The sequence below is a fragment of the Pseudoliparis swirei genome, chromosome 17 (genome assembly GCF_029220125.1).
Source record: "Pseudoliparis swirei isolate HS2019 ecotype Mariana Trench chromosome 17, NWPU_hadal_v1, whole genome shotgun sequence".
In the NCBI taxonomy this organism is placed as follows: Eukaryota; Metazoa; Chordata; class Actinopteri; order Perciformes; family Liparidae; genus Pseudoliparis; species Pseudoliparis swirei.
Genome location: NC_079404.1, coordinates 19187580 through 19315064, shown reverse-complemented (window position 1 = coordinate 19315064; position 127485 = coordinate 19187580). Strand labels below are relative to the sequence as shown.

The 127485-nt window shown below is 42.2% G+C and overlaps 8 protein-coding genes across 10 annotated transcripts; 5 read left to right on the top strand and 3 right to left on the bottom strand.

Moving 5' to 3' along the window:
- Positions 1-1365: 1365 nt before the first annotated feature.
- Positions 1366-26061, top strand: pgbd5 (piggyBac transposable element derived 5). Its single transcript, XM_056436178.1, has 7 exons — positions 1366-2241; positions 9175-9605; positions 12906-13040; positions 15777-15951; positions 18820-19017; positions 20289-20394; positions 20826-26061. The coding sequence occupies exons 1-7, from the start codon at positions 1842-1844 to the stop codon at positions 21019-21021; spliced, it is 1641 nt and encodes a 546-aa protein (XP_056292153.1). The 5' UTR covers positions 1366-1841; the 3' UTR covers positions 21022-26061.
- Positions 26062-36700: 10639 nt separating this feature from the next.
- klf5a (Kruppel like factor 5a) lies at positions 36701-45961 on the bottom strand. Its single transcript, XM_056435568.1, has 4 exons — positions 45668-45961; positions 43447-44584; positions 42308-42367; positions 36701-39551 (listed from the first exon to the last, which is right to left on the bottom strand). The coding sequence occupies exons 1-4, from the start codon at positions 45833-45835 to the stop codon at positions 39373-39375; spliced, it is 1545 nt and encodes a 514-aa protein (XP_056291543.1). The 5' UTR covers positions 45836-45961; the 3' UTR covers positions 36701-39372.
- A 1564-nt stretch (positions 45962-47525) lies between these two features.
- Positions 47526-67922, bottom strand: pibf1 (progesterone immunomodulatory binding factor 1). The gene is made up of 18 exons (XM_056436107.1): positions 67308-67922; positions 67007-67107; positions 66124-66322; positions 65891-66010; positions 64694-64827; positions 64225-64333; positions 63983-64102; positions 63818-63879; positions 63595-63720; positions 62671-62769; positions 59215-59380; positions 57765-57915; positions 57285-57375; positions 55959-56061; positions 52386-52516; positions 50480-50564; positions 48047-48214; positions 47526-47676 (listed from the first exon to the last, which is right to left on the bottom strand). Exons 1-18 carry the CDS (start codon positions 67572-67574, stop codon positions 47623-47625), a joined length of 2286 nt encoding a protein of 761 aa, XP_056292082.1. The 5' UTR covers positions 67575-67922; the 3' UTR covers positions 47526-47622.
- Positions 67923-68406: 484 nt separating this feature from the next.
- dis3 (DIS3 exosome endoribonuclease and 3'-5' exoribonuclease) lies at positions 68407-76520 on the top strand. Its single transcript, XM_056435459.1, has 21 exons — positions 68407-68663; positions 68994-69151; positions 69414-69610; positions 69882-69955; positions 70097-70264; positions 70451-70621; positions 70842-70955; positions 71102-71239; positions 71396-71542; positions 71676-71792; positions 71884-71985; positions 72662-72726; positions 72865-72949; positions 73152-73279; positions 73520-73606; positions 73727-73883; positions 74345-74559; positions 74733-74901; positions 75476-75634; positions 75733-75855; positions 76006-76520. The coding sequence occupies exons 1-21, from the start codon at positions 68445-68447 to the stop codon at positions 76072-76074; spliced, it is 2862 nt and encodes a 953-aa protein (XP_056291434.1). The 5' UTR covers positions 68407-68444; the 3' UTR covers positions 76075-76520.
- A 203-nt stretch (positions 76521-76723) lies between these two features.
- On the bottom strand, positions 76724-90341 carry bora (bora aurora kinase A activator). 2 transcript variants are annotated; one of them, XM_056435462.1, is made up of 12 exons: positions 90273-90341; positions 80301-80474; positions 80022-80128; positions 79851-79896; positions 79664-79742; positions 79493-79537; positions 79344-79400; positions 78974-79254; positions 78602-78764; positions 77916-78472; positions 77652-77792; positions 76724-77486 (listed from the first exon to the last, which is right to left on the bottom strand). In XM_056435462.1, exons 2-12 carry the CDS (start codon positions 80454-80456, stop codon positions 77466-77468), a joined length of 1653 nt encoding a protein of 550 aa, XP_056291437.1. In that variant the 5' UTR covers positions 80457-80474; positions 90273-90341; the 3' UTR covers positions 76724-77465. The 2 variants fall into 2 exon arrangements, with proteins under 2 accessions (XP_056291437.1, XP_056291438.1); XM_056435463.1 differs by lacking the exon at positions 90273-90341 and adding an exon at positions 80788-80808.
- mzt1 (mitotic spindle organizing protein 1) lies at positions 80969-83024 on the top strand. The gene is made up of 3 exons (XM_056435464.1): positions 80969-81242; positions 81462-81607; positions 82439-83024. Exons 1-3 carry the CDS (start codon positions 81191-81193, stop codon positions 82460-82462), a joined length of 222 nt encoding a protein of 73 aa, XP_056291439.1. The 5' UTR covers positions 80969-81190; the 3' UTR covers positions 82463-83024.
- dachc (dachshund c) lies at positions 90161-113366 on the top strand. 2 transcript variants are annotated; one of them, XM_056435461.1, is made up of 11 exons: positions 90161-90865; positions 97467-97576; positions 100502-100603; positions 103622-103800; positions 105136-105256; positions 105365-105499; positions 109763-109950; positions 110642-110789; positions 111208-111336; positions 111536-111640; positions 112817-113366. In XM_056435461.1, the coding sequence occupies exons 1-11, from the start codon at positions 90282-90284 to the stop codon at positions 112852-112854; spliced, it is 1839 nt and encodes a 612-aa protein (XP_056291436.1). In that variant the 5' UTR covers positions 90161-90281; the 3' UTR covers positions 112855-113366. The 2 variants fall into 2 exon arrangements, with proteins under 2 accessions (XP_056291436.1, XP_056291435.1); XM_056435460.1 differs by having other exon boundaries at positions 110639-110789.
- A 3160-nt stretch (positions 113367-116526) lies between these two features.
- Positions 116527-122925, top strand: ubac2 (UBA domain containing 2). The gene is made up of 10 exons (XM_056435378.1): positions 116527-116726; positions 117231-117355; positions 118525-118644; positions 119146-119252; positions 119727-119850; positions 119968-120015; positions 120711-120819; positions 121170-121312; positions 121402-121548; positions 121970-122925. Exons 1-10 carry the CDS (start codon positions 116696-116698, stop codon positions 122075-122077), a joined length of 1062 nt encoding a protein of 353 aa, XP_056291353.1. The 5' UTR covers positions 116527-116695; the 3' UTR covers positions 122078-122925.
- The last annotated feature ends 4560 nt before the right edge of the window (positions 122926-127485 follow it).

Genomic DNA, 127485 nt, shown 5'->3' with positions numbered 1-127485 from the left:
GGTTAGCCTGTTGCCTTCTGCCCCCCCATGGGATGAGCTTAGTTGACCAGTTGGATTACCTCCCCCCCCCCCCTACTCGTCTAAGTTGTCTAGTCAAATGTAAATGTGTGTATGTGTGTTTTTTTTTCTCCTTGTCCCCTCCCACCCGCATGGGGGGGGGGGGGGGTTGGTGTTTCTTTTTCCCCTCATGTTATGTAATCTTTAATCCCACCCCACCTTGTAATTTCGATGCTTTTGTACCTGTACTCTGGCAAACGACAAATAAATATATCTATCTATCTATCTATCTATCTATCCTTAATGACCCTGCCAACCAACACATTCTGATAACATATCATGTGGTTTAATGGCTTTTTAGTTCAACTGAACTGATGCTACATTTAAAGATGGCAATACAGTTACAAGTAATACCCTGAAAACCCATCTACAGCATCAATCACATGCATGGCCAAGTTTGCAGACTCTGGTCTACATGTCCGACTGTTGCTAAAATACAGACGTAAAGTCTTTTTTATAGTTCTTAATTTATCAAATATATGTTGTCTAAATACTCTTTGTTGTTGTTGTTAACTGTTGACTGTTTGTACTTTACTAACTGATAACTTTATTACTATTATTCACTTAAAAAAGAGACAAACATACTTTCGATTTTCTGTAAGTTCAACATTGGAAAATTGCCTATAAAGATGAATTTGACTTTTGACTTTGAACATCCACGTTTTAATTATCATATAACTCTCGAAGGAATATGTTTAGTATTTGGTCATCGTTGTTTGTTTTTGTTCAATTAAAATAATCTGCTTCAAAATGCACGTCAATCGTTGTTCAAATCTGGCATAGAGACCTACAAAAACAAAACAATATGTAAGATTAGTTTGAAAGTTCATTCTCAACCTTGGAAAATTGACAAAACAATCTGCCTAATCGGTCTATTTATTGTCATGGATGTTCAAACGTGTTATATTTCTAACCACTTTAAAGACCTGTTGGCTTACAGGTTCATTGTTGATGTATTGACAAAACAATCAAATAGATCTAAAAATATATACATTTGCAATTCCATGGAAAATGCAGACTTCCTCTTCACAGGACTGTATTGTGATAATGCAAGATCAGAAGCTCTGAAGAGGACTACCAAACACCATTAAGTGAGATTATTTTGTTTAATGCTAAAGGCATTTTTTTCATGTGTAAATAAGGGTGTAGAAAGCATTCATATATATAGGCATCATATCGTTTTTTATTGCTTTTTTAGGGAACTATATTTTCACCACTTCAATCCAGTAATATTATCCTTTCCTCTCTCTAACATTGTATTCTTATATTCTATTACCGTTAATCTTCATACTTTTTCCACATTGGAGCTCCAGCAGCTCCCTTCAGCCGCTCCTCTCTGAGATTGGATGATAACATGCATCTTATTGGACAGCAGGGCTCTGGAGTCAGGTGATGCAGGGGCAGCCACTACCTCTATTTCCTCTCTTTGAGGAGAAATCCCTGGTCTCTCAACCCGGATGCTAAACCACAGCTATCCATAATTTTGCAGCGCTGTAGGCAGATCAAGGAGGCGGAAATATTTCAGTAGGCTACCCTTGAAGCGGACAGCTCTCCCCCGGATCCTCACGCCTCGGACCGCCCGGCTCCGCATCCGAGCCTGGGGGGCACTGCACGGATCATAATTCATACCTAAAACAGGGACAAGTGTAGCAGCCACACTCAAGGCAAACACGTCCCTGCTCTTGCAAGATCGTGACCACTTGCACGCCACTAGCCGTAGTGGAAAGGGGGAGACAGAGGGAGGAAAAAGAAAGGAGGAGAAGAGCATCACTATCCGGAGAGAGATGGCGGAGTGCGGGCGGAAGGCGCTGTCTCTCCTGGAAGCGGCCCGCTCCCGGTACGAGAGCCTGCAGATATCCGACGACGTGTTTGGCGAGTCCGGGGACGACAGCAGTGACAATCCCTTTTACAGCACCTCCGGAGACTCCGACTCCGACAACTACATAGCGGAGGTGGGCGAGGAGGAGCAGCCGCAGCCCCAGCAGCAGCAGCAGCAGCAGCAGAACCACCTCCAGAAACGGGGCGATAAGGAGAGCGGCGGACACCGCGGGGGATTAGGAGGTGGTGGCAGCGGGAACAGCGGAGCCGGTCCTCCGGGCGCTCTGACCCGGAGTCAGGCAGAGGAGGAGGGATGGACGGGGACTCTGCAGGATGTCACCGTGCCGCCGTTCAAAGACACATATGGTGAGACGCGATGCAACATGAACGAGGTCATTAGTTCAAGGGGGACACCTGTGTGTGTGTGTGTGTGTGTGTGCGCGTGTGTGTGTGGTTGGATGGAGAACGTGTGCAGTTCACATTTATGCTTTTCAGGGTCAGGCAGGGCCTTTCTGCGTCTGTGTCTGGTGCCAAAAGCACACAAAAGGCCATTGCTTTGAGACAACTGGATACTTGTTTCATGTTTGTTTGTGTGTGTGTGTGTGTGTGTGTGTGTGTGCATCCTAGTGAGTGAGTGACAGAGAGAAGCATGGCACTGCATCATTAATCGCTGTTCAGTTTAATGGCAAATGCTTGGCCTTTGATACCTCGCCGCTTGGAGCTGTTGCACACATGCTGTCCTGTGTGTGTGTTCATGTTTCCGGGCAGGGCAGGAAGACACGCTGTTCAATTTAGAGAATCGACATGATGTCTCTCCTGATTCTACACACACACACACACACACACACACACACACACACACACACACACACATTACATTAAGCGTACTGTAGAATACATGCACACAATCAAGCTTGCTGGCCTTTGTCCTCCTGAACCAAGTTAATTAATATAACTAACTATTATTATGAGACGGAAGCTAAAAGCTTTCCGATTCTGGTTGCAGACTATCTTTTAATTTGTGTGTGTGTGTGTGTCGTGACTGTTAGACTGTCTTTCCATCTTTGTAATTATTGCCCCAAAGCATGATTTCCTTCTGTTTAAAACCTGCTGCTAACCAACATGTACCAAGCTTTTAGTCTGCTTGTCTTCTTCGTTTTGTATTAATTTATCTATCACTATACTGACGGTTTGGGTTCTCACTGTCATGCTGCCTTCCATCTCTTCTGCCTCAGCTGAGGCAACAGCGACGGGTGGAAATACCATTCTGTGTTCACTGTGAGATGCACTGTGACACCCTTGGAGGCGAACCTCATATGGTTGTTGCAGATATGGACCAAGCCGCACACAAATAACATAGAAACACACATGGGAGTATCCACATACATACACAGATGTTTTATTGTCAACAAAAATCACCTAAATTGAAGGTGGTGGCGTTGGCCTGGTGGATTACTGAGCAGCACGCCAAATAAAATAAGAAACAGCCGTTTTTTCTTCTGTTCATGTTCTATTGAAGGGTGGTGCCGATTTTACTTTTCAAAAACAATGTGAACCAAACTGAGCTGAGCAAACACAAGAGGTGAGGTGAGGTTGCTGGGTGTTCCGTACTTCCTGCACAACCTGCTCCTTCCTGCTCGGTTTGATGTTTGTTTTAGCTCTGTTGACCAATGTCGGGAGTCAGCAGGTGCGTCTGTCTGCTTTATACAGTCCAGTCTGGTTTGTCGAGATACGTTTACTGTCTGCACAAGCATGGACAGTGTGGGTGTGGCCCCGCCATCTTGCATCAGGGCTGAGATGGTTAAGAGCTGCCTGACTGGATGGAAGCAGGACTGCCAGGGAGCATAACACATTTCAGAACTCAAGTTCCCAAGATGTTATCATCGGCCTGAACAGCGCAGGTTGATAGCTCCCTGAGCATCAGCGAATCTAGATGCATTTCCTCCATCCATTTTAATGGCATGGAGGAAACGAGACGCTGCTTCAGCCACTAAGTCAGCCCATGATGGACACGTCGTCTGGGATATTTTCATGCAATGTCAGGATTTCTCTGTATGACTACCTGCTCAACTGCCTGGCTGTCTTTTTCTCACCTTCCCGACTGTCTGCCTGTCCATTTCTCTTTATGTCTCTGTGTTTTACTGTCTAGCTGTGATGGTGGTGACACAAACACACTGCTGATGTGGCATCTCGCCTTCCTGGAGACTGTGCACCCCATACATAAATCATCAGCCACCATCATAAAGCATTGGATCCACCTCAAACCAACTCTCACTGGATTGTGTTTGTGTAAAATTACAGCGTCAACTTTTGCCAAGGTCCCGTTTATAGGCAGTGTTTTATGTCAGCGAGAGAGACTGACACATGAGAGGTTCAGGCACCTGACCAAGTTGAGGATTATCCAAGTATCCACATCTCAGATTATGTAACCACTTTATGGTGATGTTGAAGGGAATTATGAGCTATCTCTTCATTCACTTTGCTGGGCATGTCCAATAGATTACTGGTACTCTCCATATGTCTGTGTATCTGTCTGACCCGTTTTTTCTGACAGTCCTGTTTCACCATGGCATTTGGAGAAACCACAGAAGAGACATCTGCATGTATACCAGTGTATATAGAAGGCTACTACTGTAAGGTACATTTACTGTTTGACAAGCAGAGATGCATGTCTGCCACTTTAACACATACACATGTCCAAATATTCACAGAGAAAAAAACTCAAACACAAGACCAATTGAATTCAAAATGGGGCATAATTATGCAAAGACAAAAACACAACATGAAATAGAATAAACTATAAATAGCAAGTCATACAAACAAGATATTATGCATGACACAGAAAACAATGTAATAGGCCTAGTAATAACTAATACTAAAAAAGAAAAAAATTATAGGACACATTAGTTCATGTTTTTTCATATACATTCACATATCACTGTCAATACAAGCACTGCACTGTGTAATACTGGAGACATTATGGCAAAGCCGAGTGAGATAACCATTTCACTTTTACATTTAATCATCTATAAACCACACTTTAAGAGTGTTTTCAAGCTATTTAATGGAAATACACACTTATATGATCAAAGTGCTGTCCAACAGTAAATCAAATTATACAGATGAGATTCCGTGCATGAATATTTAACATATTTCGGTTGTTAAAATAAATGATTCATAACACAAAACTACTAGAATGAGTTGTAAAAGTCGTTGTTTCACACATGTGAAGACTTGTTTGTGATGTAATGCAACTCAGCAGAACACAGATAATTTGATATGGGATTTGCCTTCCACTCTAGATATAATATACAGTGTATTGCCACTAAACATATTCCTATTAATATGGTCTATTTAAGCATATTGCCCTTAAAAAGCAGGCAATTCTATAAGGAAAGAATCAGAAATTGTTCTCAAACCCATGATCTATTTCTGTTGCATGTGTTGTCTATATGAAGGGTTTATCCAACTCAACTACACGGTAATTTCTCATTCTTAAATACATGGCTATAAAAGCTTTGCCAGCCAGATGCTTGTGCCTCGTCAATATAAATAATACAGCAGATAATCATGAGGGATCATACTCCTCTCTGTAGGTGCAACGTTGCTGGAGTTTTTTAATATGCAAGGTGGGAAATTGATATTTCAATGCTTCCCTTGTTGAGAAACATTAGCTCATATTAGTAGTCTGAAGAAAGAAGGATGTACATGTTTAATCCAGTTTTATCAGCATGATGTCGGCTTGATTGTAGATCGGCAGGCAGGGATCTATAAAGAAGATCTATGGAGGAAATAGATTGAAACAATCACATTATCCATAAAAAGAGTACTCAGGTTGTATTTTTGGCTTTCTCTTGAGATGAGCTGAGGTGAGTCATTTTGTCTCTGTCAACCTTAAATCTGAATGTCAAATGTTTTTTATGGAGGAATGGCTCGCTCTGAGGAAGTCGTGCTGGATTTTCCATTCAGCTTTCAAATCTAGTGGAATGCCAGAGAGTGGATTTCGAGCCGTGCCGGCGGCTACTTCTGCTGTCTTTGCCGCCACAGGCACCAACTCTGTGGGCCAGCTTGTCTTTTTTTTCCCCCTCCGTTCTACATCAGAATCAGAATCAGAAACAGTTTTATTGCCAGGAATGTTTACACAAACGAGGAATTTTTTTTGGTGGAAGGTGCAACATTTGGACATGACAAACAAACAACAATCAACATGACAGAAAGACAACAAATAATGTGAAAGTGTTTGGGTGTGTGCTTCAAGTGGTGTGTTTTAGTTAAAAGTGTATGTTACGCGTGGCGTGTGTTTAAGTTAAAGTGCATGCAAATAAAGTGGCATGTGTGTGGAGGAGGCCTCAAGTTAAAGTGCATGTTAAAGTGACGTGTGTGGAGGAGGGAAGAAGAAGGAGGAGGGAGGAGGTGGGAGGAAGAGGAGGAGGAGGAAGAGGAAGGAGTGGGAAGAAGGAGGAGAGAGGAAGGTGGAAGAAGAGGTGGTAGTCCTGGGGGTGACAGTCAGTCAGTCCCGGGTTCCATTGATGAGCCCGACCGCCGACGGAAAAACTTTGGTGTGGCGGGTGGTCTTTGTCATGATGGACGCAGCCTCCTCCCGAGGAGGGACTCGAACAGGAGTGTCCAGGGTGGGAGGGGTCAGCGACAATCTTTCTGGCCGCTTCAGTGACCTGGAAGTGAACAGGACCTGGAGGAAGGCAGATTGCAGCCGATAACCCTTTCGGCCGAGCGGATGATGCTCTGCAGCCTGCACTTGTCTTTGGCTGTGGCTGCAGGGTGCCAGGCGGTGATGGAGGAGCAGATGATGGACTCAACGATGGCCGTGTAGAATTGTACCATCATTCTCCCTGGCAGGTTGAATTTCCTCAGCTGCCTCAGGAAGAACATCCTCTGCTGGGCCTTCTTGGTGATGGAGCCGATGTTCAGCTCCCACTTGAGGTCCTGGGAGATGATGGAGCCCAGGAAGCGGAAGGACTCCACAGCGTCGGGGAGTCACACAGGATGAGAGGGCGGGTGGGGCTGCATTCCTCCTGAAATCCACAACCATCTCCACTGTCTTTAGGCCGTTGAGCTCCAGGTTGTTCTGGCTGCACCAGGTCACCAGGTGGTCAGTCTCCCACCTGTAGGCGGTCTCGTCCCCACCAGAGATGAGCCCAATGAGGGTGGTGTCATCCACGAACTTTAGGAGCTTGACGGACTGGTGACTGGAGGTGCAGCTGTTGGTGTACAGGGAGAACAGCAGAGGGGAAAGAACACAGCCTTGGGGGGAACCTGTGCTGGTGGTCCGGGAGCCTGAGACGTGTTTCCCCAGCCTCACGTGCTGCTTCCTGTCGGTCAGGAAGTCTGTGATCCACCTGCAGGTGGAGTCGGGCACGTGCAGCTGGGAGAGCTTGTCCTGCAGCAGGGACGGGATGATTGTATTGAAAGCAGAGCTGAAGTCCACAAACAGGATCCTGGCATAGGTTCCTGGGGAGTCCAGATGCTGGAGGATGTAGTGAAGGGTACATGATGTACCCTTTAGGTTTAAGCCTAATGTTATCTTTAAATCAGCAATCCAAGACTGAAACAAGAGTCCTTCATTATTGTGGTTGCAACCACTCAGGACTGCAAAGACGAAAGAGAAAAAAAAAACATATTCTACTCTGTTCAGAGATAATGAGATTGTGTTGTTTAATTCAGCGCAACGTCTAAATTGCCTCTCACGGATCCAACAACCTTGGAGAAAATCTCTAATTTACTCGAGAAAATACATCAAGCCAGTCATTGCACTGAGTATTGATTGCGTGGCTTCAATGCAACGCCTAACCGCTTTCAGACAGAAAGATTTTAAATAGGAGGTAAACTGGTGGATTCCGATATACAGGACTGTCTCAGAAAATTAGAATATTGTGATAAAGTTCTTTATTTTCTGTAATGCAATTAAAAAAACAAAAATGTCATGCATTCTGGATTCATTACAAATCAACTGAAATATTGCAAGCCTTTTATTCTTTTAATATTGCTGATTATGGTTTACAGCTTAAGAAAACTCTAAAATCCTATCTCATAAAATTTGAATATTTCCTCAGACCAAGTAAAATAAAAGATTTATAACAGCAAAACAAAATCAAACATTTGAAAATGTGTTTCCAGGTGTTTCGAGTTAATTAGACGATTCAAGTGATTTGTTTAATACCCTACTAGTATACTTTTTCATGATATTCTAATATTTAGAAATAGGATATTTGAGTTTTCTTAAGCTGTAAGCCATAATCAGCAATATTAAAAGAATAAAAGGCTTGCAATATTTCAGTTGATTTGTAATGAATCCAGAATGCATGACATTTTTGTTTTTTTAATTGCATTACAGAAAATAAAGAACTTTATCACAATATTCTAATTTTCTGAGACAGTCCTGTATATGGAAGAGGGAAAATAGTTGTATTGGAAAATTTGACGTTCTTTATGCTTGTAGCTAATCGGGTTATCATTTTTTTTACATTAAGCTTAATTCAATGTGTATTTATTATCTTCAGCTGTTTATGCTTCACTTTAACATAACAATTTAACTGTTTGTCCATTACTTCAAGGTGTGCGGTGTTACGTGCATACTCTACAGCTGTGCAACAGGTTTAGTTGCAGGGATTATTTGGGTTTTATAAAGTAGGCAAACGTTGCTGTTTTAACAACCACATCCCTCATCAGCTGATGCTTCACTGACATCGTGAGTTCACACGCCCTTCATTCAAGGCTCCCCTATCAAAACAAGACGTTGACTCAATGTCTTCCATAAAGCTAAAGCAATGAGACACTGAAACCTTTGGCAAGTGTACGAATGCCACACTGTGACGGGGATCACCGCGTGGTGGCTGTCATGATGTGTAAATGATCTAACAGCTGCCCTGGGCTTGTGACATTTACACCAAAGGCTAACTGTGGCTGATTCATGAACCAGCGCAGCGATTTTGATGGGAATGTCGATGTTCTTCTGACGATTTAATACAATGCAAGACTACCTATATTGATGACTGTTCTCTCAGTGTCCCCACTTCTTATGAGACGACAGTGTAGTTTATGAAAGCATGAAACAGCTTTGACGGTGGCAGCTCAACACAATCTAATTGCATCGTGTCTCACAGTGTCAAAAGAGAACCTTTTATTCAGTCAGTCAAATTAGTGGCATTGGTCTAAAGTTTAAAAACTGGGATTAAGGGACAGTTGTGACTTTGAGTTGGCTCACATGGGATTCTTTATGTCAATCTGTCTATCTTCCTCTATCAGACGTGTTTTTTTTCTCCACTTCCTGTCCTGATTCAGGCCCTGCTCAGAAGATGCCGGCCACCGCCACAGCCTTGGACTTCTTCCAGCTCTTCGTCCCTGACAATTGCATCCAGAACATGGTCACACAGACCAACATGTATGCCAAGAAGTTCCAGGAACGCTTTGGGTCGGACGAAGGCTGGCGCCCCGTCACAGCGAAGGAGATGAAGGCCTTCCTGGGCTTTGTCACCTCCACCAGCGTGCAGCGCTGCGAGTCCGTGCTCAGCATCTGGAGCTCGGGCTTCTTCAGCAACCGGAGCATCGCACTGAAGATGAGCCAGGCGCGCTTTGAAAAGATCCTCAAGTATTTCCACATTGTGGCTTTCCGGCCGTCACAGGGAAGCAACCAGGGCCTGTACAAGATCCAGCCCTTCCTGGACTTGCTGCAGCAGTCGTTCAGCTGCACCTTCAGACCTTCACAGACGCAGGTGTGTGCACTCTGCTGCGGGCCTAGGTCTCCCGAAAGCATCCTATAAATCTGTAGCACAGTTGAGTTTATCATCTCTCTTTAATAATGCACCGTCGAAATGTGACGAGTATGAACTGCTCCAGTTTGCTAACGACAGAAAAAATGTTACATTACATTTCACTGAAGCTATTATGCCAAGCGACTTACAATCATGGTATATTCATACATCATAGACCATAGACACAGCTACAGGGAGCAATTCAGGGTTTAAGTGTCTTGCTCAAGGACACATCGACTAGGACGGGGATTGAACCGCCAACCCCGTGATTGAAAGAATATCCCACAGTCACCCTTAATATTCAGAGACATATTAGATTTAATTTAAGACATAATTGATGCAACATTGGTTAATATCACTTTTTTCTGGTTATCACCGTAGGGTTCACTCTAAGATATAGCATGCACTTTTAATACAGAAGCTGAGGAGTTCCCAGTTTAGCTTGTAAATTAAGAATGTAAAGAATATATGCTCTTGAGGTAGAGCAAACCATTCAACTATCTAAGCAGTTTGAACACACAGCAAGTATTTGAGAACTTTACCAGACTCTCTTTCCACAGGCCTCATTTCAACTTGTTTTCATTGACACTGAATGTATTAGAGCCACATTCATGCAAATGAGGCAGGGGAGCGCCTGCCTGGCAAATCTATGTTGGGTGGGCTGGAGTTTAGTCAATCCTGCTTTATTTTCTTCTCGATATATTTAACTGCAATACAAATACTAAAGGAGCAGCGAATAAACAACCTGATCGAAGTTGTATCTGTTAAATCAAATTAGAATTTATATATATAAGTGTTGTTCTTTTGTTCAGCTTGATTCCTAAAAGAAAACAATACAAATTGCTCCTCACTCGACCGTGTTTACTTCCTGGTGAAAAACGGGCTTATAATGTGCGTGATTAATAGCAAAAGTAGAGTAATAGAGTGTTGTGGAAATCCGCAGCGGGAAAAGAGAACATAGCATGTAATCTGCTCCTAATTATCCAAAATTATGACTTTTTTATTAACCACTTACTCATTAAAACGGTTGCCATAAAAGTCAGAACAGGGTGTTGCTGCCACTTAATTTCAGGACTTTTCTAATTTAGCTTCACGTGATTCTATAATCATAACAAATACACTGAGTTTGTCAGATTCTGGTTCTAGCCAGGGAATCATATTCCTGTGGGATCCTTTGCAGACACTTACAAATTAATACATTTCTGGGAATGTCTGCAGTATAAGTGCGTTGGCATAATCTTCATTGTGAAACAGGATGTTAGTGCTGTGATGCTTTTTGGGAATACAGGCTCTTAACAGCACCCCTCTCCCCCCTCCCTCCTCATATCACATCTCATTCAGCACATGTCATTACAGCATTTTAGGGTCAATAAAGCTTAAGTGTAAATGTTGATGAGTTTATTTCATTGTGGAGAAATGAAGGGCTTGACACTCGTGCTCTCTATCCACTTTGCCGTGAAAGCGAGGGCAGACCGTCTATCAGACAGCATCTGTGTGCGGCGTTCACAGTGTATGTGAATCTAGGCCAGTTGGTCTTATCTCTTGGTTTTCTGTGCCAGGGGCAGCAAGTGGGTCCAGATAGTGAGAGTGGCGCAGACTAAAAATTGTTTCTTCGCACATAATGGAAAAGTAATCTCGCCAGTGAATGACTGACATAGATGGCAGGAGAGAAGTCAAGCTGTTTTGAGTTTTAATTAATCTGTTGTTTATTTCCTTGATGAATCAATTCATCATTCGGTCAGAATGATTAATAAATAAACTGAAAATAAAGTGTCAGAAAATAGTTTTAAAAATAAGTTGAAATATTTAATCCAATATGTCAGAGTCCAAAACCCAACATTATTTAGTTTGATATTATGGAAGAAAAACACCAAATTATTGACCTACTTCATTATGAAAATAGTATCTGATTAATTTCTGCAGATCAAATAATCAATCAAATCAATTTAGTATATTTTTAATTATGGGGAAATTATCAAAGAGAGGGAACTGCTCTATCAACATTTTGTAATACTTATAAATAGAATATTTTTCAAACTATTTGATATCTTACAGCTCTTGTCTTCAGCTGTTACAATAAGATGTAGATCTGGTCACCAAGAGAAAAGTGCTGCAGCAGCTGTGGCTGTGCTTAACGTGGCAGCCACAGGATGAGGTATTTCTCAAAAGGCCTTTGTGGTTTGGTGGATGTCGTCCGTTCAGAGGCTAAGCCTGATTCATCTTTCTCTTGTGTAATCCATAACTCCCCATTTGACTTGGAAATGACTTGTTGCTCTTTTTCCTCGAGCAGAAAAGAGCTGTTGGTCACTCTCACTTCAGCTTTAGTCAAATCATGATGGAGCGGGAGGAGAAGGCGGGGAAGACACCGGAGGAAGCGAGAGCATAGAAGCATGAAATGCAAATATGTGTTGTTTGTGGCTGAAACGACTCTGGAAAATATTAATAGATAATTGTACCAGGCTTGTGTAATCGTCCAAGGAAGGGTGAGATAATATTTGGTTGTGTGTATGCATGTTCTGTTTGTTCCCAGACTTTCAGTGGGTGTTTGTTTGGATTCGTGGATGTGTGTTTGTTTTGTAATACTTCATTTAATCCCTGTTAGGAAATTCATCCTCAGTATCTGATTCTGATCCTAACAAGTAGAGCCAGTAACTCGACATATTCAGCTTTGTTTTAAACGGAAGAAGAAGCATGACAATAGTTTGAAACTGTGTGTCTCTATTATCGTTTTATATATTTATTTGTTCATCGTATATCTTTATTCTGATCAATTTGCACCATGCAGAAGATAACGTCTTTGAGTTTTTTCCCCAGTCATGTCTTGTCTATTTCGATTTTTATTTATTCTCATTTTTCTCAAGGTTTTGTCTGAAGCTAAAATACTCAAGCACACACTATCAAAGTACTGTATTTAATGTCTTTATTTAGTTGTGTAGTGGTGATGGAAAGATGTAGATAGACAAAGAGAAATACTGAATGGGATAAATGCAAAGAAGGAAAGTGTATTTCTGTTCTCTCTGCAGTATCGCAGGCTTGTAAAGATCTTCAATTGGCTGCATTCTCTCTCCAACCCTGAGCTGTGATGTTACATCATACGCAACTTCAATCTTACGCCTCACTCCAATACTTTTTTGTTCTCCTTCGTCAAGGCCAGCTATTATTCCAGGAATACGTTGTGTACTTTGCTTGTTGTGACACTGTTGTATAAATCTCCACCGGGACAAACTCACAGGTACAGTTCCATTGCATGTGTGTCTCCAGGTTCTTCACGAGCCCTTGATAGACGAGGATCCGGTGTTCATCACCACCTGTACGGAAAGAGAGCTGAGGAAGAGGAAGAAGAGGAAGTTCAGCCTCTGGGTACGACAGTGTACCTCCACCGGATTCATCTGTCAGGTAAACAATACTCATAAGCGATCAGAAATCTAAATGGAAGCCAGATATCGTGAAGAGATGGGAGAGAAAATAGTGCATTTCTGTGTGTTTGCGTTGAGGTTATTTTAATTTGCTGCTTTTGAATTTTTTTAGAAGAAATGCATTTTCTTTATTCTTTTATTTTTATCGGAAAAATATCAGAGACTTTGATCTTCACCAAGTTTCAAATCTCGTTCTCAGCTTGTCGATGTTGCATCATATTGCATTCATCCAATTATTTGCCAGAACTACAAAGATTAAAATGTTTTGGGATTTACACAAATAAAACAGAAAGGGAGATTTTTATGAACGAATCAGACTCATCTCGAATAATTAGAAATACCGTCTGGGCAAAAATATTGGTTGTCAGATTTTTCTTTTGAGGTAGTTTTATATTTGAATATATAGTGGCTGTGAGCTCAGGCAAGCAGGGCTGCTGCTCACTAACCATCTTCTACTCCTCCGGTTCCTTATGCAACACCACTATTTATGACCAACCCAAAGAAGACACAGGAGAAAACATGTATCACCTTACCAGCATAGGTTACAACGTCCTATAGAGTCACACACAGTCCAGTACATTATATAGTACTGACATCAGAAACAATAAAACAATCATGTCAGTGAAGCATTTTCTTGTTCGGGTTTGAGAAGGACCTGCCCAATGACAAACTAGCCTTTTGGACAAATCTGGTACAAAGTACAGCAATATAATTCCACCACATTGTAAAGAAAAGTTGTGTCACCGCAGAGAACAAATTAAAAAGGGGAAATGAACTCAGGGAAGACTGAGCTGCTCGGGAAGTGTTTCCTACTGTCTCCTGGTTGTAGTCCAGAATGTCATCAGTGGAGAGAGGACCAAACAGGATCAGAATTTTAATTAGCCTGTTCCCTCTCTTTTTGTTATCGTGGCTCGAGTCAAAAAAAGAACACCAATTCATAATGTTTCCAAATCTCCTGTGTTTAAACGAGTCGTGCAGCAAGCAGCCTCTCGGTCATTCGTAAAGCCACGCCCACGTCACCCAATCCGTTTCACCGAGCAGCGGCATTAGCATTCGCACACCGACTGTGGCCGTTTGACAGTCACTCATTCTTTACCAGTCCACCGTCTCAGATCTGCCATCTTTAAATGAATTGTGTCGAGGGAGAGAGGGAAAAAAAATCTAAGAAATAAAACGAGTTAATGGAGTGGATCAATGAGATTCCATTAGCCAGTGTACCACACACAGAGGTACCTACCGGCCACTTAGTGTAATAGCTAAAGGTCTGACATAGATGCCGGCTAATCAGGCTAATGCCGTTCAGCTTGTGAGCAACAGCAGGAGTCGAAGTGCAAGAAGGACACGTGGCTGTTTGTGGGTTGTACATTTCTGTTTGTACGTATTTGATAATGGCTTTCTTTGGACGCCGAGCTCTTCTTCGGGCGTCGCGCTGAGCTCCGAGGCCGCTCAGTCTATCCTCGATCCACAGCGATGCATCTCAACAGAAACTGGCCAGATTGTCATGAAATATTCATACTCACAGCTCCTAAAATATGTTTGGGATTTTTTCAAAAGCTCGGGCCTAATTCATCAAAACGTATTCTGCAGATTACGGTGAGATTAACAAACACATGAGATCATCAACAATAAAAAGATGAGAGGGAATGAGGGGAGACAAAGAAAGAGTGAATCTACAAACACAAACAATCTTGCGTTAGGGTTAATAGGGTTAATAGTTGGGCCTCATAAAAACCCACCGTACCACGGTGTCCTTATATAGTTTTAGCGTTAAAAAAAGAAATCTCATTAAGTCCATAAGTGACACCTACGAAACATCTTGGTGGGTCATGTGACAGGTCATGTGATTTTGTGTTCCCATAACAACATTTCCAAGATGTCTGCTCCTAGTTGTGAGAGATCTCGCACAAGTAGCTCAATTAAAAGATTCAACCATTTCATGACAATCCTTACATAACATGTCATCTATTATATTGAACCTGCTGTGAATACATTTCTTGAAGAAACTGATCTAAAACAAATCAGATAAATGTTGTTGTCACACTATAACCTACAAATTTCACACACAAAAATAATAGGACAAATATGCACAATTAGAAACATAATTTTAGATCTGCTCAGTTAATTTGGCTGATTAAATAATATTTAGCAAAAATATTTTATAATCAATTCAAAGCATATTAAAACCATTGTAAACAAAAAATCACAATATATTAATGAAAATAATAATTCACAAATTTTACTATTTAAAGCCCAATGTGACATTATGTAACATTTCAGATATTTGACACTATTTGGAAAACAATATCAGAAATGTGTTCAATGTGGTCTATTAAATCCGTGTTATGTCCCCCATAATCTTCCTTGAAGGATGAATGGGTCCGTGTTCTTACATATACAAATGTAAATTAAACTGGCATATTTCCCATCCATGTTATTGTCATTTTACGATGAAACTTATCAAACGCATTCATGAGTCCACTTTAGATTCAAGCTTCTCCATGGCCTGTCCTTTAGCGTCACCTCGGGACATATTTAAAGACTTTACGAAAAAACAAAGAAATCATGAAACGTTCAAATACACACAGTCTGCAGCCTGAAGTTATAGAATAGCGGCATCATTTATTTTACGTAGAAGAGACCAAATGGTACTTAGAACTGAACGATAATGAGCTGGTTCTCTGTCTGTTTTACCTACACGTCCCTTCTCTTTCTGCAGATCTCCGTCCATCTGAAGGAGGGCACAGATGGCCTGGCCGCCTTGAAGAACAAGCCTCAGCTCCACAGCCTCGTGGCCAAGCAGCTCTGCCAGAACATCTCTGGCAAGAACACCATCATCTTCACCGGGCCGTCCATAACAAGCCTCGGCCTCTTCACAGAATTCAGCAAACAAGGTACACAAACAAGTTGCACCGGCAGATATTGAATCTATTGGTTTGTCTCCGTCCTGCTGCCGACATTAAAACACCTTTTATTACCTTCGCATTGAAAATGCGGAAGGTTATGTTTTGATCGCCGTGTATTTATTTATTTATTTATTTGTATGCGTGTTCCTCGCATAACAAAAAAAAGTTTTAAACCGTATCGCATGAAATCTGGTGGGATGATTCGTTATTATCCGGGGACCATTTGATTAGATTTTGGGATCGATCGGGTCAAGGTCAAGGCCATGAAAAGGTCAAAATCTTATTTTTACCATAGTCAATTTTTATCCAATTGGCATGCAACTAATGCCAAAATGTTAATAATTCAATGCCCAATCTTTCGATATGCATGGTATGCGCTCTACCGAGTGCCCGTTCAAGTTGTCTTATTTGTTTTTTAGCCGTGACGAAATAGCGTCTTTGGGCTAAAAAGCACTGAGAGGAAGAAAATCTGTTGAAATGAGACTTCATGGCACTGGTTTCCGCTCAAATGATTAATTTTCTTCATGTGTCCTTCCACCACGAGGGAAACACCTTTAACCCAATGGGGAATGTGTAAAAGCAGAATCATGTCATGTGTCAATGAAAACATAGACTGGTGGCTTGTTCTTGTAAACGTCTCTGTGTCTCGCCCTTTTTACTCCGAACTTAAATGTCTCTTTGACAAGATAAAAATGTCTTCAAGACTTTGTTGCTTGACGGGGTTGAAATTAGCAGTTTTGCCCACATTTGTTCTTCAAAATCTTGACAACTAAATCTTATGCTATAGTGACTTGCTTCGATGAATTTTCGTCTGCTCTTCAACCAACATCGACCATACCAGCCTCCTGATGCTCTGTGATAGACTTAATTGCCTTTTGACTTGCACAATAAATCATGGAAGAATCAGGGGGGAGTGTTCAGGCCGGTCACATCTCAAAAGATCAATAGGTAAAGTGGCGACTTGAAAGAAAACGCAATTTACTGCAACACATCACAAAGAGAACGCTTGAATCCAGACCGCTTTTGTTGTTTCACTGTTTCTGTTATAGCCTACACACAAATGTTCCATATTCTCATTATCTTCTTATCTGATTATTAATCAGAAGTTGCTCTTCAGGAAATAATTTTGGAAATTGTGATATTTTATGGTGATAATCCATCTTTGAAGCAGATTTTCATAGAGTGCTTATTTTCATGCTCATTTGACCAAAGGCATATTTAATTATGAAAGCATATAATCCTGTTGCGGTTCAGGCGAGTCACACATGCTCATTTAGACTCTATCACTGAGATAAAGATAAACTAGTTCATTGTCAAATATACCATTCAATGGAAACACATTTTATAATAATATACAGGACTGTCTCAGAAAATTAGAATATTGTGATAAAGTTCTTTATTTTCTGTAATGCAATTAAAAAAACAAAAATGTCATGCATTCTGGATTCATTACAAATCAACTGAAATATTGCAAGCCTTTTATTCTTTTAATATTGCTGATTATGGCTTACAGCTTAAGAAAACTCTAAAATCCTATCTCATAAAATTTTAATATTTCCTCAGACCAAGTAAAAAAAAAGATTTATAACAGCTGAGTGTTTGTCAAGGCTCAGGAAACCCTTGCAGGTGTTTCGAGTTAATTAGACAATTCAAGTGATTTGTTTAATACCCTACTAGTATACTTTTTCATGATATTCTAATATTTAGAGATAGGATATTTGAGTTTTCTTAAGCTGTAAACCATAATCAGCAATAAATCAGAATAAAAGGCTTGCAATATTTCAGTTGATTTGTAATGAATCCAGAATGCATGACGTTTTTGTTTTTTTAATTGCATTACAGAAAATAAAGAACTTCATCACAATATTCTAATTTTCTGAGACAGTCCTGTATATGAATACAAAGAATAGAGAGATGTTGATGGTTATTTATTGTATTAAAGTAAAGCTAAATGTATGCAGGTAAAAATCGTTAACAACTTTTGACATTCTGTAACTACCTTTTTTTTTCTTTTTTTTTTAAATGGACAGTGCACATTGACTTTAATGTTCACTCCGTGCATCATTTACTTTGAGCTAAACTCATTGGTTGTAATCCTGTCTGTCTTTGAGAGAGAAGGTACTTGCAGAGTGAGAAAGCTAGTGCAGCAGCCTCCCCAAGGTCCTAGTGCCCGGGGATTATGGACGTTTCTTTTTTTTGATGGAGCTCAACGTTGACTATTTTTAGAACATGCCTTGCGGGCGACTCACGTGGTCCCTGCGGACGACCAGGTGCCCGTGTTGGATATCTCTTTATTAGACAGATAGAAATCATGCTCCAAATTGAAAACATTAACAAATCGGCAGCACATTATCATCGTTGCTCATCCTCGTAACAAATAAAGAATAAAGAATTAGAATGGGTGGAAAGTTTTTTTTAAATGGCACAAGAAGAAGAAGAGAATAAGAAGTGTGACAGCTGTGAGGGAGATAAACGTTCTACAGTATTTTGTTCGGTGAGTTTAGGCAGAATGCATGAACAGCACATTAAACTCTTAGGAGTAACTGCAGGAATGGATGAAACTAGGACTGCAACTAACGATCTTCAATACGCTTTTCAAATAATAGTTTGCTCTTTGAAACCTTATAGCATACAAAAAAATAGCTGAGTTCTAAGGTAAAAAAAATTATATATATATATATATATATTTATTTTCTTTGCTTAAAAAAATAATTTTATTCACTCACACAATAATTGTCAATTATTTCTCTGTCGATCAACTAATCAGTATATTTCCTCACAGTGGATATACATACTCTTTCTGTTTCAGATGTATTCATATAAATGCCAACATGTCTGTATTTATGCCGTCTCCAGATATCTACTGTTGTGGTCTGCTGAGCACCAGGAAGAGCGACTGTACAGGCTTACCACAAAGCATGCTGGTCTGCAGCTCCACGCCAGCGCAGCGCGGCCAATCACGAGTGATGATGAAAGGCAGCATGTCACTGATCAGCTGGTACAACAAGGGACACTTCAGGTTCCTCACCAACGGTTATTCCCCAACAAAACAAGGTAAACGCAGCGCAGACAACCAGAACTCAAACTCTGAAAGTAGATTTGTCTTGTTGAATCATTAGTATTTGGAGAGTTTGAGTACGTACAGAAGACGGTGCACATAATATGCAATGCTTTTTAATTCTAGGAAACCACAAATTGTGCCATGATTTTTGAAAAGTCATGAACCTGACTAATAACATCAGCTTGACTGTCATCTGGATGTTACCATCAGGAGAAATTGCCACATCATCGTTAAGCATTTGTGTCAGGAAAAAGAGAGAGCTTCTAATCCATGATAATCCGTTTCCAGGAGGCAGCATGATCATGATATTCCTCTTCTCTCAACTGTAATCCACTCTCCTCGAAACGGTTTTGTTCAGTTGCAGTGTGTGTGAGCTCTTTGAATGAAGAATGTGGAAGCAAAGTACCGGATCAGTTCAACAGTTTTGATCCCACATTGATTTTCTTTCCCCAAGGTGTTCACGTGTGTTTTTCACTCTAAAAAAGAGAACAAAAGGAGTTGCAAATCCCATCAATAGCCATAAAATTGGGTTTAATAAAAAAATTAAGTTATCATGATTCGGGATATATGATCAATTTAGTGCTGATGCAAGCGTTTTATATGATAACAATCTGGATTTAGTTTACAGCTATTTAAACCAGGTGTTGCAGTGATAAAATGAAGCATAATTCTGCAATTGCATCATACATATCTTTCCAAAAACTACTTAGGAATTGATTTTGCCAGAACGTTATGGAGATACTGGAAGTTCCCAGAACAGCTGAGAAGTTTTCTTGGCTAAGAATCAAAGACCAACCAACAACAGTCCAGAAAGTGAAGCATTGCCTCAGTGATGTAGTGATGTAGGAAATGTTTTTAGTTACACATGTTTAACGGCCACACATTAATAACAGATACATTTCCATGACCATGCATCTATTTCAGGATATTGTGCATGCTGTCTCACGGTCGACTGTTAATTAAATAGAACGAAACGGTCGATAATATCATTACCTGTGCATCTCCAGCTGTGACTAGTCTAAGTGTTTGCTGGGGAAAAGACTAATGAGCAAAGCAGCCCTGCAGTTGGGAAAGAATAAAGAGCCCTGCTTGGTTATGAATGATAACAAGACGCACCCGGGCAGCCTCCCTCGTGTCAAGGAGCGCTCCTTTTCCTCTCCCTTGTCTGGTTGTTGGCCGGGTGACCACGTAATCTGGAAAAATGTAGTCCCTTCAGGGGCGTCTCCGCTGTCTCTCATTGTGCTGGTATGTGTGACTGTGGCAGGTATCATCATTAAGAGGAAAAGCGGGGAGATCCCATGTCCCTTGGCTGTCGAGGCCTTCGCGGCGCACCTCAGCTACATCTGCAAATACGACGACAAGTACAGCAAGTATGTCCAACATAGCACGTCGGCTCCAGGCGATAACGTTACCGTGTGGTCTTTAACCTGCTTCCTCCTCATTGTCAGATGAATATTCAGCCATGTCATTGAAAATCTTTAAGACAACAAACTCTCTCGTCAGCTCTCACGGTATTTCAAAAACAATCCTTCTCTGAGATTTGGTTTGACGCAGTAATAAACTGGATCGAGCGAAAAGGTAAAGGAAAACATTTGGAATTGCCCTGAGCGATTACATTGCAGCTTGTTTGGCAGCACTCTCCCTCAAAACCGGATAAATTTCAATTGTTGTCACCCAGTAGTCATTTCGACACAAAACGTGGAAAAACAGGTTCCAGGTAGAAGTCAAACTCATTATAATTTATTTGACAGAACATCTTTGTGTAAAAACCCTGGAGTAAGTCGCTATTTTCCTCCCACAGGTACTTTATCTTTCACAAGCCCAACAAGACCTGGCAGCAGGTGTTCTGGTTGAGCATCAGCATCGCCATCAACAACGCGTACATCCTCTACAAGATGTCTGACGCCTACACAGTCAAGCGGTACAGCCGGGTGCAGTTTGGAGAAAGACTGGTCAAAGAGCTGCTGGATTTAGACGACTGCTCCCCCACACAGTGAGGAGGAGAAGGAAGAGGAGGACAGCCAGAGCGCCAAACACAACACACACACAAACACACACACACACAAACACAAGCCCCACAGATGTACACTTCATTCCGGTTGTACAGCAGTGCAGTCTGTGTGTATGTGATGATACTGAAGCAGTGCCAAGCCTGTGTTTCTCTTCCTCTCGTTGTTTTCCATGGTGCTGTAAATATTCATGAACACACGACTGCACTCCACGCGGTAGAGAATCTCGAGCCAAGGGACTCGTCACATGCCTCAGCTGCAACATCCAACCACATAGATGTGCTAAGGAGTCGTCAGCAGGAGCTATTTCACAAGCAGGCGGGAACAATGAAGCCGAGGACGAATTCACCGTTAAACGATGTCAGCTTCAAGTCTCGACCTTTATCGAAGAGTGAAGGTATTGACATCAGCCTGACTCTCCCGTGAGAGTGTTTCAACGTGTACTCTTCGGGCCAAAAGGCGACGAGTAGCTCGATATCTCCACGCTGCAAAAACACCTGCGAGCCTGAAACACAAGCTTAGTAAAAGCAGGACAACCAGGTGTGTTCACACGCTGCACGCATAACCATATTGTTTGGTGTGAAAATTATTCTTGCTCCGTGTGTGTTTGTGACCCAGATGTGTCGTGCTGCTGCATACTGTATGCAGTAGAGGAAGACACACACACAGCAGTGTGCCACCAACTCACAGCCTCCCAATTCAATTGAGCCAAGAAAGGTTAAAAAAAAAAACATCTTTTTTTTTTAAAGCTCCTCAAAACGGTAAATATTCATGATTTAAAAAAGTAAAAATTTGAAATTTGGAAGGGGAAACATTCTTAGGATTTATTTATTAAGACTTAAGCAAAATATTTAAAACTCTTTGAATGACAACCTGAAGTAACAACCACACCACAGATTAATCTGAATTCAAGTATTTAATAATTATGAGAAGAGCTCAGACAAAAACATACATTTTGCGTGGGAAATAACGAAAAAAACAAAATCAAACAATAAATGCCCAATGCCAAAGGCAGATGAACTCATCCCTATCTGTCTATTCTCACAGTTACCTATTAGAACTATACACCACAGTTATCCTCTCCTGTATTTAACTGCTTTTCAGGGCACAACAAGTTCAAAGTATCCTTGATTGAAAGTAAACAATCTTGTGGGAATGATGGCAGGGGATTGGAAAAATATTGCTCAGCTAGATTTAGTACAGGAAGAAAAAAACCTCCTCACTGGTGGCTTATGAGATGTCCCAAAATGTTGCAACACATTTTAATGTAGACGAGGCTTTGGGGCCCAAATCTCATCAGGAAGCCCAAAAAAGTGACACATCATTTCACAACTGGATTATTTCTATTATTGAGAACTTTTGCCAGAAATAATACCTGTGGAAATTACCATCTATTATACATGTGTTTAAGAATCACATAATGTCATCTCGCCTGAAATTGCAAATGTCTCGCCAAGTAACACATTTCGGCCACCTGTCGCCAAGCCGATGGAGGTGTGAGTGAAGAGGCGTTAATCTGATGAAAACGCTCCGTCTTCCCCCCACACTGCTGTCTGTAGCTTCAACATGCTAGTGTCGTGCTGGAATCCCATCACGTTATTTTAAGTGAAAGGTTTTGATGTGTGCTTGCTCGATCCGCATGGCGCAATGTGTGAATCCATATCACAGGACGATGGCGGTGGTCTTCACGCTGGCAGGACTCGTGCACTTTCTCTCATCACTTTGAGGAGCGTTGTTAAATTAGCAACGCGTTGGCTAGATAATCCTTTTAGCTTTGAACCCAATGACACTGTTCTCGGAAAAAAAAATATGGGAATAAATTAATAAATTCTGTAAATTTAGGTAGATAAATTAAATGGATTGTGTTAAAAAAAATGTCAATGAATTCAAATGGAAAAGTAATGACTATAACCAAAACAGAAAATATGTCCGATAGATTTAGAGTACAAGGTATGTGTATATTTTGTTTACAAATTGCTGCACTAAGTGTGTGACCATAATCACTTTGTCACTGAGACTCAAGATTGTAATTTTATTACTTTTTCACTAATCCAAAGCATTGTTGCTGTCATTGTGGCGAAATGTGTTTCATTAATGTTTATCTCAAAGTCGCAATGTCAACACCCTGTCACGTTACATAGTCAACTTGTCATTTTAATGTGGAATATTGACTACACGCACATTTGATGTGAATTTAATTGGGTCGTAAACTGTCGTCATTTGAAATATACGCGAGATATACAAGTGTTTTGTCCAGTCGTGCCCGACTGTGCTGTGATCGACGGATGATTCTGTGATAGCAATGTTCTTCATACGCCGTGACGAGAGAAGAGACTGCATTTAAAGATGGATCACGTTGTTAAATCATACTCCTTCAGCAGCTAGCTTGCTAATTCCACCATGGGAGATGTTTTCCTCCAGAAATCTCTTCTGGCAACATACCTATTTGTTTAGGTTTAGGAAAGGATGATGGTTTGGGTTTAACCCTCCTGTTGCCTTAGGGTCATTTTGACCCGATTAAATATTTTACCCTCCCCCCGCCTTTGGGTCATTTTGACCCGATTCAATGTTTCACCCTCCTGTTACCTTTATATTGATTAACATATTTTACCCTTTGGGTTCAATTTGACACCAGCAATTAAAACCTCCAGAAAATTATTAGAATTAATATTGTTTTCCAAGTTTAAGTGTGAGGCACTTTATGTTTGTTTGTTGACTACCGAAAGAACACCGACATTAAACATTGAATGGGGTCAAATTAATCCTAAGGCGGCAGGAGGGTGTAATATTGATTCGGGTCAAATTGACCCTAAGGCAACACAAGGGTTAAATAAAGCCTTTCTGGAGGACAGCCCTGAGAGCAAACTTCTCCTGTGAGCAAAATAAACCAAACAGCCAATCACAGCACAGACTTGGCGAAACACCCTTGTAAAAAAAAAAACACACACACACTTGTGATCTCATAGTGTATTGCCACACCCTGGAGTGTAGCAGCAAGGTGAGATGGTAACCTACTGGAGGTAAAAATACTCCACATTTTAAACTGGTGGTGGGTTGCTTTCAGTTTACGTCAACATTTAACAACAGGGGGGAATTCATCTTCTAAAGGGCGGTGGAGCCGATTTATCCTCCTCCACCTCGGAAGGCCCTGATGCACGTCGTGGTAAAAGGCATCGATGCAATCATCGCTGAAGCAGAAATGCACGGGGCAGGTTGAGAATAATTTAAATCCAGCTGTTCGAAACAAAATAACCTTCAGACAGCGTCACAAAATGGCGAAGGCCCATCTGTCACACAAACTCCTTGACATGTGAGGCGTCCATCGAGGCTTTCTGTACTGCTTATATCGCTCGGCTCGGAGCAAAAATAAGGAGGAGTTATGCACCAATGACTGTGCGAGGCAATGGTTACTTGGCAACACATGAGTGAGAGGAAGGAAAGGGAAATATTGTCAAGGATTTCTGCCCATATTATAAATTTGCTATCACCCCAACTGTTGACTGAGAGCTGAGCGTCTTCACGTCGTCTCCTGTTTACCATCAATCAGAAGAGAAGGGCGGAGGATCCTGCCCCGTAATGTTTTGTTTTTCATTTAGTTCAGAGGGTTGCGTTGTAGAGCATATAGATCAGACATGGCTTCATTTTGAACTCTCAGGTTGATACCTGAAGTGATTATTCTGTCCAGACGGCTCTATTGATCGGCCATGAATCAGATATTTCAATAGTGCCTTTTCCGTAACTTTCTCCCCTCATTGCGGAGGTTCAGTGTTGATGTCGTGAAATAGAGTTGATATGAATGATTAGAACAGATTAGATTTTTTTTATGAATATGGTCAAAATCCTGTCGTGCATGGTGTGAAATATAGAAACTCTAGAAATAAATATTTCACTTCCACAGTTTTAGTAGCTGAACATGTTTTATGCAGCCCTATGCCCTTGTTGCTGTAATGTTTCAACTCAAGTCATATTTCACATAATTGGTGCCACTGGAGTCAAACTACATATGATATTTTAACACATTTCAAAAATACAATTGTCCAAATAATACCTATTTATAAATTGGGTAATTTTAAGCAGTACAGAAAGCCTCGAATGTTTCATTAAAAATCCTAATGATGAACGAAGAAATGATCCCAGTAATGGATTTTTTTTGTTTACGTGGGTTTATAGGAAACTATAGGTTAAACTATCACCACCAATATAATTATTTTGATGGGTCTTTTTCTCTTCATTTGCTACCTCGTCTCCTTTTACAAAGAGCCAAGCAGTCTAACATTTGTTTCACATTGTTCATTTGTTTATGTCAGATGTGCAAATCGGAGTCAACAAAGACTGACGGGAAGGAGCAAAGTGCCGCCATGACAGAAATATTTGTCTTTCATCCAGATTTGTCAGTCAGAAGATTACCCCGAAATCGCTTGTCAAAAACTTGCAAAAAGATGCCATGAAATGAATCACCCTCACTGTGCAATGCAGATAGTTGTGGTTTGCTGTATGTGCCAGTTTGCCATCTCTGTACAGTCTGTCTGTGTGTGTAACCGGAGAGTGAGACAGTTGTCAGTAAAGATATTAAATAATCGGAGTCACTATCTGTGGATGCGATGAAAATAATTTGAATGGCTGACCTCAGGGCTTCATAACTAACTGCTGTACAATATATTCACTTATTGAAATAACATACACTAAATGGACTTCTATAACCGTATCAGGTGCTTTCAAACCACTGTACAAGTAAAAGTAGAATTAGATGTGTTGTTGTTTTTGGTGTTGGGAGCTCTGCAACCAAACAACAGACACAAAGGTTGTTTCACGTTTCTTCGGATAAAATGTCAGAAATATTCCTGTTACCGGGCACCCAAAGCAAACTCTAACTGTTCAAGTGGTCGAACTATTTCCCTTCATATGAAGCTGTGTGACGCCGGCTGAAGTGTTATCTAGTTTCACAGAAGTGCAGAAGGATGTGTGTACGTGCATGCAACGTTGGGTGGAATATGTGTAAAATAAATGTGTACGTTGGACCAAACTTTTTTTTAAATGTGCGTGTTGATGAGTTGAACAAGGTTGTGGTGTAAATGTGTAACTCACTTCAAACGTGGAGAAGCTTATAATTCACCAGGATTCACAGGTTTAGTGTCAAATGTGCATCGCTTTGTATGATTAAAAGCAATTCTGTGCAAATACATAATACCTTTTCAATTCAGCTTTCAATTCAGCAAAGACTCAAAGACACATTTGTTTTCCCGGTTCATAGACTGTATGAATATTATTGGGGTGTGACAGGAGGCTGAACATTATATTTTACTCAACGACAACACCCTCCATCACAAAATCTCAAATTAACATTACAGTACTGTTCTCTGCGTATGGAAAAACACACTTTTATGACTCACTGATGCATTTATTTAGTATAAATAATCTCAAGAATAAAGTATAAATATGGGGTAGTAAAAACACAACAGTCATTCCCATGCTCTCCCAAAAGAAGTTACGACTAACCTTCCTTCAGCAAAAATTAAATGTCCCCTTTTCTTACTGATCATTTTTCATACTTTCCCTTATTTGACAACATTATCCACTTGATACAAGATGCAAAACTGCTACGTGAAATTTGTATTATGTGCTCAGCTGCTACTAAAAAATCACAGGAAAATTTAAAATAAATAAAAATGTGGGCGTGTTTGTATTGTTATGTACTAGAGCCCTCTATCTTTTAAAGGTTGGTTGTTGTTAAATCTGGCGAGCTGCTCTTCTTTATGGTTTCCTTGTATAAAAAAAAGCCCATCTAATGTTTCCCAAAGATGTTGCCTTCAGCACTTCAAGGAATCCAAACCTGTAATTAAACCCTCAAGGCCAGCCAGTTGAACTCAGTATGTGTTGCTACTTGGGGCTCGGTCTTCATGTCATCTGTCACCTTTATAAAACTATTTTTCACGGCTAAATCCGGGCTACATTGTGGCTGACAATTCTAGTTCAGTACACCTGTCCTGCCCAAGGATGTATTGTGATTTTGAAAAGTATATCATTTGATGTATGGAGAAACATGTATATAAAATAGTAAAGCAAGAGCAGTGAGAATGAGACACACCATATTTCACAGGTAAGACATTAGAAATATCTCTTTCTCTATAAACAACATTGAACAAACAAAAATCATAAAGAAAAAACAAGTGGAGCAAAATCTCTAAGTATACAAATAAGAATTCAATAAAGTGCAATGTGACAAATGAAAAACAACAATGCTGAAACTGAATTAAACAATTAGCTCCATGAAAGAAAAGAAAAACCGGAAAAATAAGACAATAAACAGTGAAAGCAATAATGTTGTAATTGATGGATGTACTTGAGCCACATTGACGGGCTTGTCTGTACTATGTTACTGTGTGTGACACAGCAGCAATAATAGCACGTGAGTCATAATGCAATGTGAGCCGAATGCAGTAGAGGGCAGCAAATCATAATTGTCTCAGACACATTATGTAAAATCCCTCTGACCATCAGCTCATCGATCACACCACTACAGGTAAATGGATTACAATTGGTCCAAGCAGCATAGTGAGACTGTATAATGTAATTATTTGTGTGCCTTATTGATGATACGATCCATACCAGACAGACCTCCTAAAAACTAACTCACACAAACAGCAACCTCCAGGAAGACGTGGTTTGGCAAAAATAGTGGCATGTTATCCCATCTGCAGAGCTCAAGAACCTTCTTAGGGAAAATATTGTTTCTGCCTCTGACTGTGTTTGGTGGAGCAACATGTGTGTGTCTGTGTGTGTGCGTGCGTGTGTGTAAGAGATAGAGTGAGAGAGAGAGAGATTGATAGAGAGATTGATGGAGAATGAAGAAGGCCTGACGGTAAAAGTTATATAATGATTTGTACAGAACAGAAACCTGCGGAGAAGTTGCATAATATAAAAAACATCAGTAGAGCCGCTGAGCTGCAGCTCGTCTTCAACGTTCACACGACCATCAAACAGGCAGACAGACAGACAGACAGACAGACAGATAGATAGATAGATAACAGATAGATAGATAACAGATAGATAGATAGATAGATAGATAGATAACAGACAGGCAGACAGGCAGACAGGCAGGGAAAATGGGCAGCAATACCGGCTGACGCTGTAAATAGTTAATCAAATCTCGTTTAATTGTTATGGTCTGGAGAGAGTAGAATTGATTTTGTCACCTCTTGCACGATATGGATTCACGGCGTCCGGCCAATAGAGCTGAACAGAGACAGTTCAGCAGCAGGAGAGATGAACTGCACATTAAATGCACCTTTTTGATCCGGATATCATGCTGGAGCCACTAGGGTGAGGTTTTGTCTCCTGGCCGAGACAAATAAACAGCGGCGGGAGAAGAACTCAGATCTTACGCTGAAGTGAAAGTCAAAACCACTTTTCAAGTACCAGAAGTAAAAGTGTTATTCAGCAGATAGCGTTCATGTGTACGTGTTTTCTTTAATGTTGCAGCTAATTGTAACTATGGTATATACTGCTGGTGTCTCAAAATCATTCATTGGGTGATTGTGTTTTGTATTAAAAAATCTAAACAGATAAATGCGGTGGAATAAAAGGAATAATATTTTCCCCAGAATGTCTAGATTAATCAGGTAACATAAAAGAAGCTTGTACAGTCAGTGATTGAGTAAAGAGATATCAGACATGTGTTTATATTGTCTTGTTTCAATGTCTTCAAACCGTTTTCTAAAATAAACCCTGAAACTAAAGAAACTCCTCCAAATACAACTGAAGAAATCTATTTTATTGGGAAGAATATTTACTATTTACTGGGAAATACTCACCGTGCAGGTTTAAAACTCAAGAAACAATTATAATATAAAGTATTTTTCCAGACCAACATGAATCAGCTTGTAGCTCATCTATCATTCCGACATCAAGAGTGCAGTACACAACGTATTTTACAGTCACCGCTATATAAGTTTATCATCTCTTTAACTTAAGTATTATAAATGCAAGATATCACCCTGAAGAAAACCCTGTCTATGCAAACAACACTATTTTTAGAGAATTGTAAAACTCATCTGAAATATCCTGTAAAAACCGACTAACAATGGTGTTTTGTGAGAAACGTCTTTCCCAAGTTTATAACCTCTGTCTCCACAATGTCTGGAGTCTCCACCCGTCCTATGTGTGCAAGGTTATGATGTTCTCAGCCCACACTCTTTCAATCAAGCTCTTACCCCTGCACACACACACACACACACACACGCACACCTCTACAGCTATCATTATGTTGTAATCAGTGGTCTGAGCGACACCGGGATAATGATTATATTCATGGTTTTTTCTTGATATCTTGCCTCGTGAGGTCATTGCCGTGTCACAATCTGTGGGGAAAAGCAACATTGATCGCACTCATCCATTTTTGGGATGAATAAAATGACATAAAAGCGTCTTTTATCAACATGACTTATTTATTCATGTTGGTGTTGTTTGGGTTTCTATGTATGTATTCGTCAAAGAAAGGAGCTGATTGTAGATGATGGCCAATGATTAACCGCTCCGTACGTTTCTATTTACACTACGGCTGCGGCCCTGTTGCAACACCGGTACACGTGCCTCCAGAAGAATTGTTTGGGAAATGACAGCCACTCACTTGGACATGAAATATGATTTCACGACCACAGTTCTTAAGAAACCTGTCCAGATAAGGCTGTGAGTGGACCTTTGACACAGGCAGAGTAAACGCTAATTAGTTCTCTATCCTAATGAGTTCTTCTTTACACGGAGGTGTCGAGAAACACTGCAGACTGCATGTGGTCGTTTTCCAATCAGGTGCCGTGTGTGTGTGTGTGTGTGTGTGTGTGTGTGTGTGTGTGTGTGTGTGTGTGTGTGTGTGTGTGTGTGTGTGTGTGTGTGTGTGTGTGTGTGTGTGTGTGTGTGTGTGTGTGTGTGTGTGTGTGTGTGTGTGTGTGCGTATGCGTGCGTGCATGTGTGTGTGAGGGGATTTAACACCTCTCTGTCATGTTTCCTGGTGGTTGCTCAACCATGACTCACCATTTTTTTCTGTGCATGATAGATAGATAGGGAGAGAGATAGAGAGATAGATAGAGAGATAGAGAGATAGATAGATAGATAGATAATGGTATTCTTCGAAGATGCCAGACTGACCGTTGTTTTCTCATAGAGACAATGGCTCCCAGCTGTGTGTGTGTGTGTGTGTGTGTGTGTGCGTGTGCGTGTGTGTGCTGAGGGGGCCTCTTGTCTCCCACTCAGGTCACATCTAAACAACAGGACGGGGTCAAGACCGTACAGATTAAACTATTACCATTATGATGTTAGTGGGACTCGAGGGTGGACTCATGAGCAGCAGTTATGAATACCAGGTTTCATGGAGAACAGTTAAAATGACGTGCAGCTGCCGAAGAAGAAAGGGGAGAGAAAGGGGGAGGGAGGAGGGGGCTGAGAGGTAGGGGATGTGTGATTGCTAGCCATGTGTTCAGTGACTGTGTGTAGGTGTTAGGGGATATTTTGTCCGCAGCAGGGGGATTCAGGCATGAGAGAGGCCTTCGTCATATAATAGGATAATGTTTTATCTCATCGGAAGAAAGGGGGAGGGGAGGGGGGGGGCGTAATGAGAAGGGGAAGGGAAGGCTGATTATTTGCATGAGTCGTTCTGGCATGGCTGTCCACCCACAACACTTTACAACCTGTTTGACATGTGTAGTCCTCACGCACGCACACATTAATAATGTGTGCACAGGGTCTGGTCAGACAGGTTAAGACAAGCAGTTGGGACTTCTTTAATTATATAACATCTATTCACGTAGGGAATTATGTGTTTGTGCTTTAGCTACAAGAGACTGCATGTCTGTCAGTGAGTGAGTGTGTGTGTGTGTAGCCAGTTCGAAAGGGCTTTTTGATGAAGTCACTATACTGGTTTAACTGCCTTAATGAAGCATTAAATTTAACATTATACCTTTTGTTTTTATTGTCTGGCTCTTCTTGAAGCTGTGATATGGATGTAGAGAGCTATTAATTCCACTTGAGTTAGTGGATGCGTTCCTAGGTACTTTATTTCCTGAATTATGTTTCGCATGTTCTGTGAAGGTGCAAAGCTAAAGGAAGGCGATGCAGGGAGAGCGACAGCGCGCGTGTGGGTAAGCGTTTATCTCCTGGCAGGCCCAGGGCATTGATCACTGCATTGATGTCACATTGTCAATGCCGTGTTGCTCTTTGTTGGCTGCGCACCACATGCAGGGTGGGAATGTCGCTGAAAATGAGTCATTTTAGTGCACAAACCTGAGTGACCTGTTTGAGTCAGTGATTAAATAAAGAAGAACTCACACATGTAGATTTCATGTTTACGGTAAACCGATGAGTCCAGATTGGGACTTTAACATGACAATGAAATCAAATCTTTGGAACAGGGATGTCTATATGTACAGATTGTAAAGCACTCTGAGACAAATTCGTAATTTGTGAAATGGGGCTATACAAATAGACTGAATTGAATTGAAAAAACTGAAAAATATGATACTTTTCTATATATCAAAATGTTATATCTTTTCACTTCCTGGAAAAGCATCGGATCTTTTCTGGTGAGAATTAAAAAGTCCCAGCTTTAAACCATCACATGACCCTTTACCTCTCCTGTAATATGACCACCTCTGTTTCCACATAATTGTGAATAATGACTGATTTATGTTTTTGCCTTCGCACAATGTTTCAATGGAAACACATCAATTATGAAGGTCAGATAGTCTCAACAGTATATGCTCTCATTGGGACTTAGTTTTGTGGAGTTTGTCTTCCAAAGACTGAACGATGAAAAATAAAAAAACTGAACAATAACACCATTGTATTTTATTAGTCCCTGTACCATGAGTTCTGTTATGAAAATATTGAAATGTTTCCCCATGAAGATTAACATTGAAAGTGAACAAATTGATTCCTAGAATAACACAACACGGCACAATCCGGGGCTCCAGCCCCAGGTTTCAGTCGTCTCACTGAAGGACAAGTCGTTGACCCTCGACTGCATAATATTCCCCTCAGTCAACAGAAAATATGTTTGACCCTCACACTCGTTTATGAACATTTGATGCCTGACACATTGCAGATTACGATGACGTGTTTCTGATGAATCAATTGAGGAGCTGAAGTGGTGTGAACACTTTCAGGCAGAGCCACTGAACCTGAACAAGACAAGATCAATTGGACTTATGAAACAAGTCATGTGCATAAATCTCCCCAAAAATATTGTTCTGTTGCTTCATTACCTTCGCATTGAAAATGCGGAAGGTAATGTTTTGATCGCCATTTATTTATTTATTTGTATGCGTGTTATTCGCATAAGTAAAAAAGTATAAAACCGAATCGCATGCAATTTGGTGGGATGATTGGTTATTATCCGGGGACCATTTGATTACATTTTGGGATCGATCGGGTCAAAGGTCAAGGTCATGAAAAGGTCAAAATCTTCTTGAATCGCATGAAATTTGGTGGGATGATTGGTTATTATCCGGGGACCATTTGATTAGATTTTGGGATCGATCGGGTCAAAGGTCAAGGTCATGAAAAGGTCAACATCTTCTTTTTACCATAGCGCGGTCAATTTATATCCAATTGGCATGCAACTAATGCCAACATGTTCATAATTCAATGCCCAATATTGTGATATGCGAAGGTATGCGCTCTACCGAGTGCCCATTCTAGTTGTAATGTTGTTCAGTACCTGATGCGACAGTTTCCAGTCAAAGTTGTAGATTATTATGATGTGAAATAATGATTTACTTCATGATCTATTATTTCATGCTCTATTAATATTCACTGGTGTAATTTAAGCAGCAATTGAGCTAAAAAAAATAAAGATTCTGAGAAATTTCCAATGTTGCTTGTTTTCATTATCGGAATTCTCCCACAAAACCAAACCTTCTTCATTCCCCCTCAAAAAACTGAATGTATGCAGTAGAAAGATTCCTTCTTGTCTAGATTAGTAATAGATGATTCCCTGTCATGTTGGACTGAACCCGTGTGCTCAGTAGGAACCAAACCAACGGCGGCCACACGGAGCCATAAAACACGGGAGAAGACAAGAGGAAACTTCCAGCTGTTTGGGAAGGGAAGCGTCCAGCGCGGTGCGATACTCAAGGAGTTAGCGGTGAGCAAACAGCTTTGATTAAGTGTGAGTGTGTGGGCCGGCGTACGTTGCCTTCAGGCTCTTTTCTCTTTTCACAAATCACGATAAGAACTCACACAAAAAAAGACCTCCGCTTCCACACAAGTGTGAAAGCGAGAGGGTTTTGTTGTATCCTCTGAAGGCCCACGCAGGGTGTCAGCCGGAGTGTGGAGCAGGTGAAAAGATATTTGCCTGATATGGAGGAACGCCTAATGGGTTTGTCCTTTGAACTCATTTTACATGCAGAGAAACTGAGTCAAGGAATAACTAACTTAGGGTGGCTCAAGTCTTTCAAAGTCGATTTCGCGTTTATTACCGCCGTGTTTGCTTTGTCAGAAACCGAGGCTGTCGTGTTGGATTATGGTTTGAGGGATTTGTCATCTTTCTCTTATTAGTCACTGCAGTGTGATGCTACAACTCCCTGACAACTCATTTACATTTTTATGTTTCACATGGTGAGGCAGTGACCAGGAATCCAAACTTGACAGAGTCCATTAATATAGTCGCTTGTGATTGTGAATAAAACAAGAGTTCCCCCTTTAAAGCAGCAGCCGAAACCACTTAGGAGTGTTTCGTTCTTTGGGTTTTCATTTCAAGCATTCAATTTCAAAATGAGAGATTATGAAATGGTCTTCTATCTGAGTGTGTTTCAGGTTTCGCGGCACGCCGGCGAAGCACACAGCGCTGATTCTGTATCGATTAGGAGCCGTCAGCTTCACAAGAGTCATGATGTCGATGTCAGGAAGGAATCAATTGGCTCGGGGACAACACGTCTCTTTAACACCCCCGTTCTCTGAGCCTGATTATCAGACTGAATTCAAATGTTACTTTATTGTTCAATCTGACATTTCCGTGTTTGATAAGGATTTCTATTTCGTCCAAACTAATCAGAAGTGATGACCGACATATCTTTCTACATGTAAGACATTCAGATAAGATATACCTTAGAAAACATGTTAATTTAAGAACTTTTGTTTGCGTATGTTGAGTTGTATAGTCGTATCAATGCTATCTGAACAATCTGATCTGTGTCAATATGGAGGTTAAGAACTAAGATTTCCTCCAACTCTTACCCAGTGAGGACTAATGTGGTCATTATGTCACAAATATAGGACGAAATATGAACAATGTAAGCTTGAAATGCTTTACAGTTTGCCCTTTTTGTTTCCTATCATTATAAGTATAGCTCTATTTGTAAAAAAATCCACACTTAAAATTCGTCCTGACATATTTATATTATACAACTGTAACAACCGCTGTTACAGTTACAGTTTAACTAGATTGGGTAAAAATCCTCAAACCTTGAGGCCCTGATAATTTTACTATACATTTGGTTAAGTGGTTTGATTGGTGGTCAAATCAAATCTGCAATGAATCGAACCACAATCTAAGTGTACCTGGGGCCTCTGGGGTCCCTGGGGGACTCGGGTCCTGGTACCAGTTCCCCTGTTTGTGGAGTTAATAATTCATCTTTAGTTGAAGCTAATGTTGAGCTGAGTGAAATGCTTCCTCTTCAGAGGGCTTCACTCACAAACACACGGGAGGCAGCAAGCCGCCATGGCGCCGGTCTGAACCATCCTGGGGTTCAGTGGTTTGCTCCAGAACAACAGAGATCCAACAACCAACATGGGGACGAATAGACAAACATGTCCGTGGTCCAAATGGAGCTCAGGGTGAATCTCCAGTGTTTGTCCTCACAGCAACTCCCTCATAGTGTTCCTCTCTGTCAGACTTAAAGGTGCAGTCCGCCATACTTCACATCAGCAGCCACGACGAGGCGCCGATATGTCAAACCTCGGACATTTTCGAACTGATGAATCGACCCGAGGCTAAAAAAAAATTAAATGAACGTAGCGTCTTTGAATTAAAGCCTCCTGGATTTCCGATATCATCTTTTTTAACTTTTTGAAAGCATATCAGCTGTGCTGGTATCACTTTAATCTCTCAAAACAACATGTTCTATTCTGAGAATATTGGGAATAGTTGACTTTGGAGGGAGTTTGCATGTGTGTGTGTGTGTGTGTGTGTGTGTGTGTGTGTGTGTGTGTCTATCCGGGTTCCCCGTAGTCCTTCTATTGGTCTTCTGAGTGGGTGGTCTGTTCCAAGAGAGGAGCACTGGAAACATTATACCTACACACAGACATACACACTCACACACACACACACACACACACACACACACACACAAAGGGAAACTGGGAATCACACCAACGCAGCACAGCAGAGGGTGGAGCAGGCAGGAGCCTTCTTCCAGATGTGTGACATTAATTTAGTTGATCCAAAACATGAACCGGTAGCTCCCACTCACTCATCACTAGTGTGTGTGTATGTGTGTGTGTGTCTAACATTCATCCTAACTTTTTAATATTTTCACACGCAGAAATAAACCTTCAAGTCGATATTTCCTGTACAATTTGTACGATTTATAGAAAGAGGGAATCATGATAAGAGAAGCAATAAGAGAGAATAAGATCCCCCCTCTTGAGCCTTAGGTGGAGGAAAAGATGGAGCGGACTAAAGGGAGATGAGGTGTGTATATAAAAAAAAAATGAAAAATGGGGGTAAAGATGAGGAGCGGAGCAGGTTATGAGAACAGTCTCCACTCTGACCCGTGGAGCTGCACCCCTGGACTTTCAAACAATACTTCCCACTGGGGAAAAGAGGGGGATACGGTGCACGGAAAGACAAAGAGAGAGAGAGAGAGGGAGAGAAAATGAAATTAAATCAGAGGAGCGGAGGAGGAGAGCGAGAGAAGATGTAGGAGGACGGAAGTGGTTGATTTGGTCCCCCCAGAGATTCTTTTGTTTAGATTGTTCTGCATTTCACTTCTTTCACTCTCTCCCCTCCACCTCCCTCTTTTCTGACATCTGAGGTGGATTACAACAGAGACCCTGGGTCACATTTATGACTTAAATCAAGAACATGTGGTGTGTGTCTGTGTGGGTGTGTGCGTGCGCGTATGTTTGTACGTCCATTTCAATGCAGTGGGATTCCCCTCCGGTCCCGGAGCGGTGGTCAAATTTATTTTCTTGTCCATTGTCTCTTGCTGGGACATCAAAGGCCTATTGTTTGTTGATCAGCAAGGGTGCTGCAGGTTACTTGCAGGTCCCGGGACAGGAACGCTCTGCCTCTCCTCCACATCTTCCCTCCTTAGCTCCTTTTTAATGAAACTGAATATTTAAAGCCTGTTGGATCGCCGGGAAAAAAAAAATCCCCCAAAGAGGAGGATCAGCGCATGTTTCTATTTGAAAAGATTAAAATGTGGTCATGTCTCATTCGTTTCATTTAGGCCTTGGCGAGGTTTTAATGCACCACAAACGCCACTCTCTATTTGCACAGCATGGCCTCACTCTTTCAAAAAACTGCTTTAACACAAACCTCATGGACAAAGAAAACTAAATGAACCACATATTTCGGTTGCTGCCACACACACACAACCCCGGAAATCCAGTCATTGCGCGGAGATAAAAGAGGTAAAAGATGGATTCTCCCCATTAACTTCAGCACAAGAGCACATCTGTAAAAGTGTCAGTCGACTTTATTAGGATCGGTTTCACTCAGTTGAAGAAAAAACAACTTTTGTCTTTGGAACGTTTAACTAGGAAGAAAACAAATCTACAAAATAAGTTGTTGGAAGGACAATATATAAAACAATGGCATCAAAATATCTTCGACAAGAAAACAAAACCAAAAGAAAAAAAAAAGGCTCAAATATTTTTGGATGCAGGGCATTTTCCTCTTTTTGCCCTTTTGTTTACAAAACAATAACAAAAGAGGGAAACAAATCAATAGTTATTTACAGTGCATATATTTACATTAAGGCATTTTTTGCTGGGGAGAAAGACGGTTGATCTAATACAACCCTCACTTCTACACAATCAAATAAATAGTCAGATTTACCATGAAACATTACAGTGCTATATTATCTTGATGCTACCTGCAGTGAATGAACAAATACAGTTATAGGTGCAGGCAAAATCACACCTTCAAAATGGACATTCAAACGCACATTAAAAGGACGACGGTGACATTTTTTCAAGTCATTCTTAAAACAACAGCCTCGTGCAGCGCACAGGAAGGAGTTCTCGATTGATTCGACACAATCTTTTTTTAATGGTAAAATGACTTCAACCAAAGTTACTATTCGCCAAAAAAATACTAAAATGGGTAAGTTTCTGAGTTATTCCACAACAGCTCTACGACACCAGTCGCGATTTGAAAGCGAATTTTTACGCTTCTGTTGCAAAACGAAAATGCGAATAAGATGCATTTCCGTCAACTGGTTTGGTGAGAATAAACATCAGTAGTTGGCGGTGTGTTCGCTCTACACGTGGCTAAAATCAAAAAGTCAAAGAGTAGAGGTCAGCTCCAAATGACTTTCAGTTCATTTCTAAACCTCTATCGTGAAAGCCCGAAGAATAAATTTGTCCAAATAATTTTTTTGCATTTAGTACATCAATGTCTTTTTTTTATTATCAAATTTGGTTAATGAGATATTTTAAAATATGCCTAAAAATATGTTTCTGGAAACACAGCGACTGTCTGTCAAAGAGGGAATACTGCACGAAGGACTGAAATATGATGACGCCTCACGTTGTGTTCAGCTTAACACAATTACTTTTTCTTTTTTTTACGAGGACTGTCGATTTTGTCTCCCATCACTTACACTGAAAACGTTTTAAACAGGGAACACTTGCACAACATATAACTCTTGCAAAAACCACACAGGCATGTTGTTTTAAGAAAGACTTTGAATAAATGTGAACTTATCCATTCATGAAACACACGTCCATGTTCGACTGACTGATGGAGACAGATTGTAAGTTTGTTGTGTACAGAGTCAGAGTGAAAGCCCCCAGAGAGGGGGCTGACATTTTTATTTAAAAAAAGTTCCACATGAACTCAGGATGTCCGTGAAGTGGTCTGGCCTGTTGAATCACAATGCATGATGGGTAAACCTTGTTATCTAAATATTAAATTCATTTCAATAGATTGAGAATTAAAAAAACAGCATTACGTGTGTTTTAAAGGACAACATTGATCACATCTCTGCTACCACTGAACAAAACCACATACATCTGAGAAGGAGGCACTTAATAAGGTGTTGGTGATGAGGATGTTACTTTGGTTAAAACATTTTTAACACCTTTTAAAGGAAAGAAAAAGAAAAGAAAAAAAAGCTGGATGAGATGTACAGTAATTGTATTTTGAAGATGCTCAAAAACTCAACAGCATCAAGCACGGTGAATTCAGTTTGAACTGAATGATTTCTAGAATGTGTCGACCGGTTCCGTTTACATTTCTCTGGTTGGAAACCCACCGACAGACAACATGAATAATTCATCAGCTAATTGCTGATCTTTAGCAACAGTCCACCTTCCTCTCTTTCTCCGTCGTCCTCAGATCTCCTCTCGTTAAAAACTAAAATCCCTTCATCTCCACCCCGCCCTCGTGTTTTCCTGCACTATCTCCCCTCTCTCCAGAGTATAAATGCCTTCAATTTTTAATGTCTGAACAGCAATGATGTGTGTGGCGTTCACAGACATCGAGTCCAGTAGCGATAATGATTGTTCCAGTGGTGAATGAGACACATGGGCCAAAAAGACGTATATGACCAATTCTAGTGCAAACCAAAGGATTTGGCTAAAGGGAAGAAATTTAAAAAATGATGTTACATTAGTTATGTGAATAAACTAACAAACCAAGGAGTAAACAAAGATTTGGCTCGACTAGTTTTACAAACAAAAGAAAAAAAACGAAGCCAGTTCTATGTTAGAGGAACCAGACAAAAGATGTAAAAGTTTTGAGTGCTTTCATTCCAGTCACTCCAACGAGTCCAGTTGCACTGGAGACACATTTTTGAAGCGACCTTTCCCTTTTTTTCCGAGACAATTTTTGTCTTCTTTGTGTCCGTCCAAAGAAATATATATACCAAGTATACCTGGAGGTTAGGAGACACGGACTTCATTTGTCCATCACCTTTCTACTTTCCGACCTCCGACGTGTCCCCCTTTGGGTTAAGAGCGACACGCTCGTCAGGCTATCGCACCGTTTCGGCGCAGGATAGCAGCACCGGGAGCAGCCGCGGTGTCGGCGGGCGGCTTGCACCGCTGCTGTTGTGGGAGGTGTCGCGAGTGCTTTATGCGTGTCAAGATAGTGCTTGTGTATTTGGAGTGTGTGCGACGCCGCTAGTTCTGGTGTCTCTTCATGTGCAGGGCGAGGTGGTCGGATCGGGAGAAGGAGCGCGAGCAGACGGCGCACTGGAAGGGTTTGGCGCCCGTGTGCTTTCGGAAATGGCGCGTCAGCTCATCCGAACGTGCGAAGCGCCAGTCGCAGCTGTCCCACGTGCACCTGTACGGCTTCTCACCTGCAGGACGGGCGGAAAAGAGAGAGTTAGTGCAGCTGTTGTGACGGAAAAAGAAACGGGGCACAAAACAGCGTTTTTAAAAATCGGCCGATCGCCGCTGTGAAAGAATAACGTGTCAATGTGTGATGACTCAAAGACGTTCCCTGAGTTACACGATTCATACAGTTGGGCGGAGGAACTTGGAAAACCGGCTTTACAGAATAGTCCAGTTGTCTCACGACATACAGTCATAACACTGTCAGACATTCATCATGCGCTGCCGATGCACACGTTTCCCACGGCCGACTCGCTCCAATGCTGGAGACGTTCTTTTTGGCGGAAGCTCCTCTGTACCTCTGTCATTCCAATAATGTACAGCGACAGGCACTTTGTGGAAGAACTAACTTGTGTGACCCCTCACCCAGTGGCCCGGAGGCGAGTTTAAAAAGGACTCGTTCAGCCAGTGATATTCATTATTTCGCTGACATCGGTCCAGGTTTTCGAGATATCCGCCGCCGCCGCCCAAATACAACTGCCCATGAATGGAATTTTAATTGTGACTTTAAAATAATAAGACAACAGGAGCACATTACACCCAAAGGACAAGTCTCAACAGGAAGAACATTTCTACCAGCTCTATGTATTTAGCTGTCTGGTAACAAAGGGTGTTTATGAAATATGGCCGGTTGGCTTGATGAGCTAAATCGACCACTTGTTATCCTTCTGTCTTTGCTTTTTCGGTTCCTTTTGTATGTGCAGACTAGTTAATCACCTATTCAAGTTAACACACGTGTTTGCTTTTCTATGTAATTAAGTAAAGATTTTTATTTTTTTGATGTAATTATGGAAAAGATTCATGAGTGCCTGACAGTCGCAGCACTCTAAAAGCAAATTATACCAGAATCTAATAGAAATTGTGCTGTCTGCTAGGAAGTTATTTCTTCTCTTCCCCCTTTAATCTATTAATTTATTTGTAATGATCAAAAACATGAGTGGAATATATGTAGACTATTTGTATTTCTGCGGCAAACCGCAAATAATAATTCAACAACGGCGTGTCTTTCCAGAAACATAACCAACTCCACAGATCAACAGTTTCCAGTGGCATACTTTTAAAAAATAGATGACAATTGTGTGTTCTCTGGATTATTCGGATAATATTTCTGGAGTGGGAAATCTCTATATGGATCATCAAAATAATTCCATTCACCTCCATTAAAATGAGGTCAAAGCAATAATTTGAGTGATGTAGATCTCAGACAAGCTACATGTTGATGTGCATGCTGGATACCATTACAGGCAAGTACAAACACATGTTTTCTTTGTCATTTGCGTGAACCAACCCTTTAAACAAGCACAGCAAGCAGTACAGCGTCGCTAAAACAACAACCGTAATCCTGTTGCAGAATTAACCACACTGTGGTTAGAAACACACACCTGAAACTGAACACAACGACGAGACACAATGAAAAGGAAGAAAAACAGAGTGAAGTGGGAGACATGTTCAGTTCTTACACTCGCAAAAACATGTACCCACACACACACACACACACACAGACAGACACACAAACAATCAGGATAATGGATGTTGATGGAGATTAGAGTGGGAACTCCCACAGGGACGCAAACGCATTAGGAATCATCTCATACAGATTACTGACAGGTGTGTGTGTGTGTGTGTGTGTGTGTGTGTGTGTGTGTGTGTGTGAGAGAGAGAGAGAGAGACAACGTAAGTGTGCATTCAAGTAGCTGAATAAGAGAAGTAGAATGAGTAACAGACAAAGATAGAAATGAGGAGGGGTTGAAGGTGGGAGGATGGCACAAAGCAGAGAAGAGGATGATGAGATGAATGAAAGAGATAGAAGAAAAAGGGGGATGAAATAACTAAGCGGGACTGATAAAAGCAGAGAGGATAAGGAAGTTGCTGATACTTCCCTCTTCATGTGCCATGTTCTCATCTTGTGGTTTATAATAACTGCAATAACCACAATCAGCCTGCAGCATGAATGACGCCAGATCTAATTGTCGTGTCATGTTCCCAAAACTGAAATGCAAGGCACGCACACCCACAACAATGTTCTGTACGAAAAGTTCAAATTAATAAGGGGAACAAGCTCTGGATCGTAAAGTGTTAAGAGTGAGTTTTCTCTGTGTGTGCGTGTGTGTGTGTGTCCAGATGAGTGAGGAATGCATCGATATCAACAGAAGCTTTGTTTTGTCAGCTGGAGTGAGGTGGGGCCAAACACCTCAGCGCTTGCTTGTTGATTTTGCTCATCCAAAACTGATAGTTCAAATCTAAATGTGAAAGAAGGAGAAAGATTGTAAGAGATACTCAAAGCAAGGGAACAAAAGGAAAATCTCCCGTGGAGAGATTAGGAACAGGACGATCTAAGATATCTTGTCTATATTTACAGTGGATGAACAGGACAAACAAGCATATTAAAGCGTTTTAATAAACATGGATGTCTGAGCAAGTATCTTGAGAGAGGTGGCACCATGCGTCTAGCGCTGACCACATAGTCTGAGAGTCGTCCCCTGGCAGAAGTGTGTCACTTCCACCTGTTTTGATGGAATAGTATATTGGGCAGAGGATGGGAATGGGGTAGGATACATTTACACACACATGCCAGGAACACAACACTCTGCCTAGCAACATGGTGCCAGCGCAGATACCGAAATACGAGTCATGTGGGTAGCGTCTTTTTTGTGTGTTTTTTTTGTTGACAAGTCCCCGTTTAAAAAAAAAAAAAGCTGCAGTAATTGGAGGAACGGCTTACCCGTGTGAGTCCTGAGGTGGGCTTTCAGATGGGAAGACTTGGTGTAGACTTTCTTGCATCCTGACAACGGACAAGGAGATAAACACAAACAGAAAGCTGAATCCAAATGCAATTATTCACATGTCAGATATGTATTTACCCAATAAACTGAGCTAGAAATGCAAACTAATGAGGAACAGAAGTTGGAGTCGACTTTTGTTTTTGGAGCCGACTTTCAGTCTTTTTTGTGTGTGTTTACGATCAAATTAATAAAACTGCATGCCACTAATGGCACAGAATTCTTCTTTTTTTCCCGAAAACATCTGTTCCCTCCACCCGTGAGTTTGACATCGAAATCGAGATATGTTAGGTTCGGGATTAAAAATCCCACACCGTTTGGAACACATTTTAAAAGATATTCCTCAGGTTGATTCAGACTTTAAATCAGGAAATGATAGAAACTAATGATTTGCAAATATTAAACCGTGAGCAGCAGCAGTGTGACTAAAATACTCTTGGGTAAAATGTGGATGCGTCCTTGTGTGGACGTGATGGAATAGAAGTTAGACATGTGCAAACATGCTGCAGGAGGCTCCGCTTAAGCCTATTTTACACACTGCCACAGGCGAGTTGGCATTACATGCCCTGCGAGTAGCTGCACATTGTGTAACTGCAATCTGAGCGTGACTGTATGCAAATGATATGTTGGGGGGGGGGGGAAAAAAAGATCAAATGACTGCATTTAATTAACACACACGCAGGTTCATTCCACAATCACACCAGTGATTACTTTGAAGGCGCAACAATGTGTGAGCGCGCACAGCGGAGAGTGCTTGAGACATTTGAGGCGAGACACTAAATGCAAAGTAGTTTTTTGAACCAGGTGGTTAATTGAAAAGGCGGTGATTAATGTTCCGCATTGCCAAAGTGATTTAATTCCAGTGCAGCGCGAGTTTCGACCGTGGCTGGAGAACATTTTGTGACTCGTGTGCCTGGGAAAGTCATTCTATACGCAACGTGTAATTTAAAAAAAATAAAGCGTCTCAAAATAAAGCTGGTTTTGTGAGTGACCAGATATTCACCTCACCACAGCACAGAGTAAAAAGGGACACGAAACCGTCGCGAGCGTCAGCGTGCCGACCCGCGGTTCTCGTTCTGACCTGGGTAATCACAGTGGTGGATCCGTCGTTTCTCCAAGTCCGGGTTGTTCCTCCGGTTGTAGCGGGCAGGCACGGTGGTCTGAGCTGGGGTCGGGGCTGCGGTCGCTGCAGGAGCGACTTGGCCCGGGGCCGGTGTGGGCCCCGTAGTGTGAGGCGGCGCCAAGCCGCCTGGTCCCGGGCCGGGTCCGAGTCCGGGGGTGCTGCCTGACAACTTGGAGGCGATGGTGGCTGCGTATGAGGGAGGAGGGGACATGTTGTGGAGCAGCTCCTTCTGCCTGTCGGGGCTGCCGGGCTCCGAGCTCGGCGGAGAGGGTGGCAGGTAGGGCACCTGCTGCTGGAGGAAGTGGGGGTGTGCCTGAACGTGAGGGTGCGTGTAGCCCCCGCCGGCCAGGCCGCAGTAGGCCGGCTTGGCCGTCTGCTCTTGTTGAGATGCAGAAGAAGCCACCGGCAAATTATGGAAAGGCGCGTGAATTGTGGAAGTGTGTTGTATCTGCTGCTGCTGATGATGATGATGATGGTGATGGTGATGATGATGCTGCTGATGCTGAGCCTCCATACCATTGCCATGGTGATGGTTCAAGCCGGAGTTTAGGAGCTGAAACAGCGAGCCGCTGTTGTCATGGTGGTGGAGGGGATGCTGCTCGAATTGCGACGGCATTTCCTGTTTGATGAACACTTCTGGCGCTGGTTCGTCGCCGCGGCTGCCCCCCGACTGGCTGAAGACACTGGTGAAGTCCGGTAACCCCGTTAGCGTCATGTTTATGGTTGAGGTTTCCATGGCGATACTGCCGGGATCGTGAGCGGACGCGCCGCAGACACTCGCAGACGTGGCGTTCGGGCAGTGCAGCTGGATGTTGGGGGAGAAACACGGGGAGGCCGACTCCGTTTTGATTTGGGGGTGACCTGCGTGGTTCTGGTGCTGAGGGGGCCGCATCTGCTGACACAAGCCCATCCTCAGGTAGGCAACGTCAGGGAGGTAAAGATTCATGTTGAGGGTGTAGGGAGCGCCGGTGTGATCGCCGTTGAAGAACTGATCCAGTGCAGACGCACTGTCTCTCTGCGACTTCTGCTGGCTGTCTGCGTGAGGCGGAAGGGGAAGAGACTGAGGGGAGAGGTACCGGTCCATCTCACACTTTACCTGTGGATGACAACACAAACACACAAACAAAAAGTCTGGTTTAGAATCTTTTTACGGCCTGAAAGCACGCCAGTCAAATGAAACGTATCCAGTTGGACTTGCTTCTCGTGACCCACCATGAAACTGTTCGGAGGTGCTATTTTCGAGAGGACAAAAGGTTTGATAGGACAGTCACCGCGAAAACATTTATCAAGTAGTCATCAATAGGCAGTTGCCACATTCCATTTACGGCTGCAAGGCTGAACTCAAAAACCTGCAGGCGCAGAGCGCGAGGCCAACAGTTGAGGATCACGCCAAGGAGATCTAATACTTGTCATCTAAAAAAACACATTGGGTCATTTGCACATCTGCAGTCACGGTAACGGGCTGAAGCGGCAGCCTGCGGTGGATCAAAACCGGTCTCGCAGGTGAACGACTTGACGTCAAATCCTCGCTCGCTCTCTGTGCTTCGTGGTCTCGCTCCTGTTAGAGAAGTTAGAGCAGCCCTGCAGCAGGAGATGAAATGGCAACATGAAGGGGAATGGGGAAACACCCATGCCTCCCTGTCCGCTGCAGTAGCAGCAGCAGCAGCAGCAGCAGCAGCAGTCTGGGGATGGGCTGCTATTTCTAGGTGCCTGATCCTACCAGCTGTTATATTGCAGCTCTTTCTCTCTCTCTCTCCTCTGGTGCACAAGTTTCCTGCTAACTGGGGACAGAGTTGCCGGGAGCTTTCTGTCCGAAGCTGGTGTCAGTTGTTCTCAGCTGGTATGATGGGGGGAGAGAGAGAGAGGGGGGGGGACTAACAACTGGTGGCCAACTGGCTGGCATAGAGAACATGCGGTGAATGCGTTTGCAGGCTTCACTGTCCAGCTGGTCGCAGCCTGCTCGCGTATTATTTAGCAAATAGTGCAACAACAAACAAACAAACAAAAAACGTCAACAGAAATTACGCCGCGAAACCGGTGGAAATGTGCAGGCCAGCAAAAAACAAAAATAAATAACAACAACAACAAAAAACACTGAATCTACAACCGTGTGTGCCACGCCCATTCAATGAAACGCATCACTTATGTGTGTGTGTGTGCTCGGTGGGATCGCTGCTACCTGCGTGTAGTCGTGCTGTCCGGTCTTGTCCGCGTCGGTGATCTTGCAGTCCAAGCCGAACAACGCCGACTCCTCCAAGGGGAAAACGGCGGGCAGAGGCGCCTTCTGCAGCGGGTAGAAGGTGTCCTCCTGTCCGCCGCCGCCGCTCATCGCGAGTGTCGCGGCCATGAAGCTCCCGATGCGGCAGCGCAGATGAACGCTCGTGCGGTTACGCAGAAGGGAGGATGCTTACGGCGCGCCGCGGTGAAAGGAGCGCAGCCGACGAAGTGGAGTGCGTGTGGTGGAGGTGATCGATGCGCGTCTGTCTGCTACATCTCCTTCCACTTGTTTCATCCCCTCCACCGGCCCGCAGACAGTTTTCTATCCGTGCTGTAGGGGCGGAGCGGCCCAGTGTAAATACTGCACACGCACCGCCCTCCCCAAAAGACTTTGATCATCCATTCAGTGGCCACCGCCCTGCGCTCCGTCTGAGCACATTGACAACAGTGTCGTAAAGTGTACACAATACCAGACAGACCGCATTCACATCCAGAAACAAAGCGACGGGTAAACGCACCGAGAACACTTCTTTTTTTTTGTAAACACGATTTAGAATTTTTGTTATCTCTCTCTCTACATATTCATAAGATATAGAGACATCCCAAGTGGAAAGGGTAAACACAACAACTGATATGCAAATGACACTTTCAGTTGATTTATTACATTCAATTAATTACTTTTGGTGTGAAATGTTGTGAAAAATATGCAAATGTCACATTATCTCATTGAATATGTGCTGATTTCCAAAACAGAAATCGAAACATTGGATATAGACATGTACAAAAAATGTGTCAAAGGATTTCAGAGGAGATTTGGGATCTCATCCAAATAAAAAAAAGACCGCACACAAAGTTACTGTTGTTACCAACTAAATTCTGGACAATTATTTATTTATTCATAAGCAAATGAGATATCACATAATGCTAACTTTTTGAATTTCGGAGAATTTTTCAATTTAAAAACAAATCTAAATGTAAATGTAAAATTACTTCTTTTTTGTTGCAATAATGTCCAAGACAAAATTGGAGTGGCAAGTGAGCGAGTGAGTCTCTCATTGGACCCGGCGAACTTCCTAAATGCCTGCTTGTTTCAAATCCCACACCTCCAGTCATGCTCTTCCACAGGTCGAGGAGCTCTTTCTAGGACCGAGTGCCCTTTAATATGTGAAGGACGAAGAGATTTTTCAACCAGGCTTCCTTGTACTGTAAACTAGATGGGGTTTAACAATCACACTTAATCACACAGTATATCATGGAAATTTCCTTCTGCCATGCGGCAACTCGGTTTGTATAACAAATTGATGGGTCATACACGTGATCACATTGTTTTCTTTAAAGCAAACTCTAATATATTGCATTTTTTTTTTAGCCATTACATATACCATGACGATAAAGTGATATATTGTGGAGGATTGTAGGGTTACAAAAGGGGATAACACCGCTTGCACGCAGTCCTCTGGTCGAGTTTAATATGACACCGATAAGAACATGTCTGAAATGATAACGGTATGTCTACTATGTCTATATTTAAAGCCAAAGGAGCCTCCGCTCGTATAAAGTAGAGGCTAATGTTCCTGCAATGCTGTTTGTCTGTAGCCACCAGTAGCTGCGAACCAAGAAAAGATGAGAAAATAATGATAGACAGACCTAATAAAATAAACCACTGCCAAGAAAAAGGAATTTTTGGGCAGTCAGTTAGCTAGGAATGTGTACCCTGTGGAAGAGTAATACCTTCTGGTTTTGGACCAGTACACAGAGAATTTATCCTCTCAGAACAATATGTAACCAAGGACAAGAACAACAAAACACTCGGACGCAAGTAACAGTTTCAGCTTTTGTATTTAAAAAGAAAAAATAATACGATTGTTGAAGCCATGAGTGACAATTAACAGCACCAATAGTAAGAGAAATGAATGTTCATTTGGGTTTCTGCGTTGTCTTTTTGTACCAATCGGGAACTTCTATATTAGTCTGAAAATGAAAGAAAAAGAGAATGGTGATTAGAAAAGTTGACTGTTGATGGTTTGTTTGTCTGTCTGATGTACACACCTGCCGCCAAGTCAAATTCTTTGTGTGTCTAAACACACGCAGCAAATACATGTTTCTGATTCTGATGCAGAGCATGCCAGCGCGAGCTCTTACAACCTTTCACACGATTCAATGATTTCTACGACAGCGTGTCTTTGCTCAGCTGACAACAGCGGAATGCTAGTGTGAAAATAAATGACAAAATGTGATTAATCCTTTCATGTCAACCTCTAGAGCTCCTTTGTCAGAACTTCTGTCGAGCAAGGTTTCAGTGGTGTGACTCATACAGGGCGTTGCCAAGTCAGACACTTACAAACACAGTGGGTTTGGGTTTGTTTGGGGACTCTTCTTCTGTGGTCCTGTTGATTTGTTTTCTTGCACCAGAGGTCCTCACAGCAGTTTTATCCGCTTCCGACAGGTTAAGAGCGTCTCCCTGTCCGGACCGCATGCTGATCAGGACCTGCTTCATCACCGCTAACTCCTAAAGAAATCACACGGTTCATGGAAATAGGGACACAAGGCTAAAACAATAAACAGGAATCTTTAAAGAAAAATAACTGGGAGTGTAGCGTCCCAAAAGGGCCAGATATATCAAATAAATCACGATGGTGAACTAAACACTCATATATTGTGTATTGCTCTTTTTGCATAACATGTATTTAATATTTTTACAAATGTCATGTTATTATATATTGTACGTCAGGGACTACGGATGGAAATTAGCTCAAAGCTATAATCTGGCATATTTACACTGAAAACATAACCTGTCTAAAGTGTTCATTAATGTGCATTGTCCCTCTTCAAATAAAACGATTAACTAACTAACATAATAAATGTATTAAACATATTTAGGACGATTGAAATACCTCAAATATATTTTCAAAGACAATACTATTTCAACAATTTGTGAAACATTTGCTTTGAAATGTATGTTTCCAGGAATGTGTATTGCTTCTTTCATGACATGTTTGTCTGCTGAGCTCCCAACGAGGGGACGACTTGCAATAAGCTCAACAAGCTCGAGGGTCTGCAGGGGTGGCAGCAGGGCAGAGGGGAGGACTCGGAGCCATTTCACGGTTCTATTTCTCCACTCTGAGGACATGAGCCCTGGCATGTCACACACACACACACACGCACACACACACATACACAAGAACGCACACGTACACCGGTGGCATCCCAAACAGCCAAGCTGAGGAACAGCTGTCTATGACGGGGCACATACTTTGAGCAGCAAGCGGCTGGCTCGAGGGACGCACTCCCACGTGCACGTACATGCGAACACACGCAATCTTGAAGGAAGCGTTGCCACACAGTGAAATAACAGCGGTACGATTAGTTCAGGGGTTTCTCAAAGTGAGGTCCGGGCTCCCACCACGACAGAAAGTACGGCTATTTTGGTCATTTATGCACCTTCTGTCATATAACGTCTAAAAGGCAGAAACCCCATCAGATGCTGTCGATTGGAGGGCCGTGGTCTAATTTGTGTCCGTTAGGGATCCTTGACAGGAAAAGTTTAGGAACCACTGGATTAGTTACAAATGAATCATTCACGTGATATTATTTTTTTCCTAAGTTATCAGTAGTTCACATTTGCCTTTATTATTACCTTCGCATTGAAAATGCGGAAGGTTATGTTTTGATCGCCGCGTATTCATTTGTATGCGTGTTATTCGCCTAACTCAAAAAGTATTAAACCGAATCGCATGTCATTTGGTGGGATGGTTGGTTATTATCCGGGGACCATTTGATTAGATTTTGGGATCGATCGGGTCAAAGGTCAAGGTCATGAAAAAGGTCAAAATCTTCTTGAATCGCATGGAATTTGGTGGGATGATTGGTTATTATCCGGGGACCATTTGATTAGATTTTGGGATCGATCGAGTCAAAGGTCAAGGTCATGAAAAGGTCAAAATCTTCTTTTTACCATAGCACGGTCAATTGTTATCCAGTTGGCATGCAACTAATGCCAAAATGTTCATAATTCAATGCCCAATCTTGTGATATGCGAAGGTATGCGCTCTACTGAGTGCCCATTCTAGTTTTTACTATGTTTCTTTTTTTTCTTCTTTTTTCTTTTTCCTGTTCTGGGTTTTGTTGTTGTTGCTTGTACGACATTTTATGTTTTGATCCATGTGTGTGTGTACTGTTAACTGTTTGTGTGCCTGTAGTAGTTGAGAGGGGCGGGGTTAAAGGGTTCGGGGCGGGGCCGTCCAACTCCTCATCTCAGAGGAGCCTACAGACCTCGCTTTGGACGGTCCTCCATTTGTACATTTTGTTGTTGTTAATGTCTGTCAGTATGTACACGTTATATATGTACCAATTGAAATAAATTACTTACTTACGAACCATTTTGATGACCAATAATCATTTTGCAAGCAAATAAAACGTTTTATTTCCTGATGTTTTATAGACTAAACAACAAATAAAAAGATGAATCAAAGGTGTAAACAATCTTTAGTTGCAGCCAGAACTAGAATTACTGCCTCGCGGTTGTCAAGTTGCTATTTACCTCCATGTCTGTCCAACATTTTTTGTGAGGTCCCAGTGACCTCTGACCACCGAAATCCAATCACTGTATCTTTCGGCATAATACTAAATATTTTAGTTACAGCACAAACAGCGCTACTTTGACATTTCCAACCACAAACATGGTGGTTTTACTGATTGATATTTATTTTACAAAGCGGGTTTTGTTGGAATTTTTCCATTTCGAAACAACTGCAGAAAAACTCGTCATGCGTACCTCTCGATGGTTGAGGAGTCTCTCCAGATCGGCGGCCATGTTGTTTTTCACCTGTTGCAGTGCAGTCCGTTCTTTCCTCAGAGAACTGGGGTTGCAACCAAAAACAGGCAGCGAGAGAAAGAGAGAGCAGATCTTAAGTGAAGAGAAAAGCATCACTGAACTCATGGTGAGGAGTGAATCGAATATTCTAGTTACGAGGTCATGCGATACTTGTGAATAACTGATTTATGGTTTCAGATTCTTTAAGCCGATGACATCATCACATTGAAGAAAAAGTGTAATATGCTGAATACTGTAGCTATCCTTTGTGAATAATAATTAGTTTTATTTGGCTTCAGGGTGGGGTCAGGTCTGGGTCAACACAGGACCAGGTGTGGTGTATCAGGATAGTTTATGGGGAAGATTTTGTTTTTAACGCAGGACTATAAACCAGTCTAAAAGGCAGCAGTTTTTGTTAACTAGCTTTGTGAGTATAAATCACTGGTATAAAACCATAAAAAGCCAAGCAATACATTAAACACACACGTCATACATTTCTAAAATATGCTGAATAATTAATGGTTGGTTAGGATCTTGTTAGACTCCAGTCCTGTCCAAGTGATTTTTTTCCTGGGGCTGTGACACAAGCAAGCAGGAGCTTGTGAAGTTGCTGCTTTGAAGCAAATCATCTCGCAGATCTTAAAAACAGCAGCTCGGTAACTTGACAGAGAAATCTAGACAAAAAATATTTTAAACTTGTGAGTCTTATAGCTTGAAATCTGCCTCCGCTGCAACTCTGTTGTTGTCAAAACAAACTAGGAATACAATTAATCCTTAAGACTGAAGTGCATAAAGTGAGAGTCTGTGTCTCCGCTGTTAGACACATAACGCTGCATAGCCACAGGAAAGCTTCAACAGATCCGTCAGATGGAATGGTGTGAAAGGCTGATGGGGATTTTAAAGTATTTTCTCCCTCTGCTGCTTGCCCCAGGTGAGAGCTCAGTGGTAGTGAGCAGCAAGAGAAAACCTGTAGTCTGTCACTTTGCATATTTCTCAGGTTAAAATACAGAGATACAGCAAGCTAGTGTGCTGATGTAATTTAAAAAAATTGTCTTAAAGAACTCATGCACACAGGCAGCTTTGCACTAAAGCAGGGGCCGGGAACCGATGGCTCGCGAGCCGTATGTGGCTCTTCCGGTGACGGCATATGGCTCCCAGACAATTTTGAGTTTGAGAAAAAAAAAGAAATCTCCGCCCGCCCCCTTTTAATTTTCTCTATCGCGCCAGATTACAGCAGAAGTAATTGAAGGTCCTTTTCTTAAAGACGTCTTTGTTTTTTTTAATGAAACTAAACGTCTGTTATTGATCGTCTCGACAGCAGCATGTCATTCTGCCTCTGCGTGTCGCGTTAACACTTCTCCGCAGAGCTCCGATGCCGGCGTGTACGTGCGCACCGGGACGGAGCAAAGAAAAGTCACCTGCCCCCCCCCCCCCCCCGTAGCATCATGCAGCACCAGAAATTGGATTAAAAGCAAGACATATTAAATTTATTATACGTTAAAAATACTATATGGCTCTCAATGAAATATATTTAGAAATATTTGGCTTTTGTGGCTCTCCCAGTCAAAAAGGTTCCTGACCCCTGCACTAAAGCATAATAAGCAATGTATCAGAGGAACAGATGCAGACAAAAGGAGATTGGCCTACTGCAGAGACGCCTAAGGGTAGGGAGGTATGACCTGTTGCTTTAAGGAGTAAATTAAAAGACAGCGAATGTAAGAGATTAAATGAACAAGGAGACATGGCACAATAGTTAATTGACTTCAATTAAAATACATAAATAATAAATGACTTAATTTCTGTGTTCAGTTCCTTCTTGTAAAGAGAGACAGGTTGCTCTTTGTGAAGGAGTGTTCTGTCGATGTACCTGACGTCATCCTCAAGCGAGTCGAGACGCTCCTTCAGCGCCGTGATCTGCGTATCCTTCTGTCTCACCGTGTCGATCAGGTAGCTATAGGGCTGGTGTGTCTGCTGCAACAGCTGGTTGGCTGCCAACAACTGAGGAACAAAGCAAATATGCTCAATCACATACAATAACTAGAATGGGCACTCGGTAGAGCGCATACCTTCGCATATCACAAGATTGGGCATTGAATTATGAACATTTTGGCATTAGTTGCATGCCAATTGGACAAAAATGTATCGTGCTATGGTAAAAAAAGAGTTTGACCTTTCCATGACCTTGACCTTGACCTTTGACCCAATTGATCCCAAAATCTAATCAAATGGTCCCCGGATAATAACCAATCATCCCACCAAATGTCATGCGATTCAAGAACATTTTGACCTGTTCATGACCTTTGACCTTGACCTTTGACCCGATCGATCCCAAAATCTAGTCAACTGGTCCCCGGATAATAAACAATCATCCCACCAAATTTCATGCGATTCGGTTCAATACTTTTTGAGTTCTGCGAAAGATTTTGACCTGTTCATGACCTTTGACCTTTGACCCGATCGATCCCAAAATCTAATCAACTGGTCCCCGGATAATAAACAATCATCCCACCAAATTTCATGCGATTCGGTTCAATACTTTTTGAGTTCTGCGAAAGATTTTGACCTGTTCATGACCTTTGACCTTTGACCTTTGACCCGATCGATCCCAAAATCTAATCAACTGGTCCCCGGTTAATAAACAATCATCCCACCAAATTTCGTGCGAATCGGTTCAATACTTTTTGAGATTTGCGAATAACACGCATACAAATAAATAAATAAATAAATACACGGCGATCAAAACATAACCTTCCGGCATTTTCAATGCGAAGGTAATAAATAAATAAATAAATAAATACACGGCGATCAAAACATAACCTTCCGGCATTTTCAATGCGAAGGTAATGACTCCGCCTCCCCAATGTCGGGTTCAACTCCGGTTCCTTTTGGTAGTACCACCGTTTAATGATACGCCTGAAACTCGGGTATACACATGTGCACGGGTTGAACGATTCAACAACACAGTGCGACACATCTGTCATCATATTGTTCAATATACTGAAAATTACTTGGTTATAATCGGAATATTTCACTTTAAAAATGAAAGAAAATCAGATCACACTCAGTTAAATCAAACTATAGTCTAATCCTCCTCATTGTGCCGTATTTGAGTTCATTCATGTAGATATATAAAACATTAAAATGAGTCACAACCGGCATTTTCTTATCTCTGTTGTCATCCGGGTTGCTTGATTGCCCATTGATGTGAGTTGTTCTGAAGGCGTACCCAACTCCTTTTCCTTTTTAAAAGTAGTCACAAGTCATAAAGTTAAAATACAGTAAAAGTTCATAAACTTAACAACTTCATTCTTGGAATTACTGTCAGAAAAGAAATTTCACATAGTTTCTGATCATCCTTCACACAAGAGTCTGAATGTTCTGTGTGTATTAAGATATTACTCAGTACTCAGTGTCATGCTTGGAATCTGCAAAAACAATAGATATAAGAAGGGTGTTACACATTAAACCACTTTTACAGCCAGCGAGTAGTGAGCAGAACTGGGTGGGAGGGTAGGGCGCCTGTGTGGGTGGTTAAGCGGTTAACACCCTTTCTAGTGAATAAAAACTATAATTTTTCACCCTTTTCTTTCACACTCGATGCATTATCAGGCCAGTCTCACCTGGCAGTTGAATGTCTGGTTGATTTAGTCTCAAACCTGCCCGGCCTCTCTATTCCATCTTGCACAACCTCTCCGCTCATTGAGAATACAATGAGCGAGAACCAAGCGAGCGCATTGGTCGCCCGAGCCGTCGCTCTCGCGATCTAAATCCTCACTCGATGATTTTCAGCGAGAAGTGGACACGTGACCGCGGTTGCACAAATTTGGCACAAACCGTCAAGCACAGAAAATATACACACGCCCAAAAGTAAAGTCTCAGCAAAGCACACACATAATATGCCGAACAAAAGCAACAATGATTGGCCTGTTGAGTTGTTGGTTGAGTGAAGAGCGCGGCCGTCACAGTCCTGAGCAGCGGTTCCCACTGTGCCAACAACTGTGACAAGCACTAAGACACACGGCTCGCTCTTCTCAAACAAAGTGCGAGGTGTCTACGGCCGGTTCTCCAACAACATGTCCTTTTCCTGGCAGTTTGAGAAGCAGATTCGGAGAAGTGACGTTGTTTAACTTGTACAAGTAAAGACCCAACAGAGGCAGAGGACGCCGTTTGAGGATACGCGCTGTGACCGACCTCACAAGCTCGCTTTTTAGACTAAAGGTGCGTTCGCACCAAAAGCGATGAGATTTTTTTTTCTTCGTGCGACCGAATTCCATGTAAAGTCAACAAACAGATGCGCAATTGTCGCCCCTAGTTGAAATATTTAAACTTTAAATATATATATTTTTTAACATTTTTATTATAAGACAAAAGACAATACATAGACATAACACCTAGAGGACAATAAACAATGCAGACGACAAAACAATGGACATAACATCATAAAGTCAGAGTATTTGTGGAAAAAAACAACAACAACAAAAAACAAAAAACAAACAAAACAAAAATAATAATAATAATAATAAATATTTCAACTTTGAGGCGATCATTTCGCAACTCGGGCCAATCAGCTCTCGAGTTGCGGAGGATAATAATAGTATGAACACAATAACAGTGTTTAGATGTTCCGCTCTCGTAGCGCTGGAAGCGGAAGTCATTCGGACGTAAAAGTGACTTCATCGGTGAAAGTGACCGAGCTGAGTGAGCCTACGGGTGATGTCATGTATAAATATATATATATATGATATTAATGTTATGAACGCAAACACGAGGGCGTTAGATGTTCAGACGTGTGTGGGATGTCCTCAACAAGTATAAAGCAGAACTAGTGGTTAGTTCTTCATGGTTGATGAAGGGGATGATAACGGTCTTTACGGAGACGAGACACGGAGTCAAGCCCCGCCCCTCGCGGAGCGTCGCGCCGCTCGTGGCGTGAACCCGGCGAATGGTCGAGCGAGTAAACTCGCGCGTTTTGTTCGACGCACTGCCGCTGACAGCAGAGGGTCGCGTGATGCTGTGAGGAGGTAAGCGGTCGGCGATGAGAGAGGAGCCACCGCTCTTGGCTCTGTGATAATGACCACGTTATGTCATCAGGGAGAGGTACAACAAATAATCGGATACAAATGATACGGCTTTGATGGAGGCTGTGGAATAACCGTAATCTAAGTTGCTGTCGGAGATTTGTAATGATGGGAATAACATAGTGCGTGTTGCAGGCACCGACTTGCACTGCTTTGACTGTTTTCTTTTGATTGTTGTTACACTTTCTTTCTAAAGCTTCATTTAAACTTTACCCCATTAATAATGGTCCCCAGGGCATACGAGCACCTGAATGCTGCGAGCGTGTGCGAGCCTCCCTGTGTGTGTGCATACGTGTGCTTGCGTGTGCGCCTCCCTCTGCGAGTGTGCGTGCGCCTCCCTCTGCGCGTGTGCGTGCGTTTACCTCTTCAGATATCCGTCCCGCCTGTGACTTGTGTCTCTCCAGCTCTCTCGTCAGAGACGTGTTCTGCCTCTCGAGCTGCAGCACCCTGCGGGCCAGGTGAACGCTGCACGACACACAGACACAAACACGGTTGTGGAAATTCCAACTCGTGACAACACAAACGAGTTTAAACTAGTGCGTCTTCGAGTTGTTTACCCGACAGTTTAAGGAACCACCGGAGTTCGGATCAGTTGCACATACAGGCTTCAAGTTGAAGTGAAGTGTCGAGTCAAATTCAAGAAAACAAAATAAATATATATAGACCATCTCGCGATGGGATCGCACCAACAGATGAAGCCGGGGGCTTCGAACACCCGACTTGCTGCGCCCTTGCTCGGACCACAGCCATCTTCGAAGTCAACCTTCATTTTTAAACGACATACAGCTGCAATGTATCTCTCACAATTGTGACACTATTACGGGGACAAAATGTGTCAGATTTAGTGCAAAATGTGATGTTTAAATTCTTGCACTATGTTGACTGTTGATGGTTTGTTTGCCTTTCTAATGTACACACCAGCCGCCAAGTCAAATTCTTTGTTTCTGATGGAAATATAAACATCTGTCAAAGTCTCCACAACACACACACACACAGTTAAAACAATACCAACAACAAGCTGTCGCGACTGGTGACAACGAACAAATGATTGTTGGCACAAATCCCAAATCTGCCTGATGAAACAGCACACTAATATATCAGTTCAAACCATTGTATAACTAGAGCGGGCACTCGGTAGAGCGCATACCTTCACATATCACAAGATTGGGCATTGAATTATGAACATTTTGGCATTAGTTGCATGTCAATTGGATAAAAATTGACCGCGCTATGGTAAAAAGAAGATTTTGACCTTTCCATGACCTTGACCTTTGACCGGATTGATCCCAAAATTTAATCAAATGGTCCCCGGATAATAACCAATCATCCCACCGAATTTCATGCGATTCAATAAGATTTTGACCTTTTCATGACTTTGACCTTTGACCCGATGGATCCCAAAATCTAATCAAATGGTCCCCGGATAATAACCAACCATCCCACCAAATTTCATTGCGATTCTGTTTAAAACTTTTTTTGTTATGCGAGGAACACGCATACAAATAAATAAATAAATGCACGGCGATCAAAACATAACCTTCCGCATTTTCAATGCGAAGGTAACAAACAGTATATTTAGGACTAAGCACACACAGGTGCCATGTGATCAAATTCCAATGTTCCCATCGCACCACCTCTGATGACGTGTTCTCCTGTTCTTGATATGTGAAGTGTAGCATGTGCTGTACCTCTGTTTCAGTCTCCTTTTAGCCGTCGTGGGAACATTGGCGCCGTAGCCGTACGAGAACAGCACTCTCTCGGCCTCCTCTTCATTCTCAACTGGCAACAGACAGAAACACAAATACTGTATCTACACAACTATTATGACAACAATGTGGTAACTTGTAGGTGTTATTATTGTCCTGCTCCTGTTAGTATTTTGTAAAACTACCAAGCCGGGAGTTAAATGATGTTGTGTTACACAACGTCTTCCTTTTCTGTTTAACTTCTCTTCTTCCATCCACTACAGCTTCACTCCAGCTTGACAATAGCGATCAGCAAACTTTCCATTATCGTTCCCTATATCTTAATTATCTCTTAATATTATTGAACACATTCTCTCATGCCAGACAAGGCATTTGAAGGGGGCCGTGTTTGTTAGTTTGTGCTTCCATCTTTCTGACCACACTGTAATGAGTGCAGTGTTATGTTACGAGTGCGGCTCTTACTTTCAGCGGCCTGCATGGTGACTTGGTCCAACTCCTGCTCCAGCTTCTCGTACGTCTCCAGGCGAGATGCCTGCTCGGCATTCTGGGCTTGCAGCTCCACCGACCGCTTCTCTGATGACATCTGCAGCCTGTAAAACTCCTGGGTCAGGAGCTGAAGGGCCGGAGGAGAGTAGAGGGAGAAGAGAGGGAGAGGGGTTGGGGGAGAGGGAGAGCCAGTGAGCCTGTGGTGGCCAGTTGAAAAAAAATGTAACTTGTCAAAATTTCTTCCCCGAGGTGTAATGTTTATGCAAAATGTTGTTGGTGTAAAATAAATTATAGAAAAGGGATCATATTTTCACTATATTTCCAGTTTTTTTTCCTTTTTACCATTTTTGCACACGCAAAGCCCCCAATGTGTTTACATTATTCTTGTTTCTTAAGTTGTTTTCACCAAAAGAGAAATATTGTTGAAACATTGAATCAATATTATAACCAACTAAGAACGCCCTACATTTTAGATTAAATTGTATTTTATGTTACTCACACTGAAACTCATGACTTGTGAATGGTTTCCCATGTTTACAAGCAGAGACAAAAAGACAATCACAAAGAGCGAAAGAAGTGGGGAAACAAATGTAAAATAAGTGAAAATAAATCTAAATGTAAGGACGACTTCTATTCCAAAAGACATAAAAGCTTTAAACCTCACTTGTATAACAAAGAACAAAATTAAGCTAAACAACTCCGTAGTCAAAAGCTAAACTCGCTCTTCATTCATGTATTTTTCAAGAGATAAAAGATCTTTGACCATCATGCTCATGTGCGATGCATCGTTTCACCGTGCTTGTCCCTCTGGCGAGCAGGACAGGGTTAAACACAGGTGAAGAGTTCAACCTCAGCTAAGTGCATCGAGACATCAAGAACAATCTGCACTCAATTAACTTATTGTATAAATGGGCGTGCTAGTGGACAGAGATAAGAATGGAGCCGCTGGACCAGCACACAAAGACTGGATAGACATATTCCCTAGAGTGGAGCATTAATCTTTAAGTACGTTGGATGGACTCCTCCCGAAATGAACCGAACAATGATTTATTCATCAGTTGGACATTTTCGGGTTGTCGTCGTTCATGTGATGGTGACAGCAAGTAAGCAACTTTCACACCAATAAACCCCAATGGTGCGAATCTGTAAATATGGGCGCAGTTCTATTTGTTATGGCTTCCTATTCAAAATGTTGAACATGAACCAACAGGATTTCTGAATCTTTTAGCAACATACGCACAGATATATAGTCTGGTTTATTATTTCAAATCCATCTAAAACTCCAACCAACAACAAATGTTGACTGGCTGAAATCAAATCATGAGAAGAAGAGGCACGCACAAGTGACTAGATAAACTCATTACTGGGTGTACCGCTGTAATGCAATGAGTAAAACATCTTCATTTTGCCTTAATGTTTAGAGTACCTCCAGTTTCTTCTGTTGTTTCTCACACTCCAGCTGGCACTGGGCCAGCGCCTTCACCGTCTCATCCTTGACCATCTCAGCGCGCTCAGCCTCGAAGGAGTGCAGCTTAGCCTGATTGGACAGTTCTGATACCCGGCTGTCAGTACCCAGCTGGAGCCGACGGAACCTGCATTAGATGGATGGAGACACACACACACACACACACACACGACTAAATATGAATGTGAGTCGGTGTGTAAACTCAGCTCCGCGCCACTGGTTGAGCTCAGATGTGCCCGTTGGTTTCAAAGACACGTTGCAGTGTGTTCCTTCGTTCAGGTAGAATCAGGCATGTTTGGAAATTGGCACGGAAGTGACTATTCAGCACAATGAACACGAGTTTGTATGTTCAGCACAGTGGCACTATATAAAAGCAGGTCTTAAATCATCTGAATGCAAAAGCGTGTTTCTTAACGGCCCTCGCAGCAATGTTTGTTCTCGTTTTATCCGTCATGTTTGTAGTCGTTTCGGTGAAACTTGTTTCGACTTCGGAAGAAAGAAAAAAATTGAATGTATTCTACAGTTTCGGTTTTGACACGAGTCCACGTGTGGGAACGCTTTCACACAACGCGGAGACCTGAGCAGCCGTCACTAGTTTTTTGAGCGCAGTGCTTTTTCACAGACAGATCTCAAGCACAAACACAGACCCTGGAGGTTTGGTTGGATAATATTAATAACTCTCGATTACAGCTGACCCGATAGGATTTCATCATCCACGGAGCGCAGGCATGAGCCGAGTGCTCACAGTGACAGACATGTACACATGGCCAAAGAAGAAAAAATAGTTCCAGAAAAATGTAACTTGCTATACCGGAGTGGGCTTTTCTCTGTTCAAAGGGCAGAATATACAGCTACTGAGCACCTGACACTGGGTTTCCCCGAGGCAACTTTATTACAGCCTCGTTTAGCTCTGCTCGAGGGGTGAAAATGAAATGCACTGAATACTTTGTCTTTGTTTTGGACGTGTTGATCATCGTAACCAGCCTGTCGGCCGGCATTCTGTAACAGAGTGCCGAGATTCAAGCCGGTCCTCTACGCTACAAACCATCTGACGCCATTTCAAGCTTGCCCGCCTCATTCTTTGCCCCAAAAATAGGGGCATGCGTGGGGTTAGGGGTTAAGGGCTTGAGGATCGCATCTGTCGTTGCTGGCTTGCGATGTGACGCAGAGGGGGAACGTGATCGCAGCAGAGAGAGAGCGAGAGCGAGAGCGAGAGTGAAGTGTGTGTGTGTGTGTAAAGAAAGACCAACAGCTGGTGGCTTGGATCTAGAGAAATGACTGGTATGTAGTAGTAACCCAGGAAAGAGACACTGCTGCTACTGCTGCTGCTGCTGTGTACGTGCGTCGCTGCCTGCCTGTTGGTTGCAGATCAAATATTGTTTAAGTTTCATGAGTGTAAGTTAAGTGTTGTGGAAACATATTTTTCTACTTAGTTCTCTTCAATACCAACATGTTTCTAAAAATGTGTTATGAGAAACATCGGATGCGAATATACATCATTAATTCACAGACAGACATGAATGTATGCCGCAGAAATATATCACAAACAGGATGCATCGTTCAGGAGGCTGACTGAAAGGACTTCTCCAATAACAACAAAATGCCAGCTTAAATATGTGTGTGCGCAGCAGGGCTCACAATATATCTGTTGCAATGTCCACGCAAGATTTGAAACTTCCTTCAGGGACGTGACACCGAGGCATCTTTTGAGGCCAGAGTGAGATGGGGATGTTTGCCTCGGGCAGAGAAGGTGACCGGCAACTTGGAGACAAATCACTCGGAGGATGGTTGGGAAAGGGGAAATGACTATAGAACGCAGGTGTAATTTAACATGTGCAAAATCTGAATAAAACAGGCTTTAGATTCATCATTGCGCCAGCTTTGTCAACAACAAAAATCCCGTCTAAAAGGAGCTATTTAAAATCCTTAGCCACAGTTCAAGGGGATTTCCTAAGCATCTAAATAGTCTTCAGTGTCCCGTCTCACTTTGAATTCAAACCTGCCGTTTCACTTCCAAATGGCAGGCGGCCTTAAGATTCATATTCACTTAAATAGCAACCGATTTGAAATTTGTTTCAGTGCGCTGAACAACAAACTATATAATCACTTGGCACAGAAACATACTAACACAATACGATTACAGTAACCAGGAAGGTTCATGCCCTTAAAGTGGAGCATTGAGGCGGATCGCGTCAGGATAAACTGTCGGGGAAGTGAGATGATTCATGGTGTGGAGGGTTGCTTTACAATTGTTCAAAACTTTCAGTTGAATGTAGATGTGACCAGACCAGTGACACCAGTCAGTAAACTTCCACACACACACACACACACACACACACACACACACACACACACACACACACACACACACACACACACACACACACACACACACACACACACACACACACACACACACACACACACACACACACACACACACACACACACACACACACACACACACACACACACACACACACACACAGGAATTAAAACTGACAGGAAGCTCATGGTACAACAATGAATGTAGAACCAGGTGACTAATATGCAAATCAGTGATGTCCGCTTTATAAATCATGCCAGAGGCCACCACCGTAAGGATGAGGAAATGAGGTGGTTAAACCACGTGACGGCATATTTCAAAATCAGACATCGTTCCTCTGAAAAATGTCTCAAGTTGTCGGTTTAGCAGTTGCCCTCAGGTGACTTTCCTTCCCTGATCTACAGCTTTGTGAGTGCAGCCAGGCAGTGACCTCCATTCAAGTGCAGCAGTTGCCGTACAGTACTGTTTAACTTCTAAAGGGCCAATGGAGCTGTTCAACATATTGATGGCATGGCATCTTGTCTTCATTATTTATTCACAGTTGCGAGTGCAACTGGTTCTGCAGGTAGCTGCTGAAGATTTGAAAAATGGGAAACGGGAGAATTTTATGAGGTGAAAAGACTTTTTAGAAAGAAAAGTGTGTGTTAGTGATAAAGCAGATTCTACATTTTGATTTTGGACACACTTTAAAGGGTTTGTTGACCCAAATAGCTAAAAAATGTTTCTCCTTCTCGTGGTTTAGAGGTTTGGTTTTATTTGTCCAGGTTTTTTGCTTTCGGCCTTCGTCCCATACATAAAGAAGGTGAATATAATTCCCTTTATAAAATACAAATACAGCCCATATGCATGGCTAGATAACTCTGGAAGTGAGTGAGAAATGCGGTTTTTCTTTTTTATGTTTCTTGTAAAATCGAGTGAACCAAATTTTTGACTGACACTTCAAACTTTACTGTTTGAGTTGGAGTCATAAAAGAAAAGCAGGGAGAAGAAATAAATAATAAATAAATAAATGCACCTGTCATCATTTCGATAAAAACTGTATGGACCGATGTATGAGATATTAATGTGTGTGAAGGAAGGTCAAAACTCACTGTTCCAGCAACTGGTCGTATCTGGACTGCGTGTCTCTGTCAGAAGTCACAGCTCTGTCCTTCTCCAGCACTGCGTTGTCTCTGGCCTCACGCAAGTTTCTGTTCAATCACACAAACACAACACGCAGGTTCTGTTATGTCCGAGATAATAGAAACGTGTTTTTTTTTTCCTTTTGAAAATAAAAGTAAATACCAACTTAGTATTTACTTGTATTTGTATGCCACTGGGAAGTACCTGTGCTCATAGCTTTTCCTCTTATGAAATATTTGCATATGCTATTTCAGTCTGCTGACTTATTCTGTGCTGCGTGCTGGATGAGCGGTGGAAAACAAAAAGTCAGTTTCGACATTGAGCACAATTCATCTCTTCCCTCACACATTGCTCGGACGCAGCTTCCTGCCAGAATACAACAGAGGACACTTGATCTTTTAACCCTCCTGTTACCTTAGGGTCAATTTGACCCCATTCAATGTTTAATGTCGGTGTTCTTTCGGGTCAAACATATAAGAAATATCAACTTTTTTATATATTTAAAGGGCTATTTAGGTAGTCAACAAACAAACATAAAGTACCTCACACTTAAACTTGGAAAACAATATTAATTCTAATAATTTTCTGGAGGTTTTAATTGCTGGGGTCAAATTGACCCCAAGGGTAAAATATGTCAGAAATATAAAGGTAACAGGAGGGTTACACATTGAATGGGGTTAAATTGACCCTCAGGTAACAGAAGGGTTAAGAAAGACTCTTGAAATGACTTGTTTTTAGAGACGCAACAAAAACAACATATTTATTTGCCAGATAATGTTCACAAAAAGTGCAACTTTGCCATGTTTGAATAGCGCTCCTGATATTTGTCAGTTTTTACCAACATTTATACATACATGCCGTTATTAAGAGTTATATAAAAATAAGCCTGATACCTGTTCTCCCTCTCGTACATCTCCCTGGAGGTTCTCTGCAGATTGTCGATCTCCTGACTGGTTTTCAGCCTGATGTTCTCCAGCTCCTCTCTCAGCTTGGCCTCATACTCGGACTTATAGCGGTCTCTGTGGAAAATAAAACAAAAGGACTGAAACAACTTAGGTCTCCAACGTTAAAAACAATATAATATTGGCTGCTGGTGCAAAAACTGCAGAGCCTAACCTGGATGCCACATATTTTTCATAGGCGTCTTCCCTCGCCTTCTTAGTGTCTTCTAATTGGACCTGGACCACAGAATCAAGACGCGAGAGCGCATTAGAAGACTCCGTCCTATTATTGAATACATGGTGTAATCGATGAGTGTTAGAGATGATCAACTGTATGAACCTGCAGCCTCTCCAGGCGGTCTTCTCCATGTGCACAGCGGACACTGAGCTCCATGTTCTGCCTGTGCAGATACTCCTTGTCCTTCTGCAGGAGACTCACTGACTGCTGCGATGCTGCCACCTGGAGGACAGGAAGGGGAAACAATGAAGAACCGTTACGGAACAAAGAATAATCAAAGAGACCTAAGTGAGAATGATGGAGACAGATTATGCGGCGTGTGTGTGTGTGTGTGTGTGAAGCACCTCTTTGCTGAGTGTGTTCCTTTCTCTGGCCACTGCTGTGTGAGTCAAGTCCAGTGTCTCAAATCTTCTCTTTAACTCCTTTAGTTCTGCCTCAAAGTTGTCCCGTTCACTACAAAACACAGTGTAAATGGTAAATATACATTTGAACGTGCACCGTACATATCCAGAACCGAAGTAAATAAAGGAAACTATACAAGAGAAAAAGGTGTTTTCATGATTCCTAAAACTTAGAATAAGAAATGACACACCTTCAATAACTTAAAATACTGACTCCTGATCCTCCTTTATACACCAAACACAACGGCTTTGCCTGCCTGTCTCATTATGAGCGCTGCCTCCTTTAAAGACACAGTCTACAACGCTGTACTGTGGCCTTCAAAAGGAGACAACAGTAGACAGCTGACCTCTCAAATAAGGTGGAGTCACTGCTCTCGTTCTGTCTCTCTCTCTCACACACACACACACACACCGTTTGATGGCAGGGTAGTTGTCCCGGCGATAATCTCCTTCTTGGATCTGCTGTTTGGTATCGGCCAGTTCTAGTGTCAGTCTCTGGCTCCTTAACTCCAGCTCGGTACGTAGCCGCCGCTCCTCCTCGTAGCTCTGTGGATACAAAGACAACTTCTTCACGATGGGAGTATTCACATCATTAGTTGTGCTTTGCAATAAGCAGGAGCATACCTCCTGAACATAACAATATATATTTCTTCCAGTAGGAATTTAGCAAGAATCCCTGTTCAGAAAATGCAGATTCTCAAACAGCGCAATGATGTCGTGACCATCACATCCTTTTTACGGAGTTATCTAGAGCTGATGGGTAATTTACCTGCTGGACATGTCAAAGTGGAGAGAAGAAACTGACGATAAAGGCAAGCACCTGTTCAGTGACAATATCTCCATACTGAGGCACTCAAACGATGCTCATTTAGTCTGCGGCTGGCTGTGGCTCAGTGGCTAGAGCGGGTCGCCCTTTACCCAAGGTTGGCAGTTCCTATATGTCCTTGAGCAAGACACTAAACCCCAAGTTGCTCCCCGGGTGATTTACTGCAGCCAATAGATCCCAAAATGATTAAGAGGGGTAAATGCAGAGGTCAAATTCCATGTTTGCAACTGTATGTATTTGATGAATGCAATAGTTTAAGTTTCAAAGGGTCTCAGGATTGCCAGTCATGTTGTTGTGGTTTTTGCCAGATTCCTTCCTGCCTTCAGCATGTTGCATCATTATCTCATCAATGTGCCATTTATGCCTACAGGGCGACAGCTGACTGTCATTTTTTTACTTCCATCACATCACATGACTTTCATTTTCAACACCGCAGGCTGTAAAATTAACATTTCGAGGATGCTTTAACTGACACATCTAGCAAAACACATTTTCGGTGGTTTACGTGTCTTCCACATTTCGGTTAAAGGTAACTGAACCTCTTGATCAATCAAATAAAAAGGTCACACAAATCAGTACATGTTTATTTAAACTTTACAGTGAACATAGTATATGATTTTGACAGAGATTAAATGGAAATAAACAACAATTGGTGAAAGGAATGCAAAGATAAAGAATACAATAATGCAGAATGTGTGTCACTTCAAAACAAGAGAACTCACACAGGAAGATGAAAGAATGTAATAAAGAGGTGTTGTGCAAGCTTGTGTATGTGTGCCGTACCTCCATCAGAGCCCTCAATTGGGTTCGGTGTGTATTCAGGTCATCAGTCAAACTGTCTCTCTTCACACTGAGCTCAGCCAGCTGAGCCCGCAGAGGAGTCACCACCTCGTAGAAACGCATCTAAACACACAGAGAAAGGGTCGCCATGTCAGCGTCAACCATCTCTCCATCATATCCCGTCTCTCTGGGCCATTATGGTGGTGTAAAGAATAGGCAGTGCCCTCCATACTTACAGCTATGTATTCCTGAATCGAGATTTTGTCTTCAGGGAGGTCGCGGAGCTCCTGGTACTTGTTCTGAGAGATGTCCAGATCCCTGAGAGACCTCCGCAGGTCTCCACCTTTCTCACACAGCTGCCGGTTGGTCTCCTCTAGCTGCTGCTGCCTGAGCAGGATGGCCTCCATCTCTTGCTTTCGCAGAACCTGCTGCTTCCTAGTGATGACAATCTTAGTTAGCACAGTTTACATTTGTGCTTACAACAGAGAAGAGTTATCCCGCTAAACCGTGTTTCTATGCATTTCAAATAAATATCCCTTTCCCTTAACTGACATAAAGGCAAAGCAATCAGAATCAGAAGAATCATTTATTGCCAAGTATGTTGGACATACAAGGAATTTCTCTTGGCGGGTGGTGCATAACAATAGACGATAAGAAAAATAAACACGGTGCAAGACATATGAATATGTTCCATTTACAATTACATTTTAATTTACAATAAATGTATGATAAACTACTCCCATATTCTCTTCATACATTGTTCTTCAATCAGATCATTAGTTACAGTTAACTTGCACACACAGACATTTCAGCCTGTGTGATCTAGATGGGAGTTTACTTGGTATTCAATAATACGTCTGATAATTGTGTGATGGTGCCAAGACAGCACCTTACTGTAGGGCTGCATGGAAAACTAAAAAAATTATTACTTTTTAAAAACATATTTGTCTGCCAATACAACCTTTTCAAAGGTTGCAGATAAGGCATTTGTATCGTTTCAAACATATTATATACACACAGTAATGAGAGAGAGAGAGAGAGAGAGAGAGATCAAATTAGAGTATATCTGCCTGGATTAACCCAATCACACTGTCCATCACCACCTCAACATTTCCTCACCTGCTCTCCTCGTGAGTAATTTTCAGCTGGCTGTCCAGCCTCAGAGCCAACACCTGCTTCTGATGTAGAGCATCATTCAATCTCTCCTCCAGCTCCTCTACCTGACATATAAAAACGCATGCATGAAAACAATCACAACACTATTATTTTAGGGTTATCATTTGGGGAAATGACTGCCTTCTCGTCAGGTGGGCATATGCAGGTCTTACTCTCGCCTCTCATCGTGTGAGAATATTGTGATGAGAGGCACACACACACCCACACATCCACATAAACACCGTCCAGCTCTCCTTCCGTCTACCTTGGACATGCTGTCGGCCTTCATGTTGTCTATGATCAGGTTCTTCTGAGAAAGTTCAATTTTCAGCAGCTGGACGTTGTGCAGCAGCTCCTTCCTCTCGATCAGCTGGCGGGTCACCTTCTGGGAGCCATCGCGCTGCTCGTCGGATGAGGAGATATCCTCAGTGGTGGGCACGGTTGTTTCTAGGCTGATGTCCTCCGACTCCAGGTCTAGGGAGCTGGAGACGTTGGCTGCTGTCGACCTCAGCGGTTGCTTCTTAGGAGGCATTTTCTGTTGTGCTGGTCCTCTTTATTTAACCAGCTAAAGTTTAATAGCGGAGCCAGTTACTGTAACGGAGATTACGTGATATTACAAATGCTTTGTTAATCAAGAGCTAACGTTAACGGCCATCGCGATGTATGTCGCTAGTTTGCACCAAGGAGACCCGTAAACAAACCCCGACCGCACATCAACCTAGCTAGCATAAACCGCTTTAAACATACTATCAATGTACTCATACTTAAGAAACTTAGATACATGCCCCCCAAGTTAAAGTTAAAGTGAAACCCCGGAGCTGACACGAGCACACGGTGAGGTGTTTATTTTAATTTTTAAGGGTCCCGCTCTGAGCCGCCTGCAAACCGCCAACAGAGCGACGACGACGGTGATGAGTGGCGTTGAGTACAGCGCCCCCTGCTGTAATGAACCTGCAGTGCAATGAACGTCCGCTTGTCTGTCATTCATTACGATGACCGAGCATGCAGTACTCCCTCCTGACACATAGGGGCGCTATAAACTTGGACAACCAGTTCCTCTTTTGACTTCTTCTGCTTTGTTTTCATTGAACACCATGTAGATGGCCAACCAAAACTAACGTTGAACACCGATTTTCTAATTATGTTTACATTAAAACACGTAAAATGTTATTATTTTCAAATAGAAGTTGACTATTTAAAAAAAAAATTGTCTTTACATAGATATTAACATATATGACTGTTATCAACAGTTGAAACTCGACTGCACGTGTTTGTCAGGACTCCGGGAAGGTTTTGTCGGCCCACTCAGTTAGTTTACACATGGGCAGCTAAGTCCCTGCTTGTTATCAAATGGTAGGAGAAAAACATCGGTATTGAATCTCTTGAGACTTTAATTGTCATCATGTTGAAATCTAAAACCTTCATGAAGAAGACCCGGTCGGGTGGGGTGATGAAGATAGTTCGTGAGCATTACCTGAGAGATGATATTTGGTGCGGAAGCGAGCTTTGCACTGAATGCAAACATGAGTCCGCGGTGCTGCAGAGAGACGCGTCTATCGAGAGCAACCTGTGCTCCTATCCACATTATGTGATTCCTGACACTAATGTTGTGCTTCACCAGGTAAAACAAAACAAAACGCAACGTCTCCCACTTTTGGGTACTCAAACATAAAGGGTCCTATACTTTTGCATTAAGACCTGTGGCCCGAGTTGGTAGCTCCTATGAATTGTGATAATATAAACGTTATCTCATCTTATTGTTATTGTGCTTTTAATATATTCATGCAGCTATATCATCTTCTTTGTGTGTCTTTATATGATTATAGTGTAATTATGTTGATTAGCTGTGGAGGTTTCACATAAATGTAGCATATGGGGAATCCTTGATTCTTGGCCATTTTAATATCCTTTTTTTATTTTTATTAATGTTTACAATTTTTGTGTCCTGCAGATTGACATCTTGGAAGACCCTGTGATTCGTAATGTGATAATCCTTCAGACTGTGCTACAGGAGGTACGCCACCGCAGTGCACCAGTCTATAAACGCCTGAAGGACATCATACATGAGCAAGAGAAACACTTCTACACCTTTACCAACGAACACCACAGGTACAAAGACGCCACCTTTTTACTGCATCACAACATCTAAACTGCACAGTGGTGATATGTCGAATAACAAAAGCATGTAAAAGCAATGAGTGAAAAAGTACAACAAAAGTGCCCACATTAAGTAACTCCTTGTATTCCCCTTCACAGGATCTCTTTATTAGAACTCCCCTGTGATAAACATTTGTTTGTGAAAGGTATGACGGAAGTGTTTCCCCATTTTGTTAATCTTACACATGCATCCTTATACTCTCTATTATTCCAGAGAGACATTCATTGAACGTGAACCCGGAGAGAGCGCCAATGACTACAACGACCGTGCGATTCGTGTGGCTGCAAAATGGTACAGCAAGCACCTAGAGAAGGCCGAGTCCGAAGCAGACTCCTTCAAGGTGGTCCTCCTCACCAATGACCTAGGGAACAAGCAGAAGGCAGAGGAGAGCAGCTTGCTGGTGTACAAATGTAAGCTCTCTTTCTTAAGGGAAAGAATATCATGAGAAGCAGTATCCATTTGTTTCACATCAGTTTCCACTCGCACTGCATATTAACAATATAGCTTGTTGTAAATTCTACCACAACTTGCAGAGGGTTAAGAGTCACTCTTGAATTAACTACTATTCTTGTTTTACAAAGCAGACGTCTTCTATGGCCTTCTCACTATTTTCTATTGTACACGAGCATGCTTTCAAATGGCGTCAGCGTTGTCACAAGCTTTTCTTCTCTTACATTGTAGGTGAAGAATACATCAAGAGTCTCATAGGGAACCCTGAGCTTGTGGATCGTCTGGCTTTGTCCAATGATGACAAGGTAAAACCATCTGTGCTATATACATATAGAAATAAAAGCTATTTCGGTATGCATGATTTCTATCTGTATCTCTTATTCACACCCCTGCCCCTTCGATGTGATTTTCACCTTGCATTACTTTGTTTTTCTTTCCCCTCTTAGCATGATATCACAAGCAGTAAGGTGTTATTCCCAGAGCACCTCCCTCTGTCCAGGATCCAAGCAGGAATTAAGAGCGGCACTTTCATCCAGGGCACCTTTAGGGCCAGCAGGGACAACTATCTGGAGGCCACTGTCTTTATTCAGGGAGAGGGTGAAGACAGCACAGAGGTGTGTATCTGTAAATGTACAATGTTTGTCTGAACAATCATCCAAAATCTGTGTTTGAGTGAGAATTTGTCATGTTGTGATTTTCCATTTAGAGGAATTACTACAAGTTAATTGACTGTACATCAATAAATAAATAGGAAAGCAAATGTTTAAATGTTCTGTACTTTCCCCTCGTCTTGCTGCCAGGTTCTCATCCAAGGTCTTCAGAACCTCAACAGAGCAGTGTACCAAGATGTGGTTGCTGTGCAGCTGTACCCGCGCAATCAGTGGGTGGCGCCTTCCTCAGTCGTGCTGCAGGATGAAGGTGCAGCAAAGGACGATAATGAGGACACAGAGGAGGACGATGAGGAGAAATCTGTGAGTTTGGGTCTTTCTCTCCTTACATCTGGAGGTGTATGCTGCTGCTACTTCTAGGGTTATTGTCTGAATTGAATTCAGCAGGGTGTTCATTACCGTGAATGGACACTATCAGGGTGCTGTGCTACACACAAAAAAGACGTGGAATTGAATGACAACCCCAATGTGGCTTTTGTAGTTAGTGTCTTACTAACCTTCATGTTCCTGTGTGTCTGAGCAGTTGAGGATATCCACAGCTGAAGCAGCCAGGAAGCCCACGGGCAAAGTGGTGGGAATCATCAAAAGGAACTGGAGGCCATTCTGTGGCATGCTCAATCTCTCCCAGATCAAAGAGGTACGTCTCGACTTCTCTATCATATCCATGTGTCATTCACAGTTTATGTTTAGCTTGTTTTTTAAAGAAAATCATAAATCTCTGTATACTACTTCCTTGTCCTAACCTCAGCAATGACCATCTCTTTTCTTCCCTTTTTCTTACAGTCAACCCGCCATCTCTTCACCCCGGCAGACCGGCGTATCCCACGCATCCGCATTGAAACACGCCAGGCGGCCACGCTGGCAGGCCAGAGGATCATGGTGGCCATCGACGGCTGGCCCAAACACTCCAGATATCCCAATGTGAGTTGGAGCTTCTTCAAACTTAGTTGTCCTACAACTCCAATTGCCAAAGTTGGACAGAAAATCAAATTTCTCGGCACATAATTATAATTAGATGTGAAAAAACACCAAGTCAGTTCGTGGAGATGCATATTTTTTATGTTTCCACTTTGCTAGGGCCACTTTGTGCGCAGTCTGGGAAATGCAGGGGATAAGGAGACGGAGCAGATGGTGCTGCTGCTGGAGCATGACGTCCCCCACCAGGCCTTCTCTCAGGCTGTGCTCAGTTTCCTTCCCAAGATGCCATGGGCCATCACACCAGAGGTAATGGCAGCTTCTCTTGAAATACACTCAGCAGTGTTCTAGTCACAGCTTTGGTAATAATTAATCACCCTGTGACTTGAAGGATTGTATGTTTAGGTCTGTGCATATATTAATGTTGATGTTTGTGGAACAGGACATGGTGAGGAGAGAGGACCTGAGGAATCTGTCAGTGTGCAGTGTGGATCCTCCTGGGTGTACAGACATAGACGACGCCATGCACTGTCGAGACCTGGACAATGGAAACATTGAGGTGCACATACTGGACACATGCATTCATAAAGTAGAAACGGCAGCTGTTTTTCTTTCATATGGGCCTAAAGTATTTTATTTGATGTTTGTAGGTGGGCGTCCATATTGCTGATGTAAGTCACTTCATCAGACCTTGTAACGCCATGGACAAGGAGGCTGCGAACCGTGGCACCACTGTCTACTTGTGTGGCAAAGTAAGGAAAAAACACACACACACACACTTGCATCGGAGTGTTTTCAGAACATCAGAATATTAACGTCACCACCCAGATACGCCTTTTTGTTTGTATTTGAGCACGGGACCTGTTTACGATTAAGTAGATTAGTTGACACCTGTTTTTATTAATATTTTTTTAATCTTTAAATTAGGGCTGTGAAACAATTACAATTTTTAATCAGGTTAATCACAGGTTTCTGTGGATTAATCATGATTAATCACTTTTTTTCGTCCCGATGTGCGCGCACACGCCGGCATCCGAGCTCTGCGGCGCGCGAGACGAAGATCGGAGTCGTGTTAACGCGACACGTAGAGACAGAATGACATGCTGCTGGTTCGAGACGACCAACAACAGACGGATTGGAAGCTCATTCTGCGCATGCGTTAAATGCGTTTTTAAAAATTAATGCATTAAAAAAAATTAACTAGTTAATCCTTGTAATTTAATTAACTGAGTTAACGCGTTATTTTTCACAGCACTACTTTAAATGTATGCCCTGTGAAGATGTCAAAAATAGATATTGAAAGTTCATTCAAATTTATTTTTGAAAATGTATATTTCATGCTAACCAATAAGCTTACCTTAAGGACACAATTGTTTAAAGTTTGATTGATTTGTAAAACTAAACTGATTTAAAATGTGTGTCCATCAGAGGATAGATATGGTTCCAGAGCTGCTCAGCTCCAATCTTTGTTCTCTGCGCTCCAATGTGGAAAGGTGAGGAGATAAACACTCAAACAATATTAAACATCATCAGTGCTCCTTCTTTTCACAAACTAATTCAGTGAATAAACAGATGACTGTTTTACTGTTCAAACGTTTGTCTCTGATTCATTTTTTGTTTTCTTTAACCAGGCTGGCTTTCTCATGTATCTGGGAGATGAACCACAAGGCTGAAATCGTTAAGACCCGGTTTACAAAAAGTGTCATTAACTCCAAGGTACAGTACCAACACGCGATGGACGATGACTGGAAATATACTCAATGTTTTTGCAGTTGATGTGTGAATCAAATGCACTGCGATACTACGACAATTACGATTAGTAATACTACTACCACCTGCGTTTTATTTTTAAAGACACATTACAGGGTCTAGATGTTTTCAAATGTGATTTTTGTTGATCTGTTTCTTTGTTTTAAAGGCGTCTCTGACCTATGCTGAGGCCCAGATGAGGATCGATGACACCACCAAGAACGACGACATCACCAAGAGCCTGCGTAGCCTCAACAAACTAGCCAAAGTCCTCAAGAGGCAGAGGATAGAAAAAGGGTAAAGACTGGAAGTTATGAGTGGTAGAGGCTGAAGAATAGATTTACAAAGTGAAGGAGGCTGCTTTCTAATGCTATGGCCAGTACATGCCATTGGTTTGTTATTATCGGCCTGTACTTTGCTCTGTTGTCTTAAAAATCCAGAAATATGCATTCCAATTGACTGGCAACTTTTAAAAAAGAATCAAAAGCTCTGGCCGTATTTGACAGTGTGTTTTATGTTACATTTTATATCTTTCAGAGCGCTCACACTGTCCTCCTTAGAAGTCCGATTCCACATGGACAGTGAAACCCACGACCCCATTGACCTCCAGACCAAAGAACTCATGTAGGTGACATCAAAAGGGAGCTCTCCGTGGAATCCTTTTGGAAACCCCCTTTTTTTTTTTTAAACCACTTTTTTTCCAGTTTTGGACATATGTATGTAAACTCATCTCTCGTTGATTAGGGAGACAAACTCTATGGTGGAGGAGTTCATGTTGCTGGCCAATATTTCAGTTGCCCAGAAGATTTACGATGAATTCCCAGACTGTGCTATGCTGAGGAAACATCCAGCACCGCCTCCATCCAACTACGACATCCTGCTCAAAGCTGCAAAGTCCAAGGTGAGTGGAGATAGATGGCCATGCAGAAAAAAAAGTTCTGTTTAAAAAAAAGTTTTTTGCCTGTGTGAGCTTGTTAATTTAACCAATTTGCCTTGTTCTGAATGGAGGATGTCATCCATTAATTGGCAGTAGATTTAGATATCCATAATATGTATCTGAATATAATTTAAACCTGGTTGCAGACGCTTGAATCGTTGCCAACATCTCAGGTTTGTTCAGTGATTCAAACAGAATTGAATAGAAAATGGCATTTTAATCGACTTATTAGTCTACATTTGATTGTGAACTTGTGAACCATCTGTTCCTGTGGGGTAAAATGTCAATAGACAAAGGTCAAAGTTGCTGAACAGTAGAGCTTAATCATGGCCTTCATAATAAAGCATTACCGAACATCCATGCTCGTTATTTCTACTATAAATATATATTCGAGGTGTCAACCCTGTGTTCCCTTTTCACTCCAGAATGTGGAGATCCACACAGATTCAGCAAAGGCACTGGCTGACTCCCTCGACGTGGCCAGAGTGGACGGCTTCCCGTACTTTAACACGCTACTGCGCATCTTGGCCACTCGCTGCATGATGCAGGCTGTCTATTTTTGTTCTGGCATGGACAGCGATTTCCACCACTACGGCCTTGCGTCTGCCATTTATACACACTTCACGTCACCGATTAGGAGGTATGACAACAGATATTTTGAAATATGTTGGGTTTTTATAACAAAGATGTGCAGAACTGAGACACAACAGCACAGTATCCTTGTATCTTGTATCTTCCATATTCTTTTTTTCCCTCCATCTGAACATCTACCGCCTCCTTTCTTCCCTCCTATTTATCTGCTCCTTTGCACAGGTACGCTGATATTATAGTTCACCGCCTGCTGGCAGTGGCCATAGAGGCAGACACCACCTACCCAGACTTGATGGATAAACAAAAGCAGTCAGCCCTCTCCACCAACCTCAACTACAGACACAAAATGTCTCAGTATGCGCAGAGGGCGTCTGTGGCCTTTCACACGCAGGTAAACACATGTGGACGCACTGGTCTCATTGCCTATGAAGAAACCACTGTTCTGAATAGTGAAGCCAATGTGGAAATGGCCATCAAAGGGCGACTCCTGGTTGCAAAAAGAAGTCAAATTGTATGAAAGTCTAGAGGAAATGAGCCTACTTCGAGCTTTATTTTACTAGCTTGGTAAACACGAGTTTAGGGTCTCGCTAGTTTTAAGTTGTCAATACAGCATGATGTTCATTTAGTACATTTTAGTCCCCATTCGAGTAAAGTAGACTATAAAGTAGACTCTGCTGTGTTTTCAGTTCATGGTCACACTTTGTTACACGGTCTTCGGTTGTACTTAGGCTCCACCCACTTGTGTCACTTCTGGTTGCAAAAAAACCAAGATGGTGACGGCCAAAGTGCCAAACTCGTGGCTTCTAAACCGTAGTCCAGGAACCAATTGGTGACTCTTACTTACAAATCTATGCCTGAATAATTAGCTGTTCATTTATCACCCCATGAGCCTTTGGAATCCATCAGACACCTCGTCATACCGCACAATTCACCGTTCTGCTTTTAATACAATCATCTCTTTCCAGTTGTTCTTCAGAAGCCGAGGCATACTGAACGAAGAGGGATTTGTTCTGTTTGTGAGGAAGAACGCCATCATCGTACTCATCCCAAAGTTTGGCCTGGAGGGAACGGTCTTCTTTGACACCAAAAACAAAGCAGCCCCAAAACTTGTTTTTGATGAAGAGGTATAAAGTTCATTTGGTTTATATAGCTGCGTAGATCAACACTGATAAACCATCAGAAGATGCTGTGCTTCAAATATATTTTCTGTAACTGTTTTTAGGGTCCCACTCTGAAAGTGGAGGAGCACACCTTCCACATATTTGACATGGTGATGGTCACCATCTGCCTGGACACCTCCAATATTCAGCACCAGAAGATCCGCATGTCTCTGATTGAGCCCGTGGTAAGAACTGTCAAACAACCAGTGGTACACAATTATAGCCACCTGTACGGCTTTAAATGTGGACAAAGATTTGTCTCTCAACTTCAGTATTTAGGATCGATTTTTTATTTTCTCAACTAGCAGCCTTTAAGTTAATGGTCTTTATTTCAGATCTCCGGGGTGAGTGTTCCAGCCCCAGATGTTGAACCACAGGCCAAGAAAACAAAACTGGACCACTGACGCAGAAAGCCGAGCAGCAATTCACCCGAACCACCAGCTGATCCTCCAGATGAAGAAGTTGCATAAGTGAATAGGCGTTGACACTATGCACGGTTATATTTTTGAGCAACGGTTCCCATTTTAATAAATCAATCTGTGACGCTGCACAGCTTTTTATGTGAAGCACTTGTTGGTACATAGAGCAGTGTAACTTGTCAACAATGTAGTTACACTAATTCAATTCATTTGTTGTTTTTACCTATTAGTTTGTTTATGTGACTGAATGTTTCAGTGGTTCGTGAGACTTACTTGTCCACAGCAGTACTCAACTTACGGCATTTGATACAGGGCCAGGTGATGTTATACATCGTGTAGAATGGATTCGTTTTCTGTCATGTCTACAAGTTGCCAGTCCATCAAATAAAAATATACCAATTGATTTTAAATTGGGAAAATTAAGAGCCAGAGATGGACTTAATGTTTTTTTCATTTTATTTGCTAAATATGAATGTTTATTATCTGTCTCCTGGTATATTGCAAAAGGGGCCCCCCAGCAATGCAGGTTGAGTATCCCTGGTCCACACGTGTTCACATACCAGAGTTATTTAACCATGAAGTCAAGATACACATACATGGTGGAAACTACTAACTCAAAAACTGTCTTAAGCCAAAGAATTCAAGTTAATTTAATGCAATAACAATCCAGCCAATGCTTCCAAGTATATTTGAATAAAAACGACAAATGGCTCAATCAACTCTTAATTTGCTAGTGGCATTATTCATTGAGTCTTATTCAGGAATAAATATTCTCACAATCCAAATAAGATTCATAAGTAACCCGTGTTCACATTTTAGTCATTCAATAAAATCTCTAATCATAAAAAAACATGATAAACTGCTTTATAAAAAGATAAATACAGTACAAATCTGAAGTCATCTGAAAATCAGGATCCATCAGTTTGCTCATGTCAGCACCAAGTAGAACAAATGAAATGACCGTGGCGTCAATACTGCAATCAAGGAGGTTACTGTTGTGCAAAACTGATACAGAATGTTAAAAAAAGTCCTTTCCCTTTATCATACCAGTAAACCGTACTGGGTCCAACCGAACTGTTTACTAATAATCTTTGCTATTCAGTGTCTTACAGTGGGACTAAGACAGGCTCTGGGCTCGTCTTCTCCCTTTCAACCGGTGATGAAACATGTGTGTGAGAGCATTTGCTCTCAGTATGACAACTTGAACTTCAAACCTTAAAAAAACCAACCGAGTAACCAATCGTAAAACCCCTAACCAAATCAATGCAACATAGACGCTTCAAAACAGTGTAAACTTTGCTGTATTTGGTTGCAAACGATTCATCTTAAGCTTCCACTGGAAGAGGTGTCCCTTTAAAATCCATCGATCAGATGGCTTAGTGGTGAGGATAAAATACCTGGAAAATAAGAAACTCACTTTTAGTGGCATAAAAAGCCTCGCAGCACAACACTGCCGACATGAACATTTCAGGAATGGATTTTAAATAGTGCTGATACTGCATTAAATAAAAGACAAACTCAAGTAACCGCCCGCCTGTGTTTGTGTGTGAGGGTTAACTCACCTTTACTTTCGTGTGCCGAGTGAGTTGGAAGGCGTCTTCTGCCAGGTTTGAACTGAAGGACTCTTTGCCGTGGCAGTCAGAGCTGAGGCCGTCGATGAGGCTGGCAGTGCCTGCTGAGGTAGTGTTGTACCCGCTGTCCACCTGAATGCACATGAAAAGCAGTCCGTATTTAGTTAGACAAACATGAACTGAGACATGAGAATTAATTCATTCAAGAGTTACTTAAAGCGACTCTTTAGCCCGGATGAAACGGCTCACACGAACCTGCATGCTGGAATCGTAGCGTATGCTGCTTCCCTCCGCCAGAAGAGAAACAAACATACGAGAGCTTTCTGTTGCCGACGCGTTGCCCATACGAGAGCTGGTCAGCTGTGCCGAAAGCCCGGCACCTTCCTCCTCTTCTTCCTCCAACCTCCCTTCGGTCCCTGCGTCCTTGCCCTCCTCCATTTTCACAGGTTCCATAGGGGCCAAGCTAACTCTCTCAGTGTCGGCGTGGTGTGCGTCAAGGGCCAGGGGCGAGGGTGAATCTAACTCCATTGGGGGGAGAGAAGAGGAGGAAGAAGAAGACGGAGAAGAGTAGGGGAGTTGGTGCTCAGCCTCTTGATTGTCTTGAAGCTTAGGGTTAAGGATCGGGGAGATGAGGGGAGGGGAGGCCCAGCAGCGGACTCTGGGTCTGGCATTGTGCTGGGACTCGTCTTGGCCATGGAGCAGGTGTGGGGAGCAGCTACGAATGGGAGAGCAACCCTCGACCAAGGGACTCTCGTTGCAAGGAGTGACATTTTTACCCAGTGGAGTAAAATTGCTCGGCTGCTTCCTCTCAGCTAAAGAAAGAACATAAGATTCAGTTTTAAGAGAAACTTGGAAACATTACCGCAGTGTCTATTTAAAAAATAACTAATCGTAAAACAATTCTGCCTTATTCCGTGTGCGTGACGAAACGTATAGTCTACCTGAGCATACGGGTGTGCGTTGCGCATGTGCAACAATAGGTGAAATTGTGGGCGAGACGAAGCCAGCGGGAGACGACCTATCGGGGAACAGAGGACTGGTGATGCTGCCGAGGCTGCAGTCCCGGAAGTGGCCATGCTGGATGGGACTGGACGAGAACTGACCCTACAGGAAAGAGACATTTTTGTTCGACAGTGCAAGTGTTAAATCAATAAACAGTTTGATCCATGTACAAGAAAGAATATTTTAAATCCTATTTGAAAATCAGTCAGCCAAAATCCTATGATACACGAGTGCTTAAAAGATAAGTCAATAAACAGAACATGGATTCTGGAAATAATTAGCATTTGCATCCCATACGCGTCTCCACTCACCGTAGAGGGAGTCGGAGCCGGCGTGCAACAGGACAAAGGGGAGGAAAAGTCAGGCGATACAGCCTCTCCCTCAGGACCTGCCACCCATCCTACAGCTCCCTCTGCTCGGTTTACAGAGAGCCTATCCTCTGCGACATGGCTTCTCTCTGGGCTTGGTGGGCTGGAGCAGTCAGAGTCGCTGTAAGCGCTCTGTCCATCGAGGAAGAGCTTCCGTCTTAAGGAGGAGGAACTGAGACTCTCCTGCATAGCATCACATGCTTCATGGTAGCAATAATAATCCCCTGAGATGGAAAAACATGGTGACTCGAGAGAAAATACTCTGTGATAACAGACTCTGATTTTATTGTAATGGCGTTTATTGGTGGCTTACCTAGTACTTTCTCCAAATTGAAAGACACGGGTAATGAAAGAATGGTCTGACAAGAAACTGCAAAATAAAAATAATTAAAAAGGTAATTAAAAAAACAAGTAAGAAGTTGGTAGAAAGTTCATCAAAACACTCTCAAAAAACACACCAACCTGATATTTTTTCTGGCTCTTCTACAATCATTGAAGACGTGGAACCTAAAAGACACAATACAGTCCCATGAGCACAAAATGCTTAAATAACATACAATACTGCAGGGGTGAAAATGTGACTATAAAAAGACTTTAGTCTTTAAAAGTAACAGAACAAAAACATAAACTTACTGTTCATATACATCTGAGGGGCTCTACGGGTGTCTGGTGCTGCCCAGGGCGAGGGCACAATGGCACCTTTGGTGAAAAACTTGATCGGGAGAAAGACAAATTTACATATTAACAAAATTAATCTATAAATCATCAATATATTAACTTCTCTATCCAATAGGATGTGGTTTAATAAGATTATCCATACCTGGTCAATAGCATTCTGTCGCTTTTCCTCAATGTCAGAATCCATCCTAGATGGGTAGAGAAAAGACAGACACCAGTAAATGACTTAATCTCTACAGGAAATTTCTGTTTTGTCATTAGGTCATCCATGATATTTGCACATCTACTGAGATGTCTGTGTTTCAGAACACACCTTGTCTGGCTCAGGTAAAAAGACTGTCTCTGGATGTCCTCTGGGTCTATGTGCACTGGGAGGAGACTGGCCATTTCATCAATAGACCAGTTAAACTTGGGTGGAGTCTGAGGGAGAAACAGAAAAGATTAGTTGTTTTGCTCCATCAGTAGAGCAAAAAAACGTGTGGACATATCACCATGTTTAGATATTTGCATTAAGAGATGTTTGACAAAGCAGGCCAGAGTAGTAGGGCCACATAATTGAGGTTATGAGTGCGAGTGAGGTGTTCAAACGGACCGCTTTACAAGGCTTGGACTTGAAGACAGATGGGCTTGGCACCAGGGTCTCGCGGAGGTGGTGGTAGTCATTGGGACTTTCAAATGGGTTTCTTATTGAAGGCCTGCCTGAAGTCTCTGGAGTGATCTGCAACGATAGCTCCACACGGTCCCCCATCTTAGATGAAATACTCTTCTGCATGAAGGAAAAGGACATTTTAGACATATAAATGACAAGGCATAATCCACTCAAAAGACAGCTTCCATGTTGTACATTGTTGTATTTTTGTTTAGTTAACGTTATATAAGTTCACTTAGCGTTACTTCTGTTACTATCGCGGTAGCCTTTCAAGGGAAGCAGTTAGCTAGCTCGCTTTCCCTTTAACGCTAGTGAAGGGATTTGGTTACACGATCCCTTCTGTCGTCTTTGCTCACACACCACTTTACTGAAATGTAAAAGGTACATATGTGTCAACGATTAAAAAACGATATGTAATTTCGGTACTTACAACTGTTAATGAGCCAGGACTTTCAACACCCAGATAACAAATGTCATTCAGCAGTCGGCAAACAATCGTCAGGGAGAATTCAAACCAACGTATATTTCAATTTCGCCCATAAGGATCGCTGACCAATAGAAACGTTGCAGAACGTTCGTGGGAACCAATCATCGAAGACCTGTCGTCACTTCCGGCAACAGTTTCGTGAGTTAGCTTAACAGGCAAGTTAGCTAAATAGCTGCTAATACAGCCCGTTAATGATAGTGCTTTTCGAATAGTGAATGCGAATAGTTTAACGTCTGGCTCACATATTAACAACAAAACGTAATCTTATAAGAGACCTTCTCAAGTCGTATGTATTAGCCACCTGCTAGCAAGCGTTGGCTAACGGGATTCAGGCTCACGTTACACTATGGCAAGTGCAGCAAATGCAAACCTCAACGCAGTCCGGGAGACCATGGACGGTACATATCTTGTTTACATCCTTAACATACAGTAGTGTGTGTATTTGTAAAATAAGCTGCCAGATACCATGTTTGTTTGCTAACCTCTAGCTTGCTCGTAATCGTATTGATGACAAAATGCATCGGACGTGAAGCAGTCAAGTTGTATATTGTGACAAGAAAATGAACCTAAAAAAGGATGTATGTCTAACTCAACGCGTTGCCTGCTTCCTCCAACAGTGCTGCTTGAGATCTCCAGGTTGCTGAACACGGGTTTGGACATGGAGTCTCTGTCGATATGTGTGAGACTGTGTGAGCAAGGCATCAACCCAGAAGCTTTGTCTGCAGTCATCAAAGAACTGCGTAAATCTTCTGAAACCCTCAAGGTACAAAAACAGGCTCCCAAAGAGCTGACTTTATTTTCAGAACATTAACATAATGAGAACATGTTGTGGGATGTGCACAAGGGTCCTGTTTACTAACATCCATAACTGCTGATCAATACTTATTTTTAAGGAATCACGTCTATTGCCAAAGTGAAATCACCCCACCTCATTGTAACGGCTAACAATAACAGTGAGAAGGATTGAAAAGCCTCACATTTTGGAATGTGTAACCAGAGTCTTGTGTTTGGTCGTTATTTAAAATAAATTACTTGCATGTGTTAGATAATCAAAACCGTCATACATTTTCTGTTTATCGATTAATCAAGCAATAATATATGCACTTATTCCGATGTTACATTTATGTAACTACGAAACCAGTGCTCAAAGCAAATGTAGTGTCAGACTGAACATTGAGACGCCTACAGCTGCTTTCTACATCATGCTTTTGGTATCGCTTCCGAAACAGCTTCTAAAATGCAAAATTGTTCATAGAGCTGTCCGATAAAACAATACAGAAAATGTGTCAGCCATCAGATTCTGCCATGCCATTTAATACAGCGGGAGCTCTCTAGTGTAGTTGTGGGTGTATTTGAATATTGTGCAGAATGGTGCATGTTTTACAGATATATTGCATTTCTATGATTTTTGCACTCACTTGATTTATGTATCGGCCTGAAAAAAAGTCAAATATGATCAGATTTCAAGAATGTATCCTTTTACACAGTTGTAGCCAGCCCATTACGCAGGTGTAATTTAATTTCATTAAAAAAAACAATATCGTGATCTCATAATTAATCGTGGCGATGCGTCACTGACACTTTTCTCTTTCAGGCTCCTGAAAACTGCACGACCTGAAGTTGCAGCTCGCCTCAGTTTGAGCTTGAATGGGAACACGCCCCGTCCCTGGATCTGTAACTACGATGGGCTCTCCAGCCAATCACATCTGCCAGTGTGTTGGCATCGTGTCCGCTGCGCCTTCGTGGTGACTAACTGTTCCTGTTCTGTGCTTTGACTTGTCCTGAGTTTTGTGTGGTGGAGGTGTCAACGCCAGTCCTCTTCCTCGACACAAATCTTCTCCTCCGACATGAGGGCATGCTCAGCCATTCTGCCTCAGATTTACCTGCAAGTTTCTCCTCCGGTCATTTGTATCGTGGAAGGTCAGAGTGGTTTTAGCATTGACATTCTGCCTTAATTTTAAGAGCATACCTACAATGTCTGATATTTAGCTTGTGTTGCACTTTCCATGAGAATTTTTGTTATGATGTCTTGAAATATCATTTGCTATGAATTGTTTAATTTTATTCTGTGTAAACATAATGCATTGCTTATACTTAATCCTTTTGATATTTCCATTGTCTGCTTAAGCATCAATGACGGCTCAAAGTCCAAATTAAAATGTTTCAGTCAACAACCACAAGGTGGTGTTGTGTCATTCTTCTTATCCAAGGTGTTTATTGTTTTTACCTGCACGTTTCCACTATTATAGTTTCCCCAATGTTTGAGAACAGTTAATACTGAGATTTTATCAGCTACTTATTAAATCATATTTTCCCTATTTATTCACCATGATGTCTTTTTTCCCTTTGCAGCCTTGATCCCATTGTAGAATATAACAAAGCATTTTTCCCCAGTGATGTAATTCTTAATGGCTTTCAAATTGGTCTTGAGATTTACTAAAGGATTGTGCAAAGGAAATGATATTTCCTGTAAAACTAGGTAAAAGGGAACAAGATACAAACAGAGAGCATGCCGAGGTGATCACATCAACATGTACAACAGAGAAGACAGGAACACGGGTCATTCTGTACAGCAGGATGTCCCGTTGAACTTAAACCGTACCCCCTTTCTGTCTATCCACACACAAAAATCAAGATTTATTGCAAACTTGACAAAATAAACCTGTCTTTGATCAACCAGAAATGAAGCCTCTACATCATGTGTCTAAACCACAGAGCATTGTTTTGTTTCTCCACCGTCTGTGAAATAGCTCTATTCATCTTCGAGACGAGGGAAAATGCTGAGAGCACAGAACTTTCCTCCACAGGCCAATATACAGGCTAGAAGCGACCTCTCATCCTAAAGGGCTTGAATCGGTAGCTTGTGTGTGTGTGTGTGTGTGTCCTCTACGTGTGTGAGAGTTTAGGTGTTCATGCAGCGCTGTAGATGTCTACAAATGAGTAGCCCCCCAAGCCATCTTGACAGTCACGCCTCACCCCTCACAGGCCCACCACCGAGAAAGCCGGCGAGCGAGCTGGAGAGCGCGCGAGTGTGTGTAAGCATTTCTGTCTTCTCCTGCTTTGTCTCGCCATCTTGACTGACAGGCTGCGAGTCTAAATCTCTGCACCGCCGCTTTGATCTCTTAACACGGTATCTCTGTGTTCCTCAATACCAGCATCGTGTTAGCCAACTATGAGAGGCGCACAGATACGGCGCAGTGGCTCTCCTTGATCGCTCATGAGCCTAAACAACCCCTGGCCTCCATGGGGGGCGGAGAGGGGGGGGGGGCTGCAGGAGATGTTGATGGAGGGAGACCCACATTGAGACTCTTTTGCTTTTACAAAGAGTTATGCATGGCTTGATTGGCTACTGTGGGCGTGGGCTTCAGGATACATTGCTCTCTGATGTGTTTGAAGGGTTTCTCCTGATCCCAGGCAGATACTTTGATCTCTATAAAACAAAATATTCTCAAATCCCACAGTCCTGGCTGAGAGATTAGCGTCCATATATGCATAAACATCTAAGAGGTGTTCAACTAGGCCACTGGTCAGGTCACATGACTGTATAAACTTAAGCAGGTCCTCACGTCTGAACTTCTAAAGGTGTTTATGTTTGTATGTCTGATAATTATCCAGCCTGAGGATTATTTTTCTGATAAATGAGGGCAGTCTCATTTAAAAGTGAAAGATTACAGTTCAGGTGTGCTCAATGGATGTTACAAAAATAATTAGACCGGACTGATTAGAAGTTTCTTATGCATAAGGAAAGATGGTCTGTTGATGTTTGTACAAAACTAAATTACAAACATAGTGTCTCATGAAAACAACTACAATGTAGAGTAGACGGAGATATTAACCAAAAGTCAAAGATCTCTATGTGCACAGTTATATTTAGGTTACTAATTACCGTTAGCCATAAGCAGGTAGGTCTAATGGTCTCCCCGTAGGGACAGGCCTTTGTTTGTTATGTCCACTGCAAATTATATGATAATTTCATGGCTATAATGTTTTGAAGACTTTTTTACTGATGAGTTCTTCTGGTTAGATGTACAAAAACAACTTGAGTGGTGTGTCAAGGAAACTTTTTCAATTGTTCAGACATAATATCTCAGAGGTATCAAATTTGGCTGACATGTTTTACCGCTGACAAGATATTTTTGGTGTTTGATAAATCCATGTGCCTGGAAACTTATATGTGCATGACATACATAATATTTAATCATGCATCAGGTACTTTTCCTTGACTTTAGTTTATTTACTGTTAATTTTACCACATTTATACCACAGCTGTAGTTATTTCTCTGCTTTTTTTCTTCTTTTTTCTCTGGTTTAAAAGTCTATAAAATGCATATAAAATAATATATATGATGCATCGTAATACACTAGATTCAACCACGGAAAGTGACCAGCTTTAACTTTATCTTTAACAGACCTTGCAGCTTTAATTTCTTCTTTCATACAGCTTTAAGTGCAATTCTGAAGGGTGGACTTTTACTTCTAATTGCTTTGACATTGTGGTATTTCTACTTTTACTTAAGCAATCCGAATACTGTTTCTATCGCTGACAATACATTACATAAATAGATAGCAGCATTTTATTTTATTCATCCCCTGAAACCCACTTATTGACACCAAGAACAGTGGACATCCTGAAGAAATCATACTTCATATAGGTCTGTATTCTGGCACTAAAGTGATTTATTTATTAATATTTATGTAACCGATCGAACCTTCTTCAGCTCTGAGCCTTCCCAGAAAGGTGCTCCGTGACCTTGTTGGATCTTACTCCAATTCACCACCCTTGATGACATACAGGCCGCACTTAGACACCGTAGGATTAGACTATTTAGGTCCCAATTAAATTCACAGCAAGGAAATTGGATCATAAACTCTTTAAAGGATCGTTAACAATCATTAGACAGGATAATGGCATGGCAATCAAAATATGTAAAAAAGAATTTAAAAAACTTCCAAAGTCTTTTCGTGACTTTGTTATTTTTGGACATTTTCCAAGCTGATTAATGTAGAATTGATTGATTTACAGTTGTAATTAGCTGTCTTCTGCATAGATGCATAATAATCATATATCTCCCTGCTTGTTTTAAAGTATTAATTGGTTTCATTAACAAAAGCAGTTAATTGAATAACAATTAACAAAGTTGGTGATGGCATCAACGTTGCACGTGCAAAATCCCTTGTGTCTTCCTTATGATGATAATGAAGCCACCTTTTTATCAGATTGGAATTTTGTGTGTTGGACTATGTAATGACTAATATGATTTTGGGCTTATTAGTTTATTCGAGTGGCTCACTGAGGCGTTAAGCTGCTGTTGAGCACGTTGTGTTTAACAGCTAGGCACCATATGCCGCCTTAATCAGACATTGGAATCACATTTGGTTGTTAAATTGTCTTCCAATAAAAGCAGGTATAAAACAACTCAAGTTAATTCAATTCCAGGCGAGTTTGGATGAAGTGAACAGCTGTTCATGTTTGTTGAATTGTTTTTACATTCCGTCTCCTGTTTCTTTCTTTTTTTTGTCTTCTTCTGCTTTCTTTTTAAAGGTTTAACTCCAACAGCCTGATTGTTCTTCAACTTTTCTTGTATAAAATAGAGATGGAGGGTGGACTAGCTGTCCACTCTCCTTAAAAGAAGACAATGCCGGGCATATTGTAGTGACAGCTTGCATTGTGTGTGTGTGTGTGTGTGTGCTTAAAAGAAAGAGAGAGAGACAGGACAGAGCATGTGTGTGTGTATGTTAGAAAAACAGAAAACAGAGAATGTGTGTATGCGTGTGTGCATGTGTGTCGCAGTGACAGCTTGTATTCTCAGTGATTAATGATGTGCCGTGTGACTTGATAAGTGCTTCGGAGGACCAACGCTTGTTTCAATTAGACCTTGTGAAGGTCGCGACGCCGAGCCGGCCTCTCATTATCATATCCATAATCAATCCACATTATCATAGGAGAATGTGGAATGTATGTGTGATATCTTGGTCACACACACACACACATTCAAGAGATGAGCACACACATAGACACCTAATCACATTCCAAAACACAATGACGTACACTCTCGCTCACAAGAGCACACACACACACACACACACCCTTCACTCCAAGTTGATTTGAACCATAACAGTGGCTGTCGGAACGGATTGTCTGTTCAGATTAAGAGTGTGTTTCTGAGAATTAAGCAGCGTTGATGGTGGTGGCATTTCAGATCCCCTCTGCAGACACAAATGCCAAAACATCATTCTGTCATCCCCTCCTTCTCACACACACGCACACTCGCACTTAACCAGGACCCTGGGGCATTTTTAATAGAGGCGAAGTGATTCGTATGTTTTTACTCCTCTAATGAGAACAGATTGAGTGGTATTTACACTTCATCGGCTGATCTAACCACCTACACATTTCCCTCGTGCTTCCTCTGCTCACTGGCCAAAACAGACATGTGGAAAGGACCAGAGCTTGGCTTTCAAACAGCGACACAACATGAGTATTATCTTGGTCTCTTTGGCTCAAGGCGGCACCACGGCAAGATAAAGACGAACAGGAAAACTGTAGCTAGATTTAGTTTCTTAAAAGGAGGCCGTGAGTATTTGTCTCAGACCGGCAAAAAATGTTGAGGAAAGGAGTCTGAAACCAGATTCAAATCTCTGGCAAGCACATTGGTTCAGCGAATGTTGAATTTAGCCAGTAAGTCTACCTGAGATCATAACATAGGCCTAAAAAAACAGCAAACACAGCTCTCCTATTTCATCCGAGAGCATTCAAACAACAAGCTAATGTAGAATAAATGATACAAAAACATGAATCAAGGCAAAAATCACACACTACTGGAGCAATTATATGACTCGAGATATACCAAATTAATCAGCTCTGTAATATTCAGTGCGGGGAGAATTTCTCCAGGTGGTCAGGATTGCAAAGTCTAATGGGGGGGAAACGAGCATCGCTCTCCTCTTTTTCAAACTCCCGATGGACAGTTAAAAAAAAAAAATAGGACAACTATCGATGCAGCAGAAGCAGAAATATCATCTTTTTTTTATTCCATGCATCCTTCTTCCTTGTAAAACAGCCCACTCCAATGCTGACCTAGATGACATCACTTGAGAAACTTAATCAACTGTCACACATCTCCCTCAGAAACTTTCCGTAACACGTGGAAGGAGATTGGATGAACCGTCTGTCAATCAAAGCCTGGTAGAAATGTGAAATCAGGAGTTTATTACACTTTATGTATTTCTTCTCCTGGGTATGGTACGCTGTATACTTCACTTACTGGAGACATTTTGCAGCAAGTATCGGTTCATTGTTTCATTTCATGGGACTTTAAGCACAATAGCTGCAGTAGGAATTAAACCTATGACCTTCCTGTTGTGAGACAAAGTCACTTCCCACCAGGGCATCCTGCAATATTGCTAACAGGGTTCTCTTGAAAAACTGGTTGCTTAGCAGACCTTGGACGGATAAATTAAAATGAAAAATTAAACAAAATCCACCATCTAAGGTTAAAATCACAGATGATTTATTAGGACTGACATATTACTCATCAGGCCCTTGTTCATGTCACCATTTGTAGGCTAACTGGGTTCATATCAGTAAATCTATTATCAGAGGACGCCACAAGCCTGAAAAGTTCCCGTGCACTGCGGCCTGGGAGGTTAAAACTGAACGTCTCACTATATTAAACACTTAAAGGTGGGAATGAATCAGCTGCTTAACACTGATGGCTTTATCGTGTATTTTCTACAGATGGAGAAAGAGAGTCGTGACATTTCTTTTTGGCAGGGAAAAGGCCATACTCAGCAGGAGTTATCAAAGGCAAAAAGTAAAAAGTTCTAGCTATCTCTCTCTCCCCCTCCTCTCTCTCTCTCTCTCCTCTTCCCCTGGAGATACTCATGTTAAGCATAATTAAGCAGATTTGATTAGCATCAAGCCTGGCTTCCTCTCTTGACTTTTAATGAATGTAAATCTACCATCTACATCCTAAAGATTAATTTCTGCCAATTAAAAAACACAAGAGGGCTTATTGGAGAGAGAGGGGGGGTCGGGAGGAAAAGAGTGTTAAAGTCCTTTGAGTTGGAGTACAGTCGGAGTTTTATCCTCTTCCCCCTTGTCTTAGGGTGAGTCTCTGGAGATCTGTGTCTCTCTCTCCCTCCCTCCCAAGATCATTATCAGCACAATGTTCCGTGAAAGCCACTTTGAAAGGACTGCGAGCTCATATGTAAATGATGGGAGTGTGTGTGTGAGTGTGTGTGTGTGTGTGTGTGTGTGAGAGTGAGGGGTGGGGGGGATGGGGGTGCTAGATGAGGATACAGTACAGTTAATAGGTAAAAAGGGTCAATTTGTCAAGACAAGGTTATTGCCCCCTGAGCTTTTCTCTCATCTTTCTGGTTCGACTCTTTTTTGGATCCCGTTTGATTCAAATTCAGATTTAGTTTTATTGATGCTTTAAGATCACGATGGTACAAACAATTTAAGGACAAAACAATGGCACCCAGGAGGAATGAGGTGCAATGTAGGATATTTGGACAAAATATGTAATGACAAAATGAAATAATTTTGTTATGAATAAGTATTTTTTCCTTAACTTCTCCATATGCTTTGATTTTTACCATCAAATAAAAAAAGGTGTTGTCATTAAAAAGAACAGATGTATTAGTAGTATGTTAATTTATTGTAACTTATTTAAATTGAAACTCTTTACATTGGACATAAAGTTCCCACCATACCTCCTTGACGTGCCACTTTAACTGATATGGTTTCAAATTGTATTCAAGACTCTTCTCAAGGTCCTGTTTGTATTTTTCTTCCTCTGCGATAATCAGATTTAACAAGTCTCTCGTAAAGCGTTTAAACATGGATAATATTTGCTCTCAGGACATATAACTACAGTAATCAAGACATGTTTTTAAAGAGATAATAGGCTACAATTATACAACTATTAGTCACAAACGATGTTGTGGGAAGCTGATGCCATGAAGGTTTAAAATGCATTAAAGAAGACTGATTGAGTGCCGTCAGAAGCATTAATACTAAAATGTCGTTAGGCGTTCATAAATAGGCTTATCCAAAGTTTATGTAGGCTAATCTTTGCTCTCTCCCTCTCCTCTCTCTCCCTCTCTGTTAATGTGTCTCTCACTCTCGAAGAACAAACCCAGGCTCCACCTCTTTATGATAATGTGACAGTAGCATCTCCAGCTCGGAGACAAGCCTCCTCTCGTTCTCATTCAACTATGTGATCTGTTTTCCCCACACACGGACCCGGTCTCTTCTCCTCTCCTCTTCTCGTGTCCCCCCCCCCCCCTTCTTCTCCTCCTCCTCCTCCTCCTCCTCGGCGCACTCAATGCGCACCTCCCTCTCGCAAAGGAACCCGCATTTGTCCGGCGAAGTTACTTTCTCAAAATAGTTGAGTTTGAAGTTTACTTTTTTACTTTAATACCTTCGGACCATGACGACCATGACAACCGCGGCTGCTCCGGCTCTGCTCCCCGCCGCTACACTCGGTCACCACCCGGCGCCGAGCTCCGTCTCTCCGGCCACCGACTCTCCGCCACCTGCGGCCCCGTCCGCCGCCTCCTCCCCGGCTCCTCCGCTGGCGCACCCGGCGCTGCTTCACCAGTTCCGGGCGGAACTCTTACTAGCGAACGGGACGCCGCTGAAAAGCGGCGCGGCCCCGGTGTCCAGCAGCGGTAAGCCGGTGTACGCCACCCCGTCGCCCGTGGAGAGCACGCCGCAGAACAACGAGTGCAAACTGATGGAGGTGAAAGGTGCCAACCTGGCCTCGTTCACGGTGAAAGACACGGAGCTCATCTGCCTGCCTCAGGCTTTCGACGTGTTCCTCAAGCACCTGGTCGGCGGGCTCCACACCGTCTACACCAAGCTCAAACGACTGGACATCGCCCCGGTGGTGTGCAACGTGGAGCAGGTCCGGGTGCTGCGGGGGCTCGGGGCCATCCAGCCCGGGGTGAACCGGTGCAAACTCATCTCCAGGCAGGACTTCGAGACGCTCTACAACGACTGCACCAACGCAAGGTGAGGCGGGGGGCGGGAGACCGGACGGGGGTGACGGTGTGACCCGGTGGTGACGGGGCTGATGGAGGGTTACAGTTGGTGTTTTCAAGCTGCAGCAGGTGGGGTTATCTAAAGCAGGTATAGCTTTTGCAGAAGGGAACACACATTTTGTGTTAGTATCTTTATACTATCTGATATCAGTCTGGACACAACTTCCAGGATTCATCACAACAATCTAAATAATATTGCAAATTGTGAGTGAATGATAGTTAACGATAAGTTTGCAACAGCCTTATAGGGTGGGCCTCCATCCTAATATGTATCCGGCTCTATCTTCACTCTGATATCTGCATGAGCTTCCTCTCAATTAAAAACTAATAGAGTCTTCTAGAAGCCACTGTTCAACATGTACACTGTGGTGTACAGGGACAAGGAATATTACATGAATTAATTAGTCTTAAAATATGATCTCTTTTTCATTTGTATTGGCGGTTGTATACTATTTGATGATGGCTCCTTTTTTAAAATGATTTTCTTCCTCTCTGCGGGGCCTGTCACTATTTACCATTTTAACAGATGATAAAAGCTGCGATAATTAATTTTAGTAATCCTAATAAAAATAATTGTAAAAAGTTTGTCATGTTATCAAACACTATGATCTCTCGCTCTCTCTGACACACATACACACGGTCTCTCTCTGACACAGACATACACACACAGACACATGCACGCATTGAATCTGACACTGTCATTCTGAGAAATTGATTCTTCACAGAAATTAATTAATTTTCATTTGGCCCCAAGCGGCAGCTTAAATCAGGACAAGCTCACTCACTCACTCACTGATCCCTTTGCTCTCTCTCTCCTTCCCTCTCCTCCTCTCCCTTTCTCTCCCTCCTTAATAACTCGCTGTCTTATCATATCAACACTCTTTAGCCCTGAGCATCAGAACAGAGGAGATGATTAAATGAATTCTCGGTATTTATGATGCGATTATGTAAATTAGCTGTTTTGCAGAACTCTGATGGTGACCAACTACATGGGTCATCAATCCAATGCGCCACAGAGATGTTTGGATAAAGGGTCCATAAATTGGCTGGGATTCGTGGTTTCCTGGCGCTTCAGTCTGCTGTTGTGCAGACCACATGCTCATAACAGCATGGGTTTGAATCCAGTTGAGTTTGGATTAGCCCTGGTTTGGGGAATTTATATTATTTGATAGTTAATCCCTGCTCCTTGGAGCATGAATGATCCAATTTACACCTGCCATTAAATACAGAAAGAGGATGTGCCAAGATGTGTTCAGATAGACTTCAAAAAACAGCCTGATTTGGCAATGTATACACCTCCTCATTTTGTAGTGGTTCCTGGGTGGAGGTCAAATAATTCAGGTGCTTTATTATGGCTCTACTTTAATCTTTAAGCTTTGATGCAAGCGTTGACTTGTTGAGAAAAACCAGAGACACACTCAAAAGAAACAAACCTCCATGAGAATCAGCTCCCAGCTTCATGTGCATGGATTAGCACCTGCGCTTAAGCGTCTGAGGCCCCCCAACCAAGACACAATCCAGATGCATCTTCTGGCTGCTTTGGGATTTCTCGCGTGTCAGGTGTTAATGGGAACGTTGTTATACAACCGCTGAAAATACACAACCTCCGCCGTCTCTAATTACCCACGCAACACTCAAACAGCCTTTAGTTAATGAGATCTGAAAACATCACTCGACTGAAATCTTCAAACGACTTCCGTGATTCTTTGTCTGAGGGCTTCAAATGTGCTGTGGTGGCCATTAGCATCATCCCCCGAAGTAGACGTTTCTAAGTGATCCCTGGTGTGGATAGACGAACATATAGGAGCAGGTATTAAAAAAAAAAAAAAAAGTGGGACTCTGGATGGTTATCGCTACAGCGGGGAAGGCCGAATTCATCTCCGAGAACATGATGTTACGGCTCCCTGACAGCGTCAGGGCTCAGTGAGGTTTTTTGTAACTGATTAAGACAGCCATCACTTATTATTTTCCAGTCCAGTACAGTCCGACAGGCTGGAGGGGAAATAACAGCCTTGTCTGATAGTTTAACATGACTAACAGGATGCTTTACATGGATTCCTCCTGTTTATTCTTTTGGCTGTTTGTTCATTCATTGGCTCTTTTTAGAAAGATTAAACACAATTGAAATTATGAAAATGTCCTTTGTTTATTACTGTCTTTCTATCTCCTCTTTGTCTCACTCTTTACTCCAGTTGTGCAAGCACACACACACACACACACACACACACACACACACACCCTGACCACTGACTCATCAAACCATGAAGAAGGGCAGACTTCAGCCTCAGTCGAAGCCTAGTTGTAATTCATGCATAGGTGGCATACAAACACACACACACTCTCTCTGTCATCTCCTAACACACAAACTCACACGGTCACGCCTGTGTGTTTGCTGGCTTTTGCTGCTAAATGACATTAGTTCCACAGAGAGAACATGGCGTGCAGGAGGCAACCTGATCCTCCGTCCTTTTCTTTCTCCCCCACAAAGGAACAGTTTCATTCTCTGTTTGGAACACACATCAAACAGCTCGCTCAGGTCAAACTGTGTGTGTGTGTGTGTGTGTGTATGCATATACTGTACATATATACTGTTTGTAAACTCGTTGTGGAGCCCCCAACATAAAAGTTGTATAGTGTGGCGAGGTAACTATGAGAACAAAGCATTTTTTTACAACACATCTTTTGCACAAAGACCTGAAAAGTAGCACAACATATGTGTTTTCTAAGCAATGCTTAAATAATAAGTTCATCTGAATTACTTGATGTCTTCTATGCAGTTTGGGTTTTGTTTACCTCTATTTTAGGAGATACACTGACTTTTGCTTGTGATGGTATAACAAGTGCCTGACCAGAAACAATGTCCTGGTTACTTTATACGACAGATAATGGTTTTCAGATGACTTGATTCCTCTTCAGACCTCCTTCAGGAATAGAATCAACTTTGGGCAAACAAAAAAATAACTTAATAAAATTCAACAATTAATGATAAATGAGACAAAGTGGCCTGCGGAGTGCAACAAAAGCTCCTCCTTTGTGTTTCTCTGTGGCAAACCTCGGCCGCATAAGTTGGCATCGGCGAGCCGGCGTTGTGTGTATGTGTGGGAAGGTGGACTCCTCAAAGCCGAGCCCCACTGCCAAGCCATAACTCACTGTCAAAGTCAGCAGCATTAGGATGAAGGGGAGGAGGAGGATGTGTGTGTGTGTGTGTGTGTTAGGATGGGGTGATTATCTCAACTTTAACCTCTGCACTCTTTTGATGTTTTATAGAGAAGAACACGATGAGATAGAAAGGGCCTCTGCGTTTTCCACTATGACAGGTTTTAATAGAGTACACACACACACACACACGCACACGCACACCCCCCCCCCCCCCCCACACACACAGTCTTGACATCGTCTTGACCCTGGAATGTGGGAGAGGAATGCTAGGCAGTATCAGTTTAGAAGATCAGATTCTTGCCGCGATCAAACGTCCTGTGTATGTGTGTGTGTGTGTGTGTTTTGTCCTGCCTGCTCCTTTCATGACATCATCACACAGGCTTTCCTAATAACAATGCCGCATAAAGCTTTTTATTTTTTTTCCAGCCCTCGATTTTGAGAGGAAGATCACAACATCAATCTTTCCCTGCCTCCTCTGACCAGCAGCATAAGTCTTCCTACGAAACGGCGACAACGATATGATTTATCAAACCGGACCGTGACGGCGAATACAAACCCCGTGTGATAAACACAGATTGAAAGGATGGGAGCATGGGAGCTGTAAACCGGCGCTAATATATTCCAAACAAAATCTTGTTTGAGCTAGTTCTCCGAGACACACTCACGTAAACACACACACACAGCTGCTACCTATCAGCACCTCAGTCTCTCCAAGTCAGTAGCTGTTCCACTGTTTTGACTGCAACACTTCCTCTTCTTTCATGACTTTTCTTTTTCCACACTGTGTGTGTGTGTGTGTGTTAGCGGGGAAGAGAAAGATCTGTCATCTTTGTTATGTTTTGTTTCTGTTCCACCTGTGCTAAGCTTCAGCTGCCATGTTTGGCGTTTCATGTTTCAGGTAACACACACACACGCACAGACACACACACACACACACACACACACACACTAAGCGAAGCTAAGCTTGGAGGGCAGACCTCAATGTACAGATAACCTTTTTCTCATGTGTGGTTGTGTGTGTGTGTGGCCGGAGCATTGGCATGAGGGAGGACGTCTGGGTGAGATTTTAATTAAAGTTTGAGACAAAGAGGTCATAAGCCATACACCCCCTCACACACACACACACACACTTTATATCCACACACACACACACAGAATGAACTGTTTTCTCTCTCCCCCCTCCTCTCTCTCATTCCATCCCCACAGCTTGATGACTTTTCCATGAAAGGCTTTTTCATTAATCCTACCTCAGGGAACCGGTGCTCTCCAACCTCACACACACACACACACGCACGCACGCACACACACAAACACAGACACGCACACACTCACTCACAAAACACACTTGCATGTTTAACACACACATGGACCTCCCTCTACGGGTCACTTTGATGTACCAACGCACTTGCAGACTAAACACAAAATTAGGTTCCAGTTCTTTATGCCCCCTAAAAATCAACATATACACACCCACTAACAAGAACACAACACACACACATGCCATTAATTAGTGTGTGCATATAAACAGTATTAAGGGAAAGGGAAGCGGCTGCTGTAAAAACCAACCACAGACTTTGTGGTCTCAGTGTATTTTATTTCCCCTGACCGGTGTTGGCCTCTGCATTTGTGTGCACGTGTTTGTTTGTGTGTGTGCGTGTGTGTGTGTGTTCATTTAAGGTGTTCCAACATCAGTTGCAGTGGAACTATGTTGCTTTACCTTCAAACTTGAAAACTAAAAATACATTTCCTGCTTTTGTTAAGCACAGTATGCTTCTCAATATGCACTGTAAAAAATAATGTGTGTTGTGAATGCACCCCCGCTAACAGACACACACACACACGCACAAACAGACACACACACACACAGACATACATCCCTCTTGCACATTCCGTCTGTCTGTCTGTCAGTGTGTGTGTGTGTGTGTGTGTGTTAACATGTGAACATTTACCTGAGTGTGTCTTTCTCCCTGTCTGTATGTGTGTGTGTGTGTGTGTGTGTGTGTGTGTGTGTGTGTGTGTGTGTGTGTGTGTTATCTGATGTCAGCTGTCACATCCCAGTCGGTCTGGGCCCATAATAAGAGACAATAATAACAACTCATTAAAACTGAGGGCAGGAACTGTGGAGCTCATCGGCTCATCAAATTAACCTTTGAACACTTCATACACACACACACACACACATATATCACACACAACCACACACACACACTGGTGTGCACTCACACACACACACACTCAAGCTACCTGTTTTTCTCCCACAGTTAGTGACTACCCAATCTTTCCTTCTGTCTTTGTGTGTGTGTGTGTGTGTGTGTCCCACCCCTCTCAGCCAGTGGGTGTGTCAACAGGGGATTGGTCCTTTCTGCTGGGTAATTGATGAATTATATGCAATATGCAAATGGTGCGCCATTAATCTCCTGACTGACAGCTTCGTTTATGGGGCCTTAATGACGGCTGGATTAGATTCTAATTAAAATCTGCTCAAAGACACCCCACGCTAGGAAGCTGCTGCTAGTCCATCTCTCCCTCTTTTTTTAATTTTTTTTACTTCCCCACCTTTTCTCACTCTCTCGGACTCTCCCTTTATGCATTTCCTCTTGTCTTCTCCCCTCACTCCACATCTCTTCATCTTTCCCTCCATCTCCCTTTTCATCTTTATTGTTGATTCTTTTGCTCTCTGTCACGCATTCTTTTTAACTTCCCCTCGTCTTTTCTCCTCTTACACTGACTCCTGTCTTTTAATATCACACACACACACACACACACACACATACACTTCACAGCCCCATAATCGCCCACAAACTCATGTTATCTAATGTCAAGTTGCTCTGAAAGGAGATGAGCTGCGCTGGTTGTCATTAAGCCTGATGTGGCCCGTGTCATTTCCCCTGTCAGGACATTCACACCGTTTAGTCAGAGCCAAAGTGATGTCTGACAGCTTTTCACATACCTCCTCCAGGATTGATTGAGCATGCCTGGCTCAATCAAACCATGTGAATCTGCTTGTAGTCGCAGCCTTTATTGAGGAAGTGTGTGACATGGCGGGAAAAAAGAAAATGACCAAATGAGGAAAGGACGGAGAGGGAAGGAGGCGAGCAAACACATTTAATAAGCAAACAAATGAATGAGTAAGCTGAACAGTAATGAGGTGCTTTATTGATGCCATAGGAAAACTCATTTTTTGCTTGCTCGTATCCACAGGGAGCTCAGATTTGCTGTATAGAAGCCTTCCTGGAACGGCTCGGGTTTCAGTGTTTTGCTTGTTGACACTTCAGCAGTATCAGAGGTTTACAGACTGAGGGGCAGCTTCTATAACCACGCCGCCCATCACAGTCACAGCGTGAACAACGGAGGGGGTATTAAGTGTTAAACTGACTAATGACTAATGTTAAACCTGTGTTTTCTGTCTGCAGTTCGAGGCCGGGACGACCGCCCAAGAGGCTGCAGAGTGTGACAGAGGGCGGGACTCACCACCTGCTGTCCCACAGCGGCCTGATGCATGCAGGAATCATACCTCCTGCAGGTGACCACCCAGCCCTCACTACGCACATATGTACCCATGTGCACGCATTGTACAGACGCACATACTACCACTGTTGAGGGAAATAATATCTGACACCATATAAATTCTAATGTCCACTGTGCATCTGGAATTGACTAGTGGGGCATATTTCTAGTTCCAAAATCAAAAAATGTTTTTGCCAAATCAGTTTAGTTGTGTTAGATTTTCATGATTTGTAAAATGTTGCATTTCATTTTCCAATTTGCCTTTTTTAATGCAAAACTTAAAGATACGCTTTTGACAGATTCTTGTGAGCTATTTTCAGTTTCTCATAATTTTGTATTTCCTCTCTGATTTCTTTTCTACACTATAATAGCAGTCACAACAATATCGGTAACCTTTCGGTAAGCTGTACTCTGGATATTAATTACAACTCTTTTTCTAAGATGATCTACTTGACGCATGACACAGTATAGACTTCAGATATATTTGTTTCAAATCAAAGAATCAATATACTTTTACTATCAAACCTCGACATGAATGAGGATCAGTCAGACACATCAGAGCCTCTGGTCCAGCATCACGTAACAAGGGGATAAGGAAAAAAGTAGATATATTATTAATAATGTTACTTTTTTTAACACAAATTGCAGTTACTGACACATGTAGTAAGATACAGTTCTTAAATGCAAAGGTATGACATGTGGAAATATCAAACATAATTTATAAGAATAAATAGAAGAATAAAAGATCAAACAGAAAACTAACAATGCAAATAATTGTATTTATTATGCTTTTGGGAGACAACAAAACATTTGATAATATATTCATATATTATTCGGTGAAAAAAGTCACACTCAAAACAAGTCAATTTACTTTGCCAGTGTATTCTGTATCACAGATCCATTAATAGGAGAAAGACTATCTGGCTCTCTAAATCCCTCTTTTCACTTTCCATGAGGTCAAGGTTTGTAATTCTTCAGAATTGTACAGAAGTAAAAGTGGAAATCCCTCTTTTGGCTCCATGAGCTGCTCTAAACAGTGAATTAGTGACACATTGTTGCTTCAGCCCTCAGAGGCGCTGCTGGAAAAGTTCATATTCTGTCTCTTTTCAGCTGTCGGAAAGTGAAAGCAATGACCTGGCAGCGGAGTTACTCCCATCAGTTTCAAGAAAAGAGCAGGTTGCTTATGCAGGATAGACACAGGAGGTGGCACTATTCTATCCTGAACCCCCAAAATCATACATTTGATCCATCATCAATAGTGTGAGGAGGCGGGGTGCTGGGAGGTGACCTGTGTGTTGATTAATAGAATTAGCATACACGCTGCTGACACTCGAGAAACTATACTCATAACTTGCAAGTTGGCCTTTTTTTGTTGAATTATAAGAACACAAAGTCCTCAGTTAAGTTGAAGAAAAGATTCATAATTTAGGCCTTTGAAAGCACTTTTATGTTGCTTTAAAGTGTCTTGTTTAAATACAAAAAACGGGAATTAAAATGTATTTGGTAACTAGAAATTCTTCTTGTGTAAACGGCACTTAAGCAACTTAATTGTAAAGACAGAGTCTGTTTTGAATATTTGAACAGTGCTTGCGTAAAGCCATAGTGCTGCTTGTTCTTGTGACAAAGTGTGTACGTGTGTGTATACATGTGTGTGTGTGTGTGTTTGTGTCACAAAGAAAGGGAGAAAAGTAATTGTTGGCCCCTCGCCGCTCTCAAAGTTGCCCTTGGCTTTGTGCTCTTCAGTGCAACCTGATCTTTTCATTCCCTGCCTCAAAAGAAAGCCATTTTCTGTTAGCTCCGCTTCCTCTCGCTGTTCAAAGGTGCTTGAGAGTGTGTGTGTGTGTGTACGTGAGTGTTCAAGAGCATCTTTCTCAGTGGGAAAAGAGTCTTTTTCCACCAAAGGAGAGGGCACGGCAGCAATGTCAGCGCTACTGATTAGAGCTGGCCACATGAGAGGAGAGAAAAAGACAGAGAGCGGGAGGACATTTGAGCGTAAAAGGCAGAGAGAATCTTTGATGTCATCCTCCTTAGTCTCTTTCTCTCGCCTCATGCACTCACACACACACACACACGCAACACGGTGGCTTATGTCCTGCTGTGATGCTGACATTTGAAAAGGTAAAGTAAGGCGAGGGGATGGGAGGAGAGCAGGGAAGAGGGCAGAGACGAGAAGGAGAGAAGATGAGAAGAAAAGGAGCAATTTGTTGTGGTTGTCTACGTCTTAGACGGACTATTCATCGTATAAAGCTATTGTGTAGCACTCGGCAGTTCAGTCGGTTGCAAATGTTCAGATGTATCCAAGATCAGGAAATTAAGACTTACGGTTTGTTTGCATTTCCTCAAGTCGTGTTTGCACAGTCGTGCGGTTTGTCTGACGTTAATAATTCCCCGTGTTTGCCTGTGTGAGTGCGAGGGATATTTAATTTTCTGTGGCATTAGATGGAGTTTTAAAGGTTGATCTGAGGGTCAAACTCCCATCTGAGGTTCAAGACACAAATTAAAATACGGCCGAGCCCTCCTGCCACATTGTGTCACTCTCCATTTCGTAATATCCAAAAGGGCACAACCCCCATTAAAAGGTATCTTGACTTTTTTTTCCCTGACTCTTCTAATTTATACTTACAAAGAAGTGCTCTCTGGCTAAAAAGTGGAGCTGCTGCCGCCGGTTAGTGTCGTCCTTTGTGCTGTGCTGTGGGATGTGATGTCCCTGTGTGGGAGAGATGAATGTCTTGGCTTGTTCCTATCACTGCTGGTTCCCCGGCAGACTAAATGGTCAGTGCAGCGGTGCAGTCAGAATGAATGGCTGGCCTCTGTCTTCCCATGACAACCTCCTGCCTGCCCACTGCTCTAATCCTCCACCGGGGTCCATTGATCTGGCTCTTATTGATTCTTCTTCTTCTTTCTTTTTCTTGCTCTCGCTATATATCTGTCTCCCCCTCAGATCTGTCTGCCCTGGCCAAGAAGATCAAGCTGGAGGCGATGGTCAGTTACCACAGCAACCAACAACATGGCGGAGAGAACGGTGACCACAACCACAGACTGAGTGAGTGTCATCATGTGTCCATCCACTCTCTCTCTCTCTCTCACACACACACACACGCGCGCGTCCGATATATTTAATTACGGTCGTATAACACGTCGCACGGTTGTTGTCCGTACACATCTGTGACACCAAGTCAATACGACTTGAGCAGCTGTGTTTATGTGCGGCTGCTGAATCAAGCTGATTAAAACCAGGATGTGACATCGCCGCTCCTCACCGGTACGTTTCCTTTGAGGGACGGCGAATGCAAAAACAAACTGCGGCAGCAATGAGTCTGTTCTTCAGATGAAAGAAACATCTGGGTCAGGTCATCCAAACCATCAAAGCGTAAAGAGGAGACACGGTGTGTTGTTTGTATCACTAGTTCTGTAGTTTTTTTCAGATTGTCATACATGCCTGTCAAGGTGAATATTTCCTTCAGTTTGGATTTGTTTGCCTCCTTAAAGTCACAGGTCCACCCCTCAGCTCTAAAATATTGCCGGCTATTCATGAGCACATATTAGTCATAGACCCAGACCAGCTCTGTTCCTCAGCATGGCATTGTTCTGTCATATTGAGTCACATTCCACATCAGGATTCACTGTAAGAGAAGTGTTTACCTTCCAGTGTTCTCATACCTTTGGCTACTTGTACAAGTATAATATTTAGTCGTATGTTATTTTAAAACGGTTCCTTCGCACTGATCCCTCGCTTCGCCCCAAAAGGAAAGCAACCCGCAAAAGTGGAGCGCCAGTGGACGAGACCGAGCGCACCCGGATGATAGAGAGATGAATAAGATGAGAGGCTGAAGCCAAATCAATAGCCTTCTCTCTAATTCACTATCCTGAATGCAAACGACAAACGCTGGACAATCGATGGAGGAACGGACACACGCACGTGCACGTGCACACGCACACACACACACACACACACACAAACGCATGGGCCGCACCGCCCCCACTGTTATCGACAGGTTAAAGCGACATCAGTGTGTTTAGACAGATGACGGGGCTTATGGAGGTCTGCGTGGAATACGCTATCAACCTGGGACACACACACACTTAACATGAGGTGCATACTGCAAGGCTTTAGGACAGAAATGAAAAGGAAGAAATTGTCCTTGTGTTTTTCAGAAATCGGAAAGAGACACAAGTGAAATCTCTGTATGTTTGGGCCGAGTACCTTGTGTTTTCGGCTTTGTGTGTGTGTCGTAAATCCTTTGCTCTCCCCGTGTCTGTGAAACGCTCCCAGCCGTAAGCATTGTTTACTATTGTATACACTCAGTTACAACTGCAGGCATCTGTGCGCAGTTAGGTGGCATGGTTACCACCAGCCATTATAAACCTGTAAAGCCTAATCACTGTTAATGATAGAGTCAAGTGGAAACACACACACACACACAAACATACAGCGTAGGCATACATACACACATAAGAACGATGTGTTTTTTCCATACCACCACCCACGGCCTTATGGGAAGGATAGGCCCCTACCAGGGCTTTAACCACTACAAAGGCAATCTCCGATTACACACACGCACACACTCACAAATGCTGAGTGTGACACCTTATGGGCTGGGGAAGAGCGGGGAGCAGCCATTTCTGCATTTAACAAGATCTTCTGGGAAATTTACAGTAACTGTTTGTTTACAGTAATGGTTTGTTTGGATAAACATAAGAGAGGCACTTTGACTTTTGATGTTTTTTAATGAAACATAAGAGAGAGCGATGGGAGGGCAGAGAAAGTGAAGAGAGGGGGGAAAACAGAGTTAGAAGGAGAGTGAAAATGAAATCATAAATGGGGTGGGGTTGAAGGTGGGGGGGGGGCAAGGGGGTTCCAAAAAAGTGGAGCGCTGGTTTCTAAACCCAGGCTTAATATTTGGAGTTGGCTGCTAGTTTATTGTCGGAGCATCTGGTTATTTAGCTCCATTCAGACAGATCTTTTGTTTGGAGTGGTTTCTGCTCTGGGCAAGTGAGAGACCAATCTGCCAAATGCACAAAGCACTGCACATATGTCCAGCGAGCCCGACTCGTAAAGTCAACGCCTCACTCTTTATTTCTTAGTTTGCCCTTTTTCTCTTTCTTCCTCTTTTCTCTTTCTTTTTTTTCCCCCTCCGTTATTTGTGCTATTTCATCTCCCCTCTTTGGATAGCCTTTTTTGCTTTGTTTCCATCCACTCGTTCTATTATTTGTGACAATTGTGCGGAATAGAGTCCAAGATTTTTTCCTTTGTGTTCATAATTACCCAGCGTGCATTGCTGGCCCAGCACCAGGACTGCCATCAGCTTCTTTTGTTTCACTTCCTCCCTGTGTTTCTTTTGTTTTTGTTTTTCCTTTTATTAAATGATAAATATTTATGTCATTTTCTCCCCCCCAACTGGATTGTTTGTTTCATGAATAGAGGCACTGCAACAACCCACTAGGGTGCTGTTGAGAGGAAGGATTTTCTTTAAAGATAGTGGATGCTTCTGCTAACGAGGAGAGCGAACAACAGATTGGCCGAGATAATAAAGTAGAGTTTGGTTTGAGCCGCTGAAAATGTGTTGTCGTCAAGAACAGCGAGGTATTGATGGAAAAGTTAGTCGTTTCTTCTTTAATTCCAGAGACGTCGTGTTTGTGGCCTTTTGTTGTAATGAGTCTCCCTATCATGTCCTCTTCTACCTCCCTCCCATTGTTCTTATGTTCTCCTCCTGCTCTCAATTTTTTCCCCACTCGACATCTCAAGACCACTTTGAGTTGTGGTTAAGAAGCAGAGCAGTCATCCAGGTGATACTGACTTCACAGTGACATTGGTTTCCAGTTTCAAAAAGTTCAGTTCAGTACACAGCACGGCCCAGGACCGAGCCGAGGTTTTTTATTGCGATGTATAAATACAACTGAAGCAAAAAGGAAAATGAGTGTTTCATGTATAGTGCAGCTTTGATGATTTAAACTGAGCTACTGCTCTGACCTTTTATGAGACGTGACACTCTTGCTGTAATATACTGTGCTCTTCCTCTTTCAATAGTTCTCTTTTTTATTCTATTCCCCCCCTCGCCAGTTCTGGATCAGTTGCCCTTCATGATGATGTCACATCCTCTGATTCCTGCCAGCCTGGCGCCGGCCTCCGTTTCCATGGCAATGGGCCAGATGAACCGACTGAGCACGCTGGCCAGCATGGCCAACATGGCGCAGCTCCACGCCAAGCCCCCCGCTAGGACTCCCACCTCTGTCATTAAGGTGAACTCAGAGGACCATCAGCGCAGTGGAGCCGACCACCAGCCAGAGTCCATGTCTTGACACTTGCTTTCAACAAACACAGACATACTTTCTGTCCCTAGAATTCAAGATCTTTTGATTCGTATACGTGCAGAGCTTAGAATCAAGTTTCTATGATTGTGGCAAAAAAATTTCAGTTGTCTCGTGGCTCAAGTTCTGGCTCACTAGTCACTACCATCATCTAATCCGTTGTTCTTTGGCTCGAAGCCAATCCCATATCTATTTACATATCTGAGATATCAGACACAAACTCTGATCTTCTAAGCCAGGTTGGTTACCTTGCTTAGTGAGTGTTTCCACCTTTAAGAATAATTAAAGGAGGTTTATCAGGATTAAAAATGTGGCCAAACGTTTCAGATTGTAAGCGCCAGTCCTCACAAAGTCTTCCATTACACCAAGTCGTCGACAGCAGCAGGAAGTACCGGTCGTAATTTTAACGGCGCATTGTTCAACCACTGGGCTGAGTCCCACACATAGTTTAAAAGGCTTATTGAAATCAGCACCAAATTTTCATGTCAACACTAAAGAATACCAACATATGTTCCCTAGCTTTTACAAGAATATAGTTTAGTTTTGACTATTGGTGATTTGTGGTTAACTTAATTCTGCTCAAACACAGCTGCTACATTTGGTTATATTTTATTTTATTTTTTTATGTATTCTTTATTTCAGACGCCAAATTCCATATAAAATAACAGACATACAATGATAAAAAAGAGAGAAAACAAGAAGATACAACATACATAATACAGTTCATTAAAAAGTATGAAGACTTTTGTGCCAATGTCGTCTTATGTTCGATAGCAGCTCTTTAGAGGGTTGACCAGAGCCTCTACTATACAGTTCTCAGATTTGTCCAGTCGACACATGAAACCATACATCAATTGTCTCAATTGGGACCAGACACGTTTTAACATCTCTGGCTTTTAGAAGCCGGTCGTCGCACTGTACACAAAGAGACGCACAACAACTCAGCAAAAGCAAGAGCTTCTATATCGAGTTAAAGCTAACGTTTGCTCAAACTAAATGGACTTGGTGTTATTCAAAAATATCAGTTGGTCGCTCAGTTTGTGAAACATCCTAAATGAGACGGTAGCTATTTTCAGTCATGTTGGAGAAGAAAGACTATTTCAGCAATTTAGCAGAGTAGCACTAACTTCCGTGTCTACTTTTGACAGTATCTTCATTTTTAGGCAAATTAGTCATCCTCAAATGCCATTAAATGGAAGCGTAAAAGCAATTCATCTTCTTCTTTTTTTTGTACTTCACGAGCCGATATTTCTTGTTCTTTGGTAGGAGCGTCTGCTCGACAGCCCGTCCCCCTCTCCGTCATTGGAGGAAGCGCAGATGTCATCCTATCACAGCAGCAGTGTGTCCAGTTCACCGTCCCACACAGAGCGCTTTGCAGAAACCACGCGTAAGTACTTACCTGTGGTAACGTGAACGATGCTATAGCTTTAAGAATACCGCAGAAGTATTTCTGAGTTGTGACCTTTTTTTTTTACTTTTTACAATTTCACTTCAGACCCACATGATGACGGCCTGTCATCAAGTCACAATGTACTGGGGCACTCACCTGGTTTGGTGCATGTGGCCAGAGAGACGGATGGGACCTCAATGGAGTCCAGCAAAGAGAACAAGAGGAGCCACACTGACAGAGGTAATACTATTATGTTTGTATCGCCTTTGTCAGAATTGGATCTGGTTTAGCAGAACTTTGCTCTTTTAAAAACATATTTACAGTGTTTATATGTCTTTTAACGTCTCTTTTTGTACGTCTGGCATTCAATTTTCTCGTCAACCTTTTATCCGATTTCACACTCTGTGGTTGTGTTGCTGAGGACTTAAGGAAGGGCTGTGTTGATTGTGAGCTCTTGAGATCTTCGGGACATATTCATTAGTATTGCGTTCTTAAACACTGTTCAGTATTTTGAGAAGGCACCCTTATTAACTGTTTCAGCTCCAAAGGGCATGCTGGGTACAACTAGCACTCTGTAAATGCCAATCTTGCCCAGTGGTCATTCACGGTATTGAAGCAAAAGAAAATCTGTCCTCAAAGCATTTTCCACGTAAACTCTGGCCATTGCTCGGGGATGTCATGCCACCATGTCATGGCAGGTGTATTGCTCAGGGCCCAAAGCACATTGTCCAGTGTGATGATGTCTGGATGAGCGGCTCACAGGAAAGAGGAAAGCACAAATAACAGAGGCCAAGCACCAGTTACTCAAATATGTTGAACTAGAATGGGCACTCGGTAGAGCGCATACCTTCGGATATCACAAGATTGGGCATTGAATTATGAACATTTTGGCATTATTTGCATGCCAATTGGATCAAAATTGACCACGCTATGGTAAAAAGAAGTTTTTGTCCTTTCCATGACCTTGACCTTTGACCCGATCGATCCCAAAATCTAATCAAATGGTCCCGGGATAATAACCAATCATCCCACCAAATTTCATACGATTCGGTTTCATACTTTTTTAGTTATGCGAGTAACATGCATACAAATAAATAAATAAATACACGGCGATCAAAACATAACCTTCCGCATTTTCAATGCGAAGGTAATAACACTTCAAAGGTCAAGTTCTTGCCGTATTCTGCACATTTTGTGTTACGGTCATTAATCATTTAATGATTTCTAATGAGTGATGATTATTTCTCTGGCAAATCAATTGCTGTGAAACAAAGTCTGTCGATACGGTTTCCATCCTCTCCATTCTTCAGACTTGTTTAAACACATTTGCAGCAAGTTTGTGATGGTTTATTTAACACTAATTATTTTAAAAGAGAAAGGGTTTTTCAACAGTTTGACAATAAATAAATATCTCAGTAACAGGTTAATAAGGATTCACTGTCTCCCCTCCTCCCCTCCTCCTCTCTTCCTCGCTGTCGGTGGGCCCCCTGGCTTCCCGCGGAGAGCAAAGACAAATACTTCTACAAAACAGGGCTCCATTAGACCGGGAAGCAGTGTTACATTAGCCAGCCATTTGCCGGGCCACGGCCTAACGAGCCAGGCGGCCTCCCGTGCTCTCAGCTGGACCTCATCTGCATAACGACCGCCTCCCTGTCGTTAGGGCCCGCGTTGCCACGGCGCTGCAACGTCAGTTGTTTGGTTCTCTCTGTCAGGGAGGTTTGCATTAGCTTAATGAGGACTGCTCAAGGACAAACAGTCAGCAGAAATCTACAGCGAGAGAGGGAGAGAAACGGAGAGTTTGTATGTGTGTGCACGCGCCTGTGTAAATGTATTCTAATACTGAATCACATTATTCAGTAATCGAATCTAAAAATCACAAAGGCCTCCCAGGTAAGGTTTCAGATGCTGTCAGGTATCTGTTAACATATTGACAAAGCAGTGATGGCACCGACGACGTCAATGCCATGCATCGCATATTTATGCAATTGGTTTTTAATTGATTTTGCTGCATGCAAATGAAACGCATGTACATTTGCTGGATTGCAGGCTTTTGTGCTCGACCTACAACATCACAAGATAGGTTTATCGTGGATTGAGCAGACTTTCAAAGAGCACTCCGGCGCTGTCATTCTGTCAATCCATTGTATGATAATCTCTGAGTGTGTGTGTGTGTATGCGAGTCAGTTTTGGCTGTGTGTGCTGTTTCAGTAGTCTTTGAACAACGTATCCATGCAGCAAAGATCAGAGGCCATCCCTGACACCTCACTCCCATTAACCAAACATCAGCAGAATTTTATTCTCTGTCTGTCTCTCTCTCTCCTTCTCTTCCTCCCTCCCTCCCTTCCGTTCTCTTCCGCTGACTGGCAGTCTTCACGTGGAGAAGTTCATTAGCCCTGGGGACGGCTGGGAGAGGAATAAGTGAGGGGAAAAAGAGATGAAGTTGGGAGAAAAGAGAAAAACAGACAGTGACCTTGGTTAGGGAGATGGGTAAATGATCAAACGAGCTGGCAGCCGCGTATGTGTGTGTGTGTGTGTATTTATGCCGTGTGTGTGTGTGTGAGTGTGAGGTAAAGTAGGCGTAAAACAGTAACTCAATAAAGGATCAGTCACATCCAAGGAGCCTGGGGAGCCCACGCTGCTGACTGCGCACTTCAGCGGCTACGAATGTGTGTGTGTGTCTGTATGTGAGCCACGGGAGTGTAGTTGGATGCCCTCCGCTGAGCTCGCCAGCACCTGCTAATTACCTTTCTCTACAGAGCAATGCTTTTAGCAAGAAAGAGGGAGAAAGAGGAGGAGGAGGGGAAGAGGGAGGAGGGGTATTGCTTCTCATCTGTGAAACACCTTGAATGTGACAGTTGCCAAGACGTGAGGCCGAGGCGGCGTAGGGGAGGCGGGTGGCGTCGGAGCAGAAGATGCTGTGGTCAGCTAAGTGGAGAAAACACTGTCATTTGTCACAGACAGAGAAAAGTGCCCGGTATCACATTGCACGTTCACACTCGCCTCTGCTCCAGTAAGCGTCGGACTCCCAGGACGTCTTCGTCCTCAGTGACTCGGATGACAGTGAATGCGGAAAGTGAGCAACTGCCTGATGTGTTGGGGGGGGATGCAAAAAATGGCTAATCTTCATCTCCCCTACCGTCAGGAATCAGGAACACGCAGTTCTTGGGTTTACAAACAGATGGTCATCCATAATGCAGCTTCTTAGCTGTTTTTATGGGAGATGTCAAGCTGTGGTGCATTATCAATAGGCAGAGTGCCATCTATTAAAGGGTAGCCACATTGAAAAAAACTCAAAACCAGGACTTCTGCGTACATGCTCACAGTAATTAGTGTAACCACCTATTTACTGTGGAACTTGATATGTTTGCAAGACACTCTATTCATGTATTTATAGAAATTTGCATGTACCCTTGTTTGCATAATGTTGCTGGAATGATGATCCTTTTGTAGGTTTGAGACAAACGTCAGTCAGTGGCATGTATGGAAACTTTATTTACACTTCTCAAAATAGTTGTTTACAGGAGTAAAGAAAAAGATGAATCTCAATCTCTTCATGCTGAAGTTGACTGCACTGGTTGTATGTTGCTTTGGGACAGATAATATTACATATTATATAACAGATTAATATTATATAATCTAACATTTAGACTGATAAAAGATGCAAAATGACCACAAAATATTAAACTGGAAGTGCAAGAAAAAGACAAAGAAAACAGGTGACTTTGCTTTAATTTGTTATATTTTTAGTTCCCCATTCGATTCATACGGTCCAGTTTGAAGTCATTTCACTTTCCATTATTGTTTTTACAGAAGTCCCAGCTGCCTTGACATCTGTCCAGTTTTAGTATTCGAACGATACAATTTAGAAGTTCAATACATGTTTAAATACAATTAGATAATTATTCCTAAAAGGCTTTTTTTGCTTGGCAAACTCTCAAAATATAAATTTCATAAGTTGTCCTCATTTCAGAAAATAAAGTGAAGTCACTGCTTGAAGGATATGACTGGGGGGCTTCTATATGTTTCTTATTGTCAGCAAAACCCAAGAAAGCCAAACAATGCGTTTGTACTTTCTGACTTCCTGACAGTCGAGCCCATCTGTTCCTCCTGAAGTCATACATCTTTAAAAACGGCTCGCGAAAAGAAAAATACTTTAATATTTCTCTAACAGCTGGGCACTGTAGTTCTTAGCAGACTTTACTCAAAGAGGTGTAAAGAGATATTTTCTGTCACAGGTCTGGTGAAGTATTTTCAGCAGCAGAAATGAAAACTATGCGCCCATGTTTGAGGAAATGAAGGAATATGTTACCCGTTGCAACAATGTTTAGGATGGTCAGCTATATCAGGTTTTGGCATCACAGAAAATACTTGTTCATGGGATCAATTCATTGTTGGTTTTACTCTTTTCATGGCAATAAAAGGGTAGAATGTGACTGCAAAAATAAACTGTAAGCCCTTTTGTGTTGAACTAACTCAACATCAAAATGTCTCTCTGCCCTCCAGATAACAGCTCCTTGGCTGCTCAGACAACCAGGGAGAGCTGTGATAGACAAGTCTACCTGAAACCCCCATCAGGCTGTGAGAGGGTATCTTACCCCGCAGGACAGAAGCTCCCAGCAGGTCTCCACCACACGCCCTTCATCTTCCCGGAAGGCTTGTCCTCCATAGAGACCCTGCTCACGAACATCCAGGTGAGGCTCTGCTGGGGCTTTATTATTATTATACTCTGAGATGAATAGGAAGGGAGATGAGCCACTCTTTGGGATTTCCTGAAATGGTAAATAGCAGATGAGGCAACAGACATTTAAGATGTGCAGTAATTGGGATGGGCGTGTGCTGACCTGCTTCTCATATTTAACATGTCTTTGTTATAGAGGAGTCACAATGAAAGCTCTCCCTGGCTTGGTTTTCACAGGAAGAAGGGAGGGGGGGTGGGGGTCGGGGGGGCATGTTTTTGTTTTTTTACCTCATCTGACCTGATAGCATGTGGTTAAAAGATCACTGTTAACTGTCATTCGGTTCAATCAAATGTATTTATTTATATTTTTTCCCGCCTGAGTAAATTCAGGAATATTACACCAGAGTAAAACATTCGACCACAACATTGCCCGAGGACACGTCAAATTATTTGTGACGTTTTTTTCTTTCACGGTGCGGTGGTTTACATGATCTTTTCTAGATTTACCGCAGCTCATTTTAAATGATTTTAATCTTGAAGGTTTAAAAAAAAAAAACACACACACTTTGCCTTCGTTAAAGTGGTACACAACTGTCTGCCTCTGTACTGAGGGTTATGTGAAGTAAGAAGTTGTCTGTGAAGTGTTTGAAGAAGACCGACGCCTCCGATCAGTGTGTAACCTGTCGCTGTGTGTCTCCAAGCAGGGTCTGCTGAGGGTTGCCATAGAGAACGCTCGGGCGCAGGAGAAGCAGGACCAGATGGAGAGGACAGAGCTGAAGATGGAGCTGGTCCGGGAGAGGGAGCTCAGAGAGACCCTGGAGAGACAGCTTAGCATGGAGCAGAAAAACAGAGGTAGGCCGCACCACATCAAACACCACATGCAGTATCTTGGGGAGACTTTGCAGCAACAGTGAACTCTGCTGTCACAGACGAGACAAATGTCCTCTGTGCACAGTACGCTGTACGTTCAGTGTAAGTAAAGCGTGAGCCAGGAGCAAATTGGAAACTGTTACTCTAAAATTCAAATATTCCTGAAACTACAATGAGCTCACGACACCTTCAAAGCCCCTCACATCTCTTGATGTAAAGATCTATGTTCAGGAAGCCGAAATATAATAAACGCATTCCTGCATGAATGGATACAAATGAAGTCGTTTAAAAATATTTGACGCATGTGAATAACTTTGTCTGAAAAACACATTTACTTGACATCCTTTGTCATTTTTTCTTCTTCTTCTTCCTCGTCCTCCTCCTCTTCTTATTTATTCAGTTCTGATCCAGAAGCGCCTGAAGAAGGAAAAGAGGAGTAAGAGGAGACTACAGGAGGCCTTGGAGGAGGAAGTCAAACTGCGTGATCAGGCAGAGCACACCCTGCTGCACACCGCCAACACACACACAGGTACAGGAACACACACTGTGTTGGAAGACATCATGAATTCCTTATGGGTTTTTCTGGTTGGCTTTTTTTTATGAGCCTTTAATGTTCTTGCAACCAACGTGATTCTCATTTTCATATTAAATGTCACCAAGCCCTCTCTGCAACATAGCCTTGACTGCCTCCAATTAAGTGTCTTTATTAATGAATGACCAAATTACAGGCCATCAATCATCAGCAGCCCCTCCTCACACAGAGTCTGTGACCCAGGACGTGGATGGGAGCAATCACGATGACAACAGGCTGGACTCCAAGACAACAGTGCAAGGTACAGGTGTCCAGAAAACCAACACCGCTGCCTCAGTGTGTCAAATTCTCATCAGTAAAAATGTTGGAGCCGTGCAATTATGAGAGGAACAAAAGCTGCTGTCACTGCTGCCACGTTCTGTCAACAAATGAAAACCTAAAGGAAATAACCGAATTACAGAGTTTTTAAATTGTTGCAGATGAAGTGTGTGTTCTAAGTGGGAGTTTAGTTCCTTTTAAAAAAGTATGAATTTAATTATTTTAAAAGGAAAAGGTGAGTGTATCAACATTGAGGCACTGCGCCAAGATTTTGGTGTCTGAATGATAAATAAAACTGACTTTTCAGTGTCAGAATTGTGAAATATACGGTGATGTACCTGCTGCTGGGGATTTATTTAGCTCCCATCAACTGAGCTGGGACGGCAGCTTTCATTATTACTCACTGATGCTTAACTGACCAGTCTACTGGAAGGGTTTTGAAAGATTTCACAGGGAGACCCGCTCCTGAGAAGTTGAACAAAATGAAATGAAGCGTGACGCAGTTCACCGGGGCTTGCATTTTAATGGAGATGGACGTTTAATATATTTATTTTGCCAACAGTATTGTCTTCACAGGGATACATTAATGAAACAATCCCACACGTCACATCTTAAATAGACAGAAAAAGAAATGTCCGTGATCTCTCGCCCGGCCTCATCAAAGGAGTGCATGGTTCCAGCCCACCTCTGCTCCGCGCCGTTCCAGGACCGCCGTACTAGACGGCGTGCTTGTTCAAAGCCAATTTTTAATTGAATGTCAGTGAAGCAAGAAGAGAACTGGCCACTAATTAACGGCTGTCTTAATTGTCCTCGTGACGAGTTTGTTTGGACATAATTTGCATAATTAACACCCAGTAATAAATCATTTAAAGGGGAATTGTCTGTCAGACAGCAGGGCAGGATGTGGTTCCTTTGTGCCAGGAAGTTTTATCGCCAAAAACAGGGATTAGGGGCCGAAAAAGACTTTCAACTGAGCCTTCCTTAATGATTATCTTTCTTAATTGATCTTTGGGCAAGGTTATAGGGGACAGTGTTCAATATTTGTAAGCATGAATTTGTATTATAAAGATGATCTTACCTAAAGAATCTGTCTGCATTCATTTGAACTGATATAATTGTGATTGTGTTTTATTAGACTGGATTTCTTTCTGGATTTCAGAGGGCAGAGTGTTCCTGCAGACCACCGGGATGTACTGAAGACAAGCTGGAAGCACGGACGGATGAATGGAAGAACCGAGTGATTAAGATTCCTCATTTATGAGGGATACAATCGACAGGCATGCTCGGCAGCGCAGTGGAATCTCCGCCTCCCCGAGAGGACTCCCCGACATTTCAAGGGTGACATTTGAACTTTTCCATTGTTCTCTTGTTTAATTTATTGCATTTATCCGCGAATCTCGGCCGTAGTGGGAACAGTATTTTATTCTGATGATGTGTTTGACTGTTTCATTCAACCAAGGTTTTTAGATCCTAGATGAAGATGACCATATTTGTTTTTTTTCTCCGTGCTGTTTCTCTGGACACAGGTGGCGAATATAACTTGTAACAGAGTTGTGTACATATACAATATATCGTCATCATTTTTGTTATTATTATTATTATCACAAATACATATTGGCATGTTGTACAGTCAGTAAATGACTTGTATTGTGTATGTTATGCAGTAGTGCTGTTTGACAATACAAACAATACAAATCCTTTTTATTAAATTGTGTCAGTGCTTCTTTCTTTGTTTCACAAGTTCCATGTGCTTGCATCTGTGTACATATCTGAGGGAGTGTGGTGTGACATTGACTATTGCACCATCTCCAAAATTATACACGTACATATCGACAGACTGAAAGGAAGGTGGTGAGCAGGGTCGCATGCGAGCTGCCCTTTAGTGAAACATGATGACGATGCAGTCTCGCTCTCTCTCTCTCTCTCTGTGTGGCTGCACTCAGTTTTTTATTTTTATTATCATGTTTCTTTCTCAGGATAAAGAAGAGTGGGGAATTTATAAAAGCTATTCATGGGCCAATACATTATTAAGTATAATCATAGAAAGATAAGACAAAAGAGAAGAACATGCTTTTTGCCGTGGAAAAAAAAAAACTGTGGCTATTTTATCATCTTTGCAGGCGAAATATTAGCATTGCAGTAGATTTCGCGATATCCAATTAAACTAATGAATAATATTTTCGTTATTTTGGATTGCAGCCCTGAAAATGTCTGGCAACATATATCAATTGTAGCTCAACTATGTGTATATTATATATATATACTACACTAATGTATTAATGCATCCATATTAGAGATATTTCAAAGCAAAGAGTGTGTGGCTGGAAACATGCAAAACTACCCCAAGTGTTCCCCCACTGATGCAGACGGCGGATGAATGAAGATGTGATAAATTATGTAAAGGGTCAGGGATCACAAATGCTGTTGAACATTGATTGTTTTAAAAATATTTCGAGCAAATTCCTCTTCACACACACACACAGTACACACTCAGGATTTTCTCGAGCTTACGAAAGTAATATTTCACTTTGTTCTGAAGCCATTTGTTGTGTCAAAAAAATCCTTGAAGTAGACCCGATTTTGCTCATGCAACCTTGTGTAAGTGTGCAGCGTGCCGTTTCCTGGGCACGGACAGATAAGCTGTGGATCCAGGACTGAAACAATACCTCAGTTACAGGCAATTCCTCCTGAATACAGAGTGCCTGACAAGTGAATAGCAATGATTCACATAAATGAATGTATGAATGAGTCATCAGCATTTCAGATGACCACCTCACAGGCTGTCTTCACTAAAAAGGTTTGTGACTTAATTCAGCACGGCTCAACTCATTCTCTCTCCCTTGTATCTCTCACACACACACACACACATCCACACACACATCCCTCACAATTCAGCGAGTAGCATTGTCCTGCCGTGAGACGTGTAATGGAAAAGATAAATGGAGGATAAAGCTAAGGTGACAGGGCCAAGCATACACGTGTGTATGTGTATTTGTGCGTGCGCGTGCCTCTGCCTGTGTGTTCTTGCATGTGTGTACTGCACAACAGACCAGCAAACCATCTGCTCATCTCCTCTTAATGAACAAAGCAAACAGCAGGAGTCAAGGCTGTCTCCAAATCTGGACTCTCTTTATTGGTAAGCACACACGCGCACACACAGACACACATTCGCACATCTCTGCGCTGTTTAATCTGATTATCTTTGATTGAGAACAGGGGCAAAGCAACCTTTTTAGACCTCGCTCCTACATCAGTGACGGAGAAGGACTGAAACACAATTAGCAAGCTGTTCCTGAGCTCTGCTTCGCAGTCACATCTGACCACAAGCAGCCAAATAGACCTAATGGGTGGGAACTAACCAATGGGAGCTAACATGCACACTGCATCTGTGGATGATGGGGAAAGGCAACACTATTAGACAGCTGTTCCCCATATCTTTTCAAATGCACTTGGATGTAACATAAGCATCCAATCAATTGGCTCAGGAGCAATCACAGCTCACCATCAAGGTATACACACGGTTTGATGTGAAGAAAAACTGGCAGGCTGTCGTGTAAGACCAAGCAGTCAAAGGAAGTCTGGACCTCGACGAGATATGGCACTGTGCATAAGGCCAAGAGGAGCATAAGAAAAATCCATTAATAATACAGACTTGGTGCAGCCACATCCTGCTCAAGGCCCCGAGGATAATTAACACAGTTACCTCTCTGTCAGAAAGCTGACCACATGGCTTCAAGACATGAAACACTCCCTGTCTGCTGCTTCTCTGCATATCCAACCCATAAACACATATTACACACTGAGCAAATGGTCATTGGTGACAAACATTATGAGACCAGTGCTTTGGGGCTTGGGAATACCCTATCTGAGATGCATCAGATAACAGCAGAATGGCATTGTGGGTAAGGTGACTGCCCTTCACAGAAGGATCATCTGGCTACAGCATCCCTGCTGAAATGCCTGTGAGCAAGACACAGGGTGCTGCAGTTGTCAGATCTCATTGTTCTCAACCTGGGTAAGGACCTCTTAGTGGTCACAACGTCTACAGATGGAGATAGCCCTGCTCTCAGTCCTCTGGATGCACTGGGGCCGTGATCTGTCATTAAAAAGAGACAGTTTACATTTAGTTTGCTTCAAATAATTGAATCTGCTTGCTTGTTTTGTTCTCTGCTTTGCTTTGAAAATATAGTTATCATTAGTACTGACATCATAGTAGTAGTAGTAGTAGTAGTAGCATAAGCAGTAGTAGTAGGAGAAGAAGTACATTCATTTAGATGACATTTATCTAAAGTGACTTACAATGAGTGCATACAACCATATGGATACAATAAAAACAAATTAAGAATATTGCAAGTACATGAACTGCAGCCCCAAGAATGGCAGAGATAGAGAATCTGTTGTGTTTTATTATTTTACTGTGAATTAAGTTTTTTATTAATTTGTAGTTGTTTTTTATGCTACTTTGCTTAACACATTATTATTATTCTTATTATTATTATTATTAGTAGTAGTAGTAGTCGTAGTAGTAGTATTAGGATTATTAGTAGTATAATTTATACTTTCATATCTAGTACGCATTAGCAATTTATTACTGAAGGCCAAGTTAATTTAATTTCCTATCATTTTATACTTTATAACAATTAATTAGAACAATTAAATGGACATAGTTGTATAATTTAGTTACATTCCATCAGCAATTGATTATCCAAATAAATTATTCATAATTATCGGTTATTTCCTCTGTGTTGTTTAGATTAGAATAAGGCTATTATCAGTAATATGTATCTAGAGCCTCGTCTCATCTTCAACACGGAGCAACAGCGCCCTCTACGGGACAGTTTTAGTCAAATATCAGCGAAATGCGAAGTGACTCTTTTTGGGCTTCCCGAGCTTCTGTAGCAGATCCCCCTGTCTCTTTCACCTTAGTTACAGCATGGATCCTTTCTTCAACTTTATTTCGGTGTTATAGTGTTAGTTTTTACTTGCCTTGGGATTAAAAACGGTCTCCGTCTGGACTCCGTTCACTCACCTGGACACCATGTTCACCACCACCGGGTCTCGGGGCCTGTGTAAGTATCCCAGGACCAGCAGCAATGGTTACACAGCGATCGTTAGCTAGCCGACCGACGTCAGCTTTGCGCTGTCATTCATTAACCGAGGCAGTATCTATCGGCTAAACCTCCAGCTGCGTGTAGGTAACGTCTATTAACGTGCTCATTGTTTCTTCTTCTTTCATTTCACGTCAGCTGGTTGGTTGAGTTAAGGTGTCATCTTCTTAAATAATCGACATTTGTGGAAAAAGGGCACCTTCTGAATGGCTAAATTCATATTAACTTCTCACTGACTGCCCCCGTATACACATTAGCTAGCTACTTCTCTCTCTTCCATCAACATGTTTGCGTAATAAACCGTAAAACATGCAAAGATGCTCTCTGAAGAAGGTCGCAGTGTAAATGTGTGTGTGTGTGTGTGTGTGTGTGTGTGTGTGTGTGTGTGTGTGTGTGTGTGTGTGTGTGTGTGTGTGTGTGTGTGTGTGTGTGTGTGTGTGTGTGTGTGTGTGTGTGTGCGCACAGACAAGGCTCCCCTGTCCAAAGGCCTCCTGCTGGTTCTCAGTGGGCTGACAGTGATGCTCACCCTGCTGCCACAGTACCACGAGCTGTTTGTGTACAACCTGCAGGCTGTCGCACAGCAGCACCAGGTATGTGTCTCCAGTACCTGTCTGTCTGTCTGTTAGTGAGTGAGACACAGTGCTGAGGGACTGAAGACCAACACCCAGTGTGTCCACATTACTCTTATTTTAGACCAAATTTGTATTGAGAGAAGAGCATATAACCAGCCAGGACTCACTTCGGTGCAGACCCAGCAGTTATTTTAATAATAATAACTAGAATGGGCACTCGGTAGAGTGCATACCTTCGCATATCACAAGATTGGGCATTGAATTATGAACATGTTGGCATTAGTTGCATGCCAATTGGACAAAAATGTATCGTGCTATGGTAAAACAAAGATTTTGACCTTTCCATGACCTTGACCTTTGATCCGATTGATCCCAAAATCTAATCAAATGGTCCCTGGATAATAACCAATCATCCCACCAAATTTCATGCGATTCGGTTCAATACTTTTTGAGTTCTGCGAATAACACGCATACAAATAAATAAATAAATACACGGCGATCAAAACACCTTTTCAATGCGAAGGTAATAATGCATTTCATTTTTATCGCACTCTTCCTTCAAAGAATCTCAGTGCCACACATATAGTGAAAACAAATAAAACCGATTAAAACATAGTTAAAGCAACCCATAAAAAAATAAAATAAGAATGTAATAGCTTATATTTTAGAACATATAAATAGAAAATATATTGTTGTTGTTGTTGTTGTTACTGTTGTGTGAACTCCATCAGTGAGACTGCAAGCACCCTAGACATGAGACTGAAGCAACACAAGGAAGCTGACAACACCAGCTGTTTGTGATTGCCTCACTAACTGTTAACGGCATCGGGGAGGAAGGGGTTAAAAGTCATTGACCAGGAGAGAGTGCATGGCTGGAGATGGAATAAGCTCATTTTCCATCTGCTGCCAAAATGCATCGGAAACGGGGATTGCAATCTCACCCCAGATACAGCCACCCTTCCTCACATGATTGAAGTTAGACTTTTTGTTCACATGATGAGATGCAGTTGAATACTCTGGAAAAAGTTAAACGGTTAAACTGTTTTAACATAATTACAAATAAATTGGTTTCCCGGTGGTTCCGATATTGTGAGATTGATTCGCTGTGTTATTTGGAAAAGGCATCGTTACACCAAATCATAATGTGTATGCGTGTGTGTGTAACTTTGCTCTACCTCGTGCTGTAGGTGTGGAGTTTGTTGTGTGGCAGGCTGGTCTATCTGGACGTGAAGGACGCTTTCTGTAGCAGCCTGCTCATTTACAACTTCCGGATCTTTGAACGGAGGTTTGGCACCAGGAAGTTTGCCGTAAGTACCAAAAAAAACCATTGATGGATGGATGAATACGTATATATCGAAACCAATGTAATAAACTTGCTGATGTTTTTAGTTTAACTATATTCTTATATATTTATATATTATATATATAATTATTATATATATTATTATACTATATATATATATATATATATTATTATACTATATTCTTATTATATATATATATACACAAATGTAATAAACTTGCTGATGAGTTTAGTTTAACTATATTCATACAAAATATAAAATTGATGAGTTTAATCTGATTGGTTCCATTTAACACTCCAGTTACTTAAATAAACACAATTAAACTGTAAGATCTTTCATAACAGTATTATACGCATCATCATCATCAATCAGAATCAATATGAGCTTTTTCTGGTTAGCAACTTCATATTCTCATCTGGCACAAAGTAGTTCTCATTTGACAGTCATTTAGTTTTTGTTATGTGCTGTTCTAATCCCAATATGTGGTGCTCATCTTTATTCTAGTCCTTCTTGTTGGGCACTTGGTGTCTCTCCGCACTGATGGACTTCCTGCTGGCCCAGGCGTTCCAGTTTCTGTTTGACTATGAGGTGGAGGAGCTGCCTGCTGGACTGTGAGTAGCTCGGTCGCTTCAGAAGCCGCAGTTCCTGCTAGATTTCAGTAATTCACGTGCTGCATTTATGAAAAGAGATCAGCTTTTTTCATCACTTTCATGGAGGCTAAAGATCCTCCAATTTCAATATGAATAGCCTGGCATTTGGTTTATGATGTTTAACCCATAAGCCACTTTGGTAGAACATGTTTCACCTCCATATATATCAAGGTACGCCTTGGGCATTATCCATTTTTTAAATTTCATAATCCCCTGCCTGCATAATATTTCAGTGTTTGTATTGTGGTGGACTGTGAGAGCAGCATACACCCCAACTCTACAAAAACAAGGACAAACAAATGGCTTGACAAACAAACACAACATTGTAATCTAAACAATTCCAAAAGGATGACATTGTCTTTCCCAGATTGCCTGAAAACATGTTTCTTTTCCTGTCATCCCCTTCCTCTTGACTTTATCTTTCTTCTCTCACAGGCTCGCTCCAGTCTTCTCTCTGTTTGTGCCTTTCTACGGGTTGATCCCCAAGGTGCCAGTTACCCAGGTCCTGGGCCAAATCCACATCACCAACAAGTCTCTGGTCTACATCGTAGGCCTGCAGGTAAGCCCACGTTCTACTCGTGTGGGAATGCTTATCTATTTTGCTTTCTCTTTCACTCACTTTCAAACTAGTCTGATCTGGATTCTCTCTGTCTTCCTCTCTTCTTCTGTGGTGCAGCTGTTGACTTCCAGTCCCTTCATGTGGCTCCTTGCACTCAGTGGACTGGTGAGTAAGCAAATTCTTCTTGTTATTTAGAGTATTTAGGAAGCTGGAATATGTGATTAATACCCAGTAGGTACATGGGTTGTGTGTTGAAGTCGGACTCGGCACACGTGTGGGCCAGATAATCAAAACAACGAGCTCAAAGGGGCTGCAAGGTGCTGCAAAGATGCAGAGTTTGGTGTTAATTTTCTCTCGGTTATAAAGTATCTTTACATGAAGTAATATCATTCATTTAACCCTCCTGTTACCTTCAAATTTACTAACATTGAGGCCTTGGGGCCAATTTGTCCCCAGTAATTAAAACCTCCAGAAAATTATTAGAATTAATATTGTTTCCCAAGTTTAAGTGTCAGGTACTTTATGTTTGTTTGTTGACTACCTAAATAGGCTTTTAAATAAATAAAAAAGTTGATATTTCTTATGTGTTTTACACAGTGAAAAACAGCCTGGGGTCAAATTGACCCCGAAAAAAACACCGATGCTTCATCATGTGAATTTTATGTTTTCACAGTTGTCCCCAATAAATTAGGAAAAGTCATGAAATATGAAGCAAATTAAATGATGTCAATCATTTTTATAGAGACGTTAAACTTTTAATGGGGTCAAATTGACCCGAAAAGTAATAGGAGGGTTAATATTTCTGAATACAGGTTTGGTGAGTGACTTGAGAACTAAAATACATATTTTGTGTCTTTCAGATCTCGGGTGCACTGTACCACTCCAATGTCCTCTGGTTACAGAAGCTCCTCTTTGTACCTTCCTGGGTGTCTTTTATTGGCCGGTATGTTCTGGAGCCAATCTTCTCAAGTGAGTCCAACTCTTAGTAATTGTATGCAAATCCTGAGCAAAGCCTTTGCACCGTGACCTGCGTTGCAGGGCCTGACATGGAGTTGTTGTCCATCTTTGTCTCATCGAGGATTACAACAGTGCTTTAATGCAAAACACAAAAGACAATACATGCTAAATTAATTTTAATTGATGCAATTCATTCATGCTTATCTTGAAATATGTCAGCAGCTGTGGAGGAATTGTTTTTAGAAACCCAATGTTAGTCTTTGATGATTTATTATTATGTACACATCTTGAACGGAGTGTTGCATGTTTATTGTGTCTGCCCGATGCCGATTATCATGTCGGTAACATCTGTGGTCATCCAGGCTCCCGACCGAGCAGTGAGACGCCCCTGGGTATGGGTGCCACTCTGGACATCCAGAGGCAACAAAGGATGGACATACTGGACCAGCAGCTGCTGCTGGCCCAATACAACGAGTCCACGAGGATCAACAGACCACAGCCACAGGTAGCTGGATACATGTTGCACTTATTTCTGTGTTGTATACGAAGTATTTATGTCTGCCTTCCTCTGTGTGTGTGTGTGTGTGTGTGTAGTCTGGGTTGTTACAGTGGACCAGGTTTTTCCCCTCGCTGAGACAAAGAGGACAGAACCGCCCCCCAGTGGAACCCCGCCCCCAGGCTGAGGCGCAGCCATCCACAGAGTCCCCTCGATTGGACAACTCTCCTGTCGGAGAGGAGCAAGTGAGTGTTCACCTCTGCAGGGTTCGTACGGTCGTGGAAAACCTGGAAAAGTCCTGGAATTTTAAAATGGTCATTTCCAGGCCTGGAAAAGTCATGGAAAAAACTTAAATCATAAAAGTTTTTGGAAAAGTCATGGAAATTTCTTATCATCACATGTTCATTTACGCCGAGTTTGAAATAATAAGAAAGACGCTCAAAATATAAGCCGGCGTACGCTCTCAATACGCAACGTTTTCTACATTTTTCATGTTTATACCGGGATTTCGGTTTGGTCATGGACATTTGGTTAAAAGTCATGGAAATCCATTGGTCAAAATGTGCAAGAACCCTGCCTCTGTGTTTCTGTCTACATATATTTTATTATTATTTATCCGTTGTAATATTTTTTACTGATGCTTTTTACCCCCCCCCCCCCTCTCAGGTTGCTCTGTTAGTGGAGATGGGCTTTTCCAGGACCGACGCCCTTGAAGCCCTCAGAGTTTCAAACAACGACATCAACATGGCAACTAACTTCCTCTTGCAACACTGATTTGGAGAGAGGGAGAGAGAGAGAGAGAGAGAGAGCTCAGAAAAACCGAACTGAATGTGGACCGAGAGAGAAAACGGCAAGAGAAGCAACCGAGGCAGAGGAGCGAAAACAAAACGACGAGAATGAGCGGCTGTGAACGATGGACCATTTTTTTGCGCAGATGATCTGAAGCCTGCGTCCCCGCTCGCTGAGGCCGTCGTCAGGCCGACTCGACCTGAACCGAGCTCGGCAGCAGCTGATTATTGAGGAGGCGTGAAGCACAAAGTGGAGGACATGTGCGTCATCGGGGGGGGGGGGGGGGGAGAGAATAACCAACTTTCAAGTTGGTTAGTTCTTTCAAACAAGTGATGCTGAAGCCCACAAATCAGCTGCCGTCCATCCCACCCTCTCCACACAGACTTCCAGTAGCAGCGCTCCATAACCACTGTTGCGTCCTGGCGCTCTGCTTCCGTGTGACCAGCATCGACGAGGCGACTTCTGTAAATGACATAATCACATTTACGGACGCGGGCGCCGACACACATGCTCACAGCCGCCCTTCGAGGAGGAGGTCACGTTTCACAGCCCCCCCGACCGTCGTCGTTTCAACTCCTCGAGGTTTTATTTATTCCGTCTTCACCGAGTTCGAGTCTCTCTCTGCCAACGCACGACTGAATCATAGCGGATGATATTTAATATGCAATATCATGACAAAGACACTGTCTGGAGACTATGCACTGCATAGACACCACTTTGTGTATATAAACGTGCAAGAGAAGTAACATTGCAGCCACTATGTATTGATGTCACAGATGCTAGTTTTATATTTTGTGCATAAAAATATTGATAAAATATGACCACTCAGATGAGTCAGTCGTGTGTGTGTGTGTGTATTTTTTTTTAGAGTGGTATAACGGTGTATGGGTGTGATGAGGGAGTTGTTGCATGGACAACTTTCTGATGAACTGTAATGAATCATATTTTATGTCTGGACTATATCAAGCGCATCAAAGGTTTGCATCATAACAATGACATGTTTGTAAATAACAAACAGTCTACAGTGTTTTCTCTATTGACAATCGCACTCATGCAGAGTATTACTTTCATCATAGCTCTGCAATGCAAACACCTGTTGGGCCTGAAGAGTGTTCTCTACACATTTCCCATGCAGCCAAAGCAAAAATCAATAATTTAGAGATTAACTTTTGGAAAATTCAAATGCACAATTTCAGTAAGATTCTCTAATTGTTTCAATATACCCATCTTCCCTATCGGTTGTGATTCTAGTTTTTGTTCTAGTTTGCAACACATGATGGCACTCCTGTGATAAAATAAGGGTTCATCTTTGATACAAGTTAATTTGTATCAAGAGAAAATGTTTAATCACAGTATATATGAGTAATGTGTAAGAAAAAGTGAGACTATTTAGACACTTTTCTTAGTGAAAATTAATGTAATGGCTTGTTAAAATACCCTGTAAAGTAACACTTTATTGTACGTACATCCTCGGAATCAGATACAATTTGATAATAAATCACATTCAGTTTTATAACTGATACATTTAATAGAAGTTGTTCCTCTTGTTTCTTTTTCTGGTGAAACGTTGGATAGGAGTTTTTATGTCTTTTGTAAGTATCCAACCTGAGCAGTTTTGAGGGTTAAAACACTCTTTAGTGAAAACGCTCACATCAAAAGACATGAACCTTTGATGAGCGGTCACAAATAGACACTGCTTTGTTTTAATCGATCACAATCCCAAAAGGTCTTCAAGCGACTCCCCCGTAACGACAAAGCACATCGCTGCAAACTCGTCACCTTTCGGCGAAATTCTCCATTTTGAAATCAAAATAGGTCGTCCGCGTGAATCGTGCAGATCTGAAAAGTTTTTTTGGGGGGGGGGGGGGGGTCAGAGTCATGGAACAGACTCATGGAACATGTTCATGGAACAGACTCATGGAACAGAATCATGGAACAGACTCATGGAACAGGCTCATGGAACATAATCATGGAACAGACTCATGTTGAAATTTGACAATAAAACAAATACAAATAAAATATTTCAATTATTTTATTGTTCAAAATTTGACAATACACACATATATATATATGTGTGTCTTGTCAAATGTAATTCCAACGTGTTATAAAACATTTGAGAAATTCTTCTGAACACAACATGACCATGAATTGCCCTATTATTGTGAAAATAGTATTCCCCATGTTGGCCACTAGATGGCGACATTGACCCAGGTATGTGTTGTTGTTGCCACACCCACGCGCTCCCATTATTCCACTGAGCAGACAGCTCCAGCAGACGACAGTCGCGCTCCAGGGTGGCTAAATATAAATCTAGAGAAATTCTGCACATCTTCAAGTCAAAGACTTTCAAACGCGAATGTTTTCCCAAATATTCCCCGAAACACTGAGCGCAAAATAATTCTTCTCCTTTGATCTGTTGCACTTGAAACCTCGTCTGAACTCCCACAGACACTCAGGAAACATGTTTTTTGTTACAAAATGGTCCCCCGAGTTCACGGTGACACAGTTCCATTCAGCTTCAGTTGATGTCGAAACCCAGTCAAGCGGTGCAACTTGTATGGCTGGTGAAGTGAAAAGCAGCTTAAACCAGAGTGATGTATATCTGTGTGTCTCTTTGTGTTTCGGTGTTTAATTAAAGGCACTGATGAAAGAAAGGAAAATACTTCACTGACAGCCAACCTCATTAGGGAGAATCTTTTGTGAAACGCCCACTTAATGTGCGGCTTTAATTGTGAACTCGTTTAGCGGTAAAGATTTTGATTTTATTTTTAGCTTCGGTAAGTCGTCTTAGTATTTTACTGTATTTCAAAATGATGGTAAATGATGTAGCTTGACGGGTGTCCATAAGTGAGTTTATTTTAACTTGGAAAAATTGTCTTTATACTCAAACCGCTAATTGAAAATTGTGTTGCATATAATCCCTGCAACAGCAGGAGCATCAGCAACAGTAACAGGGTGATGATGTATGTTCTGGGGGTTTCTGGGAAACCATTATCGTTTACAGTCCGCCGTGGCCTTAAAGCATTCGCAGTTGTGACGGCCTATTTGTCTTTCCAGGTAAGCCGTCTGTGGCTCTGTTAACCAAGGCCTACTGGACTGGTGCTGACATACATCCCGCCCCTCGATCAAGAAGAGAAAAGTTGTAGTCTTTTACTTATTCGCGTGAGATAAGCTTCGGGGCAAAGGTTAACATCAGTACTAGGTTCCGGATAGGATGTGTTTAGTAGAATAATGTAGAGGTAATGCTGAAAGGAAAGGTTGAATTTGTTGGCAAATGTTCTTAATCACCATTTGGTGAGATAGTTCAGCACATAACTCACGATCATACAAAACGATCTTAAAGCAACAGTGACGTCTTATCACGACACATGTTGCCAAACAGTAGTTTTTCACATGTCCAGGTGTCACAGAGCAACATTATTATTCAATTCAATTTTCAATTCAGTTTATTTTGTAGAGCCCAATATCACAAATTACAAATTTGCCTCAGTGGGTCTTTACAATCTGTACACATACGACATCCCTGTCCCAGGACCTCACATCGGATCAGGAAAAACTCCCAAGAAAATAGAAAAAAAAACCATACACAAGGAAAAGAGGGAATAACCCTTCAGGAGAGCAACAGAGGAGGATCCCTCCATTAGAACTTCTGACACACAAATGCAAGTCCAATATTCAGTCCCCTTTAGCTCTAGACTGTATATTTGGACAATATCTGTCTCTTTAGCCACTAAATGCTCCACTATGTTAGTTGACAATGTTGTCCATCTAGCATTTTGTCCTGAGAACGAAAAGTACTGTGGGTTTTTAGCAGCTTTTTATTTTTTTGAGAGCTACAAGAGTAAACAAAAACAGCAGATAAAAACCCAAATAAAGAGTTGAAAGATGCTTACAGGTGACCTGGAAAGGTGTGTGTTCGTCCTTCGTGGGTGTGTCTGTGCGAGTGACAGTGAGTCATGGGATCCATCGTGAACGTACAAACGATTAACGCCGCTTCAAGGCCGTCTCTTCACCACCATCTCTTCACGGAAGTAACATGTCGGTGTTTACGTTTCCGTGTGACGCATCTACTTGCTGATGCAGTGCTGCTGGCATGCGTGTGTCACTTCAAACAGCCAGAGGCCAGAACCAGCTCCAACCCCATCTCTGCTATATTCCCTCGCCCTCGCCCTGTTGCCATGGTGAGTGCATGCCGTTTTGCGTTGTTGCCATGGGGACTTGCGTCTTACAGCCTTCATCCTGCTCCCATCATGTTTCATGATCATTCGTATGCCTCTTGTATGCTAATAAGACACATTTAAAAAACCAGCAGCAGCAGCACATGGGAGTGCCCTCAGGGATTTCCTGCTAAGAGATGAAAGAAACACCAAAACATCGAAGTGACTTCTCACACCGTGACATTGCATGTTCGACATGTGAACAATGTTGCATGTATGTGTGTAATACAGAACAATGTCGTCTCTATTTTCTTCTCTCACTAGTGAGCCCAAAACTATGAAAAGAGAGCCGCCCACTGATATGGTAATACTGTTCAAGCCAGTGTGCTTTGAGATAATGACATCATTTGTTGTCCTTGATTCCCTCCTAACAATTACAGCCTGTCCATGTGTCTTTGTATCGCGTGTGTGTGCGTGTGCATGCATGTCTGCCCACATGTGTCCATGTGTGTGTGTGTGTGAGTGCGCCGTGCAGCACATGTGTGAATGTTTGCATTCCGTTCTCAGGGCGGAGAGCGAGCGGCAAAGGCCATTGATCTGTCCCCCCCCCCCCCGAGTCATTTTCAAAGGAACTTCATGGTTCATGGGGCACAGCAATGTACCTGCCCCGAGGTCGTTCAGGAGTTTGGCATTTCGCTGCCATTGTGCGCCGGCTGCTGTGTGCCACTTGCGGTCTGTTTAGTCTGTGCTTGCTTCGGTTACGTCACAGGGGGAGTAATCTTCTGTAATCATCGGGGCTCGGCTGGGTTCACTTTGTGATTTGTGGGTTTGTTCGACCGGTTTTTTCATCCTTCAACAATGATGACATCTTGGGGATGGAGGACTTATTTTCCCTTTTTTCCCCCCTTTCCTTTTGTTTGTTGATATCTCTCGCTAGATCTGCGCCTCGACCTGCCCGAGCACAATTATAAGAAACCCACAAACCCACAAGATGCTTATTTGGAAAGCAGTTATTTCAACTCTCGAATCAGCATTACTGAGAGGGAATCAGCCATCACTCTTGACCATCTCCCTGCACTGACCCCGAGCATATGCCCGTCTTTGTGTCTGCTAATGATGTGCTTTGGAAACAGTTGTCCTTCATCGGGATCACATGAACAGCATTCGGCCATTATGGGATTACCACCTTTATTTGTGCTTTGAGGTGAAGCCAAAGCAACTCCAGATAATAACAGG

Bases quoted from the DNA above. Each gene is read 5' to 3' on its own strand.
- pgbd5 (XM_056436178.1), top strand. From the start codon at position 1,842: ATGGCGGAGTGCGGGCGGAAGGCGCTGTCTCTCCTGGAAGCGGCCCGC. The intron at 9,606-12,905 runs GTGTGTGCACTC...GTGTGTCTCCAG, and splicing joins TCAGACCTTCACAGACGCAG to GTTCTTCACGAGCCCTTGAT. The intron at 20,395-20,825 runs GTATGTCCAACA...TTCCTCCCACAG, and splicing joins TACGACGACAAGTACAGCAA to GTACTTTATCTTTCACAAGC.
- klf5a (XM_056435568.1), bottom strand. From the start codon at position 45,835: ATGGCCGCGACACTCGCGATGAGCGGCGGCGGCGGACAGGAGGACACC. The intron at 44,585-45,667 runs GTAGCAGCGATC...TGTCATCCACAG, and splicing joins GACAGCACGACTACACGCAG to GTAAAGTGTGAGATGGACCG. The intron at 39,552-42,307 runs GTAAGCCGTTCC...CCCGTCCTGCAG, and splicing joins CCACCTCAGGACTCACACGG to GTGAGAAGCCGTACAGGTGC.
- pibf1 (XM_056436107.1), bottom strand. From the start codon at position 67,574: ATGCCTCCTAAGAAGCAACCGCTGAGGTCGACAGCAGCCAACGTCTCC. The intron at 66,011-66,123 runs GTAAGTATGGAG...CTGTGTGTTTAG, and splicing joins CGATTCAGGAATACATAGCT to ATGCGTTTCTACGAGGTGGT. The intron at 63,880-63,982 runs GTTCATACAGTT...TCTGTGGTCCAG, and splicing joins ACCGCCTGGAGAGGCTGCAG to GTCCAATTAGAAGACACTAA.
- dis3 (XM_056435459.1), top strand. From the start codon at position 68,445: ATGTTGAAATCTAAAACCTTCATGAAGAAGACCCGGTCGGGTGGGGTG. The intron at 71,240-71,395 runs GTGAGTTGGAGC...CCACTTTGCTAG, and splicing joins AACACTCCAGATATCCCAAT to GGCCACTTTGTGCGCAGTCT. The intron at 72,950-73,151 runs GTACAGTACCAA...TTTGTTTTAAAG, and splicing joins AAAGTGTCATTAACTCCAAG to GCGTCTCTGACCTATGCTGA.
- bora (XM_056435462.1), bottom strand. From the start codon at position 80,456: ATGGGGGACCGTGTGGAGCTATCGTTGCAGATCACTCCAGAGACTTCA. The intron at 78,473-78,601 runs GTAGACTATACG...TTCTTTCTTTAG, and splicing joins ACGCACACCCGTATGCTCAG to CTGAGAGGAAGCAGCCGAGC. The intron at 77,487-77,651 runs GTGAGTTAACCC...CTTATTTTCCAG, and splicing joins CTCGGCACACGAAAGTAAAG to GTATTTTATCCTCACCACTA.
- mzt1 (XM_056435464.1), top strand. From the start codon at position 81,191: ATGGCAAGTGCAGCAAATGCAAACCTCAACGCAGTCCGGGAGACCATG. The intron at 81,243-81,461 runs GTACATATCTTG...TTCCTCCAACAG, and splicing joins AGTCCGGGAGACCATGGACG to TGCTGCTTGAGATCTCCAGG. The intron at 81,608-82,438 runs GTACAAAAACAG...TTTCTCTTTCAG, and splicing joins AATCTTCTGAAACCCTCAAG to GCTCCTGAAAACTGCACGAC.
- dachc (XM_056435460.1), top strand. From the start codon at position 90,282: ATGACGACCATGACAACCGCGGCTGCTCCGGCTCTGCTCCCCGCCGCT. The intron at 105,500-109,762 runs GTAATACTATTA...TCTGCCCTCCAG, and splicing joins GAGGAGCCACACTGACAGAG to ATAACAGCTCCTTGGCTGCT. The intron at 110,790-111,207 runs GTAGGCCGCACC...TTATTTATTCAG, and splicing joins CATGGAGCAGAAAAACAGAG to TTCTGATCCAGAAGCGCCTG.
- ubac2 (XM_056435378.1), top strand. From the start codon at position 116,696: ATGTTCACCACCACCGGGTCTCGGGGCCTGT. The intron at 116,727-117,230 runs GTAAGTATCCCA...GTGTGCGCACAG, and splicing joins CACCGGGTCTCGGGGCCTGT to ACAAGGCTCCCCTGTCCAAA. The intron at 118,645-119,145 runs GTAAGTACCAAA...TCTTTATTCTAG, and splicing joins TTGGCACCAGGAAGTTTGCC to TCCTTCTTGTTGGGCACTTG.